Source organism: Salmo trutta, chromosome 29 (genome assembly GCF_901001165.1).
Source record: "Salmo trutta chromosome 29, fSalTru1.1, whole genome shotgun sequence".
Taxonomy (NCBI): domain Eukaryota; kingdom Metazoa; phylum Chordata; class Actinopteri; order Salmoniformes; family Salmonidae; genus Salmo; species Salmo trutta.
The window spans coordinates 21,974,211-22,118,389 of NC_042985.1; the positions used below are offsets into that span (position 1 = coordinate 21,974,211).

Sequence of the window (144,179 nt, forward strand, 5' to 3'; positions counted from 1 at the left end):
ATTTTTTTATTTGTTAAATGTGTCTTCTGTAATATGTGATGCCCCAGCTAGAGCATACAGTGGGGAGAACAAGTATTTGATACACTGCCGATTTTGCAGGTTTTCCTACTTACAAAGCATGTAGAGGTCTGTCATTTTATCATAGGTACACTTCAACTGTGAGAGACAGAATCTAAAACAAAAATCCAGAAAATCCCATTGTATGATTTTTAAGTAATTAATTTGCATTTTATTGCATGACATAAGTATTTGATCACCTACCAACCAGTAAGAATTCCGGCTCTCACAGACCTGTTAGTTTTTCTTTAAGAAGCCCTCCTGTTCTCCACTCATTACCTGTATTAACTGCACCTGTTTGAACTCGTTACCTGTATAAAAGACACCTGTCCACACACTCAATCAAACAGACTCCAACCTCTCCACAATGGCCAAGACCAGAGGGCTGTGTAAGGACATCAGGGATAAAATTGTAGACCTGCACAAGGCTGGGATGGGCTACAGGACAATAGGCAAGCAGCTTGGTGAGAAGGCAACAACTGTTGGCGCAATTATTAGAAAATGGAAGAAGTTCAAGATGACGGTCAATCACCCTCGGTCTGGGGCTCCATGCAAGATCTCACCTCGTGGGGCATCAATGATCATGAGGAAGGTGAGGGATCAGCCCAGAACTACACGGCAGGACCTGGTCAATGACCTGAAGAGAGCTGGGACAACAGTCTGAAAGAAAACCATTAGTAGCACACTCCGCCGTCATGGATTAAAATCCTGCAGCGCACGCAAGGTCCCCCTGCTCAAGCCAGCGCATGTCCAGGCCCGTTTGAAGTTTGCCAATGACCATCTGGATGATCCAGAGGAGGAATGGGAGAAGGTCATGTGGTCTGATGAGACAAAAATAGAGCTTTTTGGTCTAAACTCCACTCGCCGTGTTTGGAGGAAGAAGAAGAATGAGTTCAACCCCAAGAATACCATCCCAACCGTGAAGCATGGAGGTGGAAACATCATTCTTTGGGGATGCTTTTCTGCAAAGAGGACAGGACGACTGCACTGTATTGAGGGGAGGATGGATGGGGCCATGTATCACGAGATATTGGCCAACAACCTGAACCCAATAGAACATCTTTGGAGAGAGCTGAAAGTCCGTGTTGCCCAGCGACAGCCCCGATACCTGAAGGATCTGGAGAAGGTCTGTATGGAGGAGTGGGCCAAAATCCCTGCTGCAGTGTGTGCAAACCTGGTCAAGAACTTCAGGAAATGCATGATCTCTGTAATTGCAAACAAAGGTTTCTGTACCAAATATTAAGTTCTGCTTTTCTGATGTATCAAATACTTATGTCATGCAATAAAATGCAAATAATTTACTTGAAAATCATACAATGTGATTTTCAGGAGTTTTTTTTTTAGATTCCGTCTCTCACAGTTGAAGTGTACCTATGATAAAAATTACAGACCTCTACATGCTTTGTAAGTAGGAAAACCTGCAAAATCGGCAGTGCATCAAATACTTGTTCTCCCCACTGTATATAAAAAGTGAAGTCCCACACTGTGTCACGACTTCCACCGAAGTCGTTTCCTTTCCTTGTTCGGGCGGTGTTCGGCGGACGGCGTCACCGGTCTTCTAGCCATCGTCGATCCACTTTTCATTTTCCATTTGTTTTGTCTTGTTTTCTTACACACCTGGTTTCCATTACCCTCATTAATTGTTGTGTATTTAACCCTCTGTTCCCCCCCATGTCCTTGTGTGGAATTGTTTGTTTGTAAGTGCTTGTATGTTACTGGTGCGCATCGGGTTTTTGTACCCATGTAGGTTATTTTTATATTGCCGTGGGTTTTGTTATTAAACTGCTCCGGCTATTACCTATTTCTGCTCTCCTGCGTCTGCCACCAGTTCCGCAACCCTTACACACTGGATATAGTCGCAGTGACAAGTTCTACCAAAGGGGTGTCTACACAAGCAACCGTGTGGCATTTCCTAAGGTTAATGCCAGGCCTAGAATCAACGAGTGCTTCAAACAGTCAGTGGACAAAGAACACTTCCATAACCAGTCTCCTCTTTTGGATTCTAACATGGTAACAGTCTTCCGTCATGACTACATGCATTTAGTTTGTTTGATGCTCATGAGACACCCGTTGGATCTGTGGATGGGCAGTAGTGGTCCACTGCGTTGTCGTATTTCTTCCCGTCAAGCTTCCTCTATCTCGGAAAGGCTTGTAACTTTAAGGGAGTACATCCCTATGGAGTTTGCCAGAAAACCTTGTCTACTTGCTAACAGATTAAGATGGAAAGCAACAGAGCTGCATCAGTTTTTATTCTACACAGGTCCACTTAATCTCAAGGAAGAGTTGCAGTCTCCTGTGTATGACAACTTCATGCTCCTTTCTGTTGGTGTATATCTTTTAGCGAGTCCTGAATATTGTTTTACAATAAATGACCTAGCCAACACATTACTTGTCTCATTTGTTCAGCATTTTGGACAACTGTGTGGTCAGGATTTATCGTTTATAACATTCATGGCTTAGTACATCTGAGCGAAGATATCAAAATACATGGACATATATATCTGATTTCAGGCTTTCCGTTTGAAAATGCATTGGGAAAACTAAAAAGAATGGTCAGAAGGCCACACGATCCTTTAACTCAAGTGATCTGCCGACTATCAGAATTTGATAGGTTAAAGTCTAGTTATGATGTTAAAGAAGAGCAGCAAGAAATATCCTTGAGGAAGCCACATCAGGATGGGGCCTGTGCACAGTGTTTTGTTGGAGTAGTGCATCAGTTCAAGGAGCTGTTGATTGATGGATTAGCTGTCAGAACCTCAGTGTCACGACTTCCGCCGAAGTCGGCTCCTCTCCTTGTTCGGGCGGCGTTCGGCGGTCGACGTCACCGTCTTTCTAGCCAGCGCCGCTCCATTTTTCATGTATCCATTTGTTTTGTCTTGTTCCCTGCACACCTGGTTTTCATTCCCCATTTTATGCTATTTTTGTGCTGTCATTTTGACCGGAATAAAAAGTGCGCCTGTTCACTACACTCTGCTCTCCTGTACCTGACTTCGCCTCTGATACACACTCCTAACACAGAGAGAGATGGCTGTATCAGAATTGATAAAGTTGTTTCTGTCCTGAATGTAATTTCTACAGAAGGCAAAGAGTATATTGTGGGTAAAGAATACAGATTGAAAGCACCATTTTTTGAGTATCCTCTTGACTCCAGGGAGTTAGAATTCTATGTGAGTTCTAACCTGTTGTCACGTCCTGACCATAGTGAGTGTTATTTTCTATGGCAGATTAGGTCAGGGCATGACAGGGGTGTTTGTCTGGTTTTTGTATGTCTATGTTTTGGTTCTAGGTTTGTATTTCTATGTTGGGGTTATTTGGCATGACCTCCAATTAGAGGCAGCAGGTTGTCGTTGTCTCTAATTGGAGGTCCTATTTAAGTTTAGGTTTGTCCCACAGGTGTTTGTGGGTGATTGTTCTTCGTGAGGTTTATGTTCCTCCAGCGTCACGGTTTGTTGTTTTGTATTTACTTAAAGTGTTAATTGTTGCCTTCGGTTTCACTGATTTAAATAAAACATGTGGAACTACGAAAACGCTGCATCTTGGTCCGCTCTTTCAAACAGCCGTGACACCTGTCCTCAAGAATTCAGTGCTTTCAGGTAAAACATTTGAAGAAATATGTGAGGTTGCCACCATATAACGGACATGCGATTTATCCTCTTTTGCACTCAGTCCTAGGACTGGAACTCGATTCAACCCCCTGTCGATTCCCTATAATATATTTTTGTAAGTATACCTACTTTAGCCCAGAAAAATGATGTTGCTACTAACTTAGTTTATGAGTGCATGTGAGCATATTTTATTTTTAAACATGCTCACAAGCTCCCATCACATAAATATTTTTTTAGCTACTGTAGTGGTGACTAAAGTTAGCTGAAGTGTGTAATGGTTGTCGGAGAACTATCTAATATAAAGTTATAAAATAGTGAACTTCCAATAAAAGCAGTAATATCTGTAATATACAGTATCATTTTAACCAAATGATTTTGAGTATAAGATATGAACATGTGTATTGAGGGATTACATGTTATAACGTACTGATAGTGTTCCTATTTGTTTCCCCTTAGGAAATGTAGCACGTTGTTTTATTTACTGAAACAAACGATTTGGCGGCGGTACCCGCATTGTGGGTAAAAGATGGTGTATGCCTCCCTATAAAATCGATAATGTTGTTAAGGCCCCAAAAACTTAGCAGCAACCTGGAGAGGCATGGATTCCATATAATGTCAGGGTGATTTTCTCAGCAGGTATTTATCATTTTTATTTTGGTGTTCCAGGCGTGTGTAGAAAGGGTTCTACATGGAACCAAAAATAACTTTTCAGTATGTAGAGGGAGATGGACAAGCTCAACTAAATGATTAAATTATCTTCAAAAAAGAGTGAGCTAGATTCTAGCTATTCTAACTGGTAAATTGGTTAGTGTATACAGTAGTAGTAGCCCTCAATTGCTGCTCTCAACATAATTGCCGGTTTCCAATAGTAAACATATTCTGCATCCTTTAATCTTTACCATTTTACCAGATTTTAATCTTTTAAGTCTCATCCTAATGTCAATATAAAAAAATTAAATTAAAGAATAATGTATTTTTGTGTAAATAATAGAAGCAGCGCATTCTGTTGGGGGAGGCAAGGTCATGGTGTGGGTGGGGCTGGCCTCATCAGTGAAATATTTCTGAACCACTCTCCTATGGGGAGAGACAAAGAACCCTTTTAGGTTTAGGTAGCATCTTTTTTTGATCATTTGATTTATGTTTTACAGATACTTATACCGCAGCATGGCTAAAACTACCAGAGGCGGAGGCGCACACAGATTTACAGACAGATACAGAGGAGTCTATTGTGAAGGTGAAATGCAGACAAATTTTAGTTATGTTAGGTTAGATTATTTTAATGTTTTGTGACTTGTAGAAAGCATTGTGTAAATGGCCTTAGTATACAGATGTTCAGTCTCATGAAACTTTTAAAACATTTGTTTGAAAAACAGAAGATTCCCAGGAGAATGTGTTGATGATGAGCCAAAGAGTATGTCAGAGAGAAATCTATCCAGTGCACCAACAATTTAAGAGAGCAAAAGCAACAGAATGTTAAAGATACAACTGAAGCGTGCACCAAAAATCTATAATCTATAACCACTGCAGTTCCAAAACTCCTGGGCCGTCAGACTCCAGAAGACACGCCTCTCCTGGGCCATTCGACTCTAGAGGACATACAGTACGTCTCCGGGCCCATCAGCCTCCAGAAGACACGCCTCTCTTGGGCCATCAGACTCCAGAAGGCGCATCTCTCTTGGGGCATCAGACTCCAGAAAACACTCCTCTCCTGAGCCAACACAGTCTGCTTATACTGAGTCACAAGATTTTAGAAGGTTGCACCAAATAAATACATTGGCCAATATGAATATCTAGGAACATGTTTTCAATTGACTTTTAACTTAATTTGAGAAAATGTAGTATATGGCAAATCTATTGTTTTTTTTTTTTATTGCAGATGTGTAACAGGTTTTAGTAAAAACATTGTAATTTTTATTGACATTACAACCCCAATCGAATGATCATGGGAAATTCCACCCCCAAAAAAACAATTTAGATACTGTCACGTCCTGACCAGCAGAGGGAGTAGTGGTGTAGTATTTTGGTCAGGACGCGGCAGAAGTCTGTATGTGTTGTCTAGTATATCTGTTTCTGTGTTAGTCTTGTGACTCCTGATCAGGGACAGCTGGGGATCGTTGTTCCTGATTGGGAGTCATATATTTAGGAGTATGTTTGTCACTTGGGTAGGTGGGTGGTTGTGCTAACACTGCTAGTCCTTTTGTTTGTAGTAAGCCTGTTAGCCTGTCGTGAGTTTCGTGTTTATTGTTTTCCTGTGTATGCTTTGCTCTTCTATATTAAAAAGATGAGTATCCACATTCCGTCTGCAGTTTGGTCCATACAACACGGCTTCGACAATTATGACAGACACGCCATTTTTACGCTAGTCTACTGTTGATACACTTCCAAAATGTCAGCAATTTTTAATATACAAAATGTGTCAAAGAATTATGCATTTTACATTGTGTTTTGAGTTGTGATTGCTGAATGTAACAACTGTACCTACATACTTTTCTTTATAGCATTAGAGTAATACAATATCAATACAAATGATACAGGTTACTAATGTTTGAATTTCCAGTAGGGCTGAGCTAATCGAGTCCAGATGGTTAACAACTAGCAATGCCTCTGCCGAGTCTCTTGATTACTTCCCCACCCCTATGTCTGGAAGAAACTTAACTCAACGCAAAGGACCACAAATCACTGAAGTGAACAACTGTGAGTATTTGTTTTGCACTAAGGAATTGTGCTGAATAAAGATGTGGGGCTCAGTTGGTAGAGCATGGTGTTTGCAACGCCAGGGTTGTGGGTTTGATTCCCACGGGGGACCAGTACGGGGGAAAAAAAATGAAATGAAATGTATGCATTCACTACTGTAAGTCGTTCTGGATAAGAGCGTCTGCTAAATGACTAAAATGTGAAATGTAACAATTCACCAGTACTTATGCTCAGCCTTCCCTGTGGCTCAGTTGGTAGAGCATGGTGTTTGCAACGCCAGCATGGTGTGTGCAATGCCAGGGTTGTGGGTTCGATTCCCACGGGAGGCCAGTACAAAAAAAAAAAAAAAAAAAAAAAATGCTTGAAATAAATGTATGAAATGTATGCATTCACTACTGTAAGTCGCTCTGGATAAGAGCGTCTGCTAAATGACTAAAATGTAAAAAATGCTCCCCGATTGAAATGTTGAAGATAGGAGTGCATCGCTTTGCAAACCCCAGATGTAGTATGCATCGTAAAAAAAATATTTAAACAGTGCGAGTCGCCAGTTCAGAAAAAAGGCTTTCTTATTTATATTACATTTTCACTTTCCGAAAAATACCTCCCATCTTATGTGACAGCTGACGCATACTCTCCTCTCCTTCTTTCATGCGTTGTCTAGTCAAGCTGCACACCACCCAGCTTTACATGCTAACCAACACGCGTTTGACAGCTTTTTATTTTAGGCTTTATTAGTTTGATCATTTGTCAGGTTATTGTTATCTATGCCCTGTGGGTATGGATAAGCAGTTTTTTTTACTGACTGTCAGATATACTGCATGTGCATGTGGTACAATTTGTAGTTTTGGGGTTTAGTTCTGATAAAACTTGTCACGCCCTGACCATAGAGATCCCTCGGGGTTCTCTATGGTGTAATAGGTCAGAGCGTGACTAGGGGGGTTTCTAGATAGTATATTTCTATGTTGGTGTATGGTTCCCAATTGGAGGCAGCTGAAAATCGTTGCCTGTAATTGGGGATCATACTTAGTGTGTTCCTTTTCCCACCTGCGAGGTGGGATATGTTTTGTTTTGTATATGTGCTACGTATTTCACATCGTTATATCTTTGTTGTTTTGAGAAGTTTCACCATTATTAAAATATGGAACTCTACTCAGGCTGCGCCTTGGTCCAATTATTTATATGACGATCGTGACAAAATTGGTGGTAAGTTTCCACAAACCTGCCAACCTGTACACATTTTGTGTAGTATCTACACAATTTGAAGTCAAAATACACAACAATGAAAGACAACCCTAAAATAATGCAAAAGAGTTGGTTTCAGTAATTGACAGGATTTTCAAAATGCTAAATTTTCCAATTCACCGCATACCCAACCAAAGACCTACAACAGCAACATATTTTCAAAAACATGTAGAGAGATCTGTTTTGGGCTTTCATGATTCCTCCTGGTCTTCAAATTTTGTTTACTCTGAAACACGTATACATGTTTCATAACTGGAGGGCAGACCAGGAATTATTCTCAGTGCAATGACAGGAAAAACATCACTATTGAATGGAGAAGATTGCTTTTGTTTGTTTTATTAAATGTTTTTTATTGTTTAAAAGACTTTAAGACCCTTCATGTTTTTCAGCTCTACTCCTGAATCTTCTGACAAAGTAGGAAATTATATTAGAACAACTTAGAATAATTTTAATAACCGTTCAAGACCATAGAGACAGGAGGGTCCTGCAAGAAGACCTACCTGATGGTATTTTCCAGTAGGCAGTGTTCAAGAGAGGAGCTGAAGAGGGGAGCTGAAGGCCAGCATTTTTGCATTTCCTGACCTAGTCAGCCATTAGAATTATTCTTTAAAAGTTTGTGGTATTATTAGCTGAGACATAACCAAAATCCAGATCTGTATGGAGCCTTAGTTATCCAAAACTAAGATAATGTTTGTGTTTTAGGAGAAAAAAATGTTTCTCAGTAGCTATTAACATTTGGTAAATGACTTAATATTGACATACAGTATCCATATGTTATGGTCCCTTTTCTCTTGTCTATGTGGTTACAGATTGACTATTTGTGATTGAACCGTGGCTGTGATGTGAGAGTGTGTGGAGGATTATGGCACACAATCGCCCATGATCTTTCAAAGACCATGAACTGGAGGGGAATCAATGAAAACAGGAGACAAAGGGCTATGAGACACGGGTTTAACTCTGGACACATGAAAGGTAGGATGTATACGAAGGGTACGGGGCAACAGAAGACGAACAGCAAAGGGGCTAATGATTTTGGAGATGGGAAACGGACCGATAAACTGGGGGGAGAGTTTGCGGGATTCCACCCGGAGGGGTAGATCACAGGTGGACAGCCATACCTTTTGCCTAAGACGATACCGGGGAGCCGGGGTCCGGTGGCGATCCGCTTGTCGTCGATACCTGGAGGTGGTCTCTGCCCGTGAGAGAGCAGGGAACAGTGTTGCAGGCATATTTGACCCACACAAGCTGCTGGCTCCAGGTGGTGGGGTTGGCAGAGACCAGGCAGCGCAGAGTAGTCTCTAGGTCCTGGTTGGCTCACTCCGACTGGCCGTTGGACTGGGGGTGGATCCCGAAGGACAGGCTGGCCGACGACCCAATGAGGGTGTAGAACGCCTTCCAGAACCGGGACGAGAACTGAGGCCCCCGGTCGGAGACCATGTCCACGGGTAGTCCATGGATCACGAAGACGTGCTGCACCATGAGCTGGGCTGTCTATTTGGGAGAGGGTAGTTTGGGAGCCCGGGTGACAGGCAAGCCTGGAGGAGTGAGCCCACACCAGGACTGAGGAGGGAACCCTGTCAGGAACGAACATCCGGTTATCGAACATCCGGTTATGTTCTGTCCACTCCTCCAACGACATCTTCACCGCGAGAAGCTCACGATTCCCCACATCGTAGTTTGTCTCCGTGGCATTGAGGCGGTGGGAGAAGAAGGTTCAGGGATGTAACTTGAGGTCCAGGGCCGACCGCTGGGACAGGACAGCCCCACTCCGACATCCGAAGCATCGGCCTCCACCACGAACTGGCAGGACGGGTCAGGATGAACCAAGATGGGAGCTGTTGTGAAGTGGTGTTTGAGATCCCGGAACACCCAGTCAGCAGCTGGGGACCACGTGAACGGAACCTCGGGAAAGGTGAGTGCAGACAGGAGGGAAGCCAGGGTGCTGTAGCTTCGGATAAAGTGGTGATAAAAGTTGGAGAATCCCAGGAAACGCTGCAGCTGTACTCTGGACATAGGCCGGGGCCAATCCACCACCACTCTTACCTTCCCGCGATCCAGCTGTATGCTCCCTGCAGTGATGATCTAACCTAGAAAGGGGATGGTGGAGCGATGGAATTCGCACTTTTCTTCTTTTACAAAAAGCTGGTTCTCCAGAAGACGTTGGAGAACCTGTTGGACGTGGAGCACGTGTTCTTGGATGGAGCGGGAGAAGATGAGGATGTCATTGAGGTAGATGAAGATGAACCGGTTCAACGTGTTGTGGAGAACATCAATAACCATAACCTGGAACACAGCAGGGGCGTTGGTGAGGCCAAAAGGCATGACCAGATACTCGTAGTGACCGCTGGCTGTGTTGAAGACAGTTTTCCACTCGTCCCCTTCCCGTATCCGCACCAGGTGGTAGGTGTTCCGTAGGTCCAGCTTGGAGAACACAGTTTATCCCCTGAAGCGGCTCGTAGGCCGAGGAGATGAGAGGTAGAGGGTAGCAGTTCTTCACCATGATGTCGTTGAGACCTCGTCCTCGTCCTTGTCGTTGAGACCTTTGTCCTTAGTAGTGCGAACGACCCAGTACATACATCACTGGGGCTAAGCTTCCTGCCATCCAGGACCTCTATACCAGGCATGTGTCAGAGGAAGGCACTAAACATTGTCAAAGACTCCAGCCACCCTAGTCATAGACTATTCTCTCTGCTACCGCACGGCAAGCAGTAACGGAGCGCCAAGTCTAGGTCCAACAGGCTTCTAAACAGCTTCTACCCCCAAGCCAGAAGATTCCTGAACACCTAATCAAATGGCTACCCAGACTATTTTCATTTGCGCCCCCCCCCTCTTTATAACCGCTGCTACTCTCTGTTGTTATCTATGCATAGTCACTTTAACTCTACCTACAGTACATGTACATATTACCTCGACCAACCGGTGCCCCTGCACATTGACTCTGTACCGGTACCCCCTGTACATAGCCTCGCTATTGTTATTTTACTGCTGCTCTTTAATTATTTGTTTCTTTAATTTTAGAGTTTTTACTTATGGATTTTTTTACTTAACTACATTGTTGGTTAAGGGCTTGCAAATGAGCATTTCACTGTAAGGTCTACAGTTGTTGTATTCGGCACGTGACAAATAAACTTTGATTTGATCTGTGGCGGTAAGTTTTGCCGTCTTTAGACTTTATCTGACATACATGCCCAAACTTCCATGTTTGCGCATGAACGTGCAAAGTTTCAAATTACACAATTTTTGTTTCTACAACATCTACAGACCTGCACCATGATAATGAGATCTTTGCAGCTTGTAAAAGGACGTACTGTATGTGTGAGGTTTTTAACCTTGTTCATGTTGCCAACTTGCACCAAATTTCCAGAAGATGGTCAGGAAGACGAACGCTGCTTCAGGTCAGTTACTCAACCTAGTGATATATATGTACATTTTTTAAGTGTCTTCACCCATCTATAACATGGCATGTATAAGATAAATATTGATTAGTCCTTCAACTGCTGTAATTTGATTTCCCAACTTGGTCCTATGTGGGATTGTGGGATTTTAGGTCAAGAATAGCCACATTGTAGTTCCAGGGTTTTTCTTTATTTTTACTCTTTTCTACATTGTAGAATAATAGTGAAGACATCAAAACTATGAAATTACACATATGGAATCATGTAGTAACCCAAAAAGTGTCAACCAAATCAAAATATATTTTAGATTCTTCAAAGTAGCCACCCTTTTCCTTGACGACAGCTTTGCACACTCTTCGTATTCTCCCAACCAGCTTCATGAGGTAGTCACCTGAAATGCATTTCAATTAAGTGGTGTGTCTTGTTAAAAGTTAATTTGTTGAATTTCTTTCCCTCTTAATGCGTTTTAGTCAATCAGTTGTGTTGTGACAAGGTAGGGGTGGTATACAGAGGATTGCCCTATTTGGGGCTCTGTCTCTATTGCAGCCAGGAGGGGCACCAGCTTAATTGCACATTTGCACATTTACATACCTGAATTAATAGGGTAAAATGCCAAGACAGAGAAAAGTTAGTAGTTTTCAGTAGTAGACATTCTCCAAGATTGAAGAAGAAGAAACCTGCCAGACCTCACGATCTCATTAACGCTCCCACACATTACATTATTAATGCAAATACCTGGGAAACCTAGGAAATGATACAAGTGATGGCTCCATAAAATAACAAACTAAATAAAACATACAAAATATGACCATACATATTTGTGTGTCATATATACACATGACATATGCTTGGGTACCACCTTGACATCTCTGATCTGCTAGCCTCAGGAGGCTATTTTGTTGACTTTGTCGTAACCCGGCACAGGGGAGGGATGGATATAGAAACGTACAGAGTTTCTTATGCTGGTGTAATCACTTCACTTAATCATAGTTTAGCATATTAAAATCGCAAATCTGCATGAAAATGTGATTTCTCGCTGTGGGTACTGGTACTGGTATTGGCATTCCGCTAAAGGTTTACTCTGAGCTACATGTGGAACTACACTTCCACTTTATAACCAGTAGGTGGAGCTATGAGTCACTAGAAATCCAGAGGTTTGCATATTTTTATCTGTTCAAGTGATAAGTGCCTTTTCCACTGGGAGTTGAGTAGAACCAGTGTAGCAAGTTTGTGTGTGTACTCTGCTTTAGAAGAAGTGTGTGCATGCAGTGCAGCAAGGATTCTCTTCAAGTGTGTGTTCAGAACAGGTAAACAAATCAATCCTGGATAGGAAGCGTGTGTGATTGTCCCCTACTGTACCTCCTCCAATCTCTCTGTAGTCTCTGTAATCTGCACAGTTCCACAGTAAGGTCCTCCATCAGTGTTATGCACATATTTAGGTTTATACAGCTCTCTGATTAACTCCATGAGATTATGGTGTATCTGTTATATTTAAGTGACACAAGGCCATGTGTCTATGCCTTTATACTGTGAGAGAATGATTATGTTGACATCTGCGGAGCCACCCCTAACCTTTCACAAACACGCCCAACAAAACACACACACACACACACTAGTGTTCAACCAGGGGGTAATTGACTGTCTGTGCTCAGCTGAAGGGGTCTGCTGGCCCCTCTAAGGTGTCTCTCATCAGTCTGGGTAAATCCAGGAGGAGGAGATGGAGAGAGGGAAGAAAGAGAGCAAGGGGGTAAAAGGCAATGGATGGATGGATGGAAAGATGGAGTGAGTACAGTGAGGGGAAAAAAGTATTTGATCCCCTGCTGATTTTGCACGTTTGCCCACTGACAAAGAAATGATCAGTCTATCAATTTCATGGTAGGTTTATTTGAACAGTGAGAGACAGAATAACAACAAATAAATCCAGAAAAACGCATGTAAAAAATTTTAGAAATTGATTTGCATTTTAATGAGGGAAATAAGTATTTGACCCCCTCTCAATCAGAAAGATTTCTGGCTCCCAGGTGTCTTTTATACAGGTAACGAGCTGAGATTAGGAGCACACTCTTAAAGGGAGTGCTCCTAATCTCAGTTTGTTACCTGTAGAAAAGACACCTGTCCACAGAAACAATCAATCAATCAGATTCCAAACTCTCCACCATGGCCAAGACCAAAGTGCTCTCCAATGATGTCAGGGACAAGATTGTAGAGCTACACAAGGCTGGAATGGGCTACAAGACCATCGCCAAGCAGCTTGGTGAGAAGGTGACAACAGTTGGTGCGATTATTCGCAAATGGAAGAAACACAAAAGAACTGTCAATCTCCCTCGGCCGGGGGCTCCATGCAAGATCTCACCTCGTGGAGTTGCAATGATCATGAGAACGGTGAGGACTCAGCCCAGAACTACACGGGAGGATCTTGTCAATGCTCTCAAGGCAGCTGGGACCATAGTCACCAAGAAAACAATTGGTAACACACTATGCCGTGAAGGACTGAAATCCTGCAGCGCCCGCAAGGTCCCCCTGCTCAAGAAAGCACATATACATGCCCATCTGAAGTTTGCCAATGAACATCTGAATGATTCAGAGGACAGCAGGGTGAAAGTGTTGTGGTCAGATGAGACCAAAATGGAGCTCTTTGGCATCAACTCAACTCGCCGTGTTCGGAGGAGGAGGAATGCTGCCTATGACCCTAAGAACACCATCCCCACCGTCAAACATGGAGGTGGAAACATTATGCTTTGGGGGTGTTTTTCTGCTAAGGGGACAGGACAACTTCACCGCATCAAAGGGACGATGGACGGGGCCATGTACCGTCAAATCTTGGGTGAGAACCTCCTTCCCTCAGCCAGGGCATTGATAATGGGTTGTGGATGGGTATTCCAGCATGACAATGGCCCAAAACACACGGCCAAGGCAACAAAGGAGTGGCTCAAGAAGAAGCACATTAAGGTCCTGGAGTGACCTAGCCAGTCTGCAGACCTTAATCCCATAGAAAATCTGTGGAGGGACCTGAAGGTTCGAGTTGCCAAACGTAAGCCTCGAAACCTTAATGACTTGGAGAAGATCTGCAAAGAGGAGTGGGACAAAATCCCTCCTGAGATGTGTGCAAACCTGGTGGCCAACAAGAAATATCTGACCTCTGACTGCCAACAAGGGTTTTGCCACCAGGTACTAAGTCATGTTTTGCAGAGGGGTCAAATACTTATTTCCTCCATTAAAATGCAAATCATTTTATAACATTTTTGACATGCGTTTTTCTGGATTTTTTTGTTTTGTTTTTGTCTCTCACTGTTCAAATAAACCTACCATTAAAATTATAGACTGATAATTTCTTTGTCAGTGGGCAAACGTACAAAATCAGCAGGGGATCAAATACTTTTTTCCTCACTGTATAATCAAACCATAGGGAGAAGGCCAATTGTAACGTTCGGCGTCAGGTAATGAGGAAGCGGACCAAAGCGCAGCTGGGAGCGAACACATGTTTATTCAACACACTGGAATAAACACGTACACCAAAACAAGAAAAGATGCCGATACGTTAAACTGCTCGGACAAAGAGACAACACCCCACAAACAGCGTGGGGAAAAGAGCAACTTAAATGTGATCCCAATCAGAGACAATTAGCGACAGCTGTCTCTGATTGGGAATCGACAGAACCCAACATAGAAATAACCCACCTAGAGCCAACACAAGGCTAAAACGTAAACATAAAAAACAAACCAAGGAAAAATACCCAACATGACACACCCTGACCCAAAATACCCGAGTTCACCTGGTCAGGGCGTGACACCAATGGAGGAAAGCCCACTCACTGCATCCCAATCTCTCCCTCACCTTCTCTCTCTACCCCTTCGAGAGTCATTGAATAACAGAATTACTAGACCTAGAAATCATTCCTTTGCTCACAAGCCATTGTCCTCATAATAACATATACCAGGGTAAACTATAAGAGAGTACATTTCTTCAGCACTTGGAGAAGGGTGGAAAAGGGTCACTGCAGAAGAAACGGAGGAAGAGAAACACAGAGAAGAGTGGGATAGGGAGAGGGACGCACACACACACACACACACACACACTGCTCTCACACACACACACAGAACCAAGTGTTGCCCTGCTCTCGCTACTCTTACTCCAGCTCAGCTAGAATCAGACTGGGGAAAATCATAGCGAGAGAGAAAGAAAGAATAATATTGCCTTTTTACTGTATTTTAAAGGTCAGAAAAGAGGATATTACCTTCTGAATCAAATCTTTAGAAAATTGGGCTGGAGACTGTGAGTGTATTCTAAAGACAGAGTGGAGTGAAGAGAGAGATGAGTGATTTAAACCAGCAAGCCCGTTAATTTAGTGAAATATGGCAGAGAAATTGAGACTCAAGATGGAATCCACAAATTCTAACCCAACAAAAAAGTTGAATGGTTGTGAAAACGCAGGGACAGTTGTGATTCACTGCTGTTTTAATGAGGCTGTTGTTAGAGACCGCTCAGAAAGATCTAATGTACTCTCTTTTCCTCCCTTAAACTTCTCAACATCCCTTCCAAAGATATATTTTCTCATTCAGTTTATTTTACTATTCTCTCTCTGTCCCTTCACTCTCTCTGCCCCCCTCTCTCTCTTTCTCCTTCCTTCCTTCCTTCCTTCCTTCCTTCCTTCCTTCCTTCCTTCCTTCCTTCCAATCTTTTTTAAACCAGGCCCAGGCTTCACCAGGCTGCCACCCAGCAGTATGTGGGTATCTGTCTAGCAGAGTTATTTTAGGATGCGCTCCTGTATCTGTCGTACATTGAGCAGTAACAGGTTGCATTGAGGCAGAAAGAGAGAGGATAACTCAGCCTCATCCCACATTGCAAGATGGAGAGACACATTTATCATCCTCTACATGTGTGCTTGTGAGTGAACATGTCCTATTTCTCTGCTCTCAAAATACACTACATGACCAAAAGTATATGGACACCTGCTCGTCGAACATCTCTTTCCAAAATCATGGGCATTAATATTGATTTGGTCCCCCCTTTGCTGCAATAACAGCTTCCACTCTTCTAGGAGGCTTTCCACTAGATGTTGGAACATTGCAGCGGGGACTTGCTTCCATTCGGCCACAAGAGCATTAGTGAGGTCGGCACTGATGTTGGACAATTAGACCTGGCTCGCAGTCAGCGTTCCAATTCATCCCAATGGTGTTCGATGGGGTTGAGGTCAGGGCTCTGTGCAAGCCAGTCATGTTCTTCCACACCGGTCTTGACAAACCATTTCTGTATGGACCTGACTTTGCATGGGGGCATTGTCATGCTGAAACAGGAAAGGGCATTCCCCAAACTGTTGCCACAAAGTTGGAAACACAGAATCATCTGGAATGTCATTGGAACTAAGGGGCCTAGCCCAAACCATGCAAAACAGCCCCAGACCATTATTCCTCCTCCACCAAACTTTTCTGCTAAACCCACATTCATCCGTCAGACTGCCAGATGGTGAAGTGTGATTCATCACTCTAGAGAACGCGTTTCCACTGCTCCAGAGTCCACTGGCGGTGAGCTTTTCATCACTCCAGCCGATGCTTGGCATTGCACATGGTGATCTTAGGCTTGTGTCCGGCTGCTCGGCCATGGAAACCAATTTCATGAATCTCCAGACAAACAGTTCTTGTGCTGATGTTGCACAAGGCTCAGCACTCTGTGATTTTACGCGCTACACGCTTCATCACTCGGCGGTCCCGTTCTGTGAGCTTGTGTGGCCTACCACTTTGCGGCTGAGCCGTTGATGCTCCAAGACATTTCCACTTCACAAAATCAGCACTTACATTTGACCGGAACAGCTCTAGCAGGGCAAAAATTTGACGAACTGACTTGTTGGAAAGATGGCATTCTATGACGATACCATGTTGAAAGTCACTGAGCTCTTCAGTAAGGCCATTCTTCTGCCAAAGTCGATTTTATACACCTGTCAGCAATGGGTGTGGCTGAAATAGCCGAAACAATTAATTTGAGGAGGTGTCCACATAGTTTTGTATTTATAGTGTAGTTTTAGATTCGAAATAAGAGAGCGCTGAACACTTTTTGCTAATGTGCCAAAATTGAATGGCTGTGTGTATGTGTGTGTGTCTGCGTGTGCGTGTGTTTTAGTGAAAACAAGAGACAGTCTATCCATCAATATCTACCCATTCTCTGATCGTTCTATATGTAAGCTGTAGGGTAGATTGTGTGTGTGTGTCTGTCTCCTGGAGTCTGAGCTTATCTTTGGTATTTGGTATTTGATAAAGATCCAATCAGGAACGAATTTACATCCTGATAAGAACAAGGAAATGTACACTGTTTGATTTTTGTCAGTAGAGCAGTGAGGATACAATCACACTATTCCTGAGAACTTCCACCTGGATCACTGAGGAAGGAGAACATGATGACCTTTGAAGTGATTCAAGGCACATACTGTAATGTATATGGAATGGCAACAATAACAAGCACATGGCTTCCAATCATTCTTTATTAAATGAACAACTTTATATAGTAGTTATTTAATCCTAGTTAAATACAGTAAAATGTAACTATTTGAGTGGATATAATTGAATGTCAATGAGATAAGTAAAAAAACAAAAAAATGTTCAAAAGGTGGTCTGCAGTGCAGGAGCTACAAGTGCTCCCAGAGTGTTGTGTTAATCTATTGCCATACATATGTATTTGCACTGGGTCATTTCTCATCACTCTTCTTATCTCTCATGTTGCTATGGTGGTAAATGCCAAAGTTCTCTTTAAGGACAGTATTTTTTGTCCCAGTGCTATTGCTTGGCAGCTGGAAAGGTCTGTGATGGACTCACCAGGAGTCCTAATTCACTTTACTGGGTAATGGGCCCAATTGGCTGACAAACACTTGGGGAAGCATTCCGCCCAATCAGAGCAAAGCTGTCTTGATTGTCTGGAAATCAATTTATGTTCCCAGTAATTTAATCAAAGGACTGAGGAGAGTCTTATCAGCCATCATTGCAGTACACTACACACACACACTCAGGCGAGCACACGCACACACATACGCACAGACACACAAAAACACAGACCCTCCCCAAAATGTCAGTCCATATGAACGAATCTTAAAATCCAAGGTGTTTTCTGAGTAATGAGGTGTGGCAACCAACCTGATACTATACAACGGCCCCAAATACAGACTAGACAATGAGCCATACTGTGGGCTGACAGCCTCCTTTCTCTGCAATTGTAACAGTGTAGGTTCCATCCCTCACTTCGCCCCAACCTGGGCTCGAATCAGGGACCCTTGCACACATCAACTGACACCCCACGAAGCATCGTTACCCATCGCGCTACAAAATCCGCGGCCCTTGCAACGCAAGGGGAAACCCTACTTCAAGTCTCAGAGCGAGTGACGTTACTGATTGAAATGTTATTTAGCGCGCACCACCGCTAACTAACTAGCCATTTCACATCGGTTACACAATGGCTTAGTGTCCAACATGATAGATCCCATGTTGGATGTTTAAGACATACAGTACCAGTCAAAGGATTGTACACACAGGGTTTGTCTTTATTTGTACTATTTTCTACATTGTAGAATAATAGTGAAGACACCAAAACTATGAAATAACACATATGGAATCATGTACTAACCAAAAAAGTGTTAATAAAAATCTAAATATATTTTATATTTCAGATTCTTCAAAGTAGTCACCCTTTGGCTTGATGACAGCTTTGCACACGCTTGACATTTTCTCAACCAGCTTAATAAGGTAGTCACCTGGAATGCATTTCAATTAACAGGTGTGCCTTGTTAAAGTTAATTTGTCTAATTTCTTTCTTTCTTAATGCATTTGAGTCAATCAGTTGTGTTATGACAAGGTAAGGGTGGTATACATAAGATAGCCCTATTTGGTAAAAGACCAGGTCCATATAGCGGCAAGAACAGCTCAAATAAGCAAAGAGAAACGACAGTCCATCATTACTTTAAGACATGAAGTTCAGTCAACCTGGAACATTTCAAGAACTTTGAAAGTTTCTTCAAGTGCAGTCGCAAACACCATCAAGCACTTTGATGAAACTGGCTCTCATGATGACCGCCACAGGAATAGAAGACCCAGAGTTACCTCTGCTGCAGACAATAAGTTCAATAGAGTCACCAGCCAAAATAAATGCTTCACAGAGTTCAAGTAACACAGATCTCAACATCAACTGTTCAGATGAGACAGCGTGAATCAGGCCTTCATGGTTGAATTGCTGCAAAGAAAGCACTACTGAAGGACACCAATAAGAAGAAAAGACTTGCTTGTGCAAAGAAACATGAGCAATGGACATTAGACCGGTGGAAATCAGTTCTTTGGTCTGATAAATCCAAATTTGCGATTTTTGGTTCCAACTGCCGTGAGATGCAGAGTAGGTGAACGGATGATCTCCGCATGTGTGGTTCCCACTGTGAAGCATGGAGGAGAAGGTGTGATGGTGTGGGGGTGCTTTGCTGGTGACACTGTCAGTGATGTATTTAGAATTCAAGGCACACTTATCCAGCATGGCTACCACAGCACTCCGCAGCGATACACCATCCCATCTGGTTTGCGCTTAGTGGGACTATCATTTGTTTTTTAACCTGTTAGGGCTAGGGGGCAGTATTTACACGGCCGGATAAAAAAACATACCCGATTTAATCTGGTTACTACTCCTACCCAGTAACTAGAATATGCATATAATTATTGGCTTTGGATAGAAAACACCCTAAAGTTTCTAAAACTGTTTGAATGGTGTCTGTGAGTATAACAGAACTCATATGGCAGGCCTTTTACCAAATAGGGAATATAAAAGCTTTCTATGGTCAGGACGTGACAGTACCCCCCCCCCCCCAAAAGGTGCGGACTCTGAACGCACAACCTTAAACAACAAAAAAAAAACAGGGAGGGTTAGGGTGGGTGTCTAATGTCGGTGGCGGCTCTGGTGCAGGACGAAGAATCTTCACATCCCGCGGATCCTCCTGCATCGGAGGAGGTTCTGGTGCGGGACGAAGAACCCTCACATCCTGTTTATCCGCCAGCATAGGAGGCGGCCCCGGTTCGGGGCGTAGCCCCCGCTCCGCCAGCTGATCCCTCCGCTTTTGTGTCACCAGACCGTGGATCATCGCCGGAGGCTCTGGACTGCAGACCACCGCTGGAGACTCTGGACTGCAGACTGCCGCTGGAGACTCTGGACTGCAGATCACCGCTGGAGACTCTGGACTGCAGACCGTAGCTGGAGACTCTGGACTGCAGACCGTCGCTGGAGACTCTGGACTGCGGGACGTCGCTGGAGGCTCCGGACTTGGGGACGTCTCAGGAGGTTCTGGACTTGGGGACGTCTCAGGAGGTTCCGGACTTGGGGACGTCTCAGGAGGTTCCGGACTTGGGGACGTCTCAGGAGGTTCCGGACCTGGGGCCGTCTCAGGAGGTTCCGGACCTGGGGCCGTCTCAGGAGGTTCCGGACCTGGGGCCGTCTCAGGAGGTTCCGGACCTGGGGCCGTCTCAGGAGGTTCCGGACCTGGGGCCGTCTCAGGAGGTTCCGGACCTGGGGCCGTCTCAGTAGGTTCCGGACCTGGGGCCGTCTCAGGAGGTTCCGGACCTGGGGCCGTCTCAGAACGTTCTGGACTGTAGGCCGTCTCAGGAGGTTCCGGACTGGGGACTGTCGCTGCAGGCTCCATGCCATGGATCATCACTGCAGGCTCCGCGCCATGGATCATCACTGGAGGCTTTGGGCCATGGATCATCACTGGAGGTTTCGGACCATGGATCATCACTGGAGGCTTCTTACGTGGAGCCGGAACAGGTCTCACCGGACTGAGGAGACACACTGGAGGCCGGGTGCGCAGAGCAGGCACCGGAGGTCTGGAGTGTAAGGCTAGCACAACCTGTCCTGGCTGGATGCTTACTTTAGCCAGGCAAGTGTGGGGTGCTGACACAGGATGAACTGGGCTGTGAAGGCGCACTGGCAACAGAGTGCGTAGAGCTGGCGCAGAATATCCTGGGCCGTGGAGGCGCACTGGAGGTCGGGAGCGTATGGCTGGCACAACCCGTCCTAGCTGGATGTTCAGTTTAGCCCGGCAAGTGCGGGGTGCTGGCACAGGACGAACTGGGCTGTGAAGGCGTACTGGCGACACAGTGCGTAGAGCTGGCGCAGGATATCCTGGACCGAGGAGGCGCACTGGAGACCAGGAGCACTGAGCCGGCACAATCCGTCCTGGCTGAATGCCCACTCTAGCACGGCAAATGCGGGGCGCGGGCAGAGCCCGCACCGGGCTATGAATGCGCACTGGAGATATAGTGCGCATCACAGCATAACACGGTGCCTGGCTGTTCACCTGCTCCCCACGGTAAGCACGGGGAGTTGGCTCAGGTCTCCACCCTGACTCTGCCAATCTACCCTATGCAAGAAACAATGCAAGACATACAAATAAACTAACGAACAAAACAACAAACCGTGACGAAGAGGTGCAACATACACTACTCAAAATAATCTCCCACAAAACCTAGTGGGATAAACAACAACTTAAATATGATCCCCAATTAGAGACAATGATGACCAGCTGCCTCTAATTGGAGATCATCCCCCCCAAAAAACATAGAAATACAGAAACTAGAACCCCACATAGAAATACAGAAACTAGAACCAACATAGAAATAAATAAACTAGACAAAACCCCTGTCACGCCCTGACCTACTCTACCATAGAAAATAAAAGCTTTCTATGGTCAGGACATGTGTCACGTCCTGACCAGCAGATGGAGCTAGTGTTTTAGTTTTGGGGTCAGGACGTGACAGGTTTGTGTTTGTATATGTTGGTTGGATGATTGGGACTTCCAATTGAAGGCAGGTGTGTATAGTTGCCTTTGATTGGAAGTCCTATATAGGTGTGTGTGTTTGTCTTTGGGGTTGTGGGGAATTGTTGTGAGCACTGCTGCGTTTGGTATAGCCTGCCACACCGTCACATCGTAAGTCCGTTCATTGTTTTGTTTATTGGTTTTCAGTGGATGCTCTACTCCTTTTGTTTTCAACATTAAAAACATGAGTATCCACACTTCCGCTGCGCCTTGGTCCATTTCTCCTGAAGACAGATGTGACAACATGACAGTTTCCTATGTGATCTCATTAAAAAGCTAGGCCCACACCACACCTCCCACTTCCCCTCCTCCTCATAATAAATGGTTTGTATTTAGAACCTTAAGCCACAGGATTGGTGTCCCTAAACTGGGACAGTTCAAATCAAATCAAATTGTATTGGTCACATACACATGGTTAGCAGATGTTAATGCGAGTGTAGTGAAATGCTTGTGCTTATAGTCCGACAGTGCAGTAATATCTAACAAGTAATCTAACAATTTCACAACAACTACCTTATATACACAAGTGTAAAGGAATGAATAAGAATATGTACATATAAATATATGGATGAGTGATGGCAGTGTGGCATAGGCAAGATGCAGTAGATGGTATGGAGTACATAAACTGGCATTGTTTAAAGTGACTAGTGATACATTTATTACATCCAATTTTTAATTATTAAAGTGGCTAGAGATTTGAGTCAATGTTAGTGATGGCTGTTCAACAGTCTGATGGCCTTGAGATAGAAGTTGTTTTTCAGTCTCTCGGTTCCAGCTTTGATGCACCTGTACTGACCTCGCCTTCTGGATGATAGCGGGGTGAACAGGCAGTGGCTCGGGTGGTTGTTGTCCTTGATGAACTTTTTGGCCTTGCTGTGACATTGGGTGGTGTAGGTGTCCTGGAGGGCAGATAGTTTTCCCCCGCTGATGCGTTGTGCAGACCTCACTACCCTCTGGAGAGCCTTACGGTTGTGGGCGGAGCAGTTGCCATACCAGGCGGTGATACAGCCCGACAGGATGCTCTCGATTGTGCATCTGTAAAAGTTTGTGAGTGTTTCGTTGACAAGCCAAATTTATTCAGCCTCCTGAGGTTGAGTGTGAGGTTCATTTCCTGACACCACACTCCGAGGGCCCTCACCTCCTCCCTGTAGGCCATCTCGTCGTTGTTGGTAATCAAGCCTACCACTGTAGGGAAGTATGCAAACTTGATGATTTAGTTGGAGGCGTGCATGGCCACGCAGTCATGGGTGAACAGGGAGTACAGGAGAGGGCTGAGAATGCATCCTTGTGGGGCCTCAGTGTTGAGGATCAGTGGGCTGGAGGTGTTGTTTCCCACCCTCACCACCTAGGGGCGGCCTGTCAGAAAGTCCAGGACCCAGTTGCACAGGGTGGGGTTGAGACCCAGGTTCTCGAGCTTAATGACGAGTTTGGAAGGTACTATGGTGTTAAATGCTTAGTTGTAATCGATGAACAACATTCTTACATAGGTATTCCTCTAGTCCAGATAGGTTAGGGCAGTGTGCAGTGTGATTACGATTGCGTCGTCTGTGGACCTATTGGGGCGGTAAGCAAAGTGGGTCTAGGGTGTCAGGTAAGGTGGAGGTGATATGATCCTTGACTAGTCTCTCAAAGCACTTCATGACGACGGAAGTGAGTGCTACGGGGCGATAGTCATTTAGCTCAGTTACCTTAGCTTTCTTGGGAACAGGAACAATGGTGGCCTTCTTGAAGCATGTGGTAACAGCATACTGGGATAGGGATTGATTGAATATGTCCGTAAACCCACCAGCCAGCTGGTCTGCGCATGTCTGAGGACACAGCTAGGGATGCCGTCTGGGCCGGCAGCCTTGCGAGGGTTAACAAGTTTAAATGTTTTACTCACATTAGCTGCAGTGAAGGAGAGAGTGCAGGTTTTGGTAGCAGGCCGTGTCAGTGGCACTGTATTGTCCTCAAAGCGAGCAAAGAAGTTGTTTAGTTTGTCTGGGAGCAAGACATCAGTCTCCAAGACGGGACTCATTTTCTTTTTGTAATCAGTGATTGACTGTTGACCCTGCCACAAACGTCTCGTGTCTGAGCCGTTAAATTGCGATTCTACTTTCTCTCTATACTGATGCTTAGCTTGTTTGATTGCCTTGGGGAGGGAATAGCTACACTGTTTGTATTCGGTCATGTTTCCGGTCGCCTTGCCATGATTAAAAAGCAGTGGTTCGCGCTTTCAGTTTTGAGCCAATGCTACCATTAATCCACGGTTTCTGGTTGGAGAAGGTTTTAATAGTCACCGTGGGTACAACATCACCGATGCACTTGCTAATAAACTCGCTCACCGAATCAGCGTATACATCAATGTTGTTGTCTGAGGCTATCTGGAACATATCCCAGTCCACATGACCAAAGCAATCTTGAAGCGTGGAATCAGATTGGTCGGACCAGCGTTGAACCAACCTGAGCACGGGTGTTTCATGTTTTAGTTTCTGTCTATAGGCTGGGAGCAAAAAAATGTAGTCGTGGTCAGATTTGCCGAAAGGATATTGTTGCTCAATATGCGATAATGTGACTAGAAAACGTTGTAATCAACAGCCAACTTTCCGGGACTTAGACATGTCTTATATGGGTAGAAAGCTTAAATTATTGTTAATCTAACTGCAGTGTCCAATTTGCAGTAGCTATTACAGAAAAATAATACCATGCTATTGTTTGAGGATAGTGCACAACAACAAAACACTTTTATCACAGAAACTGGTTTGATACATTCACATCTGAATAATGTACTTACATTCAGTAATCTTGCTCTGATTTGTCATTCTGAGGGTCCCAGTGATAAAATGTAGTTTAGTTTTGTTTGAAAAAAATCTATTTTTATATTCATATGTAGGAACTGGGTTCTACAGTTTGACCACACTGCTGTCTCTGGCTCCACACCCACCCCACCCAGTCATTTAGATATGTGAAGGTTAGTGTATGTTCTGTAGGGAAGCAAATTATCCATCATGTATGACATTCTTGGGAGTGTGTAAACTTAATTTTTTATTATCATAGAATTTTGATATGTAATTCAGCACATTTGGGTAAACTCCTGGCCGTCTCGATACAAAGTTTAATTATTCACTGGATTGGTCTGAAACTTTGCACACACACTGTTGCCATCTTTTGGACAACATCTAAATTGCACCTAGGATCATATCTCAATGTTTTTTTGTTTGTATTATCTTTTACCAGATCTAATGTGTTATATTCTCCTACATTAATTTCACATTTCCACAAACTTTACAGTGTTTCCTTTCAAATAGTATCAAGAATATGCATATCCTTGCTTCAGTTCCTGAGCGACAGGCAGTTAGATTTGGGTATGTTATTTTAGGCGAACATTGAAAAAAAGGGTCTGATCCTTATTAAATTGGAAGTGAACACTGAAAAAGCTCAAAGCTGTCTTACTAGATCAAAACACACCTCATCACTATGTTGATCCACCAACTGAAAATAAAACAGCTCATTGTTTTACAAGTTTTCACTTAGGGTTAGGGTTCTGCTGCTTTGCACCATCATCCTTCTCCAATTTTTGGAGGGGAAAGAGGGAGTGAAAGCCAGAGACCCTTAATGAATAACTAAATCACTTCCTGGTTGGGAGCTGTGTTGTTTCACTGCCAATGGATCTCTTTCACAACACTGTAAATCAACACATACACACCGAGACACACGATTAGGCTTGGCTGGCAGTCTGCGTTCCAATTCATCCCAAAGGTGTTTGATGGGGTTGAGGTCAGGGCTCTGTGCAGGCCAGTCATGTTCTTCCACATCATCACGACAAACTATTTCTGTATGGACCTTGCTTTGGGCACTGGGGTATTGTTATGCTGAAACAAACTGTTGACACAAAGTTGGAAGCACAGAATCATCAAGAATGTCATTGTATGCTGTAGCATTAAGATTTCCATTCATTGGAACTAACGGGCCTAGCCCAAACCATGAAAAACATGCCACAGACCCTTATTTCTCCTCCACCAAACTTTACAGTGGGCACTATGCATTTGGGCAGGTAGCATTCTCCTGGCATCCGCCAAACCCATATTCGTCCGTCAGACTGCCAGATGGTGAAGCATGTTTCATCACTACAGAGAATGCATTTCCACTGTTCCAGAGCCCAATGGCGGCGAGCTTTACACCACTCCAGCCAACGCTTGACATTGCGTATTGTGATCTTAGGCTTGTGTGCGGCTGCTTGGCCATGGAATCACATTTCATGAAGCTCCTGACGAACAGTTATTGTGCTGACGTTGCTTCCAGATGCAGTTTGGGACTAGGTACTGAGTGTTGCAACCGAGGACAGACTTCAGCACTCGGCGGTCCCGTTCTCTGAGCTTGTGTGACCTACCTCTTCGTGGCTGAGCCGTTGATGCTCCTAGACGTTTCCACTTCACAATAACAGCACTTACAGTTGACCGGGGCAGCTCTAGCAGAGCAGAAATTTAATGAACTGACTTTTGGAAAGGTGGCGTCCTATGACAGTGCCACGTTGAAAGTCACTGAGCTCTTCAGTATGGGCCATTCTACTGCCAATGTTTGAATATGGAGATTGCATGGCATTTTGCTAAATTTCATACACCTATCAGCAATGGGTGTAGCTGAAATAGCCTAATCCACTAATTTGAAGGGGTGTCCACATAATTTTGCTGATGTAATATATACTGTATATGGACATAGTTTAGTGACTAAAATAAGGGGATAAATACATGTAAAAAAAAAATAAAAAATGTAAAGTTTAAACTTCCTTTGGATCTTTTGGGGATCTGTTGTTCCATGTTTCATCCCATAATGTTTTAACCTTAAGGGGTCTTAAAATTCAAAATCAAATAGCCCCATATACTACCCACCACTGCGACCTGTATACTCTCGTTGGCTGGCCCTCGCTTCATACTCGTTGCCAAACCCACTGGCTCCAGGTCATCTACAAGTCTTTGCTAGGTAAAGCCCCGCCTTATCTCAGCTCACTGGTCACCATAGCAGCACCCACCCGTAGCACACGCTCCAGCAGGTATATCTCACTGGTCACCCCAAAGCCAATTCTTCCTTTGGCCGCCTCTCCTTTCAGTTCTCTGCTGCCAATGACTGGAACGAACTGCAAAAATCTCTGAAGCTGGAGACTCTTACCTCCCACACTAGCTTTAAGCACTAGCTGTCTGAGCAGCTCACAGATCACTGCACCTGTACATAGCTCATCTGTAAATAGCCCATCCAATCTACCTCATCCCCATACTGTATTTATTTATTTACCTTGCACCCCAGTATCTCTACTTGCACACCCTACCATTCCAGTGTTTAATTGCTATATTGTAATTACTTCGCCACCATGGCCTATTTATTGCCTTACCTCACTTATCCTACCTCATTTGCACATGCTGTATATAGATTTTTCTACTGTATTATTGATTGTGTGTTTGTTTATTCCATGTGTAACTCTGTGTTGCTGTATGTGTCGAACTGCTTTGCTTTATCTTGGCCAGGTTGCAGTTGCAAATGAGAACTTGTTCTCAACCAGCCTACCTGGTTAAATAAAGGCGAAATAAAATAAATAAATCAAATTCCATATGACAGGGCTTGGACTCTAGAAGGTTAACTAGTTCACATTAGAAGCTTAACTTACTTATGGATTTGTTTAGATCAAATGTTTTGACACATTTTGAAGTGAACCTGTAAATAATATGAATGTAAATACATTTTGTGGGAAATTATACCATTGTAATCAAATACCTAACAGTGCCTCAGCTGTTACGGTTGTCGTAGGATGAAGCGGACCAAAGTGCAACGTGATTATCGTTCCACATATTTTATTGAACTGTGAAACTATGCAATACATACAAAATAAGCTGAATAAACAAAAACAACAAACCGTGACGAAGAGTTAACATACCCGTCCTCAAAATTAATCTCCGACAAACCCAGGTGGGAAAACACCTACTTAAGTATGATCTCCAATTAGAGACAACGATGACCAGCTGCCTCTAATTGGAGATCATCCCAAACAAAAACCCAACATAGAAATACAAAACTAGAACATAACAGAAAATTGAAACTAGAAACCCCCCCCCTGTCACGCCCTGACCTACTCTACCATAGAAAATAACAGCTTTCTAAGGTCAGGATTTGACAGTACCCCCCCCCAAAGGTGCAGACTCCGAACGCACATAAACAACAACGGAAAAAAAGAAGAAAAAAGAGGGAGGGTTAGGGAGGGTGACTAATGTCTATGGTGGCTCTGGTGCAGTACGCAGAACCTTCTCATCCCGCAGATCCTCCAGCAGAGGAGGCAGCTCCGGTTCGGGCTGTAACCCCCACTCCGTCCGCTGATCCCTCCACTTTTGTGTCACCAGGACCCTGGATCGTTGCCGAAGGACCCGGACCGTGGATCATCACCGGAGGTTCTCGACTGCATACCACCGCTGGAGGTTCCGGACTGAGGGCCGTCTCAGGAGGTTCCGGACTGCGGGCCGTCTCAGGAGGTTCCGGACTGCGGGCCGTCTCAGGAGGTTCCGGACTGCGGGCCGTCTCAGGAGGTTCCGGACTGCGGGCCGTCTCAGGAGGTTCCGGACTGCGGGCCGTCGCCGGAAGCTCCGGACTGGGAACTGTCGACCGATGCTCCCGACTGGGAACTGTCGCCGGAAGCTCTGGACTGGGAACTGTCGCCGGAAGCTCTGGACTGGGAACTGTCGCCGGAAGCTCTGGACTGGGAATGCACACTGGAGGCCTGATGCGTGGGGCTGGCACAGGTGGCGCCAGACTGGTAACACGCACCTCAGGGCGAGTGAGGGGAGCAGGAACAGGACACCCTGGACTGGGCAGGCGCACTGGAGGCCTGATGTGTGGGGCTGGCACAGGTGGCGCCAGACTGGTGACACGCACCTCAAGACAAGTGCAAGGAGCAGGCACAGGGCATACCAGGCTGGATAGACTCACTGGAGGCCGGGTACGTGGGGCAGGTACAGGATATACTGGGCCGTGGAGGCGCACTGGAGGTCTCGAGCATAGAGCTGGCACAACCCGTCCTGGCTGGATGCTTACTTTCGCCCGGCAAACGCGGGGCGCTGGAACAGGACGCACTGGGCTGTGAATACGCACTGGCGACACAGTGCGCAGAGCCGGCGCAGGATATCCTGGACCGAGAAGGCAAACTGGAGACCAGGAGCACTGAGCTGGCACCACCCTTCCTGGCTGAATGCTCAACCTAGCTCGACAAATGCGGGGCGTGGGCACAGATCGCATCGGGCTGTGAATGTGCACTGGCGACACAGTGCTCATCACCGCATAACACGGTGCTTGCTTCGTCACTCGCTCCCCACGGTAAGCATGAGGAGTTGGCTCAGGTCTCCACCCTGACTCTGCCAATCTCCCTGTGTGCCCCCCAAAAAAATGTTTTGGGGGGGCTGCCTCTCGCACTTGCCTCGTGGTTAGCATAGTGCCTCGTAATATCGCCGCTCCGCTTTCGCTGCCTCAATCTCCTCTTTAGGACGATGATACTCCCCAGCCTGCCTCCAGGGTCCTTTCCCGTCCAGTATCTCCTCCCAAGTCCACTGGTCCATTCCATGCTGCTTGGTCCTTTGGTGGTGGGAGGTTCTGTCACGGTTGTCGGAGGATGAAGCGGACCAAAGTGCAGCGTGATTATCGTTCCACATATTTTATTGAACTGTGAAACTATGCAATACATACAAAATAAACTGAATAAACCAAAACAACAAACCGTGACGAAGAGTTAACATACACGTACTCAAAATTAATCTCCCACTAACCCAGGTGGGAAAAACACCTACTTAAGTATGATCTCCAATTAGAGACAACGATGACCAGCTGCCTCTAATTGGAGATCATCCCAAACAAAAACCCAACATAGAAATACAAAACTAGAACATAACAACATAGAAAATCGAAACTAGAAAAAAAAAACTGTCACGCCCTGACCTACTCTACCATATAAAATAACAGCTTTCTAAGGTCAGGACGTGACATCAGCAGGTTCCACACAGAGAAACATTGGGATGAATCCTTAGAAATGAAAGACACGGGAGCAGGTCACTGGAAACTAGCAGTGTCTAAAGGTATTTTTTACTGTAAATAACACAAAAGCATTTGCTACATTGGTTCTTTAATGAATAGTTTTGAGTCTATACAACAGTGCATTCAGGTAGATTGTGGTATAGTACAATAAAGTATGTCACCACAAGGGGAAGTTAGAACGCTGATTATGCTTTTGGGTTCAGTGTAAAGCGTTGGAACCCAGGCGCCAATGGTTTTCTCTCCTCACTGGAGGAATGACGTGAATTGATGAACGTGTGATAAAAACCACATAGAAACTGACAGTTGTACACTTGACTTCACGATTGAATTTGAATTAACGGAATGATGAGGATGAAAAAGAGGATGATTGAATTTAGAACAATAGCGGAAGAATTGATCTTCCTCTGTCCCGTGGAAAAAGACACCTATTTTTTTGTTTCTACTTTGTCAGAAGAAGCTGTATCTGAACTGTGGTCTATTACTTGCTATAACTGTTGTTACTCTGAAATGTTTTAATTCTAAGAGAAATTAAGATGTTCTGTTATATTCCATTATATTCTTAAAATATATGGGTTGACTGAATATACGCAAGTGATGTCTGCTAAATTAACAAGTAGCCTCGGCAACTGAGCACAGATAAATAAATAAAAAAGGTTTCACATATTTACAAGACCTGAGCTATTTAATTGATTTGTTTTATTTATTACATTTACGTGTGGAATGTTACCAATTATACAACGGGTGGGTTTAATGCTGATTGGTTAAAAGCACATTCCAGCCGGTGTCTATTCCACAAGTAACCTCCGGATAAATCTATGATATTAAAATGCCTATTTACTCTGTTCCATCTGACTGCGCAATATACTGTCATCAGCCGAGCCAGGCAAGTTAAAAACTTGATCGCCACTATAAAAAGTATATAGACATCGTCTAACATTTCTTTTAGACTAACATTTCGTTTTCAACAGCAGAGATTTGTATAAACATTGCTGTACGTCTCGCCAACATTTGCTACATTGTTTCAATATTCAAATTCGATCTCCAGCTGTCCCATAGTAATGAATGTGTAGGGGTCGGGAGTCGGGACGAGACAGAGAGGCAGGAAGGAAGCGTTTCTTTGCCCGTCGAAATCATGAATCACCTGGCATCATTGTTATGTATATATACGTACAAAGAAATGTCAATTGAAAAAAGGTAAAAATGAAGTGAAGTGTCGCTAGTTTGCAGTCTTTCAAGCTTCAGTTTGAAGTTATTGTGTTAGCTGTGTTGATGGCTAGCTCCTCTGAACAACAGTCTCCTGATGAGAGAGCACATTTTCTATGCCAGGCGAAATCACACCTGATTAGCTGTGTTATGGATGTATCCAAATAAATGTCACTAGAAAAGAGCTTAAACAAATGCAAATGCAGCTACTTTTGTTATTCTGTCAGCACTGTTTGACGTGACTGTAAGTTAACCGTAGTTGGCTAGCTTGCAAGCAAGGGATAAGAACGTTGCCAGCCAGTATGGCAATGGAACATTTAGAACGAACGACTGTCGCGTCTGGGTCGCCTCTCTGGCAACCGAAACAATAGAATGAACGACCAGCCGGCATGGGTAGCAACCCTAGATTTGTCGGGACTATATCTTGTGGAAAGATGAAATAGCATGAATAAATTAATCAAATAACGTTTTAATTAAAATATGTCAATCATTATTTGAATATTTTAGATTTTAGATTTTTTTTTTCACCTTTATTTAACCAGGTAGGCTAGTTGAGAACAAGTTCTCATTTGCAACTGCGACCTGGCCAAGATAAAGCGTAGCAATTTGACACATACAACAACACAGAGTTACACATGGAATAAACAAACACACAGTCAATAATACAGTAGAACAAAAGAAAACAAAAAAAGTATATATACAGTGAGTGCAAATGAGGTAAATTAAGGCAATAAATAGGCCATGGTGGCGAAGTAATTACAATATAGCAATTAAAACACTGGAATGGTAGATGTGCAGAAGATTAATGTGCAAGTAGAGATACTGGGGTGCAAAGGAGCAAGATAAATAAACAAATACAGTATGGGGATGAGGTAGGTAGATAGATGGGCTGTTTACAGATGAGCTATGTACAGGTGCAGCGATCTGTGAGCTGCTCTGACAGCTGGTGCTTAAAGCTAGTGAGCGAGATATGAGTCTCCAGCTTCAGAGATTTTTGCAGTTCGTTCCAGTCATTGGCAGCAGAGAACTGGAAGGAAAGACGACCAAAGGAGGAATTGGCTTTGGGGGTGACCAGTGAGATATACCTGCTGGAGCGCGTGCTACGAATGGGTGCTGCTATGGTGACCAGTGAGCTGAGATAAGGCGGGGCTTTACCTAGCAGAGACTTGTAGATAACCTGTAGCCAGTGGGTTTGGCGACGAGTATGAAGCGAGGGCCAACCAACGAGAGCGTACAGGTCGCAGTGGTGGGTAGTGTATGGGGCTTTGGTGACAAAACGGATGGCACTGTGATAGACTGCATCCAGTTTGTTGAGTAGAGTGTTGGAGGCAATTTTATAGATGACATCACCGAAGTTGAGGATCGGTAGGATGGTCAGTTTTACGAGGATGTGTTTAGCAGCATGAGTGAAGGATGCTTTGTTGCGATATAGGAAGCCGATTCCAGATTTAATTTTGGATTGGAGATGCTTAATGTGAGTCTGGAAGGAGAGTTTACAGTCTAACCAGACACCCAGGTATTTGTAGTTGTCCACGTATTCTAAGTCAGAGCCATCCAGAGTAGTGATGCTGGACGGGCGAGCAGGTGTGGGCATTGATCGATTGAATAGCATGCATTTAGTTTTAGCTGCATTTGGAGGCCACGGAAGGAGAGTTGTATGGCATTGAAGCTCGTCTGGAGGTTAGTTAACACAGTGTCCAAAGAGGGGGCAGAAGTATACAGAATGGTGTTGTCTGCGTAGAGGTGGATCAGAGAATCACCAGCAGCAAGAGCAACATAATTGATGTATACAGAGAAGAGAGTCGGCCCGAGAATTGAGCCCTGTGGCACACCCATAGAGACTGCCAGAGGTCCGGACAACAGGCCCTCCGATTTGACACACTGAAGTCTATCAGAGAAGTAGTTGGTAAACCAGGCGAGGCAAACATTTGAATAACCATGGTTGTCGAGTCTGCCAATAAGAATGTGGTGATTGACAGAGTCGAAAGCCTTGGCCAGGTCGATGAATACGGCTGCACAGTAATATCTCTTATCGATGTCGGTTATGATGTCGTTTAGGACCTTGAGCGTGGCTGAGGTGCACCCATGACCAGCTCTGAAACCAGATTGCATAGCGGAGAAGGTACGGTGGGATTCGAAATGGTCGGTAATCTGTTTGTTAACTTGGCTTTTGAAGACCTTAGAAAGACAGGGTAGGATAGATATAGGTCTGTAGCAGTTTGGGTCTAGAGTGTCACCCCCTTTGAAGAGGGGGATGACCGCGGCAGCTTTCCAATCTTTTGGAATCTCAGACAATACGAAAGAGAGGTTGAACAGGCTAGTAATAGGGGTTGCAACAGTTTCAGCAGATACATTTAGAAAGAAAGGGTCCATATTGTCTAGCCCGGCTGATTTGTATGGGTCCAGATTTTGCAGCTCTTTCAGAACATCAGCTATCTGGATTTGGGTGAAGGAGAAATGGTGGGTTGCTGTGGAGGGTGCCGGGCAGTTGACCGGGGTAGGGGTAGCCAGGTGGAAAGCATGGCCAGCCGTAGAGAAATGCTTATTGAAATTCTCAATTATAGTGGATTTATCGGTGGTAACAGTGTTTCCTAGCCTCAGAGCAGTGGGCAGCTGGGAGGAGGTGCTCTTATTCTCCATGGACTTTACAGTGTCCCAGAACCTTTTTGAGTTAGTACTACAGGATGCAAATTTCTGTTTGAAAAAGCTAACCTTAGCTTTTCTAACTGCCTGTGTATATTTGTTCCTAACTTCCCTGAAAAGTTGCATATCACGGGGGCTATTCGATGCTAATGCAGAACACCACAGGATGTTTTTATGCTGATCAAGGGCAGACAGGTCTGGAGTGAACCAAGGATTATATATATTCCTAGTTCAAAATGTTTTGAGTGGGGCATGCTTATTTAAGATGGTGAGGAAGGCACTTTTAAAGAATAGCCAGGCATCATCTACTGATAGGATGAAAGTTATAATGCCCTTGAAGCTGGTGTTTGGAGGATATATTGGCATGGTTGCCCAACACCCGTGCCAATATATCCTCCAAACACCAGGTTCAAGGGCATTATCACTTACATAGATAACAACAATAGAATGAAGCATCTGGTGGCATGGACGGAGAGGCAGGTGGAGAACGGAGTGAATATGAACTGTAAGTACGCTAAAAAGCCGTGGGCTAGGTGTAAATGGTTTGGCAGCCTTTCCAATAAATTGGAATACAAAAGAAGTCATCCACCCTTGATGGGCTATTAGCAGGACAATAGACTCTTGCTGAGTTTAGGGACTTGAAATTTATTAATGGTTGTTTTAGGTAGGCTACACTATATAGGCTATATAGGCTGTGAAATGCATGCTCTCAGGCCTACATAACAATGGTGGTTATACAAGGCTATTTGTCTACTAAGTCTACTAATGATGTACAGTGCCTTCAGAAAGCATTCACACCACTTGACCTTTTACCCATTTTGTTGTGTCACAGCATGAATTAAACATTTATTATTTTTAGATTTTTGGGTCAGTGGCCTACACATAATACCCCATATTGTCAAAGTGGAATTATGTTTTTAAGAAATGTTTACAAATTAATAAAAAAGGAAAAGCTGAAATCTCAATAAGTATTGAATCCGTTTGTTATGGCAAGCCTAAATAAGTTCAGGAGTAAAAATGTGCTTATCAAGTCACATAATAAGTTGAATGCAATAATAGTGTTTTACATGATTTTTGAATGGCTACCTCATCTCTGTACCTCACACAAACATCTGTAAGGTACCTCAGTAGAGCAGTGAATTTCAAACACTGATTCAACCACAAAGACCAGGGAGGTTTTCCAATGCCTCACAAAGAAGGGCACCTATTGGTAAATGGGTAAAAAAACAAGCAGAGAATGAATATTAGTATGACGATACAGGCGTCCTTTGGGCTCCCGAGTGGCGCAGCGGTATAAGGCACTGCATCTCAGTGCAAGTGGCATCACTCCAGTCCCTGGTTTGAATCCAGGCTGTATCACATCTGGCTGTGATTGGGAGTCCCATAGGGTGGCGCACAATTTGCCCAGCGTCGTAAATAATCATTTCTTCTTAACTGACTTGCCTAGTTAAATAAAGGTAAAAAAAATATAATAATAAGAAAAAATATATATTAAACAAAACTCTCAGGGATTTCACCATGAGGCCAATGGTGACTTTAAAACAGTTGCAAAGTTTAATAGATGGGATAGGAAAAAACTGAGGATCGATCAACAACCTTGTAGTTACGACATAATGCTAACCTAATTGACAGAGAGAAAAGAGGGTACACTGTACCGAATAAAAATATTCCAAAACATGCATCCTGTTTGCAACAAGGCACTAAAGTAATACTGCAATAATGTTTGGGGAAAATCCAATACAACACATCACTGAATACCACTCTCCTTGTTTTCTAGCATAGTGTTATGGGTATGCTTGTAATTGTCAAGGACTGGGGAGTTGTTCAGGATAAGAAATGGGAGCACAGGCAAAATCCTAGAGGAAAAACCTGATTCAGTCTGCTGGGAGATGAATTCACCTTTCAGCAGGACAATAACCTACACTGGAGAACAAGGCCAAATCTACACTGGAGTTGCTTACCAAGAAAACAGTGAATGTTCCTGAGTGGCCGAGTTACAGATTTGACTTAAATCTACTTGAAAATCTATGGCAAGACCTGGAAATGGTTGTCTAGCAATAATAAACAACCAAAAAATGTTTTAAGAATAATGGGCAAATGTTGCACAATCCAGGAGTGGAAAGCTCTTAGAGACTTACCCAGAAAGACTCATAGCTGTAATCGCTGCCAAAGGTGATTCTAACATGTATTAACTCGGGGGGTGAATACTGTATCTAGTCAAGATATATTAGTGCTTTACTTGTACTTTTTTCAAAATTCCACACATTTCAAATCACAATAAGTAGTTTTCCGTGTTCAACACAAACAATAATGTCCCATGTCCAATATGACTTGGTTGAAGGAGTTTATCATTGTTTGGTAATGTGGTAACCTGTTGTTGTCCCAACTGAGCTTGAGAGAGAAAATCCCAGCATGATGTAAATTCCACATATCAAGATAGAAAAGGGCTAATTGTAGCAATGAATCATATTTGACGTTCTATTTACAACATTAGACTGTTGTTCTACCGTACATACGTAAGTGCAGCGACATACACTTGAGGCAGAGAGGTTTTGATTCTCATTATCTGAGGTCTCAGCCACATGACCCTTGCCCTGACTTCCAGATTGCTCCAGGGTTGGGGGTGGGATCTGTCTGTCAGTCGGTCTATCTGTCTGTGCATTTGTTACAACTTAGGTACCTGTTATACATTTTAAGATAATGCTAGACTGTAATTTTGGCAAAGTGGTTGTATGCTAATATTAGCGTGAGAAAGACGCAGTTTTTTTGGTTGCTTACCAATGTGTAACTTGGATGGCACCAATGACTTTCAAATATTTGCAGAAGGTTTGACAAGTATTGAGGTATGGACACCCAGCAGGGACTGTATAACTGCGTACGCAAACAGACGCATATGTTATGCACCTGTGTTTCACCACATAAGGTCTTTCCATCCAGAACTTTTTTCACAAATCTGAGTCACTGCTTCCTGACACTCCCTGCGGGCAGCCGCTCCACCTGTGTATCTAGAGGTGGGTAGGGCTTTTGAACCAGTACCTTGTCATTGGTGATAGAACCCAAAGTACAAACTGATGCTCGAACATTCCACAATTCATCAAACACTTTTTTGAGGTTTCTGAATTCTTTATTGCTACATGTATGTATAGAAAAACTCTTCAAAAAACATTTGAAGGATATTGTTAGTTTGGGAGATTAACCAAGCCTTGCATAGTATTATTAATTAATTTGATCTGAACTAATATAGATAACAGAATTAAGTTATCAAGTGGGAATGAAAAGCTTCCACTTGTAAAGTTAATATATGCAAACAGAAATTTGCTTGACATACAAACAAAATAACTAAAAACATTTATTTTGGAACCATTTTTTGTTGTTGTTTGCATCATAACATCACACCAAATGTAGAGTATACAGTATGTAGTTACCCCACTTTGTTTAGCTATGTTTACATATTGTTTTGTCTGCTTGGTTACAATAAAGACGTAGACTAACGCCCAGGTTTGTTTGGCTCTCAGTGACACACCATGTACATTGACAATCTCGTCCCAGAAAGAAATCCCTACTCCACCCATGGAGTTTTAACCACAGACCTGTGGGTTCCAACTGTAAAATTAAAATCTCTGTGTGTAAAATATCGACACGGTGTGGAGAGAGGGACACGTTACTGATCAGGGTTTTCACTGAGCAAATGTTGTATTAGGCTGAATTTATACTCCCCTAGACATACCCAGTAGAGGCTTTGTGACATCACCATGCACTACACAGAGGGCTAAGTACAGAGATTATGTTGAATGCTGTAAGTTAAAGCTTGGTGTCTTGCTACGGTGAATGTTTGGTGGAGTATAAACCCAGCCTTAGCTAGACGTCATCCTCACTGGCATGGGCTGTGCATTTCCCCTTTGGACTAAATAGCCCTGTCGCAGATATGGATTGAGACATTTCCAAATCAGGAAGGAGGAAGTGGTAGTGATTTTTGGTAGGTATTGTTTGATGCATGTATATTTCCTTCTTCTAAATGGAGTCGGAGATTATAAATCATTCACAAACCTTCAGTTTATGGTTTAAAGAAATAAATACTTTTCGCTCTGATGTTGCATCTTTACTTTTTGGGGATTTTGCATCTTTGGGACCTTGTCTAAGTTACCAATGTTGTTTTTGACTTGAATAAGTCTAAAACAACATATATACAGAGACTTAAGAAACATTGAATCCCATGCAATTATGTATGTACTCTCCCCTAGAGATTTATTTGGACAGTGAAGCTAAAATGTTTAGCTCTATACTCCAGCATTTTGGATGTGAGATCAAATGTATTATATGAGGCAACAGTACAGCTTCACTGTCCAAATAAATACGAAGGGGAGTGTATGTATAGCAGGATTGTTTGCAGGATTGATTGAATAGCTAAGTCCCTGTGAGACTGCCAGAGTGATACTCCTTTGCGCTACGCTTGAGAAATTGTTGTTCTGATATCACTCATGGCTAAATGTAAGGCCTGCTGACCTCTCAGGGAGGTCCCCCATCAAATGATTAGTTTCAAATCATAATTATATGATAATTCTATCACGTCAAGGACATCAAATACAGCTGTATTACTTTTTAAATGGGTGCATATCATGAGTGCCGGGATCCAGATCCTAATCTTGAAAGTGTAATGCTGACTAATTTTGGCAGTGCAACCATTTGGTGAGTCTAAGGAGTGGCAGTGAATGAATTGGGAATGACCAATCAATGGCACATTTTTTCAGGTGATTAATGAACTATGGAATGATTCAATTGCCACACCTTCAACCCTTAGCCTACAATTTCTGTGCCCCCACAGAAATCAAATTAAGATAATAAAAAATACCCATCAAAATGCGTCTTTTTAAGTGAAGAGGTTGAGGCATCAGTGCAGAGTCCAATTTCTCTTGTCTTATATGGCTAGACGGGCTGACATTTCTTCCTAATTTCAAGATGGATTGAAAGCTGCTATACAGTACATACAGCAAGACATAAAGCAAGACAGGCTTTATTAAAGGGGAAGTTCAGGATTTTAGAACTTGTCATTAGATGGTTCCTCATCCTAAAAGTAGTCTGTGGACCAGGAGAAACTGTAATCAGTTATCTAAACAGCCACTACAAATGTCAGCTAACTTTAGCCACTGCTAGATAAAAATCTATGGAAGTGATGGGGGCATGTGTGCAATTGTCAAAATGTCAAATAAATTGAAATAAACTTAATATTTGGTTTGATGTTACTAAAAGGCGATTAAGTTATTTTTTAAAACATGCACATGTGAAGGACGTCACACTGCTTGCTTAGCGAGTGCCACGTCCTGATTCGGCTCACACCGAGGCTCAAACCCAGGACCGCTGCCTTGCTAGTATGCGTGACTGCCCTCCTATTTGACCCAGGTCTGGTATTTTTCTTGCTTCAACTCTGACCCAACTACCTTTGATGCATGGTATATGTACAGTCCTGGACATCTGTACCAATGACACAACATTATTAAGTTAATTAATGGCTATAGGGATATATGGCATAGAGCTCTCTGGTTGTTGTGTCCAGGTGTGAATGGCCCTTTGGTGTCTATTCTAGTATGTAGTCTCCATGGCTCTGTGGGTAAATGACTAAAGCCAATTATTTTGCAACATGTTATGGAAAAATGACACATTATTCTTCTTGTGGCGTTAAACATGAATACTGGTATAATATACAAACAGATTTATTTGGTAACACTTTACTTTAAGGTAGGCTACACATACAGTATAAACCACTTGTTTTTAGTTTATAACTCTTAGTAGCTGTTTCAGTGTGGAACTAATAAAGACAGTGTGTTATTTACAGAAATAGTAGCAAGTGCTAATTCATAGTTGCCTTTCATATATAAAGATACTTGCAGAGATATTGTCCAGAAATGACCTCATTTGACACATTACATTTATATGGAGAGCATCACTGTCCAAATTCACATGGAGACCACTGTACAGTATACTAGCAGCAAGTGATAATACATAGTGGTCATTCTAATTAAAGATACTATGGAAAGAAGTTTAGTTGCTAATTGTTATTAGATGCGTATGTACTGTACATGCAGATGAACTACACATTAGTGGCTAATATGTGTACCAACATATAAAATGTTACAATCAAAAATATGACTCTATGTTTAAATCACAAGATGGTATCAATATCCTTAATGAGAACTTGTTCTCAACTAGCCTACCTGGTTAAATAAAGGTGAAAAAATAACTAAATAAATAGTCTTGTCAAAGACTATTAATCTTTCTAACCCTTGTGTGAAATGAATGAAAAGCTCAGTGACAATTGCATTTTCTAATCTCAAGTCAAGTGATGCTTTGCAAATGGAACACAGCTTTCAACAATACATTCTATTAATTCACAGTTTTAATGGGCGTATTTTGAAGTCAAAAAGGGGTTTTCATGCCAAAACACTCTTTTTGAACCTTAGTTCTGGGTCGTTCCATTTGATTTCAATCCATTTTTGACCGCACCCCTTTTGATTTGAACAAAACTTTCCATACTTATTTGCTGTGGTAGAAGCTGTCAGAAACATTTATGAGATAGAGGATTTCAAAGTTTACCCATTTTGCATACCCCACCCTACCATGAGACATCCATGTCTTCAGCACTGAAAAAGATAAACGGTTGAGTTTGATATCATTTAAAACCTTACAAACAGGGTTGTAAAACAATTTGATAAAATCTTGAAAATATATTTTTAAATAAAACTAGATTTTTATTTTTATCCACAAAGAAGGCTTCCGGTCCACACACTGTCAGAAATCAACTTAAATAGGAATGGCTATTCTATTATCTATATTTCTATGATTTCAATAGGTTTTGTGTGGAAGATTGACAGCATCATTTAAAACAACTGATATTCCCATTCATTTCAACATTCTGTGATATGTGGAACTTCAACCATCTTTGTGCTGTCCTTTAAAAGTTAAAATGTTGATTTTATCAGCCAAAACATTACACACAACCTGTATTCAAGAGCGTGCAGTGTCTAAACCGATGTCGAGCACAACACAAAAACCTCAGATGATGTAAAATAGGGTCTAAGCTACAAAATATGCAAAACAATATTTTTTTAATCAGTTCATGCATTTTGGGATAATTGATGTTAAAGGTAAAAAAAATTACATTTTTATAAAAACACAAAAATTCTTCAAGATATTATAATTTTTTGTTGTTGTTGACTACCCTGTTTGCAAGCTTTTAAATTATATCAAACTCATGCTGTTTGTCTTTTCCAGTGACAAAGACATGGATGCGAAATGGGTAAACTGTGAGCACCTATATCTCCTAAATGTTTTGGCATTCAGGTCCAAAAAGTTTGTTTCTGACTATTTTATTTAACCTTTATTTAACTAGGCAAGTCAGTTAAGAACACATTCTTATTTACAATAACAGCCTACCTAGGAACAGTGGGTTGACTGCCTTGTTCAGGGGCAGAATGACAGTTTTTTACCTTGTCAGCTCTGGGATTCAATCCAGCAAACTTTCAGGTTACTGGCCCAACGCTTTAACCACTAGGCTACCTGCCGACTACTTCTATGATGGGCAAAAATGTCTAGAAAGTTTTGTTCAAGTTAAAAGGTGTGCATGAAATCAAATGGAACGACCCTTCTACAAGAATATTGACATAAGGACATGAGATGGTGGAGTTACATTACACAACACCACATAACCACATTGTGCATTGCAACAATACTAATGGCATTTTGAAAATGTTTCGTGTTTATAAAACAATTAATTAGTAAAGTAAACAAGGGTTTTCCTTCATATCAAGTCATGAGCAATATTGCCATTGTGTGTAAAAACTCTTTGTGACATGAGAAACAATAAGACATTTCAGCCTCAGTGTAAGGACAATAGATTGAATCAGTAATCACTCTTATCATAGGAACACACCTGCATCGTGTTATGTTGGTCTATTAAATGAGTCATAAGAGATAAACAAATGAACACAAACACTTTATGACCTGTTTTGGTGTTTTATTTAGTCCATATATATAATTAATAAATACAATGAATCTAATAGATTAACTACTGCAACTTGTTTATTACATGTTTTTCTGTGCAATGAGAAAATGGGGTTTAAACCTCTCATATTGGTATGAGATGGCCATAAAATGCTTGGAACGGAGCCAGCCCTTCTGCCACACCTTCACGTCCAGAAGAACCAAGGACCTTCCCTTCACTGAGGTGGTATAAAGCCAAGAACCAACAAGTACCTTTCACATACCACCTGTGTTCACTACCCAGAGGATGACCATGGGGACAACACAGACACCCACATGGGTGTTAATATGGATGGCTCTGGCGATTGGTTTAACTGCCTCTCAAAGTGGTAGGTAGAATCCATGATTTTGTTTTACATGAAACCTTGTACTTTAGTGTTGACAGGGCTAAAATGTATGTTACTGTATGTCATAGCACTCTCACAATAGCTCCAATGTTTATCTAATTGGACAGCCTAACAATGAGGGAATATTTGACAATGCTAAGTCCTGCTTTTATGTGCTTTTAAGCACGAGTTATGATTGATGAATAGGTAAATGTAGGATTGGCAAGAGAACTACAAAACAGAGCCTGAAATACACAGGATTCCACAATGATTTACAGTAAAACTTCATGCAACTTATTAACATACACTTTGATTTCAGAGGATACATCAAAGGCCACAGTTAACATCATCCCCTCAATGTCAAGGATGCCTGAGATTGCAGGTAAGCTTCATAATACATGTGCTATACAGATGTGTGAGCCCTGAGGATGATGACAATGATTAACACTGCAGCCTTACATATCCACAGACAAAGGACAATAACCATGATGGAGACAGTCATAGCAAGTTGTGCAACAGGTTTTGTGGATTAGCTGTTTTTGAGAAGCATGAAGTAGCCTAAATAATTCAGTTCCTAAACATGATCGAGTTTGGATGTACTTTGAAAATTCTTGGTTTTTAGTTGATCAAATATTGAATTTGGCGTTTACTAATATAGCCCATAGAAACGCCTTGAATAACACATTCATAAATGCCAAAAAAATGTATCCTAAGGAATAAGGTTTTGAAATGTCTGGACATATAAGAAAGCTCAGGAAATATTTGTTTTTTTTACACATATTTAAACCCTTTTTTTGTTGGCACAAAACCACCGCCATGCTTCCATTCAGTGACACTTGTGGGGGTCGTAGACCAAACGTTTCGGACGCTACAGACAGAGGTTGGCACATCGGTGGTACTGACACCAGACGAGTCCCGTGACACCATGGAGTGGTGATATTAGTTCGTAGGCCAAATCGTTCGGACGCTAAAGAAGTTTTCGTGAGAATACCAATTTTCAGGATGTCCCCTGGTGTGACAAACAGCTCTGTAGCTCTACCACTTTCAACTGCAGATGCGGAAGGTCGACATACTGTAGGTGGATATGGTGGATTGAGATGCAACCCATGCAAAAAAACAGATATCTTTAGCTTAAACTGACAGATTTTGATGAGGATGTTTTCATGATGTTAATTAGATTGACACACGGGTGCGTCAGTAGACTCTTATGGTGAGTGAGTGAGGCAGTCAACCAATGGACTACTAGATCTTACAAGGGGCACAAATTTGAAATAATTCTGTTCCTCGTTGTCTACTCATTTCTTTCTCTGTATCTAAAGATAAAACCTGCTGAATTGTATGCTATCATAGCTGAATTGGTTATCCGTTTCCTCAGGAGTGAGTCCTATACATAATGGCCAAGTCTGCAGTACGTGGGGTAACTACCACTTCAAGACCTTTGACGGAGACATCTTTCAGCTCCCCTCCACCTGCAACTATGTTGTGACCTCACTGTGCCATAGCAGTTATGAGGATTTCAACATCCAGATGAGGCGGCAGTTGGTGGACCACCAGCCCACCATTAGCAAGATCACCATGAAGCTGGATGGCGCAGTGGTGGAGCTATCCAAGGGTTCCGTTGTTGTTAATGGGAAGAAGTAAGTTCCTCAAGAATTTCTCATGTAGAGGTATTTCTCAATCAGTGCTCAAGTAGTTGGATGTCATATTGTTGTCCCAGTCGCTTTGACTTAAAAGATTAGACACAACCTTATACTGTGTAATTATGCTCCGGCACATATTTACAGTGATTGAGATGAGATTGCTGTTTTTATACTACCAATGAAAATGTCTTAAAATGAAGTCAATTGATTGGTTGGTCTGACTAAGTTCTAGTTGAATCTAGTGCTTTGTCTTCCTCTTCCTCCAGTGCCACCTTACCATTCAGCCAGTCTGGTATTCTCATTGAAGAGACTCCCTCCTACATCAAGATCAAAGCAAAACTGGGATTGGTAGCCATCTGGAACCAGGAGGATTCCTTCTTGGTAGTACAACAATTATGCATTTATGAATATTTCTGTTGTGGAGTTAGGTTTCTGCAGTGTGGTCAATGTCTGCATTTGAAGGCCTGTGCTGTGGTGGGCACTTGGAATGAATGTAGGCACTTGGAATGACTATAGGTAGTACTAATCTAAAGTTATTTTAAGGAATAGGTTGTCACTGCGGTTAAATGTTCGTTTTGTTACAGTCATTTCCCGTATTTGTCGAGTGTTATGCGGTTATGGAGGTAAAATGTCGCCCTAAAATGTCTAATGGTCTTATATTTCAGGTGGAGATGGACATCAAATTCAGAAATAAGACCTGTGGTCTATGTGGAGATTTTAATGGAGTTCAACAATTTGATGAGTTCTATAGCCATGGTACATTTTCACTGACATTATCAACACGTCAACCATAGCCTATTATTTGGAATACAGTTGACATTCAACAATAATTTGATTTATTTTTATGCCAAAGGTATGAAATTGTCCCCTGTCGACTTCGGAAACTTCTGGAAATTGGATGGTCCAACTGAAAGCTGTACTGAAAATACACTGCCTTCGAATCATAAATGCCCCAATTTGGTAGGTTAAACTTTAGCGCTTATGATAAGAATAGGGATATTGGCTACGCTGCTGTGTACTTAACAACATTTAAAGTGGGGCCTGAAATTACTGACTCCCTTGATAAAGATGAGCAAAAATGACTATACTGTATACTGCTACAGTATATATGCTCCATTTCTTTCAAAAATATATTATTTTATACTAATACAATTGCTCGGAGAAAGAGATTTTGTTTAAAAGTCATATTTTCTTTCTCTCCAGTCAGGGGTCAAACACCCCTGTTTTCAAAACCTTTCAACACCACACCTTGAGAGAATAATAGGACTGAGCCTTTTTCTAAAATGTTTATTTGAGTTGGAGAACATATTGGGAGGGATTTTAGACCATTCCTCCATACAGAATCCTTCCAAATCCTTGATATCCTTTGTCTGTGCTTATGGACTGCCCTTCAATTCAAACCACAGATTTTCAATGGGTGTCAAGTTCAGAGACTGCAAAATAACCCCTTTTTGCAATGGCCATCTCAGTCTCTCTTTGAAACCCACTGAAAATCTGTGGTTTGAATTAAAGAGGGCAGTCCATAAGAACAGACTACGATTATCAAGGATCCTAATCAGTGGAGGCTGCTGAGGTAAAGACGGCTCGTAATAATAGCTGGAACGGAGCAAATGGAATGGCATCAAACACATGGAAAACATGTGTTTGATGTATTTGATACCGTTCCACCAACTCTGCTCTAGCCATTACCACAAGCCCGTCCTCCCCAATCAAAACCCACCAATCTCCTGTGCTCCTAATATGTTCTTCAACTCATAAAACATTTGAAAAAATGATTATTGCCGTTTTCCTCGCAAGGTGAGGTATTGAAAGATAGTGAAAACAACGATGTCAATAATTTTGACCCCTACCTTTTAGAGATTTCTTTTGTATTACTTTTTAGACAAAGTCTCTTTCTAGAAGCAATTGTATTAATATAAAATAAAATATTTTCCCAAATTTGATTTGCATACAATATAGTTACATTTTTAAATTGTTTATTTCATACAGTCCTTTCTACTCGTCTTTATCAAGGGTGTCAATAATTTCAGACTCCACTGTATATGTCCTAATTATAACATCTCTCTGTTTTTGTTTGATAGAAACCAGTTTGTGAGCAGTTGCTCTCCGGTCCTGCCTTCAGCAGCTGTAAGGACTTGTTGGCCATCGACTCATTTGTTGAGGCCTGTGTATCTGACCTGTGCCACTGTGATAACAGCACCAACTCCTTCTGCCTGTGCAACACCATCTCAGAGTACTCCCGTCAGTGTGTTCATGCAGGCGGGAAGCCAAAACAATGGAGGACTGAACAGTTCTGCTGTAAGCATGCCATTACTCCCCATATCAAAAATCTAATCGCACATTGGTTAGTTGCAACAGTATACTAATATTTTGAAATAACCTTATCTTTGCAGATAAGACATGCCCCTTCAACATGGAGTACCAGGAGTGTGGAAGCCCCTGTGTTGACACCTGCTCCAACCCTGAGAGAGGCCAGCTGTGTGAGGAACACTGCTCAGATGGCTGCTTTTGTCCTCCAGGTAGGTAGACATATTTAAACGTTCTCTGCACATCCTCTTCTTCAAAGAGATGTGATAAAATGCATTGGAATGTAGCAGACTGCATACTGATAGAATGCAAAGCAATTGATTCCATATTGTAGACCAGACTATGTTGCGTTACAAAGGCAACTACACATTTGGTCAAAAATATTTGATCTGTTGTAATGGCCAGGTATGTTATCTGATTCATGTGGTATTTAATTTCCTGACACAAACAAGCCAGTTGATCAGAATATATTATGGAGTGTCAGAAATGATTATCTGTCTAGACAGAAAAATACTTTGAATTCAGATTTTGGAGTAAAAGAAAACACATAGTTACTGCGTTTTGCCTTTGTAGGGCAGTATGTTGGGATGGAGACATAATAAACACATGTATGCTCTCACCCAAAGGAACCGTTTTTGATGACGTCAACAAGAATGGTTGTATCGCCTTGAGTCAATGCTCCTGCCGCCACAATGGAAAAACCTACGCACCCGGAGAGTCTTATTCAAGCACTTGTAAAGATTGGTAAGAAAACCTGGCTAAGAATTTTGACTTGAGACTAAAAGTTATTCCCGCAGTGACAATTTGTAAGTTCCATTGAATAATTGATATGTTGCCCTTAGCTCCTGTGGTGGTGGTCAGTGGAAGTGTGTGGACAAGGACTGTCCTGGCACCTGTGCTGTGGAGGGAGGATCCCACATCAACACCTATGATGGAAAAGCCTACACCTTTCATGGGGACTGCTCTTATGTTCTGACCAAGGTCAATATGCAGTTTCCTCACCTAAGATCTGTGTGCATCAATCTCATCCACATAAGACATCTTAAAACTTGTCAACTTTTTTGTAGTTATTATGTCTGTATTACAGCTTTGTCTACAGCTTCTTTACTTTTCTTCTAACAAATCCAGGTTTATGATGAACATTGTTATCAAACTATATAGAACAGGGCTCTCCAACAATGTTCCTGGAGTGCTACGGTCCTGTAGGTTTTCACTCCAACCCTAATTTAGGGCACCTGATTCTACTAATTAGCTGGTTGATGAGCTGAATCATGTTAGTTACAACTGGGTATGGAGCAAAAACCTACAGGAGAGTAGCTCTCCAGGAACAGAGTTGGAACAATACTATTCATCTTGCATTCATACGTTTATCTATTGAGAAATCTGGGTTGTTCATGTTTACTCTGTCTCTTGTTTTACACTGAGATATTGATTTTTCCTTTTATTAAGGCAAATATTTGTAACAACTTATTCATGTTTTTTTCAGGACTGTGATGGGATGCAATTTACTGTACTGGGTGATCTGGTGCAGTGTGGGCTTTCTGACAGTGAGACTTGTCTAAAGGCTGTTACCCTGTCCCTCTCAGAAGGAGCCACTGTAAGTATTCTTTGACTGACATGCTCTCAGCCTTTGACTGCAGTAGATGTTTTTCCCCTAATATTGTTAGGTTTTAGACTTTAATGTATAATTTGAATATCATGAATAAGAATATGGATACGCAATGCCCCTCTATGCAGGTGATCAACATACAACCCAATGGAAAAGCCTTTGTAAATGGAATCTATTCTCAGCTGCCCTTTTCTGCTGGTAAGTTAGAGTTGCACAATAAACATACCGTACTATCAATGTAGTCATGACTAGGCATACATGAAACTTGTGTCCTACAGGTAAGCACATCATTGTATGGGGAATACATAATGATTATTGGGAATGTCGTGATGGCGATGTAACTTTATCATTCAACACTGACACATATATTTTAATGCTGCATCATACTCCTTCCTCTTCCCACTTTGTTCCTTATAGCTGGAGTAACTATTTTCAGAGCCTCCTCATTTTTCATCATCGTCCAGACCACCTTTGGCCTCCAGTTGGAAATCCAACTCTCACCAATCATGCAGGTCTATATTGCTGCAAGCACCGTTTGGCAAAAGAGAACTTGCGGTATGTCAAATCATCCATTGACCAACCACCACAGTCCACTGAGGTGTTCATGTTCTGGGAATGATTTATTTTCCCTGTATATAAATACATGTTCACCTTACAGGTCTTTGTGGAAACTTCAACAACAACCAAGGAGATGATTTCAAGGTCCTGAGTGGAGTGACTGAGGGCACAGCCATTGGTTTTGCAAACACCTGGAAAACACGAGCCAGCTGCCCAGACATCAAGAGTAGCTTTGAAAGCCCCTGCAGTTTAAGTCTTGACAATGGTAGCTGCATGGTTTATCACCTTTCCATGTCTGTTTTAATTGTTATGGAGAATGGTGCAAGTGTTTCTTAAAGTTGGCCTAACTAATTCCTGTGGTTTTCACTATTTCAGAGAAGTATGCCCAGCACTGGTGCTCTCAGCTGGCTGATCCTAAAGGGTTGTTTGCTCCATGCCACGCAGCGATAAGCCCAGACATGTACAAAGACGTGAGACTCCATCACCATACTATTCATTTCTGAATATTTCATGAGCATAGCTAATACACAAATGTATGTATCATGTGATTACAGCTGTTATGGGGCAATTGAGAATCATTTTGCTTGCTGTTAAATATTGTTTTCTGCGCAGTGTTCGTGCATATTATGCACACACAATTAATTCAAACTATTGTACAGTATAATATGGATGCTGTTCTGACTGTGGTTTTCTATTCAGAACTGCATGTATGACAGCTGTAACTGTGAGAAGAGTGAGGACTGCATGTGTGCTGCCGTCTCCTCTTATGTCCATGCTTGTGCTGCCGAGGGTATCCAGCTCAGCGGCTGGAGAGACACTATCTGCAGTAAGTGACAATCACACCATAATACCTAAGAAGGTGTGTCAATTGTGGGAGAATAAGATACAAATATGATAAATATTTACATCTAACAGTAATTGTTGCCATCCCCAGACAAATACTCCACCTCGTGCCCTAGCACCATGGTCTACAGCTACAGCATAAAAAGCAGTGATCGCTCCTGCCGCTGCTACAGCGACTCTGACTTTACCTGTTCAATCACCTTCGAGTCTGTGGATGGGTGTGTCTGTTCTGAGGGAACCTACCTGGATGATGAGGGCAAGTGTGTTCCACCAGCCAGCTGCCCTTGTTATTACAAGGGCTCAGTGGTGTCCCCTGGAGAGGTCATCAGCAAGGATGGAACCATGTGGTATGGACCGAGTTATTTACTTACCTATACTCAAGCTGTATATCAATGTAATTCACTACACATTTTATTTTAAAGGCATATTTTTGGGACTTTATGAACCAAGGGCCTTGGGCCTTGCTTTCCTGTAGTGAGCATAGGGACATTCAAGTACCATTAACACCATTTTATTTCAGCACCTGCAAGGAGGGCAAACTCCATTGTATTGGAGATTCACCTGATCATCCATGTAAGTTCATGTATATAAATTGTCAAAACATCTCACAATTTTTAGATATTGTACTGTGCTAGGCAACACTGAATTTGAAACAAGTCTATTCTTTTAATGGCACTCTGTCCAATCCTATATACACATGTGGTGTGTGGTAGTAGTATGCTATTGGCAACAGAACCAGGCAATGTGCATGTTGAATTATCATCTCTCCATCCTAGTACACACTTTACAGAGCATATTGATTTTGTGAAAGACACAACAGAGTCATGATACATGAATTCCCTTTATTTCCACAGCATGTGTTGCACCAATGGTTTTCTTCAACTGCTCCAATGCAAGCCCAGGAGTGAGAGGGTTAGAGTGTCAGAAGAGCTGCAATATTCTGGATATGGCCTGTGTAGGTCCCCTATTTACTTCGTCTCCAGACCGTTCCACACAGCGGATATAAACCTGTGTACAAAACATTAAGAACACCTTCCTAATATTGATATTAATACACAATCTGTCTCAATTGTCTCATGGCTTGAAAATCCTTCTTTAACCTGTCTCCTCCTCTTCATCTACACTTATTGAAGTGGATTTAACAAGTGACATCAATAAGGGATCAATGTTTTCAGCTGGATTCCCCTGGTCAGTCTATGTTATGGAAAGAGCAGGTGTTCTTATTGTTTCTACACTCAGTGTATAGTCATCTAATGCCCAAAGGATTGTGAATAAAAATCGAGTGTAAAATATAAACTTTCAGTTTTTTATATATTGGTAAAGTTAACATAGTCTCCAAGCTATTGTGCACAGCGTATATAAGCCTGGTACATCAACGATTAAATTTTGTCCTTAGTGGGAGTGATCATATAATTCTATGGGAGTTTCCTTATTGAGTATAGTATTTGTCATCATTTAATTTGAGCGAATCACACGACTGCAAGGCGTGGCTCTGTGCTTGTGGTGTGCTAGTGTTTGGGGGAGGGTTATTGGGAAGGTTTTGTGGGAGATGATTGTTTGGTAGACTAAGCCGAATAAACCAATACCTATGCGCTGGGAGTTTCTCCTGGTCTCTCTGTATTGACTAATGGCTAACGAAGGCCAAGTTTGACCTTTTGGTCCACAAGACTCTTCACGCATTTGGGCTGAACTTTCTGGGAACCAGATGAACTTATAGTTAACACCATTTTTACACAACAGATTTTCAAATAAATAATTTTCATTTTACAGATCAGCACAGAGTGCATTTCAGGCTGTATGTGTCCCTCTGGACTGGTATCCGATGGAAAAGGAGGCTGCATCAAGCCAGACCTTTGTCCTTGTTCTCACAATGCAGCTACTTACCAACCAGGAGACAGAATCAAGGTCGACTGCAATACCTGGTAAGCTCATCTTGCCTCATTTGGGGTTTTAAACCAATTAAGACTTCAGTCTGACATCTATTTTTGCCACTTTCAGCACTTGTAAAGACAGAAAATGGCAGTGCACAACTAACCTGTGCCATGGAACCTGTGCCATTTATGGAGATGGACACTACATTACTTTTGACGGGAAACGATTCACTTTCGAAGGAGACTGTGAATACACTCTTACAAAGGTATGCTTGCAGGGTAACATGATAGTCTAAGTGATCAACACCAGTATTATTTGTTTTATTGGTTAAGTATTAATACATGATGACCAATAAGGGTTTGTGTTCATTATTTTAAGGTATATACTGTAGGTGTTTCTGGGGAGTCTGAAAAGGAATATTTGAAACTGTTTGGACATTATCTGCTGTTGCTTTGTGAATGCTGCTGTAGCATTCCCAACGAGATGAACCTTTTCATTATTTCAATGATTGACTTACCACATGTATGGTTGGAGATAATGTACCATCCACCATAATACTGTGTTGGCTGTTGTTTCATTCATGACTGAAATGGAGTCTACCTTAAACAGGACTACTGTGGAAACAACAATGCCAATGGCAGCTTCAGAGTCATCACTGAGAACATTCCCTGTGGAACAACAGGCACCACCTGCTCCAAGGCCATCAAGCTCTTCCTGGGGGTAACTAGATTCCTGCATCCTGCCTGGAACATAACATTATTGAAGCAAAGACTACTACTATTTAGTCATACATACATATACATACATACATACATACATACATACATACATACATACATACATACATACATACATACATACATACATACATACATACATACATACATACATACTAGCTTCATGAGGCTAGGCAAAAAAACAAACATTATAGCAGAGATTATAACATAATAAGTAATTAGATAAATTCATATTTTTTTAAATCTCTTTCAGAACAATGAATTAATCCTGACAGAAGGGAACTACCAAGTCATTGAGAGAAATACAGGGGAGGTGGTTCCTTACCAGATTCGCACAATGGGCATCTACCTTGTGATTGAAGCAAATAATGGTTTGATTCTCATGTGGGACAGGAAAACAAGCATGTTCATCAAACTTAACCCACAGTTCAAGGTACATTTCAACTTTGATTGGATGACAAATTAGATATTAAAATATGTTTCTAGTATTCCATCAACTGATATTCACAAGTCTGTTATGACCCCTTTTTATCACTCAACTGAATCTAATGCTATGTCCTCTTCAGGGACATGTCTGTGGTCTGTGTGGAAACTATGATGGCAACGCAAACAATGACTTCACTACCAGGAGCCAGGCAGTTGTTGTCAATCCTCTAGACTTTGGAAACAGCTGGAAAGTCTCTGCAAGCTGCCCCGATGCAAAGAGCAAAAGGAGCCCCTGTACTGCCAACCCTTACAGGCAGTCTTGGTCACAGAAGCAGTGCAGCATCATACAGAGCAAAGTTTTTACAGACTGCCATTCTAAAGTAGGTTTAGACTTTAGTCGTTCACTGAATGTTTTGGAATTTTATATGATCATGTTGACTAAATGATGTTCTCCAACTAGGTGGACCCCTCTCCTTTCTACGATGCTTGTGTAACAGACTCATGTGCTTGCGACAGTGGTGGAGACTGTGAGTGTTTCTGTACCGCTGTGGCAGCTTATGCAGAGGCCTGTAATGAGGCTGGAGCCTGCATAGCCTGGAGAAGCCCACAAATATGCCGTGAGTTTCTAAATGTTCAATTCATTAAAGTGCTGACATAAAAACAGGCTTAATTCAGTCGGTATAAACCGAATTGAAGATAATACTTACAGAGAGCTTTTGTCCACCACATACAGCACTGTTCTGTGATTACTACAACTCCCCTGGAGAATGTGAGTGGCACTACAAGGCATGTGGAGCTCAGTGTATGAAGACCTGCAGGAATCCCTCCGGGAGCTGCTCCACTCAGATACCACCTCTTGAAGGTACAGTAGACATTCATTTAGGATCTATTTTGGGCAAAAACAATTTTCCATAACAGGTACTTAGTATTTCTTTAATGTTAAAGCTAGAGTCCTTAATTGAAACAGTAACAAAGTCGCCACCCCGCCACTGTTTCGGTAAAAAGCTGAGGGAAGGCCCAGGAGAATTGTAACCACTCTCAAATTCATAGAGGGCTATGGATGCAAGGGCTGACCATTTATGATATAAAAATGATTGTTTTAACCATGTTTTGAGGCTACACAGTGTTTGACTTAATTTGTATTGTTTACAAACATTGTGGTAAAACAAACGTATATTTTGGGTTCTTATGGGGTACGACAGTTTAAGTTATATTAAGTTATATTCTTCAAGAATTAATGGGTATATATTATTCATTTATAGGTTAAAAAAAATTGCTGTAGCATCAAAAGATTCTAGCTTTAAATTACCTCTATCAATCAGTTGCTTTTTGATCATTAATATTTGAATATTTTTCTTCTTCTTTAGGTTGCTATCCAAAATGTCCTCCTGCTCAACCCTTCTTTGATGAAGCTATAATGAAGTGTGTGGAGAAGGAGCAGTGTGGCTGCTATGGCAGAGATGGAAAACACTACAATAATGGAGGAAAAGTACCGACCACAGAAAACTGCCAGACATGGTATGTCTTTAGTAACACAGAGACTCTTGGTCTTGGCTAAAATTGTGAACACCGTTTGTTTGAATGTCAAGAATGAAACTAAGTAGAATTGTAAATGTTTCTTTTTCCAAAGCTATTGTAATTCCGTGACAGTGGACTGCAAATACGATGTACAAGGTATGAATGCATCCCTCAACAAAAACAAAAACGCATTAATAATGTTTTCAACTTTCCAGTACTCTAAAATATATCTTATCATTTCAGCTTGCACTTGCACCTACAATGGGAACAAATACCCCTATGGGCATATCATATACGATACAACGGATGGACATAGCAGCTGTATGACAGCAGTTTGTGGGAAGAATGGAACCATTTACAGGGACATGTACCCTTGTTCACCTACAACGCCAATAACTTCTATTCCATCTCATCCAACTCCATCTACGAATGTTCCTACCTCTACATCATTCTCTACAGTGACAACAAATGTTTTCACTTTCTCAACACCAACGCCAACTGGTGGGTTCCTGAGACTGAGGCTTGAGGGACTAGTGACTAGTATGACTTGGTTATATATCAGAGTAGGCTGAGGAGGGGAGGACGGCTCATAATAATGAGTGGAAAAGAGTGAATGGAATGGTGTCAAACACAAGGAAACCAAGTGTTTGTGTTTGAGACCATTCCATTCCAGTTATTACTATGAGCCCATCCTCTCTGTTTAAAGTGCCACCAGCCAACATTGTTGCATATGAAGTGTAAACACTAAAACAAGTATCTCTTATGATCAAATTGGCTGAAGACATTGCTAACTAGGCACCTTCCTTATATTGTGTTACATTACCACCAATCTAAAAGAAGAAAAGGTATTTTTATATTTTTGTATTTAACTGACTAACTGTAATGTATACCCTGATTCTATAGAGCCAGCCACATCTTCAACAGAGACAACAGCGTCTCCAACAACCTTTACTACTACATGTGGATATCCATGTGTGTGGTCACAATGGTTTGATACCACATTCCCTACACTTGGAACTCCAGGAGGAGACTCTGAAACCTACAACAACATAAGAGCAGAGGGACACGATATATGTGAGAAGCCAAGCAAGATCCAATGCAGAGCCGAGAAGTACCCAAATGTTAGCATAAGCCAAGTGGGTCAAGTGGTGCAGTGTAATGTAGCAGAAGGTTTGACTTGCAGAAATGAAGACCAGTCAGGCCCATTCCCACTGTGCTTTAACTACCAAGTTCGAGTCCTCTGCTGTGATGAAAATCTTTGCACATCTAAGCCTACAACCATTTCACCAACAACAAGACCACCTGTTACGACGACAACAACAACTACAACAGCAATCACCTCCACTATATCAACGACCACATTGAATACAAAAACCCCTACCTGCACAGTTTGTGAGTGGTCACCTTGGTATAATGTGGACTATCCTCAATTTGGTCCTGGGGGTGGCGACAATGAATCAATTAAAAAGATTAGAGAATCTGGGAAAGATATTTGTGAAAAACCAGTAGATGTCATATGCCAAGCAGTGCGATATCCAGGGGTCCCATTGTCTGAATTAGGACAGAAGGTAGAATGTAATACGAAGGTTGGATTAATATGCCAGAACAAAGATCAAAGTATTCCTCCAATATGCCTTGACTATGAAATTAAGGTCAAATGTTGTAAGACTGTGAAATGTCACACTACAACACCAGAAACTACAACTACACCTACTGTCACAACTACAACAATGTCAACATCCACATTAACTACAATAACAAGTAAACCAATGACAATCACTATTCCTCCAACCTCAACTCAACCTCTGACCACAACTACAACTCCTACCAACACTACAAAACCCACTACTACAATATTGACATCGACTGCTCCAGCTACCACATCAACAACAGTTCCATCGACCATTACACCTACACCCACTACTACAATCTTAACTTCGACAGCTTCATCTACAACAAAAACAACAACTCTGCCTTCCACCACTACTACAACTCCAACCTCTACTCCTACATCAACCTCAACAGGAGTATCAACTACCCAGTGCAATGGTGAAGAAAGTTGTGTGTGGTCAGACTGGATCAACCTTGGTGGGCCAACCTCTGGCTCTGAAGGTGGAGATAATGAATCCATTAAGAACATCATTGCCAGTGGTTATCACATTTGCTCAGCTCCAGAGGCAGTTGAATGTAGAGCAAAACAATACCCTGGACTTCAGATCTCTCAGCTTGGCCAAGACGTGACTTGCAATCCATCGGTTGGACTGATTTGTAAAAACAATAAGCAAGGTCTTCAGCAAAAGTGCTTCGATTATGAGATACGAGTGAAATGTTGTCAATGTCCTCCCACAACACACATCCCGACAACAACAACAACAACAACAACAACAACAACAACAGTTCCTTCAACCACCACTCCTACACCCACTACTACAATCTTAACTTCGACAGCTCCATCTACAACAAAAACAACAACTCTGCCTTCCACCACTACTACAACTCCAACCTCTACTCCTACATCAACCTCAACAGGAGTATCAACTACCCAGTGCAGTGGTGAAGAAAGTTGTGTGTGGTCAGACTGGATCAACCTTGGTGGGCCAACCTCTGGCTCTGAAGGTGGAGATAATGAATCCATTAAGAACATCATTGCCAGTGGTTATCACATTTGCTCAGCTCCAGAGGCAGTTGAATGTAGAGCAAAACAATACCCTGGACTTCAGATCTCTCAGCTTGGCCAAGACGTGACTTGCAATCCATCCGTTGGACTGATTTGTAAAAACAATAAGCAAGGTCTTCAGCAAAAGTGCTTCGATTATGAGATACGAGTGAAATGTTGCCAATGTCCTCCCACAACACACATCCCGACAACAACAACAACAACAACAACAACAACAGTTCCTTCGACCACCACTCCTACACCAACTACTACAATCTTAACTTCAACAGCTCCATCTACAACAAAAACAACAACTCTGCCTTCCAGCACTACTACAACTCCAACCTCTACTCCTACATCAACCTCAACAGGAGTATCAACTACCCAGTGCAGTGGTGAAGAAAGTTGTGTGTGGTCAGACTGGATCAACCTTGGTGGGCCAACCTCTGGCTCTGAAGGTGGAGATAATGAATCCATTAAGAACATCATTGCCAGTGGTTATCACATTTGCTCAGCTCCAGAGGCAGTTGAATGTAGAGCAAAACAATACCCTGGACTTCAGATCTCTCAGCTTGGCCAAGCCGTGACTTGCAATCCATCCGTTGGACTGATTTGTAAAAACAATAAGCAAGATCTTCAGCAAAAGTGCTTCGATTATGAGATACGAGTGAAATGTTGTCAATGTCCTCCCACAACACACATCCCGACAACAACAACAACAACAACAACAACAACAACAACAACAACAGTTCCTTCAACCACCACTCCTACACCAACTACTACAATCTTAACTTCAACAGCTCCATCTACAACAAAAACAACAACTCTGCCTTCCACCACTACTACAACTCCAACCTCTACTCCTACATCAACCTCAACAGGAGTATCAACTACTCAGTGCAATGGTGAAGAAAGTTGTGTGTGGTCAGACTGGATCAACCTTGGTGGGCCAACCTCTGGCTCTGAAGGTGGAGATAATGAATCCATTAAGAACATCATTGCCAGTGGTTATCACATTTGCTCAGCTCCAGAGGCAGTTGAATGTAGAGCAAAACAATACCCTGGACTTCAGATCTCTCAGCTTGGCCAAGACGTGACTTGCAATCCATCCGTTGGACTGATTTGTAAAAATATTAAGCAAGGTCTTCAGCAAAAGTGCTTCGATTATGAGATACGAGTGAAATGTTGCCAATGTCCTCCCACAACACACATCCCGACAACAACAACAACAACAACAACAACAACAACAACAGTTCCTTCGACCACCACTCCTACACCAACTACTACAATCTTAACTTCAACAGCTCCATCTACAACAAAAACAACAACTCTGCCTTCCACCACTACTACAACTCCAACCTCTACTCCTACATCAACCTCAACAGGAGTATCAACTACCCAGTGCAATGGTGAAGAAAGTTGTGTGTGGTCAGACTGGATCAACCTTGGTGGGCCAACCTCTGGCTCTGAAGGTGGAGATAATGAATCCATTAAGAACATCATTGCCAGTGGTTATCACATTTGCTCAGCTCCAGAGGCAGTTGAATGTAGAGCAAAACAATACCCTGGACTTCAGATCTCTCAGCTTGGCCAAGCCGTGACTTGCAATCCATCCGTTGGACTGATTTGTAAAAACAATAAGCAAGATCTTCAGCAAAAGTGCTTCGATTATGAGATACGAGTGAAATGTTGTCAATGTCCTCCCACAACACACATCCCGACAACAACAACAACAACAACAACAACAACAACAGTTCCTTCAACCACCACTCCTACACCAACTACTACAATCTTAACTTCAACAGCTCCATCTACAACAAAAACAACAACTCTGCCTTCCACCACTACTACAACTCCAACCTCTACTCCTACATCAACCTCAACAGGAGTATCAACTACCCAGTGCAATGGTGAAGAAAGTTGTGTGTGGTCAGACTGGATCAACCTTGGTGGGCCAACCTCTGGCTCTGAAGGTGGAGATAATGAATCCATTAAGAACATCATTGCCAGTGGTTATCACATTTGCTCAGCTCCAGAGGCAGTTGAATGTAGAGCAAAACAATACCCTGGACTTCAGATCTCTCAGCTTGGCCAAGACGTGACTTGCAATCCATCCGTTGGACTGATTTGTAAAAACAATAAGCAAGATCTTCAGCAAAAGTGCTTCGATTATGAGATACGAGTGAAATGTTGTCAATGTCCTCCCACAACACACATCCCGACAACAACAACAACAACAACAACAACAACAACAGTTCCTTCGACCACCACTCCTACACCCACTACTACAATCTTAACTTCGACAGCTCCATCTACAACAAAAACAACAACTCTGCCTTCCACCACTACTACAACTCCAACCTCTACTCCTACATCAACCTCAACAGGAGTATCAACTACTCAGTGCAATGGTGAAGAAAGTTGTGTGTGGTCAGACTGGATCAACCTTGGTGGGCCAACCTCTGGCTCTGAAGGTGGAGATAATGAATCCATTAAGAACATCATTGCCAGTGGTTATCACATTTGCTCAGCTCCAGAGGCAGTTGAATGTAGAGCAAAACAATACCCTGGACTTCAGATCTCTCAGCTTGGCCAAGACGTGACTTGCAATCCATCCGTTGGACTGATTTGTAAAAACAATAAGCAAGGTCTTCAGCAAAAGTGCTTCGATTATGAGATACGAGTGAAATGTTGCCAATGTCCTCCCACAACACACATCCCGACAACAACAACAACAACAACAACAACAACAACAGTTCCTTCGACCACCACTCCTACACCAACTACTACAATCTTAACTTCAACAGCTCCATCTACAACAAAAACAACAACTCTGCCTTCCACCACTACTACAACTCCAACCTCTACTCCTACATCAACCTCAACAGGAGTATCAACTACCCAGTGCAATGGTGAAGAAAGTTGTGTGTGGTCAGACTGGATCAACCTTGGTGGGCCAACCTCTGGCTCTGAAGGTGGAGATAATGAATCCATTAAGAACATCATTGCCAGTGGTTATCACATTTGCTCAGCTCCAGAGGCAGTTGAATGTAGAGCAAAACAATACCCTGGACTTCAGATCTCTCAGCTTGGCCAAGACGTGACTTGCAATCCATCCGTTGGACTGATTTGTAAAAACAATAAGCAAGATCTTCAGCAAAAGTGCTTCGATTATGAGATACGAGTGAAATGTTGTCAATGTCCTCCCACAACACACATCCCGACAACAACAACAACAACAACAACAACAGTTCCTTCGACCACCACTCCTACACCCACTACTACAATCTTAACTTCGACAGCTCCATCTACAACAAAAACAACAACTCTGCCTTCCACCACTACTACAACTCCAACCTCTACTCCTACATCAACCTCAACAGGAGTATCAACTACCCAGTGCAATGGTGAAGAAAGTTGTGTGTGGTCAGACTGGATCAACCTTGGTGGGCCAACCTCTGGCTCTGAAGGTGGAGATAATGAATCCATTAAGAACATCATTGCCAGTGGTTATCACATTTGCTCAGCTCCAGAGGCAGTTGAATGTAGAGCAAAACAATACCCTGGACTTCAGATCTCTCAGCTTGGCCAAGACGTGACTTGCAATCCATCCGTTGGACTGATTTGTAAAAACAATAAGCAAGATCTTCAGCAAAAGTGCTTCGATTATGAGATACGAGTGAAATGTTGTCAATGTCCTCCCACAACACACATCCCGACAACAACAACAACAACAACAACAACAGTTCCTTCGACCACCACTCCTACACCCACTACTACAATCTTAACTTCGACAGCTCCATCTACAACAAAAACAACAACTCTGCCTTCCACCACTACTACAACTCCAACCTCTACTCCTACATCAACCTCAACAGGAGTATCAACTACTCAGTGCAATGGTGAAGAAAGTTGTGTGTGGTCAGACTGGATCAACCTTGGTGGGCCAACCTCTGGCTCTGAAGGTGGAGATAATGAATCCATTAAGAACATCATTGCCAGTGGTTATCACATTTGCTCAGCTCCAGAGGCAGTTGAATGTAGAGCAAAACAATACCCTGGACTTCAGATCTCTCAGCTTGGCCAAGACGTGACTTGCAATCCATCCGTTGGACTGATTTGTAAAAACAATAAGCAAGGTCTTCAGCAAAAGTGCTTCGATTATGAGATACGAGTGAAATGTTGCCAATGTCCTCCCACAACACACATCCCGACAACAACAACAACAACAACAACAACAACAGTTCCTTCGACCACCACTCCTACACCAACTACTACAATCTTAACTTCAACAGCTCCATCTACAACAAAAACAACAACTCTGCCTTCCACCACTACTACAACTCCAACCTCTACTCCTACATCAACCTCAACAGGAGTATCAACTACTCAGTGCAATGGTGAAGAAAGTTGTGTGTGGTCAGACTGGATCAACCTTGGTGGGCCAACCTCTGGCTCTGAAGGTGGAGATAATGAATCCATTAAGAACATCATTGCCAGTGGTTATCACATTTGCTCAGCTCCAGAGGCAGTTGAATGTAGAGCAAAACAATACCCTGGACTTCAGATCTCTCAGCTTGGCCAAGACGTGACTTGCAATCCATCCGTTGGACTGATTTGTAAAAACAATAAGCAAGGTCTTCAGCAAAAGTGCTTCGATTATGAGATACGAGTGAAATGTTGCCAATGTCCTCCCACAACACACATCCCGACAACAACAACAACAACAACAACAACAACAACAACAACAGTTCCTTCGACCACCACTCCTACACCAACTACTACAATCTTAACTTCAACAGCTCCATCTACAACAAAAACAACAACTCTGCCTTCCACCACTACTACAACTCCAACCTCTACTCCTACATCAACCTCAACAGGAGTATCAACTACCCAGTGCAATGGTGAAGAAAGTTGTGTGTGGTCAGACTGGATCAACCTTGGTGGGCCAACCTCTGGCTCTGAAGGTGGAGATAATGAATCCATTAAGAACATCATTGCCAGTGGTTATCACATTTGCTCAGCTCCAGAGGCAGTTGAATGTAGAGCAAAACAATACCCTGGACTTCAGATCTCTCAGCTTGGCCAAGCCGTGACTTGCAATCCATCCGTTGGACTGATTTGTAAAAACAATAAGCAAGATCTTCAGCAAAAGTGCTTCGATTATGAGATACGAGTGAAATGTTGTCAATGTCCTCCCACAACACACATCCCGACAACAACAACAACAACAACAACAACAACAGTTTCTTCAACCACCACTCCTACACCAACTACTACAATCTTAACTTCAACAGCTCCATCTACAACAAAAACAACAACTCTGCCTTCCACCACTACTACAACTCCAACCTCTACTCCTACATCAACCTCAACAGGAGTATCAACTACCCAGTGCAATGGTGAAGAAAGTTGTGTGTGGTCAGACTGGATCAACCTTAGTGGGCCAACCTCTGGCTCTGAAGGTGGAGATAATGAATCCATTAAGAACATCATTGCCAGTGGTTATCACATTTGTTCAGCTCCAGAGGCAGTTGAATGTAGAGCAAAACAATACCCTGGACTTCAGATCTCTCAGCTTGGCCAAGACGTGACTTGCAATCCATCCGTTGGACTGATTTGTAAAAACAATAAGCAAGGTCTTCAGCAAAAGTGCTTCGATTATGAGATACGAGTGAAATGTTGTCAATGTCCTCCCACAACACACATCCCGACAACAACAACAACAACAACAACAACAACAACAACAACAACAACAGTTCCTTCGACCACCACTCCTACACCCACTACTACAATCTTAACTTCGACAGCTCCATCTACAACAAAAACAACAACTCTGCCTTCCACCACTACTACAACTCCAACCTCTACTCCTACATCAACCTCAACAGGAGTATCAACTACTCAGTGCAATGGTGAAGAAAGTTGTGTGTGGTCAGACTGGATCAACCTTGGTGGGCCAACCTCTGGCTCTGAAGGTGGAGATAATGAATCCATTAAGAACATCATTGCCAGTGGTTATCACATTTGCTCAGCTCCAGAGGCAGTTGAATGTAGAGCAAAACAATACCCTGGACTTCAGATCTCTCAGCTTGGCCAAGACGTGACTTGCAATCCATCCGTTGGACTGATTTGTAAAAACAATAAGCAAGGTCTTCAGCAAAAGTGCTTCGATTATGAGATACGAGTGAAATGTTGCCAATGTCCTCCCACAACACACATCCCGACAACAACAACAACAACAACAACAACAACAACAACAGTTCCTTCGACCACCACTCCTACACCAACTACTACAATCTTAACTTCAACAGCTCCATCTACAACAAAAACAACAACTCTGCCTTCCACCACTACTACAACTCCAACCTCTACTCCTACATCAACCTCAACAGGAGTATCAACTACCCAGTGCAATGGTGAAGAAAGTTGTGTGTGGTCAGACTGGATCAACCTTGGTGGGCCAACCTCTGGCTCTGAAGGTGGAGATAATGAATCCATTAAGAACATCATTGCCAGTGGTTATCACATTTGCTCAGCTCCAGAGGCAGTTGAATGTAGAGCAAAACAATACCCTGGACTTCAGATCTCTCAGCTTGGCCAAGACGTGACTTGCAATCCATCCGTTGGACTGATTTGTAAAAACAATAAGCAAGATCTTCAGCAAAAGTGCTTCGATTATGAGATACGAGTGAAATGTTGTCAATGTCCTCCCACAACACACATCCCGACAACAACAACAACAACAACAACAACAACAACAACAACAGTTCCTTCGACCACCACTCCTACACCCACTACTACAATCTTAACTTCGACAGCTCCATCTACAACAAAAACAACAACTCTGCCTTCCACCACTACTACAACTCCAACCTCTACTCCTACATCAACCTCAACAGGAGTATCAACTACTCAGTGCAATGGTGAAGAAAGTTGTGTGTGGTCAGACTGGATCAACCTTGGTGGGCCAACCTCTGGCTCTGAAGGTGGAGATAATGAATCCATTAAGAACATCATTGCCAGTGGTTATCACATTTGCTCAGCTCCAGAGGCAGTTGAATGTAGAGCAAAACAATACCCTGGACTTCAGATCTCTCAGCTTGGCCAAGACGTGACTTGCAATCCATCTGTTGGACTGATTTGTAAAAACAATAAGCAAGGTCTTCAGCAAAAGTGCTTCGATTATGAGATACGAGTGAAATGTTGCCAATGTCCTCCCACAACACACATTCCGACAACAACAACAACAACAACAACAACAACAACAACAACAACAACAACAGTTCCTTCGACCACCACTCCTACACCAACTACTACAATCTTAACTTCAACAGCTCCATCTACAACAAAAACAACAACTCTGCCTTCCACCACTACTACAACTCCAACCTCTACTCCTACATCAACCTCAACAGGAGTATCAACTACCCAGTGCAATGGTGAAGAAAGTTGTGTGTGGTCAGACTGGATCAACCTTGGTGGGCCAACCTCTGGCTCTGAAGGTGGAGATAATGAATCCATTAAGAACATCATTGCCAGTGGTTATCACATTTGCTCAGCTCCAGAGGCAGTTGAATGTAGAGCAAAACAATACCCTGGACTTCAGATCTCTCAGCTTGGCCAAGACGTGACTTGCAATCCATCCGTTGGACTGATTTGTAAAAACAATAAGCAAGATCTTCAGCAAAAGTGCTTCGATTATGAGATACGAGTGAAATGTTGTCAATGTCCTCCCACAACACACATCCCGACAACAACAACAACAACAACAACAACAACAGTTCCTTCGACCACCACTCCTACACCCACTACTACAATCTTAACTTCGACAGCTCCATCTACAACAAAAACAACAACTCTGCCTTCCACCACTACTACAACTCCAACCTCTACTCCTACATCAACCTCAACAGGAGTATCAACTACCCAGTGCAATGGTGAAGAAAGTTGTGTGTGGTCAGACTGGATCAACCTTGGTGGGCCAACCTCTGGCTCTGAAGGTGGAGATAATGAATCCATTAAGAACATCATTGCCAGTGGTTATCACATTTGCTCAGCTCCAGAGGCAGTTGAATGTAGAGCAAAACAATACCCTGGACTTCAGATCTCTCAGCTTGGCCAAGACGTGACTTGCAATCCATCCGTTGGACTGATTTGTAAAAACAATAAGCAAGATCTTCAGCAAAAGTGCTTCGATTATGAGATACGAGTGAAATGTTGTCAATGTCCTCCCACAACACACATCCCGACAACAACAACAACAACAACAACAACAACAACAACAACAACAACAACAGTTCCTTCGACCACCACTCCTACACCCACTACTACAATCTTAACTTCGACAGCTCCATCTACAACAAAAACAACAACTCTGCCTTCCACCACTACTACAACTCCAACCTCTACTCCTACATCAACCTCAACAGGAGTATCAACTACTCAGTGCAATGGTGAAGAAAGTTGTGTGTGGTCAGACTGGATCAACCTTGGTGGGCCAACCTCTGGCTCTGAAGGTGGAGATAATGAATCCATTAAGAACATCATTGCCAGTGGTTATCACATTTGCTCAGCTCCAGAGGCAGTTGAATGTAGAGCAAAACAATACCCTGGACTTCAGATCTCTCAGCTTGGCCAAGACGTGACTTGCAATCCATCCGTTGGACTGATTTGTAAAAACAATAAGCAAGGTCTTCAGCAAAAGTGCTTCGATTATGAGATACGAGTGAAATGTTGCCAATGTCCTCCCACAACACACATCCCGACAACAACAACAACAACAACAACAACAACAACAACAACAGTTCCTTCGACCACCACTCCTACACCAACTACTACAATCTTAACTTCAACAGCTCCATCTACAACAAAAACAACAACTCTGCCTTCCACCACTACTACAACTCCAACCTCTACTCCTACATCAACCTCAACAGGAGTATCAACTACCCAGTGCAATGGTGAAGAAAGTTGTGTGTGGTCAGACTGGATCAACCTTGGTGGGCCAACCTCTGGCTCTGAAGGTGGAGATAATGAATCCATTAAGAACATCATTGCCAGTGGTTATCACATTTGCTCAGCTCCAGAGGCAGTTGAATGTAGAGCAAAACAATACCCTGGACTTCAGATCTCTCAGCTTGGCCAAGACGTGACTTGCAATCCATCCGTTGGACTGATTTGTAAAAACAATAAGCAAGATCTTCAGCAAAAGTGCTTCGATTATGAGATACGAGTGAAATGTTGTCAATGTCCTCCCACAACACACATCCCGACAACAACAACAACAACAACAACAACAACAACAACAACAGTTCCTTCGACCACCACTCCTACACCCACTACTACAATCTTAACTTCGACAGCTCCATCTACAACAAAAACAACAACTCTGCCTTCCACCACTACTACAACTCCAACCTCTACTCCTACATCAACCTCAACAGGAGTATCAACTACTCAGTGCAATGGTGAAGAAAGTTGTGTGTGGTCAGACTGGATCAACCTTGGTGGGCCAACCTCTGGCTCTGAAGGTGGAGATAATGAATCCATTAAGAACATCATTGCCAGTGGTTATCACATTTGCTCAGCTCCAGAGGCAGTTGAATGTAGAGCAAAACAATACCCTGGACTTCAGATCTCTCAGCTTGGCCAAGACGTGACTTGCAATCCATCCGTTGGACTGATTTGTAAAAACAATAAGCAAGGTCTTCAGCAAAAGTGCTTCGATTATGAGATACGAGTGAAATGTTGCCAATGTCCTCCCACAACACACATCCCGACAACAACAACAACAACAACAACAACAACAGTTCCTTCGACCACCACTCCTACACCAACTACTACAATCTTAACTTCAACAGCTCCATCTACAACAAAAACAACAACTCTGCCTTCCACCACTACTACAACTCCAACCTCTACTCCTACATCAACCTCAACAGGAGTATCAACTACCCAGTGCAATGGTGAAGAAAGTTGTGTGTGGTCAGACTGGATCAACCTTGGTGGGCCAACCTCTGGCTCTGAAGGTGGAGATAATGAATCCATTAAGAACATCATTGCCAGTGGTTATCACATTTGCTCAGCTCCAGAGGCAGTTGAATGTAGAGCAAAACAATACCCTGGACTTCAGATCTCTCAGCTTGGCCAAGACGTGACTTGCAATCCATCCGTTGGACTGATTTGTAAAAACAATAAGCAAGATCTTCAGCAAAAGTGCTTCGATTATGAGATACGAGTGAAATGTTGTCAATGTCCTCCCACAACACACATCCCGACAACAACAACAACAACAACAACAACAACAGTTCCTTCGACCACCACTCCTACACCCACTACTACAATCTTAACTTCGACAGCTCCATCTACAACAAAAACAACAACTCTGCCTTCCACCACTACTACAACTCCAACCTCTACTCCTACATCAACCTCAACAGGAGTATCAACTACTCAGTGCAATGGTGAAGAAAGTTGTGTGTGGTCAGACTGGATCAACCTTGGTGGGCCAACCTCTGGCTCTGAAGGTGGAGATAATGAATCCATTAAGAACATCATTGCCAGTGGTTATCACATTTGCTCAGCTCCAGAGGCAGTTGAATGTAGAGCAAAACAATACCCTGGACTTCAGATCTCTCAGCTTGGCCAAGACGTGACTTGCAATCCATCCGTTGGACTGATTTGTAAAAACAATAAGCAAGGTCTTCAGCAAAAGTGCTTCGATTATGAGATACGAGTGAAATGTTGCCAATGTCCTCCCACAACACACATCCCGACAACAACAACAACAACAACAACAACAACAACAACAGTTCCTTCGACCACCACTCCTACACCAACTACTACAATCTTAACTTCAATAGCTCCATCTACAACAAAAACAACAACTCTGCCTTCCACCACTACTACAACTCCAACCTCTACTCCTACATCAACCTCAACAGGAGTATCAACTACCCAGTGCAATGGTGAAGAAAGTTGTGTGTGGTCAGACTGGATCAACCTTGGTGGGCCAACCTCTGGCTCTGAAGGTGGAGATAATGAATCCATTAAGAACATCATTGCCAGTGGTTATCACATTTGCTCAGCTCCAGAGGCAGTTGAATGTAGAGCAAAACAATACCCTGGACTTCAGATCTCTCAGCTTGGCCAAGACGTGACTTGCAATCCATCCGTTGGACTGATTTGTAAAAACAATAAGCAAGATCTTCAGCAAAAGTGCTTCGATTATGAGATACGAGTGAAATGTTGTCAATGTCCTCCCACAACACACATCCCGACAACAACAACAACAACAACAACAACAACAACAGTTCCTTCGACCACCACTCCTACACCCACTACTACAATCTTAACTTCGACAGCTCCATCTACAACAAAAACAACAACTCTGCCTTCCACCACTACTACAACTCCAACCTCTACTCCTACATCAACCTCAACAGGAGTATCAACTACTCAGTGCAATGGTGAAGAAAGTTGTGTGTGGTCAGACTGGATCAACCTTGGTGGGCCAACCTCTGGCTCTGAAGGTGGAGATAATGAATCCATTAAGAACATCATTGCCAGTGGTTATCACATTTGCTCAGCTCCAGAGGCAGTTGAATGTAGAGCAAAACAATACCCTGGACTTCAGATCTCTCAGCTTGGCCAAGACGTGACTTGCAATCCATCCGTTGGACTGATTTGTAAAAACAATAAGCAAGGTCTTCAGCAAAAGTGCTTCGATTATGAGATACGAGTGAAATGTTGCCAATGTCCTCCCACAACACACATCCCGACAACAACAACAACAACAACAACAACAACAACAGTTCCTTCGACCACCACTCCTACACCAACTACTACAATCTTAACTTCAACAGCTCCATCTACAACAAAAACAACAACTCTGCCTTCCACCACTACTACAACTCCAACCTCTACTCCTACATCAACCTCAACAGGAGTATCAACTACCCAGTGCAATGGTGAAGAAAGTTGTGTGTGGTCAGACTGGATCAACCTTGGTGGGCCAACCTCTGGCTCTGAAGGTGGAGATAATGAATCCATTAAGAACATCATTGCCAGTGGTTATCACATTTGCTCAGCTCCAGAGGCAGTTGAATGTAGAGCAAAACAATACCCTGGACTTCAGATCTCTCAGCTTGGCCAAGACGTGACTTGCAATCCATCCGTTGGACTGATTTGTAAAAACAATAAGCAAGATCTTCAGCAAAAGTGCTTCGATTATGAGATACGAGTGAAATGTTGTCAATGTCCTCCCACAACACACATCCCGACAACAACAACAACAACAACAACAACAACAGTTCCTTCGACCACCACTCCTACACCCACTACTACAATCTTAACTTCGACAGCTCCATCTACAACAAAAACAACAACTCTGCCTTCCACCACTACTACAACTCCAACCTCTACTCCTACATCAACCTCAACAGGAGTATCAACTACTCAGTGCAATGGTGAAGAAAGTTGTGTGTGGTCAGACTGGATCAACCTTGGTGGGCCAACCTCTGGCTCTGAAGGTGGAGATAATGAATCCATTAAGAACATCATTGCCAGTGGTTATCACATTTGCTCAGCTCCAGAGGCAGTTGAATGTAGAGCAAAACAATACCCTGGACTTCAGATCTCTCAGCTTGGCCAAGACGTGACTTGCAATCCATCCGTTGGACTGATTTGTAAAAACAATAAGCAAGGTCTTCAGCAAAAGTGCTTCGATTATGAGATACGAGTGAAATGTTGCCAATGTCCTCCCACAACACACATCCCGACAACAACAACAACAACAACAACAACAACAACAACAGTTCCTTCGACCACCACTCCTACACCAACTACTACAATCTTAACTTCAACAGCTCCATCTACAACAAAAACAACAACTCTGCCTTCCACCACTACTACAACTCCAACCTCTACTCCTACATCAACCTCAACAGGAGTATCAACTACCCAGTGCAATGGTGAAGAAAGTTGTGTGTGGTCAGACTGGATCAACCTTGGTGGGCCAACCTCTGGCTCTGAAGGTGGAGATAATGAATCCATTAAGAACATCATTGCCAGTGGTTATCACATTTGCTCAGCTCCAGAGGCAGTTGAATGTAGAGCAAAACAATACCCTGGACTTCAGATCTCTCAGCTTGGCCAAGACGTGACTTGCAATCCATCCGTTGGACTGATTTGTAAAAACAATAAGCAAGATCTTCAGCAAAAGTGCTTCGATTATGAGATACGAGTGAAATGTTGTCAATGTCCTCCCACAACACACACCCCGACAACAACAACAACAACAACAACAACAACAGTTCCTTCGACCACCACTCCTACACCCACTACTACAATCTTAACTTCGACAGCTCCATCTACAACAAAAACAACAACTCTGCCTTCCACCACTACTACAACTCCAACCTCTACTCCTACATCAACCTCAACAGGAGTATCAACTACCCAGTGCAATGGTGAAGAAAGTTGTGTGTGGTCAGACTGGATCAACCTTGGTGGGCCAACCTCTGGCTCTGAAGGTGGAGATAATGAATCCATTAAGAACATCATTGCCAGTGGTTATCACATTTGCTCAGCTCCAGAGGCAGTTGAATGTAGAGCAAAACAATACCCTGGACTTCAGATCTCTCAGCTTGGCCAAGACGTGACTTGCAATCCATCCGTTGGACTGATTTGTAAAAACAATAAGCAAGATCTTCAGCAAAAGTGCTTCGATTATGAGATACGAGTGAAATGTTGTCAATGTCCTCCCACAACACACATCCCGACAACAACAACAACAACAACAACAACAACAACAACAACAACAACAACAGTTCCTTCGACCACCACTCCTACACCCACTACTACAATCTTAACTTCGACAGCTCCATCTACAACAAAAACAACAACTCTGCCTTCCACCACTACTACAACTCCAACCTCTACTCCTACATCAACCTCAACAGGAGTATCAACTACTCAGTGCAATGGTGAAGAAAGTTGTGTGTGGTCAGACTGGATCAACCTTGGTGGGCCAACCTCTGGCTCTGAAGGTGGAGATAATGAATCCATTAAGAACATCATTGCCAGTGGTTATCACATTTGCTCAGCTCCAGAGGCAGTTGAATGTAGAGCAAAACAATACCCTGGACTTCAGATCTCTCAGCTTGGCCAAGACGTGACTTGCAATCCATCCGTTGGACTGATTTGTAAAAACAATAAGCAAGGTCTTCAGCAAAAGTGCTTCGATTATGAGATACGAGTGAAATGTTGCCAATGTCCTCCCACAACACACATCCCGACAACAACAACAACAACAACAACAACAATAACAACAGTTCCTTCGACCACCACTCCTACACCAACTACTACAATCTTAACTTCAACAGCTCCATCTACAACAAAAACAACAACTCTGCCTTCCACCACTACTACAACTCCAACCTCTACTCCTACATCAACCTCAACAGGAGTATCAACTACCCAGTGCAATGGTGAAGAAAGTTGTGTGTGGTCAGACTGGATCAACCTTGGTGGGCCAACCTCTGGCTCTGAAGGTGGAGATAATGAATCCATTAAGAACATCATTGCCAGTGGTTATCACATTTGCTCAGCTCCAGAGGCAGTTGAATGTAGAGCAAAACAATACCCTGGACTTCAGATCTCTCAGCTTGGCCAAGACGTGACTTGCAATCCATCCGTTGGACTGATTTGTAAAAACAATAAGCAAGATCTTCAGCAAAAGTGCTTCGATTATGAGATACGAGTGAAATGTTGTCAATGTCCTCCCACAACACACATCCCGACAACAACAACAACAACAACAACAACAACAACAACAGTTCCTTCGACAACCACTCCTACACCCACTACTACAATCTTAACTTCGACAGCTCCATCTACAACAAAAACAGCAACTCTGCCTTCCACCACTACTACAACTCCAACCTCTACTCCTACATCAACCTCAACAGGAGTATCAACTACTCAGTGCAATGGTGAAGAAAGTTGTGTGTGGTCAGACTGGATCAACCTTGGTGGGCCAACCTCTGGCTCTGAAGGTGGAGATAATGAATCCATTAAGAACATCATTGCCAGTGGTTATCACATTTGCTCAGCTCCAGAGGCAGTTGAATGTAGAGCAAAACAATACCCTGGACTTCAGATCTCTCAGCTTGGCCAAGACGTGACTTGCAATCCATCCGTTGGACTGATTTGTAAAAACAATAAGCAAGGTCTTCAGCAAAAGTGCTTCGATTATGAGATACGAGTGAAATGTTGCCAATGTCCTCCCACAACACACATCCCGACAACAACAACAACAACAGTTCCTTCGACCACCACTCCTACACCAACTACTACAATCTTAACTTCAACAGCTCCATCTACAACAAAAACAACAACTCTGCCTTCCACCACTACTACAACTCCAACCTCTACTCCTACATCAACCTCAACAGGAGTATCAACTACCCAGTGCAATGGTGAAGAAAGTTGTGTGTGGTCAGACTGGATCAACCTTGGTGGGCCAACCTCTGGCTCTGAAGGTGGAGATAATGAATCCATTAAGAACATCATTGCCAGTGGTTATCACATTTGCTCAGCTCCAGAGGCAGTTGAATGTAGAGCAAAACAATACCCTGGACTTCAGATCTCTCAGCTTGGCCAAGACGTGACTTGCAATCCATCCGTTGGACTGATTTGTAAAAACAATAAGCAAGATCTTCAGCAAAAGTGCTTCGATTATGAGATACGAGTGAAATGTTGTCAATGTCCTCCCACAACACACATCCCGACAACAACAACAACAACAACAACAACAACAGTTCCTTCGACCACCACTCCTACACCCACTACTACAATCTTAACTTCGACAGCTCCATCTACAACAAAAACAACAACTCTGCCTTCCACCACTACTACAACTCCAACCTCTACTCCTACATCAACCTCAACAGGAGTATCAACTACTCAGTGCAATGGTGAAGAAAGTTGTGTGTGGTCAGACTGGATCAACCTTGGTGGGCCAACCTCTGGCTCTGAAGGTGGAGATAATGAATCCATTAAGAACATCATTGCCAGTGGTTATCACATTTGCTCAGCTCCAGAGGCAGTTGAATGTAGAGCAAAACAATACCCTGGACTTCAGATCTCTCAGCTTGGCCAAGACGTGACTTGCAATCCATCCGTTGGACTGATTTGTAAAAACAATAAGCAAGGTCTTCAGCAAAAGTGCTTTGATTATGAGATACGAGTGAAATGTTGCCAATGTCCTCCCACAACACACATCCCGACAACAACAACAACAACAACAGTTCCTTCGACCACCACTCCTACACCAACTACTACAATCTTAACTTCAACAGCTCCATCTACAACAAAAACAACAACTCTGCCTTCCACCACTACTACAACTCCAACCTCTACTCCTACATCAACCTCAACAGGAGTATCAACTACTCAGTGCAATGGTGAAGAAAGTTGTGTGTGGTCAGACTGGATCAACCTTGGTGGGCCAACCTCTGGCTCTGAAGGTGGAGATAATGAATCCATTAAGAACATCATTGCCAGTGGTTATCACATTTGCTCAGCTCCAGAGGCAGTTGAATGTAGAGCAAAACAATACCCTGGACTTCAGATCTCTCAGCTTGGCCAAGACGTGACTTGCAATCCATCCGTTGGACTGATTTGTAAAAACAATAAGCAAGGTCTTCAGCAAAAGTGCTTCGATTATGAGATACGAGTGAAATGTTGCCAATGTCCTCCCACAACACACATCCCGACAACAACAACAACAACAACAACAACAACAGTTCCTTCGACCACCACTCCTACACCAACTACTACAATCTTAACTTCAACAGCTCCATCTACAACAAAAACAACAACTCTGCCTTCCACCACTACTACAACTCCAACCTCTACTCCTACATCAACCTCAACAGGAGTATCAACTACCCAGTGCAATGGTGAAGAAAGTTGTGTGTGGTCAGACTGGATCAACCTTGGTGGGCCAACCTCTGGCTCTGAAGGTGGAGATAATGAATCCATTAAGAACATCATTGCCAGTGGTTATCACATTTGCTCAGCTCCAGAGGCAGTTGAATGTAGAGCAAAACAATACCCTGGACTTCAGATCTCTCAGCTTGGCCAAGACGTGACTTGCAATCCATCCGTTGGACTGATTTGTAAAAACAATAAGCAAGGTCTTCAGCAAAAGTGCTTCGATTATGAGATACGAGTGAAATGTTGTCAATGTCCTCCCACAACACACATCCCGACAACAACAACAACAACAACAACAACAACAACAACAGTTCCTTCGACCACCACTCCTACACCCACTACTACAATCTTAACTTCGACAGCTACATCTACAACAAAAACAACAACTCTGCCTTCCACCACTACTACAACTCCAACCTCTACTCCTACATCAACCTCAACAGGAGTATCAACTACCCAGTGCAATGGTGAAGAAAGTTGTGTCTGGTCAGACTGGATCAACCTTGGTGGGCCAACCTCTGGCTCTGAAGGTGGAGATAATGAATCCATTAAGAACATCATTGCCAGTGGTTATCACATTTGCTCAGCTCCAGAGGCAGTTGAATGTAGAGCAAAACAATACCCTGGACTTCAGATCTCTCAGCTTGGCCAAGACGTGACTTGCAATCCATCCGTTGGACTGATTTGTAAAAACAATAAGCAAGATCTTCAGCAAAAGTGCTTCGATTATGAGATACGAGTGAAATGTTGTCAATGTCCTCCCACAACACTCATCCCAACCACCACAGAATTGGTTCCCACGACAGTAACAACAACAACTCAGCCACCCATCACTAGTACTTTTCCTACAACCTCATTTCCTGTAATTACTGGTAGAACGACAACACCAACATCTCCATCCACTGAACTTATTTGTTCTTGCCTTTTCAATCATCGTTATTTCTCCGTTGGTAAGTTTTTATTTTCCACCTATTCACAATCGAAACCTTTTGTATATTACCATTAGTTCAACCATTAGTAATGTTCAATTTATATTGAATTATACATGTTAAATTGTACAAAATGTAATACTCTTCAAAATTCTTTCAGGCTCAATTGTTTACAATGTCTCTGACCATGATGGATGGTGCTACATTGGTCTCTGCAACAAGACTTGCAAAGTAGAAGTCCATTCCGTCAGATGTGGTGTTCCAACTACCCCAGTTACTACTACTTCACCCACCACTACACTGCTCCCAACAATAACAATACCACATACGACAGAAAGACCAACCACCACCCCAAAATTTCCATCTGAGCAACACTGTCCCCATGAACATCCTCCAAAACAGGTATTATCTCTTCTATAGATAATAACTTTTTTGGAAACATTCCATAGGAATTATTATTTACAAAAGCGTGATTAATAAAAAAAAAAGAATTGAATGATTTTGTATACATTTCCTGTAAGCCTAATACTTTTCTGTGTTTGTAGAATGGTGACACCTGGAAACATAACCAGTGCACCAACGGAACATGTGCCAACGGGAAAGTTATCTATGAGCATGTACATTGTGAGACTCCGAAGCCTATAGCATGTGAAAATAACTATCCTCCAATCAAAGTGTATGACGAATCTGGATGCTGTTTCCACTATGAGTGTCAATGTAAGTTCACAACAAATTAAAACAAGTGTTTATTCTTTGTGTCACAAAATCCACTTTTACTATTGATTTTAGTTCAAAATCTGAAAAAGAATCCTTACTGTTGACTGGTTTAGCGTTATCTTATAGTTAATAGCAGTAAATGTATACGAATGTCTCACATTGGAAACATTTCAGCACCACACTATTCATTTAGCAATAAAACATTCCATATCCGTGTCCTTCTAAATGCTAATTGTTCTCTTCTTACTAAGGTATCTGCTATGGTTGGGGAGACCCTCACTATGTCACCTTTGATGGAACATACTATGGCTTCCAAGGAAATTGTTCTTACGTCTTGGTCAAAGAAATCCTGCCAAAGTACAACTTCAGTGTGGTAATCGACAATTACTATTGTGATGCCCCAGATGGACTTTCCTGCCCTCAGTCTCTGACAATTTATTACCAATCTTACAAGATATTCATGACCAAGAAGGATGTTGATGGAGTTTTCACAAGTCTGGTAATTAAAATATCTCAAATACTGTATGTTCAAGACATTTTCTGTTGTTTTTCCTATAATAGAGATTAGATTTTCGATTAGCTTAAATATTGATTAGCTTTCATTTAAGATGGATTTACTTCCTCTATGTATTAGATATAGGAAATATTGGGTATATAAATTATTGTAACCATTTTGTCTATCTCTTAATATTTTTGACTTAGATTTATGTAAACCAGCAACGCATCATCCCAGCATATGAGACCAAGGACTTCCGCATCACAGACAACGGAATTGAAACCCTTTTAGTCATACCAGCAATTAATGCCAAGGTGTCTTTCACTGGTCTTATGTTTAGCATATACCTGCCCTGGGACAAGTTCAGTGGCAACACTGAGGGACAGTGTGGTGGGTACAGGTGTTTTATGGTCACTCTGTTACCATGATTACCCCATGATGTCTCATTGTCTAACGATGGTTTTCAATCTTATTCAGGTACATGTGACAACAACCGGACAGATGACTGCCGCTTGCCAAATGGGACTATTGATTCATCTTGTCCAGACATGGCACACCAATGGCATGTTGCTGACCACAATAACAGTCAGTGCACACCACCACCAGAGCTGACACCAACACAACCACCAGGCTGCGATCCACCCATTTGTCATCTCATTCAAAGCAAGTAAGTAGCAATTAGTATTCACAATAAATCTCCTCTGTAGTATCGATAACCTCTCAATCAGAATAATCTCAGTGCGAACAATAACTTGACATACTAAAACACGGCAATCATTTGACAAAGCCTGATGACAAAACAAAGTGAATTAACATATTTAAGTATCTACTCTAACTGAAGCGTGACGTCTTTTCAAGGGTCTTTGAGAGTTGCCATAAGATAATCCCCTACGAGCCATTCATTGTGGCATGTATCTTTGATGTGTGTTATATGGATGATGTTACCATTGGCTGCACCAGCTTGCAGACCTATGCTGATGCATGTGCACAAGCAGGAGTCTGTATTGAGTGGAGAAATTATACAAATGGACAATGTGGTAAGTAGGTGACTCCGCAAGACCATAAAGCTCAGACAGCCTCTCTATGATGTAGCTTATTGGTTATTAACCTTTTTATCTCACCCGCTACAGACTTCACATGCGAGAAACCCAAGGTTTATAATGCCTGCGGTCCACAAGTTGAACCAACCTGTAATGCCTGGTATGTATAATGCTGTTGTTGTTCAGTGGGTGGGTATAACGATTAGGAAAAGTCTCTCAGCTATTGAAACTTTTTTGAATATCTCTGCAGGTACAATTTCAAATTCATCCAGACTCAAAATGAGTTCAGCGTCATGGGAGATATACAATTGGAGGGATGCTATTGCCCGCCTGGTACCACTTTGATGAGTTCCAGCTCAAACTACTGTATCCCCAGCTGTGGTAAGAATGGTCAAATAACAGCACTGTATATTGAGGGAGTGGTGACTTAAAGTATTGTGCTGTGATAGAAGCTACATCCTGCTGACCTTCACTTTGGGAAGCACAAAGTGTTAATTGTTCATTGCTACTGGTTTACCTATTTGTAAAAAATTTTTTTTTTAAAAATGTCCACAGCATTTTTCACAGATACTTCAATGGTGTGGGTTTTGGTTTATTTTGATTGATATTGATTTCATCAAGTGATTCCGGTACATACAGTACATTATCAAAACAAAGTCGTGGAATGGACTTCAATGACTTTGTTTTTAATGTATTTTTTTTCTCTTTGGTTCATCAGATATTTGCCCATTGCCAAATGGAGAATGGAAAGAGGTAAAATTGTGTTTGAATTTCACTCACAGGTTTTAGGAGGGAAGAAAAACTATTAATTTCTGATATACACGTTAACATCATGTGGGTAGTTCACTTTTGACAATCATGTATAATAATGTATGCAATAATAATAACTATAATAATAATAATAATAATAATGTATTACATTTCTATAGTGCTTTTCATAGAACCTCAAAGCGCTTCAGTAATTTATGATTCCACAAACTGAATGATTGAACTTTGTACTGGTAGGATCCATACAAACCTTGATGTGCTTAAATTGTTCCTCATTGCAGGCTAATGAGACCTGGGTGAGCAACTGCCAGGATTGTGTGTGTGACCCGTACAGTCTGGAAATCCAGTGCCAGCCTGTGGCATGCCAACACCAGCCTCCTCTCACCTGTGATCAGGAGGGCCAAGTTAAGGTCGTTGAAACCGTTGACTGTTGTCAAAAGGACAAATGCGGTGAGTGACTTTGGATAATATGCTCTTTATGGGGGCTTTGGAACAACTCTGTAAAAACATTTACATTTTTGGTGATTACCTAATATATGCAACCAATGTGGCCATTTGCATGATTTTTTGAAGCAATAGTTTTTTTCTTTCCAAACAGAGTGTGATGTCACACGATGCTCTACTTCCAAGATAACTTGTCCAGTCGGATTCGAGACAGATGCAACTATGGGAGTCTGCTGCCCAACTTATCAATGCGGTGAGTATGCATCTGCATGTGCTTGAGTGTGCGTGTACAGTATTTGTGGATATTATAGAAATCCCAACATGTTAGTTGCAGTTTTGAATGATTATCCATGTTCTTTGCCCCACAGTGCCAAAGGATGTCTGTGTGTTTAACAACACTGAATATCAGGTGCGAATGCATTCTATGCTATGTTATTTGGCCAGTCCCACCACTTATAAATTATCAACACTTTTGAATGTAACTTAATAAAAGAGGACAATGTTATTTTACTTGCATACGTTAATAAAAAAATAAGTTAAATTAAAGAAATACCTTCATTAAGCTATCAGGGTGCCAACAATATTTTTTGGTCAATCCATGTATGAGATTAGATAGGACAAAAAAAAAGCGTCTCAATTCATAGATTTTCCATTGAAATATTGTATTTTCTCATTCCAGCCTGGTGCCAATGTTCACGGGGACAAGTGTAAGAATTGTGTGTGTGGTGACAGGGTGGATGCCCAAACCCATCTACATATCATTGACTGTCAACCTACTGAATGTGACACTCACTGCCAGCAGGTAAGTGATCGCCATTGACACATCGACACCCTTTGGCCTCATTATGTAATTCAACAAACTTTGTGTAATGTGAGTCCTTATCCATGTCAAAATATTATAATAACACTGATTCCTCTGTGTCCACTATTGGGCTACTAATGGATAAGTGTAATTTACTAGTGAGTTACCAGGATCACACATTGGTATAAGAGAGATCATGTGCACATCATAACGATTTTCTCCTCTCTGGTCTGTTTTCTTCCTTTCAGGGTTATGATCATCAAGCTGTTCCTGGGCAGTGTTGTGGGAAGTGTGTACAGACAAGCTGTGTGGTTATGCTGCCAGATAATACCACACACACTATTCAGGTAAAATAGCATCAGGCAGCATTATTTATCTCTCGCACAGATTCGCAAATTGTATTTTTTTTTTAACAATTCATAAAACATATCAGTCCTATTTCGCTTGATTATTTAAAAAGAGCAACATGACATTTTTATCTAGCACTCAAGTGTTACACAAAATAACTATCTTACCAATGATATAGTATATCTTATCTTATATCATTTGAAGAATCTCCTGTTGATATATTTCACATTCTCACCTCTACAGCCTGGTTCTGTCTGGATACCATCTGGAGACAAGTGTCTCAAGTTTGAGTGCGTAAAGATTATGGACCAATTCATCCCAATTGAGGCTAAGACTGTGTGCCCTGACTTCCACCCAGAAGACTGCATAAACGTACGTTCCAATAACTATCTGGCAAATTATCTGGGTCTTGGAAACTAGCCCATTTAAAAACTGGACAATGTGCAAATTCATACTTGTGAAATACAGTTTAAATATGCCCAGTCGCTCAGACCAAGGCCTGTTGCTTAATATAGTATACCTACTGTGTATTTATGTGAGGTTATTGACACCTGCTGCTTAAAGTGAACAGTGCAAGAACACTGCACTGAAAAACATGTGGAGTGAGTTTGGTAAATGCTACGTCAGTGACTTAAAAATGTTCTTGTTTTTTCTTCCATTTTCTTGTTTTTAAGGGAACTGAAGTCATTGCGCCAGATGGTTGCTGCCATGTCTGTGAGTGTCTTTTTAACACCATCCTTTTTGATAGACATTTGTAAATCATTCTTGCCCTTTATCATGCATTGAAAAAAGTATTTTAGCTTTTGAAATTGTCACTTTTGTGTGCAGGTATTCCAATATATAAGCCATGCAATGTGACAAAGGGAAAAGTGTACCTGAACAGCAATGGCTGCAAGTCTGCAAATGAGGTGGAAATGACAACATGCGGTGGATCCTGTGGCACCTACGCCATGTGAGTATTTTGATCATTCCTAAATATTTCAGGAACACTAACACATTAATCCTCCCAATTAAACAGAATTGGGATGCCTGTCTAAATGCAAACTACAAATTATATTTTCACTAATATGTTATGTTACAATGGCTGTGTTTACGAAGGCAGCCCAATTCTGATATTCTTCCCAATTATTGTCAAAAGAGCTCATCTGATTGGTCAAAAGATCGGAATTAGGCTGCCTGTGTAAACGCAGCCAATGTTATATAATTACAACTGCTACCATCATTACTTCCACATAATGACATCGCCTCTCCTTTCTGTTTTCAGGTATTCTCTTGAGGCCAACATGATGGAGCGCTCTTGTACCTGCTGCCGGGAAGTATCCACCACCAAGAAGAAAGTGGAGATGATCTGCCCAGATGGATCAAAGTTCAACCACTCCTACATCCACATCAATAAATGTGGCTGCCAGAGGACAGAATGCGTGACCCCAGAGGCGACCCAGGTCACAAGGTCACGACGCAGGAGAAGATGAATGACTCTCCACTACCATCCCTTTACTGCTTAGATTCGTTTTCTATTTCTATTGAACTTGTTCACTTTCCTACAAAGTAATCTGCTAAACGTAGGAGAAATAGTTTCAGCTTCTTATTCAATTGTAATTTTATTTTAGCCATTCAAAACACATAAATAAAGTTGGCAACAGGCTATTCATATATACCACGTTCTTGTTTTCATTCCTTTTGAAGTTAAGTTGGGAAATATTTGATTGCAGACACCCAGTTCAACAATGGCTTATCCTCTTCCAGATAAACAACCACAATTCAAAGTGTCAAAACACTTATTTAAATTTGAGTTGGTGTTAGGTTAGAGAAACGGATCAGTAATCTAAAGGTTTCTGGTTTCAGATCCCTGGCGCCACTTCCTACTGTGGTCCTTGAGCAACGCACTTAGCTAACCTCTAGATATATCCAGGGACAGGTCTGTGGCTGACCCTGTGCTCCTCCCTATACAGTACTAAAGATACATTTTCATCTTAGAGGAATAATAAAGTAATAAAGTATTATGCACTTCAATGATTTCTTTCAAATGTTTTTGATAGTGTTTGTCAAACTGCGTGAACAGAAATGGGAAGGTTCCCACCTTAGTTGGGGGGAATTAAATAACTATTTTGCTATTATAACCAGTCCACTGTTACAGATGACTTACTTGTATCTTACCAATGTTATAGCCTCACAACAATCAGACAAAATGTGAAATAGACTTGATTCAAATCAAAACTAATATCATAGAAAATAGCACTCTGCCTGCTTTATAGCATGATCATGTTATACTGACTTGTCTACAACTGGCACAACAAGTGTTGGTGTCCAAAATGACATTTTGCTGACATCTTTTAGTTAGTTGAGGCTTAAGAGCTGTTTAAAAGGAAAAATACTTTCTACAGTTTTTTTGAAGCCCCTTACCTGAAAGAGAATGATTTTCAAAAACATACAATTTATTTAAATAAAAGTCAGTGTGGTGCTATGGGCAGGATAGACAGATTTTTAGAAGATTATGCCTTGAGGTGGAGTGGATTAGATACACATTTCAAGGCTAATTGTATTGACGCTGAATCAACATTGAAAGTCGCACCTATGTAGGCAAACAACATTCCTGTGAGATAAAAAGTATGCAGTAGAACAGGAAGGGTCAACTTAATAGGGACCCCATTGCCCAAAGGCCATAATACTAGGACTGTTTATTAGTTTTACCCAGCTCCAGGCACTGTATACTTGCTGCCAAGTCATCAAAAAGGAACTCTGAGCTCACAGAAAGTGGGTCCTATGTGTGACATAATTAGAACAGGGACAGTAAAATACCTATTAATATAATATAATAATATAATAGTCAAATAATTAAGCAAATGTATATATTTTTTTTATGTAAACATTTCTCAAACATAGTGTTGTTAGGGAACTTCTCTTTACTAGCCTATATAGCCAATAAAACAGTAAACATATGTTGCTCAACTGTGTGCTCCACCCTGGAAAGTTAATCCTGAGTCATTTCTCCCACTCTATTCAACATGTTTTAATATTACACTTACTTTTTCATAAAGGTTCCTGTATCAACCTACAACAATCTAACCTTTAGTTACACTTAACATTAAGCTGTCACCCATAAGTCATCACAGTTTGTTTGAGTTATTCAGAGTGCTCATCAACTTGCGTTGTATAATATTACTTCTATATGCTGAATTGAGTTTACTCTCAACCTCAATCTATTTACCCAGAGCTTGTGTAATAATGGTCCTATAAAAAAACCAAGTATAGCTATGACGATAGAGCAGCCAAATACGCAACCCAGAGCTGCTAAAATCATCAAACATTGTTGAAGCCTTTGGGTAAGGTGGAGCCGCACACAGCCTCTGGCAAGACCTAGGTGGGGATGGGTGGGGAAGGATGGATAGGCTATTCAGTCAGTGAAGGCTTTGTTTGGAAAGAAACCACCTGGGGTGTAGACACAAGAGCATATGCCTTAGCCTAGGCAGTGTGAAAGACATTTAAAGGCTGGGCCAATTATCAGTCATAAATCAGTCAATAGCATTTTGGAAGAGCGCCCTAGGTACGGTAGTGAGGTTTGAGCTCTGTATGAATTCCAGATTGACCACTATAAATATTCCATTGTCCAATGTAAAGATGTGTCAGATACAAAAAGTACTAACCTACAAACTTGCAACAGATTCAACCCTATAGCAGATTAATGTAGACAATCATATGCAGATATGATCATTTCACACATAGGTCGGCTCTATCAGCAATGGATGATAAAAAAAAATTACATGATTGACCTCATAAAAAAAGGCAATTCTTCCACAAATGTTGATCAACTGACGGTACAATATTTCATGTGTTACATTCATGGCAGGAAAACCACTAAACCCAAGCAGGATTTGGCTTGACAGAACTGCCAAAATGAAGCAAACACCAACATAAAGTGTCTTAATTGGGCTTTAGAACATAAAAACTTCAATGCGCCTCAGCATAAATTCTACAGGTGTCTGGAACTCTATAGGAGGGATGCAACACCATTCTTCCATGACAAATTCCATAATTTGTTGTTTTGTTGATGGCGGTGGAAAGCACTGTCTCAGGCTCCGCTCCAGAATATCCCATAGGTGTTCAATTGGGTTGAGATCTGGTGACTGAAACACACACACAAACACACACACACACACACACACACACACACACACACACACACACACACACACACACACACACACACACACACACACACACACACACACACACACACACACACACACACACACACACACACACACGACCATGCTAAACATGATGGAATGTTAATTGCTTAATTAACTCAGGAACCACATCTGTGTGGAAGCACCTGCATTTCAATTTGTATCCCTCATTTACTCAAGTGATTCCTTTATTTTGGCAGTTACATGTACATCGGTGGTAAAATAAGTTAGTATCAATGTAAAATGAAATATAGAAAGGCATGCAGGTATAGCAAACTTGTTTAATGGGTTTTTAGTCAAATGTGTACTTTCTGGTCATTTAGTGTGATATTTTACATGTTGTAAAAAAAAATGGCACATCTTATGTTGAGACACGTAACATATTGACGTTTTTAAAATGTATGCTTAAAGTGAGGGTTTGAAGGTATGTCTAATCTTAACAATAACTATAAGCCTTAAAGGACAACCATCAAATGAACAGGGAACATTTGACAAAAAAGTTAAAAAAGTTACATTTTCAAACATGAATTTGGAAAACATAGATATGCTATGAAATATAAACAATGTTAATATGTTACTAAAGCTAAGTTAATTTTGCAACAGCATGGGCTGTATATGCTATATACAAACTAGTTATTCCTGTTTAGTTTAAAAACACCCCAAAAAGAATAGGTTGATACTGTTGATAGACTTAGTGGCATATGAGAAAGCTGAAGTGATTAACGTTATAATAGTTGTGAAATAATACTTACAATAGTTGTGCAAAAATGCACATTAGTGTGTTAAAATTATTTACAAATTATTTTCAATTTAATATATATATATTTTTAATCAGGATGCAGTTCCTGGATCAGCTCGGTGAGTCACACTAGCCCATGAATACTAACTATGAATACAATTAGCCCGATCGCTCCTTTGAGCAACAGCAGAGAGACAAATGTTTGCATTTGGACAATGTGTGCTCAAGATACTGAGCCAATAGAGTGGATTAATGTATTATTAATCCGCTATACATTGGCTGAATTTTTGATGGCTGTGGAGATACACCATTTTGTTCTATCAAACCTCACTACTTATTTATTATGAATGTATCTGTAATTATACATTAAAATATACATTACATAAAGAAAAAAACATGTATTGTGTTGTGGACACCAGGAGGAGTATCTGCTGCATTTGGGATAATGGGGATCCTAATACAATACCAAATATCAAAAGCTTAAACCACTGGAGTGGAGATGCTGCCTGAGATAGATACTGAATGAGGAAGGAAGACACCTCTCCCTGTAAAAAAGGAAATCACAGACTATTAAGTAACTTCTCTTGCGCAATATAGATGTGTAGGTCTATAATAAAGGACATTATGAACCCCCTGAGTTTATAATAACAATAGGGGTACACAACTAATCCCAATAATAGAATACTTAATAAAAATAGCTAAATCTGTATGTAAATGCTCATGCTTAATGTACTAAAAAACCTCATAAGACAGAACATTCAAGTCTTAAAGTCGTCATTGAGTCATGTTTAACCTGTGGCCCCACCTTTGTGTTAACCTTTAAGGTCCCTCCTCAAATACAGGTGGTTATAAAAACCAGATCCATCCTAAGCACCTCTCTCATATCACCTGTGTAGGACCTGTTCACGACCCACAGGATCACCATGGGGACAACCAAGAATACACCGATATGGAGGCTGATATGCCTGGCACTACTGATCAAATCAACACAAACAGGTTGGTAGAATATTCATTCATTTGCATAAATCAAAAACTGTTCTGATTATTACTATAATATAATTATTCTACATTTTTAAAAGTCTGACAAATCTGTAAAATCTACATATTATTTCATAAATCAGACTGATTGTTAATTACAAATAGTAAATATTCAGGACAACGCCAAATGATTACGATTATTGACACTCAGCAGGTCGATAGGTTTTAAAAGCTGTAACCACAAGTTTAGTATGATTAGGTCACTTTCAGATTTGATAACATACACTATATATTTTATGTAAAATCTCATTATGTAAAAAAAATCATGTGTTAGCTATTCAGAAATTTACTAACACACAGAAAAGGGATTACATGTATTATACATGCATTTGAAAGAATTCAACAGTAGGCATACAGTAGCAGTTTTTACTCAATCAGTAATAACGGTTTTCCTTTTTTCTCATTTACTACAATCATATGATTACATTATTCATTTACGTTTTCATCCTAGTTCTGTTCCTTATACACATTTGTTTATGAGATTGTTTCTGTCTAAATTTGAAAATGTTACACATTTGTGGTGAAAAATCTGAAAATCTGTAGAAATCATTATCATTTGTGATTGTTATCATGAGTGGTTGTAGCATAGTTTATAGTGTTATAAATACATAAAGCACTCCCCACAATGGGTGTGTTTAATACAATTTTTGATTGGGAATGAAAACAAGAACAGAATACAGACAAAAACTCAAATGTATATTGTTAAAATAATAGTTGTGGTAAGTATGTCTGATATTACTCAAATAATACTGACAGGAAAAATGTGATGCCTAAATATGTAAAATAGGAACTGAACTGTCATCGGAATTCAATGTGTTTAGTTTACAAAGCAGATGACACTTGATTAAGGAATCTTCAGGCCCGTTGCATGTGTCGGATGACCTGTCAGCCAGGGCTGAGCATTCCAAAAGCTTTGACCACACCTACGCAATTCATAGAACATCAAAGTAGTTCAGGCACAAAAGATTGACCCTCAAACATTGATTTTAAAATTGTTATCCCCTTGCAGCTGTTTGACTCAATTGTCAAGTGAAATGAAGTGCCACATTAACCATGCAGCATTTGGTAAACTAGGGTCTCGATTCAATCCCTATCGTCGTAGTTGAAATGTGAAAGTAATTTCCAATTGAGCCGACATATGCAGTGTTTACCATGAACGCAAACTCTGCGAACGCAGGAACATTCCCATTAAAATTCAATTGCACAATAGCGCTTAACTTTGGCGATACGGATTGAATTGAGCCTTAGGTTCACCGTAAATATTGAATGGGTCACATCATGCTTCAAATGTCCCTTCGTCTGGACATACTGCTGTGCAAATCAAATACACTTCTAAAAGCGCAATGCAACAATCTATATCTGCAGTTATTGAACTCCATCCGGAATGTACATATAATATTTTAAAATACTCATGAATTGCTTTTATTACAGTGAGCCCCACCACAAGTGTAACAATCATCCCGACAATGATCACAACGATACCCACACTTTCAGGTAAATGACTGACAGAATGCACACTGAATAAATCCATCAATACGCTACGAAGGAACTGACGTTTGTATTCCTTGTCCCTCAGGATTGAATGCCTCACACAATGACCAGGTCTGCAGCACATGGGGTAACTACCACTTCAAGACCTTCGACGGGGACTTTTTCCAGCTCCCCTCCACCTGCAACCATGTTGTGACCTCACTGTGTAAGAGCAGCTATGAGGCTTTCAACATCCAGATGAGGCGGCAGGTGGTGGACAACCAGCCCACCATTAGCAAGATCACCATGAAGCTGGATGGTGTAGTGGTGGAGCTATCCAAGGGTGTTGTTGTGGTCAATGGGCAGACGTGAGTTTCCCTGTCATTTGACTGATACGCCATTCGGCAAGCACCTCTCTTGAGGATTTTATGTGCTACATTCCGGAATTTAATAATAATTATAATCATAATGTATTGGATGACCTTTAAACATCTTCTTCCTCCTGAAGGGTGACCCTGCCGTTCAGCTTGTCTGGAGTCAGCATCGTGAAGACTACATCCAATGTGAAGGTCGTAGCCAAACTGGGGCTGGTTGCTGTTTGGAACAAGGATGACTCCCTAATGGTAAAATACCTGCTTTTCTAATTTTCCTCTTCAATGGTGGATTAGTTAATAATATTACATTTTTCTTTAGATTAAAAGCATATCAACTTTGCCTTCAATGGCAATGATCAACAGTTGATCGTGAGTGAGAGACACCTGTTTTTTGCTGCTCCTTGTCTCATGTTGGTTGAAGCACTGTCTACTCCCCTCCTAAAATATTAATATTGAAAGGCAGAATTAGCTGAAGAACGAGGATGAATTAAACAGGATATGTGAAGATGTATAGGCTATACACACACAGGCTAATGTTCCAATGTTTATTTGATGAAGTGTTTGCAAATATTTGTAGATTTGAATTACATTTTCTGTCACTCCCTAATATAAGACAAACAAAAAGATAGGTTATAGACATGGAGGATAGCCAAGACTGAACACGTGAATGGTGCTGAACAGGATGAGATTTTGTGGACAAAACACATTGTATCTGGTCATTCTACAGATTGAAATGAACGAGAAGTACAGAAACCAGACCTGCGGACTGTGTGGTGACTTCAATGAAGTCCAAACATATAACGAGTTCATCATCAATGGTAAAATAATTTCAGAAATGTCCAAAACTGAAATGTAACTACATTACATACTGTAGGTGGAAAAGCTAATTGTCAATGTTTGTGTTGTTGCAGGTGGGAAACTCTCTAGCTCTGACTATGGAAACCTCTGGAAACTGGATGGCCCTCTGGAAGTCTGTGAGGAGCCTACGCTAACTTCTGTGGAGAGTTGTGGAGATGAGGTATCAAATTCAAACCATAGAAGAAGAATACAAAATAATGTTAATAGAAGTTAGAAATGGCAATTATTCCATGTGATCCAACAAATGTTTTCTATATGGTAACCTTTTGTGGTTTGTCTCTGTAGGAATTTTGTCAGCAGCTGTTCTCCAGTGCAGCTTTCAGTAGCTGTGCTAATTATTTGGACGTGGACTCCTTCAGCAAGACCTGCCTTGCAGACCTGTGCCACTGTGATAACAGCACCAACTCCTTCTGCCTGTGCAACACCATCTCAGAGTACTCCCGTCAGTGTGTTCATGCAGGGGGGAAGCCCCAGCAATGGAGGACTGAACAGTTCTGTTGTAAGCATGCAGATACTCTTCAATATGCCCACCAAACACTTAATGATCATGTTCACAATCTATTTTAAGGAAACAGTTAATCACAATGTTTATTTTCTCAGATAAGACATGTCCCTTCAACATGGAGTACCAGGAATGTGGAAGCCCCTGTGTTGACACCTGCTCCAACCCAGAAGCCAGCCAGTTGTGTGGAGACCACTGTACAGACGGCTGCTTCTGTCCTCTAGGTACCACACAGGTTCAAATCTGTTGTACAAGTTAACCTTAAGCACATCCTGAAAACACCACACCTTTACCCATTATGCCTTTTATGTCAATGTGTGCAAAAGTCTTTGATAATGAAATAAGTAAATATTGGATGTTTCACTCAGTTACTTTCTCGAGTCAATGAAGTTCTCTGTGTAAAGAACACATTAGAATAACTTAAATCTACTTAATTCTGCCTGATCTCTCACCAAATAGGTACTGTTTTTGATGATGTCAGCAACAGTGGCTGCATTCCAATGAGTGAATGCCTCTGTGTCCACATTGGACAAGTATACAAATCTGGAGAGTCTTACACCAGCAACTGTAAAGAATGGTAGGCCAAGTACATCATCTGATTTAAACATCACATATCCCATGCCTCATTTTCATGAATCATGCCAAAATCTACATTGTGACTATAGAAACTATATCATAAATATTTATAAATACTGTATGAATGCAGTTGTGAGATGAGCCTGTAAATGTTCCCTTTAGCACCTGTGCTGGTGGTCAGTGGGCCTGTACAGACAAGGACTGTCCTGGGACCTGCTCTGTGGAGGGAGGATCCCACATCAACACCTATGATGGGAAAGCCTACACCTTCCATGGGGACTGCTCGTACATTCTGACCAAGGTCAGTGCATGTGGTGCAGTTTAGCAAAGCAATAGAAGCAAGTAGAAACTCTTGATACGTTTTCAGTGCAAACTAAGGTGAAAAGGTAAGGTAAAATAGCTTTTCCTCAAGCCATATGTTGACGTAGAAATGGGTCCAAACGAGTCACTCTCGTTTCATGTTTTTTCCTTCAAACTCATGCTGGTTTTCTTTCAGCAATGCAATGGAACTGAATTCACCGTGCTGGGAGACATTGTGAAGTGTGGGTTGACTGACACTCAGACCTGTATGAGGGCTGTTACCCTAGCCCTCTCCAGCAGATCCACTGTAAGGCAACTCTCCAAATATGTTTCAGAGAAAATAACACAATGAACTCATTTCCAAACAAAACCACTTCTTGAAGATAATTATACTGGCTTGCAAATAAATGTCCCTAAACCTTTTTGACTACACACACAATAACCTTCTTTAAAACTGCCCTGATTTGGCAATTATTGCTGGGCTGTTTGCAATCTTTTAAAATGCTCATGCATGGTAATGTTTGTGTCTAGAGGGGATTGTTCAATAAACATATATGAACCAATTAGAATTTTATAGAATCCATTATCTTATCTAATTCACAGGTCATCCGAGTCCAGTCATGTGGAAGTGTTTTTGTAAATCAGATTCTTTCTCAGCTCCCGCTCTATACAGGTGAGATAATCCATTGTAATGCCAAATTAAATTGTAGTGTGGATCAGTGCATGAACTCCATGTCATTTATATTCACAAGATGAAGCCTTAATGGTGTCCCTCTATTTATTTAATGTATTGCAGCTGAAGTGACCGTCTTCAAGCCCTCCTCATTCTACATTGTTATCCAGACAACTCTTGGAGTTCAACTTCAGATCCAGCTTTCACCAGTTATGCAGATCTACATAACTGCCATCTCATCCTACAAAGGAACAACCTGTGGTATGCTTCAGATTCATCCACCAGTTTCATACCTTTTTCTTCAGTATCTCTATTCATAAAAATCTAATAACATCATATGGCTTCAATTATTTTCCACAGGCCTTTGCGGAAACTACAATGACGTTCAGGCAGATGAGTTCAGAGTCATCAGTGGATTGGTGGAGGGCACAGCTGTAGCTTTTGCCAACACATGGAAGACCATGTCTAGCTGCCCTGATGTCAAGACTAGCTTTGAAAACCCCTGCAGTTTGAGCATCGAAAATGGTACGTATTTAATAAGCCTACAGATGAATCACTTGTTGAATGATTATAACAAAGTTATATAAGATAGTATATGCGTATGTGGAAATGATGATTGTCTTTTTCACAGAGAAATATGCCCAGCACTGGTGTTCCATGTTATCAGATCCTAAAGGAGTGTTCTCCCCTTGCCATTCTGAAATAAGACCTGACACCTACAAAACCGTAAGTTAGTTAAAAAGGATACGATCGCAAAGTAAAACCATTAAACCCTTATGTGATGAGGTTATAGTCTTGACACACTTTGACTCTTTTTCCAACAGAACTGTATGTATGACAGCTGTAACTGTGAGAAGAGTGAGGACTGCATGTGTGCTGCCGTCTCCTCTTATGTCCATGCTTGTGCTGCCAAGGGTATCCAGCTCAGCGGCTGGAGAGACACTATCTGCAGTGAGTAGGCCGCACGGAGCCATGGAGACCTCTCGCAATGTGTCATTATAATGAGTGCTGAAAATTGATTAGAATAGAATGATTTTACTGAAACAACAACAGTAGTTACTAAGTACAAATAACCTGAAGAAATAACTGCACAAATACAAAGATATAAGGAAACCAATATCTTGCTAATACTACTCATGTCTAATGACTTTTCTCAGATAAATTCGCCACCTGTCCCAGTCAAACAGTTTATACCTACAACATGACCAGTTGTGGACGCACCTGCCGCTCCCTGAGCATGACAGACCAATCTTGCCAGGTGGAGTTTGTTCCGGTGGACGGCTGTGGCTGTGCAGAGGGCACCTACATGGACGAGGCTGGCCAGTGTGTTGCCCCCACCAACTGTCCCTGCTATGACAAGGGCTCGGTGGTCCCTGCAGGAGAGACTATCAGCAGAGACGGTGCCACCTGGTAAGCACCTCGCTCATACGTATAAAGTTAGGAGACCAAAATAAATACAAATGAAACTTCATGGATATATTCAAAACTGTGTATTAAATTATGTCATAATGATATTTGCTGTTCATTTGATTATCTTACTAACTATAACTATTAATACTGTAACTATTTTATAGTACTTGCAGACAAGGGACACTGAGTTGCACTGGGGGAGCAAGACTATTTAGTAAGTTTTATGATCTTTTATTACAATTTATTAATTTAATTTATTAATGTATTAATAAAATATATGGCTCAATATGATTTAACCCTTTACATGCATCCTTCACAAAACAGGTACATTTGAAATGAACCAAGAGGATTCAAGCAATTCATGTAAGACAATGTGATTAATTATGATGATGAATGTGGATATTTCTGGATATATGATAATTATATTCTGCTTGTTTGAGAATTGAAAATAGTTTTTTTTACTTGTATTCTCATATATCCCCAGTATGCACACTGCCAATGGTTTTCTTCAACTGCTCAACTGCACCTCCAGGAGCTTCAGGTTCTGAGTGTCAGAAGAGCTGCAAAACTCTGGATATGACCTGTGTGAGTCCCTCATTCACTCTAAATGGGATTGTCACGTACTGTCACTATTATACTGAGTTTTGTGTTGACTGAACAAAAACTTTTGAGAATCTCAATTATGTCAAATACCCACCCCCCTCCTCCCCCGGTATACAAAAACATAGTCCATATCTCTTTAATTTGCCATGACTTATGTATGCATTTTGTTAAATCCCTTTAGATCAGCACAGAGTGCACATCAGGTTGTATGTGCCCCACCGGACTGGTGTCTGATGGGAACGGAGACTGCATCAAGGAGGAACTTTGTCCTTGTTCTCACAATGGAGCTACTTACCAAGCTGGAGAGACTCTTAAGGTTGACTGCAATACATGGTATGCCTGTTTTGTGTCTTACACCTCAGGGGGGAGAAAACATAAAGAACACAGACTTACAAATAACGAAAAAAATGTCAGGCAATTTTTGTGACATTATGTGTGTGTTGTTCACAGTACTTGCAAGGACAGACAATGGCAGTGTACCACACATCTTTGTGATGGAGTTTGTGCAATCTACGGAGAGGGTCACTATATCACCTTTGATGAGAAAAGGTTCAACTTTAATGGAAACTGTGAATACACTCTCATTCAGGTTTGTGTCTCTTTATTTGGTAGAATTGTATCAGCATTGAAAAGTGTGAATTTTAAACATATTAAGAATATTTTCCTTTCGCACAGGACTACTGTAGCAATACTAATGGCAGTGGCAGCTTCAGAGTTCTCACTGAGAACGTTCCTTGTGGAACTAAAGGCACCACCTGCTCCAAGACCATCAAGCTCTTCCTGGGGGTAATGAGCAACTTGACTTCACACAATACTGTACATTCCATCCCTCGTGTAAAGAACAATCAACAAATCATCAACCAAACATCAACTTGAGATCCGATTTCAGACCAAGTTATGTATGAAAACATATTTTCCTTCTTCAGACCAGTGAGCTCATATTGGCAGATGGGACCGCTCAAGTTGTCAGGAGTACTCCAGAAGAGCAGTTTCCTAAACAGATCAGCCTTCTGGGGAATTATCTGGTTATTGAAGTCAAAAGTGGTCTAATCCTCATGTGGGACAAGAAGACCAGTCTCTTTATCAAGCTGAGCCCACAATACCAGGTACATTAAGATACTCTGATGAAGAAATTAATTCAGGATTCAGTCAAAACTGATATTACCGAGACTTTTGTATAACCCTGCCAAGTCAATCATTTTAATTCATGATCTCTTTTCTTCAGGGGCAAGTGTGTGGTCTGTGTGGAAACTATGATGGCAACGCAAACAATGACTTCACCACTAGAGCCCAGGCGACAGTTGTTGATCCGGTGGAATTTGGAAACAGCTGGAAAGTTTCATCAAGCTGCCCAAGTGTATCCGCTGTAGTGCACCCATGTACCTCCAACCCGTACAGAGCGTCTTGGGCCCAGAAACAATGCAGCATCATTAAGAGCGATGTCTTCACAGCCTGCCAGAACCAGGTATGGATATGTTCAACTAGGATATACTACTAGTAAGATATGTGGATTTGTCTTTTGAGGACAAAGAAATGTACTTCACCGTGCAACTTCTGTATATCTTACAACACATTGCTGTGCTTTTAAGGTGGACCCCTCTCCTTACTACGATGCTTGTGTGAGAGACTCATGTGCTTGTGACAGTGGTGGAGACTGTGAGTGCTTCTGTACAGCAGTGGCAGCTTATGCAAAGGCCTGCAATGAAGCTGGAGCCTGCATAGCCTGGAGAACCCCTCGAATTTGCCGTAAGTTTCTTCACAATCAACAGTGAAGTCTGAGCTGAGTAAAATCAAGGTTGAATTGAAAAATGTTTAATTCTGGTCTGGAACGTGATTTTCAACTACATTAAGGCGCTTGTCAATTCAATTCTGGACCAGGTTGACACATTATCATATAGGACAGTTTATCATGGAAAGGGATCATTATTCTAGTTCAAATAATGAAAACGCTTTTGACCACCATATTTTGTCCACCACATACAGCACTGTTCTGTGATTACTACAACCCCACTGGAGAATGTGAGTGGCACTACAAGGCATGTGGAGCTCAGTGTATGAAGACCTGCAGAAACCCTTCCGGAGACTGTTCTAGTTTAATTCCAGCATTGGAAGGTAGGGATATGACCGTTTAACTCATATTTTGTCTCATTTTGTATATTATTTCTGAATAACAATTGCAATTGGAACTGACTCCGACAATGGTTATAAATATACATGCTGTGTGTCTGAGCAGCCTCAGGCTACATTTACACTGACTACTGTTATCCTTAACAAGACTTGACCTTTTGTAACCTCTTGGCTATTATGCTTATTACAGGCTGCTATCCTAACTGTCCTGCGGCACAACCTTACTTCAATGAGGAGACAATGAAGTGTGTGGTGAGGGAACAATGTGGCTGCTTTGACTATGAAGGAAACCAGTACACCAATGGACAGAATCTTCCGGCACCAAATTGTGAAAGATGGTATGTTAAAATCATTCAATTCACAGTACCTGTGCTATTTCAGAGCATTTTCTGAATGTTCTAACTGTGAAAGTATCAGGTATTCTGTGTTATATTAATTCTGGGGAAGAGGTTAGGGGTTTGGCAAAGATTGGAAGGGTCATGCTAGTTTTTCCATAGTGATGCCAATAATGGTTGTATGACAATCTGAAAACGTGCCCTGCTCCCCATGGATTTCACAACTTACTTTATTACCAAGTCCTGACTAGTCGTACCTCTTTACTAGTATTTTGAACAAAACATTTATATCTATTTAATTTGAACCTGTGAATAATTTCAATGTTTAACTAATTGTTCTTCTTTTTAAGCACCTGCACAATGACTGGAGTGAGCTGCAGTTATGATGTAAATGGTAAGGATGACATCATCAAATTAAAGTAACATATTTAGCAATGACCAAAGCAACATTGATTGAATCTAATTGTAAAATACTTTCCCCCCTGTAGTTTGTACATGCTTGCATAATGGTAAACAACACCCATATGGAGCAACCCTCTACAATACAACAGATGGGATTGGTAACTGCATTGTTGCTGTTTGCGCCGCGAACGGAACCATTACCAGGAACATTTCCCCTTGTCAAGTGACCACAACTCCAGTACCAACTACAACTTCCCCTATGACCACAACAACTGTCCATGCAACTACAACACAGGCCTCTACGACAACACTAAAGCCCACAACTGTCTTCCACTTTTCAACACCTGGTAAGCAGAGAAACTCTTCAATGAATGATTAAAGTCCAGCCACATGTTTTCTAAATACCATAGTTATAAATGGCAATCTTGATGGCAATTAATATCAATTGGTATGTAAGGTGTTAGTAAATGTATTCCCGAAGTCCAAAAAGTTGGCCCCGGACCCGAATGGACCCGAGGACAATCAAACTCGGACACGAACGGATACAAGAACAATTATACACAAACCCAACGACAACCAGACCTGGGTCTCGGTCAAACCCGATTAGACCCGAGTGTCAGACAAATTACGTTTATCAGCCAAGTTTCTACACTGTTTAACAATAAGGACTATATGTTGCCTTCTATAAGTATGAAAATGTACCTTATTAGCGTAAATTAAATATGCTATAGGCTATGCAGAGCTTTGATTGGGTCCACTCAGGTTTATCAGCTGTACTTACAAAGACCCGAGAGCTAATGACAATAAAACAGGAATCGACCCAAACCAGGGTAAACGAGACCCCAGCAGCTAGGGTCACGGGTGGGGTCTTGAGTATTTGGGTTTGGATGGACCCGTGAAGACCTTAAGGTGGTAATGATTAGTTAAGTTTAATTCAAATGTTAAACTTAAGAATTGTAAATGTAAGCTATTTGGTAAATTAAAATGTAATTTTTCAGGCCAAGTAAACTAAAGATGTATCTTTTTTAAAAACAGAACCAACATCTACTTCAACTTGGTCTTCCACAACAATGGAGTTGACACCTAAAATCACCACAAGTTCATCATTAAATCCTTCAACTACATCATCAGGATCAAGTACAGTCACAATTCCCAACCCGACAACTGTAACTACAACAACTATGGTACCCTCAACAAGTGGAGAAGTAGCTACATCGACCACAGCTGAGACTTCAACAAAGGAAGAAACCACAAATGAGACGATCACATCTACAAAGCCACCTAAAGTAGTCACCACTGGTATCGCAACAACGACATCACATGTCACCACCAAACCTTCAGTGACTTCGATTGCGTCAATTACAAAAACACTACCTTACTTTACAGGTACATTGTGGCCTTTAACATCAACAACAAAGCCCTCAACAACAACAGAATCAGTCATGACAGGTGGAATATTGACAACAGAGCCTCACTCCCAAATTACCAAAACAACTACATCTGGGATATTCACACACACCACAGCATCATCATCTACAACTGAAAATGTTGAAGCCTCTACCTCAACATCACAGCCCTCAACTTCAATCACAACTACAAAGGTACACACACCAACTGCAGAGGAAACTACATATACAACCACTGAAAATTCCACACAGCCACCTAAGATTGTCACCGCTGGCCCAACAACCACTTCCACCACTGTAATTGTTGAAACCTCTACCTCAACATCACAGCCCACAACAACAGGTGAAGAAACAACAGAGCCAGTTGGCATTACTTCCAATCCCACAACTTCAACCACAACAACTGCAGAAGTAATTACACCAACCACAGGTGGAACTACAAAAGGTGACGAAACCACAACTGAGACTATTACATCTACATCCACAACGCCACCTAAAGAAGTCACCACCGGCCCAACAACCACTTCCACCACTGTAATTGTTGAAACCTCTACCTCAACAACTCAGCCCATAACAACAGGTGAAGAAACAACAGGTCCAGTAGTGATCACATCCAATCCCACTACTTTAACAACAACTACAATTGTTCCCACAACAACTACAACTACCACAGGTGGAACTACAACAGTTGAAGAATCCACAATTGAGACAAGTCCATCTACATCCACAAAGCCACCTAAAGAAGTCACCACCGGCCCAACAACCACTTCCACCACTGTAATTGTTGAAACCTCTACCTCAACATCACAACCCAAAACAACAGGTGAAGAAACAACAGGGCAAGTTAACATAACTTCCAGTCCCTCCACTTTGACAACAACTACACTTGCAGCCACAACAACTACACCTACCACAGGTGGAACTACAACAGTTGAAGAAACCACAATTGAGACAAGTCCATCTACATCCACAAAGCCACCCAAAGAAGTCACCACCGGCCCAACAACCACTTCCACCACTGTAATTGTTGAAGCCTCTACCTCAACATCTCAGCCCATAACAACAGGTGAAGAAACAACAGGTCCAGGAGTGATCACATCCAATCCCACTACTTTAACAACAACTACAATTGTACCCACAACAACTACACCTATAACAGGTGGAACTATAACAGTTGAAGAAACCACAATTGAGACAAGTCCATCTACATCCACAAAGCCACCCAAAGAAGTCACCACCGGCCCAACAACCACTTCCACCACTGTAATTGTTGAAACCTCTACCTCAACATCACAACCCAAAACAACAGGTGAAGAAACAACAGGGCCAGTTGTCATAACTTCCAATCCCTCAACTTCAACAACAACTACAATTACACCTACAACAACTACACCTACCACAGGTGGAACAACAACAGCTGAAGAAACTACATCTGAAACAAGTCCATCTACATCCACAAAGCCACCTAAAGAAGTCACCACCGGCCCAACAACCACTTCCACCACTGTAATTGTTGAAACCTCTACCTCAACATCACAACCCAAAACAACAGGTGAAGAAACAACAGGTCCAGTTGTCATAACTTCCAGTCCCTCTACTTTAACAACAACAACAATTGTACCCACAACAACTACACCTACCACAGCTGGAACTACAACAGTTGAAGAAACCACACTTGAGACAAGTCCATCTACATCCACAAAGCCACCCAAAGAAGTCACCACCGGCCCAACAACCACTTCCACAACTGTAATTGTTGAAACCTCTACCTCAACATCTCAGCCCATAACAACAGGTGAAGAAACAACAGGTCCAGTAGTGATCACATCCAATCCCACTACTTTAACAACAACTACAATTGTACCCACAACAACTACACCTATAACAGGTGGAACTACAACAGTTGAAGAAACCACAATTGAGACAAGTCCATCTACATCCACAAAGCCACCTAAAGAAGTCACCACCGGCCCAACAACCACTTCCACAACTGTAATTGTTGAAACCTCTACCTCAACATCTCAGCCCATAACAACAGGTGAAGAAACAACAGGTCCAGTAGTGATCACATCCAATCCCACTACTTTAACAACAATTGTACCCACAACAACTACACCTACCACAGGTGGAACTTCAACAGTTGAAGAAACCACAATTGAGACAAGTCCATCTACATACACAAAGCCACCCAAAGAAGTCACCACCGGCCCGAAAACCACTTCCACAACTGTAATTGTTGAAACCTCTACCTCAACATCTCAGCCCATAACAACAGGTGAAGAAACAACAGGTCCAGTAGTGATCACATCCAATCCCACTACTTTAACAACAACTACAATTGTACCCACAACAACTACACCTATAACAGGTGGAACTACAACAGTTGAAGAAACCACAATTGAGACAAGTCCATCTACATCCACAAAGCCACCCAAAGAAGTCACCACCGGCCCAACAACCACTTCCACCACTGTAATTGTTGAAACCTCTACCTCAACATCACAACCCAAAACAACAGGTGAAGAAACAACAGGGCCAGCTGTCATATCTTCCAGTCCCTCTACTTTAACAACAACAACAATTGTACCCACAACAACTATACCTACCACAGGTGGAACTACAACAGTTGAAGAAACCACAATTGAGACAAGTCCATCTACATCCACAAAGCCACCTAAAGAAGTCACCACCGGCCCAACAACCACTTCCACCACTGTAATTGTTGAAACCTCTACCTCAACATCACAACCCAAAACAACAGGTGAAGAAACAACAGGGCCAGTTGTCATAACATCCAATCCCACTACTTTAACAACAACTACAATTAAACCCACAACAACTACACCTACCACAGGTGGACCTACAATTGAAGAAACCACAACTGAGAGTATTCCATCTACATCCACAAAGCCACCTAAAGAAGTCACCACTGGCCCAACAACCACTTCCACCACTGTAATTGTTGAAACCTCTACCTCAACATCACAACCCAAAACAACAGGTGAAGAAACAACAGGGCCAGCTGTCATATCTTCCAGTCCCTCTACTTTAACAACAACAACAATTGTACCCACAACAACTACACCTACCACAGTTGGAACTACAACAGTTGAAGAAACCACAATTGAGACACGTCCATCTACATCCACAAAGCCACCTAAAGAAGTCACCACTGGCCCAACAACCACTTCCACCACTGTAATTGTTGAAACCTCTACCTCAACATCACAACCCAAAACAACAGGTGAAGAAACAACAGGGCCAGTTGTCATAACATCCAATCCCACTACTTTAACAACAACTACAATTAAACCCACAACAACTACACCTACCACAGGTGGACCTACAATTGAAGAAACCACAACTGAGAGTATTCCATCTACATCCACAAAGCCACCTAAAGAAGTCACCACCGGCCCAACAACCACTTCCACCACTGTAATTGTTGAAACCTCTACCTCAACATCACAACCCAAAACAACAGGTGAAGAAACAACAGGTCCAGTTGTCATAACTTCCAGTCCCTCTACTTTAACAACAACAACAATTGTACCCACAACAACTACACCTACCACAGCTGGAACTACAACAGTTGAAGAAACCACACTTGAGACAAGTCCATCTACATCCACAAAGCCACCCAAAGAAGTCACCACCGGCCCAACAACCACTTCCACAACTGTAATTGTTGAAACCTCTACCTCAACATCTCAGCCCATAACAACAGGTGAAGAAACAACAGGTCCAGTAGTGATCACATCCAATCCCACTACTTTAACAACAATTGTACCCACAACAACTACACCTACCACAGGTGGAACTACAACAGTTGAAGAAACCACAATTGAGACAAGTCCATCTACATCCACAAAGCTACCCAAAGAAGTCACCACCGGCCCAACAACCACTTCCACAACTGTAATTGTTGAAACCTCTACCTCAACATCTCAGCCCATAACAACAGGTGAAGAAACAACAGGTCCAGTAGTGATCACATCCAATCCCACTACTTTAACAACAACTACAATTGTACCCACAACAACTACACCTATAACAGGTGGAACTACAACAGTTGAAGAAACCACAATTGAGACAAGTCCATCTACATCCACAAAGCCACCTAAAGAAGTCACCACTGGCCCAACAACCACTTCCACCACTGTAATTGTTGAAACCTCTACCTCAACATCACAACCCAAAACAACAGGTGAAGAAACAACAGGGCCAGCTGTCATATCTTCCAGTCCCTCTACTTTAACAACAACAACAATTGTACCCACAACAACTACACCTACCACAGGTGGAACTACAACAGTTGAAGAAACCACAATTGAGACAAGTCCATCTACATCCACAAAGCCACCCAAGGAAGTCACCACCGGCCCAACAACCACTTCCACAACTGTAATTGTTGAAACCTCTACCTCAACATCACAACCCAAAACAACAGGTGAAGAAACAACAGGGCCAGTTGTCATAACTTCCAATCCCACTACTTTAACAACAACTACAATTGTACCCACAACAACTACACCTATAACAGGTGGAACTACAACAGTTGAAGAAACCACAATTGAGACAAGTCCATCTACATCCACAAAGCCACCCAAAGAAGTCACCACCGGCCCAACAACCACTTCCACAACTGTAATTGTTGAAACCTCTACCTCAACATCTCAGCCCATAACAACAGGTGAAGAAACAACAGGTCCAGTAGTGATCACATCCAATCCCACTACTTTAACAACAACTACAATTGTACCCACAACAACTACACCTATAACAGGTGGAACTACAACAGTTGAAGAAACCACAATTGAGACAAGTCCATCTACATCCACAAAGCCACCTAAAGAAGTCACCACCGGCCCAACAACCACTTCCACCACTGTAATTGTTGAAACCTCTACCTCAACATCTCAGCCCATAACAACAGGTGAAGAAACAACAGGGCCAGTTGTCATAACATCCAGTCCCACTACTTTAACATCAACTACAATTGTACCCACAACAACTACACCTACCACAGGTGGACCTACAATTGAGGAAACCACAACTGAGAGTATTCCATCTACATCCACAAAGCCACCTAAAGAAGTCACCACAGGCCAAACAACCACTTCCACCACTGTAATTGTTGAAACCTCTACCTCAACATCACAACCCAAAACAACAGGTGAAGAAACAACAGGGCCAGTTGTCATAACATCCAATCCCACTACTTTAACAACAACTACAATTAAACCCACAACAACTACACCTACCACAGGTGGACCTACAATTGAAGAAACCACAACTGAGAGTATTCCATCTACATCCACAAAGCCACCTAAAGAAGTCACCACCGGCCCAACAACCACTTCCACCACTGTAATTGTTGAAACCTCTACCTCAACATCACAACCCAAAACAACAGGTGAAGAAACAACAGGGCCAGTTGTCATAACATCCAATCCCACTACTTTAACAACAACTACAATTAAACCCACAACAACTACACCTACCACAGGTGGACCTACAATTGAAGAAACCACAACTGAGAGTATTCCATCTACATCCACAAAGTCACCTAAAGAAGTCACCACCGGCCCAACAACCACTTCCACCACTGTAATTGTTGAAACCTCTACCTCAACATCTCAGCCCATAACAACAGGTGAAGAAACAACAGGTCCAGTAGTGATCACATCCAATCCCACTACTTTAACAACAACTACAATTGTACCCACAACAACTACACCTATAACAGGTGGAACTACAACAGTTGAAGAAACCACAATTGAGACAAGTCCATCTACATCCACAAAGCCACCTAAAGAAGTCACCACTGGCCCAACAACCACTTCCACCACTGTAATTGATGAAACCTCTACCTCAACATCACAACCCAAAACAACAGGTGAAGAAACAACAGGGCCAGCTGTCATATCTTCCAGTCCCTCTATTTTAACAACAACAACAATTGTACCCACAACAACTACACCTACCACAGGTGGAACTACAACAGTTGAAGAAACCACAATTGAGACAAGTCCATCTACATCCACAAAGCCACCCAAGGAAGTCACCACCGGCCCAACAACCACTTCCACAACTGTAATTGTTGAAACCTCTACCTCAACATCACAACCCAAAACAACAGGTGAAGAAACAACAGGGCCAGTTGTCATAACTTCCAATCCCACTACTTTAACAACAACTACAATTGTACCCACAACAACTACACCTATAACAGGTGGAACTACAACAGTTGAAGAAACCACAATTGAGACAAGTCCATCTACATCCACAAAGCCACCCAAAGAAGTCACCACCGGCCCAACAACCACTTCCACAACTGTAATTGTTGAAACCTCTACCTCAACATCTCAGCCCATAACAACAGGTGAAGAAACAACAGGTCCAGTAGTGATCACATCCAATCCCACTACTTTAACAACTACAATTGTACCCACAACAACTACACCTATAACAGGTGGAACTACAACAGTTGAAGAAACCACAATTGAGACAAGTCCATCTACATCCACAAAGCCACCTAAAGAAGTCACCACCGGCCCAACAACCACTTCCACCACTGTAATTGTTGAAACCTCTACCTCAACATCTCAGCCCATAACAACAGGTGAAGAAACAACAGGGCCAGTTGTCATAACATCCAGTCCCACTACTTTAACATCAACTACAATTGTACCCACAACAACTACACCTACCACAGGTGGACCTACAATTGAGGAAACCACAACTGAGAGTATTCCATCTACATCCACAAAGCCACCTAAAGAAGTCACCACAGGCCAAACAACCACTTCCACCACTGTAATTGTTGAAACCTCTACCTCAACATCACAACCCAAAACAACAGGTGAAGAAACAACAGGGCCAGTTGTCATAACATCCAATCCCACTACTTTAACAACAACTACAATTAAACCCACAACAACTACACCTACCACAGGTGGACCTACAATTGAAGAAACCACAACTGAGAGTATTCCATCTACATCCACAAAGCCACCTAAAGAAGTCACCACCGGCCCAACAACCACTTCCACCACTGTAATTGTTGAAACCTCTACCTCAACATCACAACCCAAAACAACAGGTGAAGAAACAACAGGGCCAGTTGTCATAACATCCAATCCCACTACTTTAACAACAACTACAATTAAACCCACAACAACTACACCTACCACAGGTGGACCTACAATTGAAGAAACCACAACTGAGAGTATTCCATCTACATCCACAAAGCCACCTAAAGAAGTCACCACCGGCCCAACAACCACTTCCACCACTGTAATTGTTGAAACCTCTACCTCAACATCTCAGCCCATAACAACAGGTGAAGAAACAACAGGTCCAGTAGTGATCACATCCAATCCCACTACTTTAACAACAACAACAATTGTACCCACAACAACTACACCTATAACAGGTGGTACTACAACAGTTGAAGAAACCACAATTGAGACAAGTCCATCTACATCCACAAAGCCACCTAAAGAAGTCACCACTGGCCCAACAACCACTTCCACCACTGTAATTGTTGAAACCTCTACCTCAACATCACAACCCAAAACAACAGGTGAAGAAACAACAGGGCCAGCTGTCATATCTTCCAGTCCCTCTACTTTAACAACAACAACAATTGTACCCACAACAACTACACCTACCACAGGTGGAACTACAACAGTTGAAGAAACCACAATTGAGACAAGTCCATCTACATCCACAAAGCCACCCAAGGAAGTCACCACCGGCCCAACAACCACTTCCACAACTGTAATTGTTGAAACCTCTACCTCAACATCACAACCCAAAACAACAGGTGAAGAAACAACAGGGCCAGTTGTCATAACTTCCAATCCCACTACTTTAACAACAACTACAATTGTACCCACAACAACTACACCTATAACAGGTGGAACTACAACAGTTGAAGAAACCACAATTGAGACAAGTCCATCTACATCCACAAAGCCACCCAAAGAAGTCACCACCGGCCCAACAACCACTTCCACAACTGTAATTGTTGAAACCTCTACCTCAACATCTCAGCCCATAACAACAGGTGAAGAAACAACAGGTCCAGTAGTGATCACATCCAATCCCACTACTTTAACAACAACTACAATTGTACCCACAACAACTACACCTATAACAGGTGGAACTACAACAGTTGAAGAAACCACAATTGAGACAAGTCCATCTACATCCACAAAGCCACCTAAAGAAGTCACCACCGGCCCAACAACCACTTCCACCACTGTAATTGTTGAAACCTCTACCTCAACATCTCAGCCCATAACAACAGGTGAAGAAACAACAGGGCCAGTTGTCATAACATCCAGTCCCACTACTTTAACATCAACTACAATTGTATCCACAACAACTACACCTACCACAGGTGGACCTACAATTGAGGAAACCACAACTGAGAGTATTCCATCTACATCCACAAAGCCACCTAAAGAAGTCACCACAGGCCAAACAACCACTTCCACCACTGTAATTGTTGAAACCTCTACCTCATCATCACAACCCAAAACAACAGGTGAAGAAACAACAGGGCCAGTTGTCATAACATCCAATCCCACTACTTTAACAACAACTACAATTAAACCCACAACAACTACACCTACCACAGGTGGACCTACAATTGAAGAAACCACAACTGAGAGTATTCCATCTACATCCACAAAGCCACCTAAAGAAGTCACCACCGGCCCAACAACCACTTCCACCACTGTAATTGTTGAAACCTCTACCTCAACATCTCAGCCCATAAAAACAGGTGAAGAAACAACAGGTCCAGTAGTGATCACATCCAATCCCACTACTTTAACAACAACTACAATTGTACCCACAACAACTACACCTATAACAGGTGGAACTACAACAGTTGAAGAAACCACAATTGAGACAAGTCCATCTACATCCACAAAGCCACCTAAAGAAGTCACCACCGGCCCAACAACCACTTCCACCACTGTAATTGTTGAAACCTCTACCTCAACATCACAACCCAAAACAACAGGTGAAGAAACAACAGGGCCAGTTGTCATAACTTCCAATCCCTCTACTTCAACAACAACTACAATTACACCCACAACAACTACACCTACCACAGCTGGAACTACAACAGTTGAAGAAACCACAATTGAGACAAGTCCATCTACATCCACAAAGCCACCTAAAGAAGCCACCACCGGCCAAACAACCACTTCCACCACTGTAATTGTTGAAACCTCTACCTCAACATCTCAGCCCATAACAACAGGTGAAGAAACAACAGGGCCAGTTGTCATAACTTCCAGTCCCTCTACTTTAACAACAACTACACTTGCACCCACAAAAACTACACCTATAACAGGTGGAACTACAACAGTTGAAGAAACCACAATTGAGACAAGTCCATCTACATCCACAAAGCCACCCAAAGAAGTCACCACCGGCCCAACAACCACTTCCACCACTGTAATTGTTGAAACCTCTACCTCAACATCTCAGCCCAAAACAACAGGTGAAGAAACAACAGGGCCAGTTGTCATAACATCCAATCCCAATACTTTAACAACAACTACAATTAAACCCACAACAACTACACCTACCACAGGTGGACCTACAATTGAAGAAACCACAATTGAGACAAGTCCATCTACATCCACAAAGCCACCCAAAGAAGTCACCACCGGCCCAACAACCACTTCCACCACTGTAATTGTTGAAACCTCTACCTCAACATCTCAGCCCATAACAACAGGTGAAGAAACAACAGGGCCAGTTGTCATAACATCCAGTCCCACTACTTTAACATCAACTACAATTGTATCCACAACAACTACACCTACCACAGGTGGACCTACAATTGAGGAAACCACAACTGAGAGTATTCCATCTACATCCACAAAGCCACCTAAAGAAGTCACCACAGGCCAAACAACCACTTCCACCACTGTAATTGTTGAAACCTCTACCTCATCATCACAACCCAAAACAGCAGGTGAAGAAACAACAGGGCCAGTTGTCATAACATCCAATCCCACTACTTTAACAACAACTACAATTAAACCCACAACAACTACACCTACCACAGGTGGACCTACAATTGAAGAAACCACAACTGAGAGTATTCCATCTACATCCACAAAGCCACCTAAAGAAGTCACCACCGGCCCAACAACCACTTCCACCACTGTAATTGTTGAAACCTCTACCTCAACATCTCAGCCCATAACAACAGGTGAAGAAACAACAGGTCCAGTAGTGATCACATCCAATCCCACTACTTTAACAACAACTACAATTGTACCCACAACAACTACACCTATAACAGGTGGAACTACAACAGTTGAAGAAACCACAATTGAGACAAGTCCATCTACATCCACAAAGCCACCTAAAGAAGTCACCACCGGCCCAACAACCACTTCCACCACTGTAATTGTTGAAACCTCTACCTCAACATCACAACCCAAAACAACAGGTGAAGAAACAACAGGGCCAGTTGTCATAACTTCCAATCCCTCTACTTCAACAACAACTACAATTACACCCACAACAACTACACCTACCACAGCTGGAACTACAACAGTTGAAGAAACCACAATTGAGACAAGTCCATCTACATCCACAAAGCCACCTAAAGAAGCCACCACCGGCCAAACAACCACTTCCACCACTGTAATTGTTGAAACCTCTACCTCAACATCTCAGCCCATAACAACAGGTGAAGAAACAACAGGGCCAGTTGTCATAACTTCCAGTCCCTCTACTTTAACAACAACTACACTTGCACCCACAAAAACTACACCTATAACAGGTGGAACTACAACAGTTGAAGAAACCACAATTGAGACAAGTCCATCTACATCCACAAAGCCACCCAAAGAAGTCACCACCGGCCCAACAACCACTTCCACCACTGTAATTGTTGAAACCTCTACCTCAACATCTCAGCCCATAACAACAGGTGAAGAAACAACAGGTCCAGTAGTGATCACATCCAATCCCACTACTTTAACAACAACTACAATTGTACCCACAACAACTACACCTATAACAGGTGGAACTACAACAGTTGAAGAAACCACAATTGAGACAAGTCCATCTACATCCACAAAGCCCCCAAAAGAAGTCACCACCGGCCCAACAACCACTTCCACCACTGTAATTGTTGAAACCTCTACCTCAAAATCACAACCCAAAACAACAGGTGAAGAAACAACAGGGCCAGTTGTCATAACATCCAATCCCAATACTTTAACAACAACTACAATTAAACCCACAACAACTACACCTACCACAGGTGGACCTACAATTGAAGAAACCACAACTGAGAGTATTCCATCTACATCCACAAAGCCACCTAAAGAAGTCACCACCGGCCCAACAACCACTTCCACCACTGTAATTGTTGAAACCTCTACCTCAACATCTCAGCCCATAACAACAGGTGAAGAAACAACAGGTCCAGTAGTGATCACATCCAATCCCACTACTTTAACAACAACTACAATTGTACCCACAACAACTACACCTATAACAGGTGGAACTACAACAGTTGAAGAAACCACAATTGAGACAAGTCCATCTACATCCACAAAGCCACCTAAAGAAGTCACCACCGGCCCAACAACCACTTCCACCACTGTAATTGTTGAAACCTCTACCTCAACATCTCAGCCCATAACAACAGGTGAAGAAACAACAGGTCCAGTAGTGATCACATCCAATCCCACTACTTTAACAACAACTACAATTGTACCCACAACAACTACACCTATAACAGGTGGAACTACAACAGTTGAAGAAACCACAATTGAGACAAGTCCATCTACATCCACAAAGCCACCTAAAGAAGTCACCACCGGCCCAACACCCACTTCCAGCACTGTAATTGTTGAAACCTCTACCTCAACATCACAACCCAAAACAACAGGTGAAGAAACAACAGGGCCAGTTGTCATAACTTCCAATCCCACTACTTTAACAACAACTACAATTGTACCCACAACAACTACACCTATAACAGGTGGAACTACAACAGTTGAAGAAACCACAATTGAGACAAGTCCATCTACATCCACAAAGCCACCTAAAGAAGTCACCACCGGCCCAACAACCACTTCCACCACTGTAATTGTTGAAACCTCTACCTCAACATCTCAGCCCATAACAACAGGTGAAGAACCAACAGGGCCAGTTGTCATAACTTCCAATCCCTCTACTTTAACAACAACTACACTTGCACCCACAACAACTACACCTACCACAGGTGGAACTACAACAGTTGAAGAAACCACAATTGAGACAAGTCCATCTACATCCACAAAGCCACCCAAAGAAGTCACCACCGGCCCAACAACCACTTCCACCACTGTAATTGTTGAAACCTCTACCTCAACATCTCAGCCCATAACAACAGGTGAAGAAACAACAGGTCCAGTAGGGATCACATCCAATCCCACTACTTTAACAACAACTACAATTGTACCCACAACAACTACACCTACCACAGGTGGACCTACAATTGAGGAAACCACAACTGAGAGTATTCCATCTACATCCACAAAGCCACCTAAAGAAGTCACCACAGGCCAAACAACCACTTCCACCACTGTAATTGTTGAAACCTCTACCTCAACTTCACAACCCAAAACAACAGGTGAAGAAACAACAGGTCCAGTAGTGATCACATCCAATCCCACTACTTTAACTACAACTACAAATGCACCCACAACAACTACACCTATAACAGGTGGAACTACAACAGTTGAAGAAACCACAATTGAGACAAGTCCATCTACATCCACAAAGCCACCTAAAGTTGTCACCACTGGCCCAACAACCACTTCCACCACTGTAATTGTTGAAATCTCTACCTCAACATCTCAGCCCATAACAACAGGTGAAGAAACAACAGGTCCAGTAGTGATCACATCCAATCCCACTACTTTAACAACAACTACAATTAAACCCACAACAACTACACCTACCACAGGTGGACCTACAATTGAAGAAACCACAACTGAGAGTATTCCATCTACATCCACAAAGCCACCTAAAGAAGTCACCACCAGCCCAACAACCACTTCCACCACTGTAATTGTTGAAACCTCTACCTCAACATCACAGCCCACAACAACAGGTGAAGAAACAACAGAGCCAGTTGTCATTACTTCCAATCCTACGACTTCAACAACAACAACAATGGCACCCACAACAACTACAGAGGTAATTAAACCTACCACAGGTGGAACTACAAGGGTTGAAGAAACCACAACTGAGACAAGTCCATCTACATCCACAAAGCCACCTAAAGAAGTCACCACTGGCCCAACTACATCTTCTACAACTTATATAATTGTAACTTCAACTTCAACATCACAACCTTCAACAACAAGTACAGAAACAACAGAGCCAGTTGTCATCACAGGCCCATTTGAAACAACAAGAACTCCTTCAGCATCGCCACAAGTGATTATTACACCTACATCACAAGCAGTCACCATCAGCCACTGCATTTGCAATGTTAATGGGACACAGTATCTACCAGGTAACATGTTATAAATGTCATTCAGATAATCAAAATAAAGGACATTTCACTCATCTTTTATGAACTTTGCAAAATGAAATGTTCTAACACTTGCCTTTTTTAACAATCAGGGAACCTAGTGTATAATGTGACCGATGGTTCAGGGTGGTGCTTCACCGCTTACTGCAAAGCAACGTGTCAAGTTGAAGTGGAGTCAAATCCATGTCCTTCCTCTACACCACCCACTGTATCACCCACAACGTCAGAGGAGACCACGACCACACCACCAACAACTCAATCCTCGCCAGACTGCACTAGCGTTCAGCCACCAAGAAAGGTCCTTTTTTCCCTAAAAATCTGTTTTTTGGGTGGGTAAAAATAAATGGGTGAAATGGTATTTTAATGCTTGAGACATGGATCGTGTATGTGTGCCATTCAGAGGTTGAATGGGCAAGACAAAAGATTGAAGTGCCTTTGAACGGAGTATGGTAGTAGGTGCCAGGCACACTGGTTTGTGTCAAGATCTGCAACACTGCTGAGTTTTTCATGCTAAACCGTTTCCTTTATGCACCAAGAATGGTCCACCACCCAAAGGACATCCAGCCAACTTGACACAATAGTGGGAAGCACTGGAGTCGACATGGGCCAGCATCCCTGTGGAAAGCTTTCGACACCTTGTAGAGTCCATGCCCCGACGTACACTTAGAGTATGTTTAACCCACCTTGTGCATGTTTGAGTAATTGCTTTCCCTTATCAAATCAATGGCAGAATGGAGAATCTTGGCAGCTGAATAGCTGTACCACAGCAATTTGCCAGGACGGCATTGTTGTCCAGCTACCAGTAAAATGCAAGCCAGTGGAGCCACTACAGTGTGAGAATGGCCGTCCACCTGTCAAGGTCTATGATTCAACTGGATGCTGCTTTACGTATGAATGTGAATGTAAGTGACAACATAAACCCAACAATCTGAATGAAAATAAGACATTATTGCTCATTAGTTTTCAATGTCCTCTGTCAATAGCTTTCATTATTATCAACTCATATTTTAACATGTTGCAGGTGTCTGCAGTGGATGGGGTGGATCTCACTACATGACATTTGATGGAGTATATTACAATTTCCAGGAGAACTGCTCATACACCTTAGTGAAAGAAATCAACTTCAAATACAACCTTACTATTATTGTTGATAATCACTACTGTGGAAACGCTGACAGTGGATTCTGTCCTCAGTCCCTTATCATTCATTACAAATCCGATGAAGTGATTCTAACCCAGCAGAGATCTGGTGAAACAACAGAAAATGTGGTAACTATTTAAAAAATATCATTCTCATTGCTTTTTTAAAAAAATATCCATAATTGTTTTATGTATGTTGCTGCGTTATCATGATTTACTTAAATCCCATAACTTTAAATGAAAACCAATTATGGGGTTAACATTGTCATGTTACTACTTTCAAGATAACACGTGACTCAACCATCTAAATGTGTATTCATTTCTACACAAATGCAGGTATATGTCAACAGTAAACGAATCTACCCAGCTTACAGAATGGGTGACATTGCTCTAACAAGTACTGGTGTGGAGGTCGTGCTGGAGATCACTGATCTTAAGGTTCAGGTGTCTTACAAGGGGTCATCATTTAGCATCAACCTTCCTTACTCCCTCTTCCAAAGCAGCACAGAGGGCCAGTGTGGTGAGTATTATTAAAGAGGGTCAATATACATTTCACAGTTTCAAACTTTCAGTATATGCTCCTATCTACACCACCCTATAGAAATTGCAAACGACAAGACAACTATGACTTGTCCTTGCTAACTAGGTTTTACCCTACTTAATATCCGTATTTTCAAGGTACCTGTGATAATTCCCAGAAGAATGACTGCCAGTCACCTAATGGTCAGATACAGAGCTGCTCAGTCGCAGCTAGCCAGTGGCTGATTCCAAACCAGGACTGTCCAACTCCTCCAACAGCACCACCCACTACCACCACAGCAACCCCAATTACATCCCCTACCCCCTGCAAGACAGTCATTTGTGAAATCATGAACAGCAAGTAAGGAACATATCAAGGGAACGAAAAAGGGAACAAGAACACAATAAGAATTCATTTCCTAATTGTAATGTACATTTTCTGTCATGTTCATTTTCTTGTATTTGCACCTGTTTTTATCATAATACAGGTACCGTTCCATTGGCATTTCTAGTTAAAGGTTGCACTCCATGCATCTCTTTAAATCACTCTCTATGTTATTTTATTTCAAAGGGTCTTTGAGGAATGCCATAAAGCGATTTCTCCTGATGCCTTCATTCAGGCCTGTAGATCAGATGTCTGCAACAATGCTAATTCTAGCTGCTCTAGTCTGGAGGCGTATGCATCTGAATGTGCAAATAAAGGGATCTGCGTTGACTGGAGGAAGTCCACCGATGGAGAATGTGGTGAGCTATGAATCCAAGCATAGTAGTCATGCCACAAATTCATAGGAAGCTACTTTTGTCTTAGGTAGCTACTTAAAAAAATGTTTTTGATGGTGTTTAGCATAACTGTGACCTATTTTTGTCCTGCAGAGCATACATGCCCAGCCACTAAGGTGTACATGCCATGTGGTCCAGCAGTTGAACCAACATGTAATACCAGGTAATCTTTAGTCTGATTTGATGTCATATGAATTTCCTTCATATGAGCCTTCTTTTAAATAAACGATCTCTTGCATAATCCCAAACCTCTTTTGTATGCAGATATAATGAGAAGTATTTGAACAACCAAACCCAAATGACCAATAAGACGAAGGAGGGTTGCTTCTGTCCATCTAAAACCGTCTTGTTCAGCACCTACTCTGATACTTGTGTGATCTCCTGTGGTAAGAATGGGTTATGGGTCATTTGCAGGTAGCTATCAATATGACAATTAGCCCTTTCTGTACTTTGAAACCTTAAATTAATCATGAATCATGGTTTACAGGCTTTATTGTAATGGAACAGTTAACAAAATGTGTTGATGTGGAGGTGTGAAGAATTTGACGCCAACCATGTGAGACAAAACTTTGAAACACACCCTTATTTTTCAGGCTGCACCGGACCTGATGGCAACCCCAAAATGGTAAGAATTTCCTCCATCTAAATATTCTCCAGATATTCATTCTCACATAGACATATTGTGAGATACATTTCACATGAGTCAGGGAAACTTACATACTTTTCATTGACATAGTATAGGTCTTGGCCTCTTTATTCCTTCCAATGAACTGACCAGAAGAAAACTTTAAATCTCTGAATAACTACCTCCAAACCATTTCTTATCAGCTAATGATGGTTCATATTAACTGCCATGGTTAAATCCAGTTCATTGCAGAACAAAAACAGTTGAGTTACTCTTTTCTGTTTCTGTATTGACCTGACATTGCCCTGTTTTTTTAAGCCTGGTGATACATGGGAGAGTGGTTGCCAGCAATGCACCTGTGACATGGACTCCATGATTGTCCAGTGCCAGCCTATCACTTGCCCCACACCAGCCATACCCATCTGCAATGAGACTGGATACAGATTGGTGAACAAGACAGAAGGCTGCTGCCAGAAATATACATGTGGTGAGTGATGGAGCAGACCCTTCAGTAAATCATTAGAAAGCCAACTCTTATTCATACAGTACTAGACCAAGATTATCTGTAGGGTCATAGAGGTTATTTGACCCTCTATCGGCTTGTCTTTTAATCACTTCTCATTGGTTACCTCTGTAACAGAGTGCGATGCACTGCTTTGCCCCAAAGTCATGATGGACTGCCAGCCAGGGTGGGAGGCAATTATAAGCACGTCCATCTCAAGCTGCTGTCCAGAGTATACCTGTGGTAAGTCCCCTTGATTTACTTCATCAGTGGATTAGTTAGTTCATTGACTTTGTAATTCCCAGGTATCACTGGTTACATTTGTGTTAACTCTGACATGAGTCACTGGTATCACTGACTGATTTCTTAATGTGTGTCTGTTCAGTTCCTAAGGGTGTATGTGTCTACAATAACATTGAGTACCAGGTAAGAATAAGTAATTTCAAAGAAATTAAATGAAATTCAACAAGCTTCTGAAAGATTCACACACACATAGCTTGTTTGCTGCCCTCATAATTGGTCACATTCTGCTATAGAACTGCTCCCTTTGCACTCTGACCCTCCTCCATTCAAACAGTCTGTTATAGTGGATGATAACTTTTGTCTCTCTCTTTCACTCCAGCCTGGTGCTGAAATTCCTAAAGGAACATGTGAGAATTGCACCTGCAGCTCGATCATGGATCCTAGCACCAAGCTCAACAACATTGTGTGCACAAATATCTCCTGCGACACTACATGTTCACAGGTAGATATGTCTCTCTTACAAAGATGATCAATTCATTTACATATTTATAAGAAACGTGCAGTAGCCTACTCTGGAGGCTACTGCATGCTTATACAATAAGTGAACAATGATTCAATGATGGCTCTCCATCCTCGTCTTAGGGCTTCCAGTATCAGGCCATACCTGGTCAGTGTTGTGGGAAGTGTGTACAGACAAGCTGTGTGGTTACTATGCCAGATAAGACCAAACGCACTATTCAGGTGAGTACAACAAGAGTGTATGAGGATGCATAATCTGTCTGCATGATCTGAAACTCCATCATAATTCTTCATCATCTTGTCCTTGTGCGATAGGTGAACGAAACATGGTCACCACCTGGTGACAAATGTGTGAAGTACACATGTGAGAAACCTGGTGGCCAATATATACCAGTGGAGGTGAAGACTGTGTGCCCTGCATTCAGCCCAGAGAACTGTGTCCCAGTGAGTTTCTGTCCTATCTCACCTCCATCGTGGGGACAATCAACACTGCAGTTACACTGTTTTCCATTCTCTCTCAGAATGTTACTATCAATCCTAGCACTCTTGGGTCATAGCGATAGATGTTTCAGTAACATTTAGAATGGAAGGGAGCTCACATAATGTATACAATCTGCCACTTATAAATCATCTCTCCTATTTTTCCCCCCAGGGCACAGAAAAGACAGACGCAAATGGATGCTGCAAGACCTGTAAGTAACACGTCCAGCCAAAGCATTCATAATAACCACCTATCTACTGGTTAATAATAGCATGCTATGTCACCTAAACAATACCAACCGGAAACATTGTGTGACTACATACTGGCCAAAAATGTATATGTTGGCTGTTTCTGCTTCATCTGTGTCATACCAAACAATAGCCTAACTCTTGATGCATCTTCCCTGACCAGGCACAGAACGCAGCAATGTCTGTGAGATGAAGTACACCACCACTAGCATTGTCATCAGTGGCTGTGCGACTGCTGAGCCTGTGGAGATCAATTCCTGCTCAGGAAACTGTGGAACCTCTTCTATGTAAGTACTACAGATGCAGAATGCAGCACTAGTCAATGTCATGCAGGCCCCAGTCAGTGATCACCTATTCACTGTCTAGTGTGCCCTTTATGAACAAGGAAACAATTTGACTTATTTATTCTTGTCAAGACAACCCAGGGAATTCAAGCCCTCTTTTCAACTTATCTTGTGTGTATGTGAATGTGCAGGTACTCAGCAGAGGCGAACACCATGATGCACTACTGCTCCTGCTGCCAAGAGGCGACCACTAGCCAGAAAGAGGTGGAGCTGATGTGCCCTGATGGGTCAAAGGTCAAGCACTCCTACATCCACGTTGAGTCGTGCGGATGCCATGTCACAGACTGTGATGCAGGCACGACCGCCGCCCCGGGGACGACGAAACCGCGCAGGAGGAGGCGCTAAACGTCTAGGGAGACAACATGCACACTGATATCGCAATTGTCCTCATGACATCGAATGTTTTAGTCCAAATTTGTTTTCTTGTTACGATTTAATTAAATCTGTCATGCCAGTGTATTTCTACAATCAGCAACACTTAGTGTTATGTTCTTTTACCTTCATTGTGGAATTAATGTATTTTCTACGATAAATGTAGTGGAGAATCTCTTTTCTCATTTGTAGTGATTAATAAACAACAGCAACTTCAACATGTGCTTCTGCATGTTCCTTTTGCTCTTTGAGCAATTCTCAAATGGGGCTGGAGAAATGTAACCACTCTCAAATTCACAAACAGAGCTATGGATGGAAGGACCTACCATCCATGAGCTCAAAATGATCGTTTAAGGGCCAGATTCAATCCGATCACTTTTTTGCCCACTATATTCATGTTTTAAAGGCAATGTTCCAGCGATTGCAGAGACCACATTAACAGTAAATGCAGCATATGTCGGCTCAATCGAAAATTACCTTGATATATTAATATCTCTGTAACACAGATCTTCCACAGTACGGATTGAATCTAGGCCTTAATCATGTTGAGTCTATACAGTGTTAATTTACAATTACATCATTTACAAACAAAGAAGTAAAACAAGCTTATATTTAGGTTTCTGATGGGGTACGACAGTCGAACTAAGCTCATGAGTCATTTTTAAGTTATATTCTTCAAAAATCAATGGGTATATTTCAACCATTTTAAGTCCAAAAATGGCATGGCAAACAAACCAGTAGGTGGAAAAATATACTTCAAGACCAAACAAAATGCAGATAAAACATTTATTTCCATAATATGTCTTGAATAAAGGAAACATGTCAAATTGTAAATATAATTTAATGCCCATTCAAACCAGATAACCAATTAAACTGCTGTAGCACGTAGCCTTGCCATTCCATTGTGACAGAATCAGAACAACCTTCGAACATAATTGCACACCTTGATCTAAAAGGACTGTAAAAGTGAAATAAATGATATGCTCTCTTTAGCTTAGGAAGGTACATTTAAGAACCAATAAGTAGAATGGCTAAATGTGTAAGAGTTAAATGGACATGTCTGGCTAACCATGACTCAATCATGTTCAACATCTGTCTATGAGAATGGGATAAGTATGGGGAAAACAGAGAATTATATATTTTTTAATGTAAGTGCTTGCATTTGTTAAATCAAGAGCAGATAGTTCAACCAATCAAACATAAGTGCCCAGAATTGGGATCACTAAACAGCAATGAAGTCTTTAAACAAGAAGTATTTTTACATATTGTATGACACTCATGGAGTATGGCCTAAGCATAAAGGAAATGGACTATATACATTTTTTTATTAATCACAATTGAAGATTAAGCAAATACAAATATAAAATGAAAACCCCATGTTAAAATCAGACCTTTGGGGGGACGGCAACATTCAATACCTCATGTCGATGGATCTTTACAAGTCTCCACTTTATGTGTGGGCCTATATAAGGTGGTGGGAGGACATTACATTTTATCTGTATGATAATCATACCAACGTATATCAATTTTCAATATCATGTTACTTGGTTCTGCACACCATTTTATTTATTAATCCAGCAGGGATTTTCACAGCCTATAACAATTTGCAATAAAGCCGGTGAATTCAGATAGGGTGAAGGGAAAGGATGATATCAGTAATATGTTTATTTCTTCACTGATTTCAATAATACCATGTAATTATCTGGTATTGCATTACCTCAATATAGGGAAAGTGGGATACCTAGAACTGACTACATTCAACTAAAATGTATCTTGCGCATTTAACGCAAACCCTCTGAATCAGAGGGGGGCTGCCTTAATCCACATCCAAGTCATCAGCACACAGGGAGCTGTCAAGGTTGAAAGATCTGCTGTTCTCCCCTTTAACTGCCTTGCTCAAGGGTAGAACAGCAGATCTTTCAACCTTGACAGCTCAGGGATTAGAACGAGCGACCTTCCGGTTAATGGCCCAACGCTCTTACCGCTAGGCTATCTGCCACCCTTAAATTCTTACACCAACAGTGAACAACTTTTGGGAGGATTTGCACATCTGTTTGTTACATTTTGATAAGTCCTATATCTCTTGTCTTCATAATAATGCATAATCTTCTGAATATATAGAACTATATTTATTCAGATATACACTTAGTATACAAAACATTAAGAACACCTGCTCTTTCCATGACATAGATTGACCAGGTGAAAGCTAAGATCCGTTATTGATGTGACTTGTTAAATCTACTTCAATCCGTGTAGAAGAAGGAAGTTAAATAATGATTTTTAATCCTTGAGACAGTTGAGACATGGATTGTGTATGTGTGCCATTCAGAGGGTGAATAGGCAAGACAAAATATTTAAGTGCCTTTAAATGGGGTATGGTAGTAGGTGTCAGGCGCACTGGTTTGTGTCAAAACTGCAGCGCTGCTGGGTTTTTCACGTTCAACAGTTTCCCGTTTGTATCAAGAATGGTCCATCACCCAAAGGACATCCAGCCAACTTTCCACATTGTAGGAAGCAGTGGAGTCAACACGGGCCAGCATCCCTGTGGAATGCTTTTGACACCTTGAGTCCATGCCATACGAATTGAGGCTGTTCTGAGGGCAAAAGGGGGAGGTGCAACTCAATATTAGGAAGTTCTTCTAAATGTTTGGTATGCTCAGTGTATATACCAAACACAGATAGGCTCAATACAGTACTGGTCAATACACACATACAGAGAAGACTAAAATGTTGCAAAATGTTATATTATACTCAAGACATGTTATCGCCACACTTATTTTAGATGCTTTTCACTGACAGCCGCAACTCAGCCGGCCCTGATTGCCATCCTGATCGGAGCTCTATAAATATCCATCAATGATTGTCTGTCAGCACCCAATTCATAACCAGAGACCGAGGGCATACGATTCACCATCTTCTTACACATTGTTTCAAAATGTATGACATGATCTTTCCATGCAAATCGCTCATTAAACCAAATATTTGACCTAACAAACCTTCCCCATAGGCTGTTCATACAGAAACAACAATATATTAATCAGCAACTTTCTTCTTCGAGAAGAACATACAGCAAGACTTTGCCACTGACAGCTCAAATCAAATGTATTTATAAAGCCCTTCTTACATCAGCTGATATGTCACGCCCTGACCTGAGAGAGACGGTTTATTTCTCTATTTTGTTAGGTCAGGGTGTGGGGTGGGCATTCTATGTTTTGTATTTCTTTGTGTTGGGCCGAGTATGGTTCCTAATCAGAGGCAGCTGTCTATCGTTGTCTCTGATTAGGAATCATACTTAGGCAGCCTTTTCCCACCTGTGTTTTGTGGGTAGTTTTTTTCTGTTTTGTATTCGTTACCTGATGGAACTGTTTGGCTTTTCGTTTTGTATCTTTGTTATAGTGTTTCATTGTTTTTTAATAAATAATATGAACACTTACCAAGCTGCGCTTTGGTCCCATGGCCCGGAGCCTGTAGGGATAATCCATGGCAAGAAACCTGTAGGGATGATCCATGGCCCGGAGCCTGTAGAGATGATCCATGGCACGAAGCCTCCAGTGATAATCCATGGCCCGGAGCCTCCAGTGATGATCCATGGCGCGGAACCTGTAGTGACGATCCATGGTGCGGAGCCTGCAGCGACGGTCCCCAGTCTGGAACCTACAGCGACGCTCCCCAGTCCGGAGCCTCCAGCGACGCTCCCCAGTCCGGAGCCTCCAGCGACGCTCCCCAGTCCGGAGCCTCCAGCGACGCTCCCCAGTCCGGAGCCTCTAGCGACGTTCCCCAGTCCTGAGCCTCCAGTGACGTTCCCCAGTCCGGAGCGTCCAGTGACGTTCCCCAGTCCGGAGCATCCAGCTACGTTCCCCAGTCCGGAGCGTCCAGCGACGTTCCCCAGTCTGGGGCCTCCAGCGACGTTCACCAGTCCGGAGTCTTCAGCGACGCACCCCGCAGTCCGAGTCTTCAGCGACGCACCCCGCAGTCCGGAGTCTTCAGCGACGCACCCCGCAGTCCGGAGTCTTCAGCGACGCACCCCGCAGTCCGGAGTCTTCAGCGACGCACCCCGCAGTCCGGAGTCTTCAGCGGCGCACCCCGCAGCCCGGAGTCTTCAGCGGCGGTCGGTAGTTCAGAGCCTCCGGTGATGATCAACGGTCTGGTTCCGCCGGCAACACAGAAGCGGGGGGATCAGCGGGCGGTGTGGGGGCTATGCCCCGAACCAGAGCCGCCGCCAAATATAGATGCCCACCCGGACCCTCCCCTATAGGTTCAGGTTTGCGGCCGGGAGTCCGCACCTTTGGGGGGGGGTACTGTCACGCCCTGACCTGAGAGAGACGGTTTATTTCTCTATTTTGTTAGGTCAGGGTGTGGGGTGGGCATTCTATGTTTTGTATTTCTTTGTGTTGGGTCAAGTATGGTTCCTAATCAGAGGCAGCTGTCTATCGTTGTCTCTGATTAGGAATCATACTTAGGCAGCCTTTTCCCACCTGTGTTTTGTGGGTAGTTTTTTTCTGTTTTGTATTCGTTACCTGACGGAACTGTTTGGCTTTTTGTTTTGTTTATTTGTTATAGTGTTTCATTGTTTTAATAAATAATATGAACACTTACCACGCTACGCTTTGGTCCCCATCCTCCAACGACGGTCGTAACATGATATCTCAAAGTGCTGTACAGAAACCCAGCCTAAAACCCCAAACAGCAAGCAATGCAGGTGTAGAAGCATGGTGGCTAGGAAAAACTCCCTAGAAAGGCCGAAACCTAGAGAGGAACCAGGCTATGAGGGGTGGCCGGTCCTCTTCTGGCTGTGCCGGGTGGAGATTATAACAGAACATGGCCAAGATGTTCAAATATTCATAGATGATAATAATAATCACAGTGGTTGTCGAGGGTGCAACAGGTCAGCACCTCAGGAGTAAATGTCAGTTGGCTTTTCATAGCCGATCATTCAGAGTATCTCTACCACGCCTGCTGTCTCCAAACAGGCAGCATATAACCCCACCAAGTTTGCCAAAGCACAGCCCCCACACTACTAGAGGGATATCTTTCAACCACCAACTTACCATCCTGAGACAAGGCCGAGTATAGCCCACAAAGATCTCCGCCACGGCACAACCCAAGGGGGGCGCCAACCCAGACAGGAAGATCACGTCAGTGACTCAACCCACTCAAGTGACGCACCCCTCCTAGGGACGGTATGGAAGAGCACCAGTAAGCCTTTGACTCAGCCCCTGTAAAAGGGTTAGAGGCAGAGAATCCCAGTGGAGAGAGGGGAACTGGCCAGGCAGAGACAGCAAGGGCGGTTCGTTGCTCCAGTGCCTTTCCGTTCACCTTCACACTCCTGGGCCAGACTACACTCAGTCATAGGACCGACTGAAGAGATGAGTCTTCAATAAAGACTTAAAGGTTGACACCGAGTCTGGATCTCTCACATGGGTAGGCAGACCATTCCATAAAAATGGAGCTCTATAGGAGAAAGCCCTGCCTCCAGCTGTTTGCTTAGAAATTCCAGGGACAGTTAGGAAGCCTGCGTCTTGTGACCGTAGCGTACATGTAGGTATGTACGGCAGGACCAAATTGGAAAGATAGGTAGGACCAAGCCCATGTAATGCTTTTTACGTTAGCAGTAAATTCTGAAATCAGCCGTTGCCTTAACAGAAAGCCAGTGTAGAGAGGCTAGCACTGGAGTAATATGATCAAATTTTGATTCTAGTCAAGATTCTAGCAGCTGTGTTTAGTACTAACTGAAGTTTATTTAGTGCTTTATCCAGGTAGCCGGAAAGTAGAGCATTGCAGTAGCCTAACCTAGAAGTGACAAAAGCATGGATTAATTCTTCTGCATCATTTTTGGACAGATTTTTTTTTTTGCAATGTTACATAGATGGAAAAAAGCTGTCCTTGAAACAGCCTTGATATGTTCGTCAAAAGAGAGATCGGAGTCGAGGTCCTTCACAGTTTTATTTGAGACGACTGCACAACCATCAAGACTAATTGTCAGATTCAACAGAAGACCTCTTTCTTTCTTGGGACCTAGAACAAGCATCTCTGTTTCGTCCGAGTTTAAAAGTAGAACATTTGCAGCCATCCACTTCCTTATGTCTGAAACACAGGCTTCCAGCGAGGGCAATTTTGGGGCTTCGCCATGTTTCATTGAAATGTACAGCTGTGTGTCATCCGCATAGCAGTGAAAGTTAACATTATGTTTCCGAATGACATCACCAAGAGGTAAAATATATAGTGAAAACAATAGTGGTCCTAAAACAGAACCTTGAGAAACACCGAAATTTACAGTTGATTTGTAAGGAGGACAAACCATCCACAGAGACAAACTGATATCTTTCCGACAGATAAGATCTAAACCAGGCCAGAACTTGTCCGTGTAGACCAATTTGGGTTTCCAATCTCTCCAAAAGAATGTGGTGATCGATGGTATCAAAAGCAGCACTAAGGTCTAGGAGCACGAGGACAGATGCAGAGCCTCGGTCAAACGCCATTAAAAGGTAATATACCACCTTTACAAGTGCAGTCTCAGTGCTATGATGGGGTCTAAAACCAGACTAAAGTGTTTCGTATACATTGTTTGTCTTCAGGAAGGCAGTGGGCTGCTGCGCAACAGCTTTTTCTAAAATATTTGAGAGGAATGGGAGATTCGATATAGGCCGATAGTTATTTATATTTTCTGGGTCAAGGTTTGGCTTTTTCAAGAGAGGCTTTATTACTGCCACTTTTAGTGAGTTTGGTATGCATCCATGGATTGAGAGCCGTTTATTATGTTCAACATAGGAGGGCCAAGCACCGGAAGCAGCTATTTCAGTAGTTTAGTTGGAATAGGGTCCAGTATGCAGCTTGAAGGTTTAGAGGCCATGATTATTTTCATCATTGTGTCAAGAGATATAGTACTAAAACGCTTGAGTGTCTCCCTTGATCCTAGGTCCTGGCAGAGTTGTGCAGACTCAGGACAACTGAGCTTTGGAGGAATACGCAGATTTAAAGAGGAGTCCGTTATTTGCTTTCTAATGATCATGATCTTTTCCTCAAAGAAGTTCATGATTTTATCACTGCTGAAGTGAAAGCCCTATCTTGGGGAATGATGCTTTTTAGTTTGCTTTGCGACAGTATAAAAAATAAATGTTCGATTGTTCTTCCTCAATTAAGTTGGAAAAATAGGATGATCGAGCAGCAGTAAGGGCTCTTCGATACTGCACGGTACTGTCTTTCCAAGTTTGATGTGACGCCATTTCCGTTCCAATTTTCTGGAAGCTTGCTTAAGAGCTCAGGTATTTTCTTTATACCAGGGAGCTAGTTTCTTATGACTAATGTTTTTGGTTTTTAGGGGTGCGACTGCATCTAGGGTATTGCGCAAGGTTAAATTGAGTTCCTCAGTTAGGTGGTCAACTGATTTTTGTACTCTGACGTCCTTGGGTAGGCGGAGGGTGTCTGGAAGGGCATCTAGGAATCTTTGGGCTGTCCGAGAATTTATAGCACGACTTTTGATGATCCTTGGTTGGGGTCAGAACAGATTATTTGTTCCGATTGCAAACATAATAAAATGGTGGTCCGATAGACCAGGACAGTGGTTCTTAACCTTGTTGGAGGTACTGACCCCCACCAGTTTCATATGCGCATTCACCGAACCCTTCTTAATTGGAAAAATAAAATTCAAAACATAGGTATATATTTTACTGGTGCACAAAATGAACCGTGCATCAACATCAGTGTTCAAAGAACAAAACCATTAAAACATGATTTTCACACAAAAACAAAAACATAATAATGAATATTTACTGCAAATCAGTGTGACTTCTGCTGTTGCCTTTCAGAGACCAGTTCAGAAATGCGCGGCTTCACCTTGGCAAGTGCCACTCTCATGTCATTTTCGCAACAAAGTCTGTTCCTTTTCTTCGTTTTTATGTCCAGCATCCTCGAAAAGGATTGCTCGCAAAGATATGTTGTAACAAACGGTATGAAAATCTCCAGAGCTTTCTTAGCAATAACAGGGTACGTTACCATTTGTTGACACCAAAACGTTGAGAGCGTTGTTGTTCTGAAGAGTTGCTGTTGAACCTGGCTCTGCTGAATTTCAATGATTTCATCGAGGTATTCATCATTGACATCTGTTGTCTCAACACTAAACGTGAACGGCTGTCTCACCCATGCTGGATATGACTCTCTTGTAGGGAAGTATCCGTCGAGAGACTTTGCAAGCTCATCTAAGTGCGTGGCAATTGCTTGCTTCAGTTCCGCGGGTACAGAAATGTCTCCGATTCCAGATACATCTTTGATCTTACTTACACAGTCGTCCAGCAGGGGAAAGTTTGCGAAGTTATCGTTCTCTGTTCGTCGTGGCCAAGCGGGGCGTGTCATCACGAATCATATGAGTCGGGTGTGTGTCTTGACCTCCGCCGAACCCCTGAGACTGACTCACCGAACCCCTGGGGTTCGATCGAACCCAGGTTAAGAACCACTGTACCAGGATTATGAGGAAAAACATTAAGATCCACAACATTTATTCCACAAGACAAAACTAGGTCCAGAGTATGACTGTGGCAGTGAGTAGGTCCGGAGACATGTTGGACAGTGATGAGTCGATGATGGCTCAGAAAGCCTTTTGGAGTGGGTCTGTGGACTTTTCCATGTCAATATTAAAGTCAGCAAAAATTTGAATATTATCTGCCATGACTACAAGGTCCGATAGGAATTCAGGGAACTCAGTGAGGAACACTGTATATGGCCCAGGAGGCCTGTAAACAGTAGCTATAAAAAGTGATTGAGTAGGTTGCATAGATTTTATGACTAGAAGCTCAAAAGACGAAAACGTCGGTTTTTGTTTTTTTGTAAATTGAAATTTGCTATCATAAATGTTAGCAACACCTCCGCCTTTGCGGGATGCACGGGGGATATGGTCACTTGTGTAACCAGGAGGTGAGGCCTCATTTAACAAAGTAAATGTATCAGGCTTGAGCCATTTTTCAGTCAGGCCAATCACATCAAAATTATGATCAGTGATTAGTTAATTGACTATATCTGCCTTGGAAGTGAGGGATCTAACATTAAGTAACCCTATTTTGAGATGTGAGGTATCACAATCTCTTTCAATTATGGCACAGACACAGTCTCAATGGGGATAGCTGAGCTGACTACACTGACTGTGCTAGTGGCAGACTCCACTAAGCTGGCAGGCTGGCTAACTGCCTGCTGCCTGGCCTGCACCCTATCTCATTGTGGAGCAATTAAAACAATTAAAACCTCCAGTCAATTGACCATCCTTCAACATCCATTGTAGATTGTTGAATAGATTTCCTTACCTGCTACCAAATAGCTCCATCATCAGCTTATAGGGAAGCCCCAATGCCCCTACCCACATTCGAAAACATAACATTGAACAAAATATGACTGATAGCACTACCTTGAGGAATACCATTGCCAACTCCATAGGCATCAGATAAAATGGATCCTATTTTAACTAGAAAAGAGTGATTAAAGAAGAAGTCCAAAAGCCGGTTATATAACATCCCACCAATATCAAATCTTTCCAGGAGGCCTTCTCGTCATATACTGTAGTGTCAAATGCCTTTTCAATGTCAAAAAAGACAGTAGATATTACTTATTTCATGACCAGAGTTTTTTCAACTTCATTGCTCACCTTTACTAATGCATCCGGGGCGGCAGGGGCAGCAGGTAGCGGCAGGTAGCCTAGTGGTTAGAGCGTTGGACAAGTAACTGAAAGTTTGCAAGATCGAATCCCTGAGCTGACAAGGTAAAAATCTGTTGTTCTGCCCTTGAACAAAGCCACTGTTCCTAGGCTGTCATTGAAAATAAGAATTTGTTCTTAACTGACTTGTCTAGTTAAATAAAGGTAAAATAAATCCAATATAGAGCTACCTTTACGGAAGCCACATTGACTCAATAAACCTCTATGTTCCAGGAAATAGGAGAGTCTGTTGACTATCATCAGTTTACACAAGTTAGAGGTCATTGCTATTGGTCTGTAAGTATCAGCACATGATGGATCTTTACCAGGTATTATTTAAAAAAAAAAGGTAATATTACTGCACTTTTCAATCCAGAAGGTATAACCCCCTCACTCCAAACTTTATTAAATAATCCCAGGAGAACATATATGATCTCATCAGGTAGATGCTTAAACATTACATAGCACAACTGATCATGACCTGGGGCTGTATATCCACATCTCATGTATGGTAAAATCAGCATCCAAAGAAGAGTCAACAGTGTCTCTTTTCTTATACACATTAAATCTCACACCTGCGTTGCTTACAGTTGAAGTCGGGAGGTTGACATACACTTAGTTTGGATTCATTAAAACTAGTTTTCAATCACTACACAAATTTCTTGTTAATAAACTATAGTTTTGGCAAGTGGTTTAGGACATCTACTTTGTGCATGACACAAGTCATTTTTCCAACAATTGTTTACAGACAGATTATTTCACTTATAATTCACTGTATCACAATTCCAGTGGGTCAGAAGTTTACATACACTAATGAACGTACTTTGGTGCGAAAAGTGCAAATCAATCCCAGAACAACAGCAAAGGACCTTGTGAAGATGCTGGAGGAAACAGGTTCCAAAGTATCTATATCCACAGTAAAACGAGTCCTATATCGACATCACCTGAAAGGCCGCTCAGCAAGTAAGAAGCCACTGCTCCAAAACCGCCATAAAAAAGTCAGACTACGGTTTGCAACTGCACCTGGGGACAAAGATCGTACTTTTTGGAGAAATGTCCTCTGGTCTGATGAAACAAAAATGTAACTGTTTGGTCATAATGACCCTCGTTATGTTTGGAGAAAAAAGGGTGAGGCTTGCAAGCCGAAGAACATATTGTGGGGGTGCAGCGTCATGTTGTGGGGGTGCTTTGCTGCAGGAGGGACTGGTGCACTTCACAAAATAGATGGCATCATGAGGCAGGAAATTATGTGGATGTGTTGAAGCAACATCTCAAGACATCAGTCAGGAAGTTAAAGCTTGGTCGCAAATAGGTCTTCCAAACGAACAAGGACCCCAAGCATACTTCCAAAGTTGTGGCAAAATGGCTTAAGGACAACAAAGTCAAGGTATTGAAGTTGTCACGAATCCCACCGAAGGTGGCTCCCCTGCCTGCTCGGGCGGCGCTCGGTGGTCGTCGTCGCCGACCTACTAGCCGCCGCTGATCCTTTTTTCCTTTTCGTTTGGTATGTCTTATTGTTTGCACCTGTTCCTCATTTGGTTTATTGATTTTGGTTATTTAAGCCTGGTTAACCCGCCCAGTGTTGTGCGGGATTATTTAGCGTCAGGTTGTGTTTTTTGTATTTGGATGTGCTGGCGATCTACTACTATTATCTTATATTCATGCTATGCACCTGTTCTGGGCAATTTGCATTTTTTCCACGCCGGTTGTGTTGGCGTCGTTTGTGTTGTGTTTTATTTAATAAACACAAAGTTCCTTACCTCTGCTCTCTGCGCCTGACTCCTACCACCACTCCTAGCAACTCTTGACAGAATCCCGCACCAGCTATGGAGTCAGCAGGAGCAGCCTCCCCTCCTCTCCCATCGATGGAGGAACGGGTCCTTCACCATACCACCATCCTCCACCGAATCGGCTCAGCGATGGAGCAGATGATGGAAAGGATGGACCGATGGGAGAGGAGTGGCCTCCCTACCGCATCCCCAGCCCCAAATCCCCCTCCACCATCTACCCCTCCACCGACGTCCGGACCCGGAGCCCTACGCCTGGCTCTCCCCAGGGAGTACGATGGAGCGGCGGCTGGGTGCCAGGGGTTCCTGCTACAGTTGGATTTGTACCTGGCTACCGTTCATCCAACTCCCTCGGGAGAGGAGAGCGTAAGCGTCCTCGTCTCCTGCTTAACGGGACGTGCCCTGGAGTGGGCCAACGCAGTGTGGTATGGTCCAGACTCGGCAAGGGATCATTACCCCGAGTTCACCCGCCGTTTCCGGGCCGTGTTCGACCACCCAGCTGAAGGCCGGGCGGCGGGTGAACGGCTGTTCCACCTGCGTCAGGAGACGAGGAGCGCACAGGACTTTGCTCTGGAGTTCCGGACCTTGGCTGCTGGAGCGGGGTGGAACGACAGGGCCCTGATGGACCACTATAGGTGTAGCCTCCGGGAGGACGTCCGCCGTGAGCTAGCCTGTCGGGACACTACTCTGTCACTGGATGAACTGATCGACATGTCCATTCGTCTTGACAATCTGCTGGCTGCGCGCGGGCGTCCAGACGGGGTCCTGTTGGTTCCACCTCCAGGTCCTCCAGCTCCCATTCCTATGGAGCTAGGGGGGGCCGCGTCCAGGGGAACCGGAGGAGGAGGCTCCCCTTGTCCCCAGTGTGGTCGGAGAGGACACACTACCGACCGGTGCTGGGGGAGCTCCTCTGGGAATCGGGATGGCAGGCGGAGCACTCCTCGTCCATCTCAGGTGAGTAAGCACCAACCTCACCCAGAGCCCCCTGTTGGTCACATGTTCGTTTTAGTAACTTTCCCCTTGTTTTCTCCCTCTTTCCAGCATAAGGCGCTAGTCGATTCAGGCGCAGCTGGAAACTTTATGGATCGTGGGCTCGCATTAAGGCTAGGGATTCCCCTGGTATCGTTGGACCAACCTTTCCCCGTGCACTCCTTAGATAGCCGACCATTAGGGTCAGGACTGGTCAGGGAGGCCACGGTGCCACTGGACATGGTAACGCAGGGGGATCATGGAGAACGGATTAGTCTCTTCCTCATTGATTCTCCTGCGTTTCCAGTGGTGCTGGGGATTCCCTGGCTGGCCAATCACAATCCCAATATTTCGTGGAGACAGGGGGTTCTCAGAGGGTGGTCAGAGGAGTGCTCAGGCAGGTGTAAGGGAGTTTCCATCGGTGCGACAACGGTGGAGAGTCCAGACCAGGTTTCCACAGTGCGCATTCCCTCAGAATATGCCGATTTGGCTATCGCCTTCTGTAAAAAGAGGGCGACCCGATTACCACCTCATCGACGAGGGGATTGCGTGATAAATCTCCAGGTAAACGCTGCCCTTCCCAGGAGTCATGTGTACCCATTGTCACAAGAGGAGACGTTGGCTATGGAGACATATGTCACGGAATCTCTGAGACAGGGGTATATACGGCCCTCCATGTCACCCGTCTCCTCGAGTTTCTTTTTCGTGAAGAAAAAAGATGGAGGTTTGCGCCCGTGCATTGATTATAGAGGTCTAAATTCCATCACAGTAGGGTTCAGTTACCCACTACCTCTCATCGCTACGGCGGTGGAATCATTTCACGGCGCGCGGTTTTTCACGAAACTGGACCTCAGGAGCGCTTACAATCTGGTGCGTATCCGGGGAGGAGACGAGTGGAAAACCGCATTCAGTACCACATCAGGCCACTATGAGTACCTCGTCATGCCGTACGGGTTAAAGAATGCTCCAGCCGTCTTTCAATCCTTTGTTGACGAGATTCTCAGGGACCTGCACGGGCAGGGGGTGGTGGTGTATATTGACGACATCTTGATTTATTCCGCCACCCGCGCCGCGCATGTCTCCCTGGTGCGCAAGGTGCTTGGACGACTGCTGGAGAATGACCTGTACGTCAAGGCTGAGAAATGTGAGTTTTTCAAACGAGCCGTTTCCTTCCTAGGGTATCGCATTTCCACCTCGGGGGTGGTGATGGAGGATGACCGCGTTAAAGCCGTGCGTAATTGGCCGACTCCGACCACGGTAAAGGAGGTGCAGCGGTTTTTAGGGTTTGCCAATTACTACCGGAGGTTTATCCGGGGCTTTGGTCAAGTTGCGGCTCCCATTACCTCACTGCTGAAGGGGGGTCCGGCGCGCTTGCGCTGGTCAACAGAGGCGAACAGAGCGTTCAGTCGCTTGAAGGAGCTGTTTACCGTTGCTCCAGTGCTGGCTCATCCGGATCCCTCTTTGGCATTCATAGTGGAGGTGGACGCGTCCGAGACTGGGGTGGGGGCCGTGCTATCACAGCGCTCGGGCACGCCACCCAAACTCCGCCCGTGCGCTTTCTTTTCTAGGAAGCTGGGGCCGGCGGAGCAGAACTATGACGTGGGGGACAGGGAGTTGTTAGCTGTGGTCAAGGCTCTGAAGGTGTGGAGACATTGGCTTGAGGGGGCTAGGCACCCTTTCCTCATCTGGACTGACCACCGTAATCTCGAGTACATCCGGGCAGCTAGGAGACTGAATCCGCGTCAGGCCAGGTGGGCCATGTTCTTTACCCGTTTCCGGTTCACGATCTCCTATCGGCCAGGTTCACAGAACACGAAGGCCGACGCACTGTCCCGCCTATATGACACCGAGGAGAGGGCCATCGATCCGGCTCCCATTCTTCCGGCGTCGTGTTTGGTAGCTCCGGTGGTATGGGAGCTGGACGCGGAGATCGAGCGGGCGTTACGGTCGGAACCTGCACCATCGCAGTGTCCGGCAGGTGTTCAGTACGTACCGCTTGGTCTCCGTGATCGATTGATTCGATGGGCCCATAATCTCCCCTCTTCGGGTCACCCTGGGATTGAGAGGACAGTGCGGAACCTGAGGGGGAAATACTGGTGGCCCACCTTGGGTAAAGACGTGCGGTTCTATGTTTCCTCCTGCTCGGTGTGCGCTCAGAGCAAGGCTCCTCGACACCTGCCTAGAGGGAAATTACACCCCCTCCCCGTTCCACAGCGGCCGTGGTCACACTTGTCAGTGGACTTCCTCACTGACCTTCCCGTATCTCAGGGGAACACCACTATCCTGGTCGTTGTGGATCGGTTCTCGAAGTCCTGTCGTCTCATCCCGTTGCCCGGTCTCCCTACGGCTCTGCAGACTGCGGAGGCACTGTTTACCCATGTCTTCCGGCACTACGGGGTGCCCGAGGACATCGTTTCTGATCGGGGTCCCCAGTTCACGTCCAGAGTTTGGAGGGCGTTCATGGAACGTTTGGGGGTCTCGGTCAGCCTGACCTCGGGTTTCCACCCCGAGAGTAATGGGCAGGTTGAGAGGGTGAACCAAGAGGTGGGTAGGTTTCTAAGGACGTATTGCCAGGACCGGCCCAGAGAATGGGCGAGATACGTGCCATGGGCAGAAATAGCCCAAAATTCTCTGCGGCACTCATCTACCAACATGTCACCGTTCCAGTGCGTGTTGGGCTACCAGCCGGTCCTGGCTCCATGGCACCAGAGCCAGACCGAGGCTCCTGCGGTGGAGGATTGGGTACAGCGCTCGAAGGACACATGGAGAGCCGTCAAGGACGCACTCACCAAGGCGAGTGGACGGCAAAAGAAGAGCGCTGACCAGCACCGCAGTGAGACCCCTGTGTTTGCACCGGGGGATCGAGTCTGGCTCTCGGCTAGAAACCTGCCCCTCCGCTTGCCCTGCCGGAAGCTGGGTCCGCAGTGTGTAGGGCCGTTTAAAGTCCTGAGGAGGATAAACGAGGTGTGTTACCGATTACAACTTCCATCTTACTACCGTATTAACCCCTCGTTTCATGTGTCTCTCCTCAGGCCGGTGGTGGCTGGTCCCATGCAGGAAGGTGAGGTGCCGGAGGTTCCTCCCCCCCCGCTGGACATTGGGGGGTCCCCGGCGTATAGGATACGCGCCATTCTGGACTCCAGACTTCGGGGGGGGGGCCTACAGTACCTCGTCGACTGGGAGGGGTACGGCGCGGAGGAGAGGTGCTGGGTACCCAGGAGGGACATTTTGGACCCCCCACTACTGAGGGAGTTCCACCGCCTTCATGGGGATCGCCCTGCACCTCGTCCTCCGGGTCGCCCTCGAGGTCGGTGGCGGCGCGCTGCGGGAGCCGCGCGTCAGGAGGGGGGTACTGTCACGAATCCCACCGAAGGTGGCTCCCCTGCCTGCTCGGGCGGCGCTCGGCGGTCGTCGTCGCCGACCTACTAGCCGCCGCTGATCCTTTTTTCCTTTTCGTTTGGTATGTCTTATTGTTTGCACCTGTTCCTCATTTGGTTTATTGATTTTGGTTATTTAAGCCTGGTTAACCCGCCCAGTGTTGTGCGGGATTATTTAGCGTCAGGTTGTGTTTTTTGTATTTGGATGTGCTGGCGATCTACTACTATTATCTTATATTCATGCTATGCACCTGTTCTGGGCAATTTGCATTTTTTCCACGCCGGTTGTGTTGGCGTCGTTTGTGTTGTGTTTTATTTAATAAACACAAAGTTCCTTACCTCTGCTCTCTGCGCCTGACTCCTACCACCACTCCTAGCAACTCTTGACAGAAGTGGCCATCACAAAGGCCTGACCTCAATCCCATAGAACATTTGTGGGCAGAACTGAAAAAGTGTGTGCGAGCAAGGAGGCCGTCAAACCTGACTCAGTTACACCAGCTCTGTCAAGAGGAATGGGCCAAAATTCACCCAACTTATTGTGGAAAGCTTGTGGAAGACTATCCAAAACATTTGACCCAAGTTAAACAATTTAAATGCAATGCTACCAAATACAAATTGAGGGTATTTGAACTTCTTATCCACCGGGAATGTGATGAAAGAAATTAAGGCTTAAATAAATTATTCTCTCTACTATTTTTTCTGACATTTCACATTCTTAAAATAATGTGGTGATCCTAACTGACCTAAGACAGGGAATTTTTACTGGGATTAAATGTCAGGAATTGTGAAAAACTGAGTTTAAATGTATTTGGCTAAGGTGTATGTAAACTTCAGACTTCAACTATATATACTTCGCCCAAAGTAACCCCACTATGTACCCTAGCAAATGTCTTCTCCAACAAGTCAACTTTTTCTTTATCAGTTACGGTCGGGTTTTTTTAACCTACAACCAAAACTGTAATTCAAATGGACATGCTTCTTCCAGTCATCTTCTTCAACATAGACCACACATCCCCCAGCTCAGTACCCCTGCCTACTGTAGAGCAGAACAGTCTCCATGTATTTCTCTTCACAGACTTAATGACCCTACGTGCTAAACCACGTGTTTGATGTTATTGATACCTTTTCAATGATTCCGCTCCAGCCATTACCACGTGCCTTTATCGTCCTCCCCAATTAAAGTGACACTAACCTCCTGTGCATCACACATTATATATATATATATTATATATATATATACATATACATATACAGTTAGGACAGGTACATTAAAATATACAAGACCTTCTCTTATGAACGTAGCACAACCACCATGCTGTCCACTCGATCTATTGAACAATAACAAGGAATAACAAAAACAGGATGTGGTCTAAACCATGTTTCTTGAACACATATCACATCAGATTTGATCCCTCCATTAATTACATATTTCTTAAACTCCTGTCTGTTAGCAATAAGGCTTCTGTCATTCCACTGAAGGATGACAAAAACCATAACTATAATTGTCATCATACTGAGACATTAGTATTATTAGGAATCATTAGTATTAGTATTAATCATCATCATTATTATTAGGAGTTGTGGGCTATACTCGGCCTTGTCGCAGGATGGTAAGTTGGTGGTTGAAGATATCCCACTGGTGGTGTGGGGGCTGTGCTTTGGCAAAGTGGGTGGGGTTATATCCTGCCTGTTTGGCCCTGTCCGGGGGAATCATCGGATGAGCCCACAGTGTCTCCTGACCCCTCCTGTCTCAGCCTCCAGTATTTATGCTGCAGTAGTTTATGTGTCGGGGGGCTAGGGTCCCCTGGAGTATTTCTCCAGTGTCCTGTGTGAATTTATGTATGCTCTCTCTAATTCTCTCTTTCTTTCTTTCTTTCTTTCTTTCTTTCTTTCTTTCTTTCTTTCTTTCTTTCTTTCGGGGGACCTGAGCCCTAGGACCAAGCCTCAGGACTACCTGTCCTGATGACTCCTTGCTGTCCCCAGTCCACCTGGCCATGCTGCTGCTCTAGTTTCAACTGTTCTGCCTGTGGCTATGGAACCCTGACCTGTTCACTGGACGTGCTACCTGTCCCAGACCTGCTGTTTTCAACTCTCTAGAGACAGCAGGAGCGGTAGAGATACTCTGAATGATCGGCTATGAAAAGCCAACTGACATTTACTCCTGAGGTGCTGACCTGTTGCACCCTCGACAACCACTGTGATTATTATTATTTGACCATACTGGTCATTTATGAACATTTGAACATCTTGGCCATGTTCTGTTATAATCTCCACCCGGCACAGCCAGAAGAGGACAGGCCGCCCCTCATAGCCTGGTTCCTCTCTAGGTTTCTTCCTAGGTTTTGGCCTTTCTAGGGAGTTTTTCCTAGCCACCGTGCTTCTACACCTGCATTGCTTGCTGTTTGGGGTTTTAGGCTGGGTTTCTGTACAGCACTTTGAGATATCAGCTGATGTAAGAAGGGCTATATAAATAAATTTGATTTCATTTCATTTGAATCACCATATCAACAATCATGGCGACAGTAACATCTGTTACTCTTAAATCTCTGGTGCTGCTTCCACAATGATCTTTAACCTGGCAGTTCTTCTTTCCACAAACGCCGTCAGGTTGATAACCTTTCCAATGAAGGCTATGAAGTCAATTTGTTTAACTATCAAGGTGTCCTTTGACATGACACATTTGTAAGAGCAAGACTTCTGAACAGGTCTTGTAACCGTGTCAGGACTAGTTTAAGCAACATTTCGTACAGTAGGTCCACTTATTCCAGGAGTAACCCTATTATCTCCAACATTCTGCCAACATTCTCCCTCACGACGCCAGGACAGCGGAGTCAATCACCACCTTCCGTAGACACCTGAAACCCCACCTCTTTAAGGAATACCTGGGATAGGATAAAGTAATCCTTCTACCCCCCCCCAAAAAAGCTATAGATGTACTATTGTAAAGTGGTTGTTCCACTGGATATCATAAGGTGAATGCACCAATTTGTAAGTCACTCTGGATAAGAGCGTCTGCTAAATGACGTAAATGTAAATGTAAATGTAATAGTTTCACCAATTTGCCTGGCAGCCTCTGCATAAGATACATTATGAGTGATTTTATATCTTTCGGCCTCTCTAGCCTCTTTCTGCACCTGGCATCCACCAAATGCTGCACTATGCCCTGACATTGCTAACACAGTCACCATAATCATGTTCCCTTCTACACTTCGCACATATTTTCTATCCTTTGCACTGAGCAGCTACATGTCCCATTCTTTGGCATTTGAAAAACTTTATTGGAGGTGGAACAAACTCTAGCACTGAACACCAGGAAGCTCATCTGTACTTTCTTAGGCAAAACCTTCTCAAACACTAATAGTACTTACAGGCTTTCACTTCTCTTCCCCTCTTTCTTACTGCAGCCTTTTGGCTTTAACCACTATGCCCCTCTGTACATTTTATTTTATATAATCTATGGTCATAGATATTGGAACCCCAGAAATGACAAGGCCAGTATCCCAAGTGCATTGCTGGACAGTTCTCCCTGCAATAACTATAACCATAATACAAAAATAAACATAGTTTAAGATTGCTGAAAACAGGGAAAGAAAACACAAGCCTGGTCTACCCCATTCTTGATGGTTTTGGTCTTAATATGAGTAATGGTTCTGGTCACCTCTCTTGGCAAGGGCATCAAAGTCTAGTGTCATTTTTGACGTAGAGATCCTCAGAACAGCTGACAAGTAGTTGTTGTGACGAGGGCCCACGAGGGGGTCATGCCCAACAGGGGGTGATTTCCAATTCCAACTTAACACAGGAACCAGGGTGACCCTTCCTGTCTTTGAGGGGTTTACCAGAGCTGGAATGCCGGTCCATAATATGGTGGCGCCATAAAGGCCACCAAGGACAATAGCTCATCTGTAACCACCCCTTCAAATCATCAGATTACCCTGTGATCTGCCTGGGTTGCTACACAAGAGGGGCGGGGACGGGGTTATGTGAACACTTATGGGGAAATCTCAGGTTCATCTCATATGAACATTAAATGTGGTGCGTTTTTAGGACCAACAGGATGGTCCTATGTCACACTGTCTGGCCAGTAGAGCCCTGCTAGAGCTGCCCCGGTCAACTGTAAGTGCTGTTATTGTGAGGTGGAAACGTCTAGGAGCAACAACGGCTCAGCCGCAAACTGGTAGGCTACATAAGCTCACAGAACGGGACCGCCGAGTGCTGAAGTGCGTAAAAATCTTCATTCCTCGGTTGCAACACTCACTACCGAGTTCCAAACTGCCTCTGGAAGCAACTTCAGCACAAGAAGTGTTCATCGGGAGCTTGAGTAGGCTAAGAAGATGGACTGGAGTAAATTGGATTATAATGCCCGGAGGGAAAAAGCAGCAAAGAGGGTGAATCTTCTGTCAGCTCAGAGAGAGGTCCTGGAAGGTGCTCCGGAAGTTGATGGCGCAGGTCAAGACCCTAGCGTGGAAGATATGTACATGTCTGATGTAGAAGTGGCAGATTGGGAGGTGTCAGGTGTTAACAGTTTGTCAGACAGTGAGAGAAGTGAGACAGACAGTTCTACTGGTGATGAGAGTGAAGGCTTGATGGACCGCCTGGCAGACTGGGCTGTAGAGTTTAGGATCCTGTTGATTGCTTTGTCTGCCTTGTTGCTAATTCTTCGAATATACCATACTTTTCTTGTCGAAATTTGTTCAAAATTGAGACACAGGTTGGGGGCTCATTTCACTACTTTAGAATAGTCAATGCGCTTAACAAACTATTGCAAAGACTATTGTCACATGTTCTAGAAAAGCATGCTTTTAAGTTGCAGCTTAATTTTGATGGCCTTACTCTTTTTAAGAGCTCTGCCATTCAGTTTTGGCCAATACTCTGAATAATCCAAGGAAAAGTCAAAAAGTCTGTGATTATTGCTTTGTTTTGTGGGTCCACAAAACCAACTTCTTTGAATGAGTACTTAATAATGCAAGCTGGTCACTAAGTTAAAAAGCATAAGTGGGGGTTTTCTTTTCATGTGATTTTTTTATTTGTTAAATGTGTCTTCTGTAATATGTGATGCCCCAGCTAGAGCATACAGTGGGGAGAACAAGTATTTGATACACTGCCGATTTTGCAGGTTTTCCTACTTACAAACCATGTAGAGGTCTGTCATTTTATCATAGGTACACTTCAACTGTGAGAGACAGAATCTAAAACAAAAATCCAGAAAATCCCATTGTATGATTTTTAAGTAATTAATTTGCATTTTATTGCATGACATAAGTATTTGATCACCTACCAACCAGTAAGAATTCCGGCTCTCACAGACCTGTTAGTTTTTCTTTAAGAAGCCCTCCTGTTCTCCACTCATTACCTGTATTAACTGCACCTGTTTGAACTCGTTACCTGTATAAAAGACACCTGTCCACACACTCAATCAAACAGACTCCAACCTCTCCACAATGGCCAAGACCAGAGGGCTGTGTAAGGACATCAGGGATAAAATTGTAGACCTGCACAAGGCTGGGATGGGCTACAGGACAATAGGCAAGCAGCTTGGTGAGAAGGCAACAACTGTTGGCGCAATTATTAGAAAATGGAAGAAGTTCAAGATGACGGTCAATCACCCTCGGTCTGGGGCTCCATGCAAGATCTCACCTCGTGGGGCATCAATGATCATGAGGAAGGTGAGGGATCAGCCCAGAACTACACGGAAGGACCTGGTCAATGACCTGAAGAGAGCTGGGACAACAGTCTGAAAGAAAACCATTAGTAGTATACTCCGCCGTCATGGATTAAAATCCTGCAGCGCACACAAGGTCCCCCTGCTCAAGCCAGCGCATGTCCAGGCCCGTTTGAAGTTTGCCAATGACCATCTGGATGATCCAGAGGAGGAATGGGAGAAGGTCATGTGGTCTGATGAGACAAAAATAGAGCTTTTTGGTCTAAACTCCACTCGCCGTGTTTGGAGGAAGAAGAAGAATGAGTTCAACCCCAAGAATACCATCCCAACCGTGAAGCATGGAGGTGGAAACATCATTCTTTGGGGATGCTTTTCTGCAAAGAGGACAGGACGACTGCACTGTATTGAGGGGAGGATGGATGGGGCCATGTATCACGAGATATTGGCCAACAACCTGAACCCAATAGAACATCTTTGGAGAGAGCTGAAAGTCCGTATTGCCCAGCGACAGCCCCAAAACCTGAAGGATCTGGAGAAGGTCTGTATGGAGGAGTGGGCCAAAATCCCTGCTGCAGTGTGTGCAAACCTGGTCAAGAACTACAGGAAATGCATGATCTCTGTAATTGGAAACAAAGGTTTTTGTACCAAATATTAAGTTCTGCTTTTCTGATGTATCAAATACTTATGTCATGCAATAAAATGCAAATAATTTACTTAAAAATCATACAATGTGATTTTCAGGAGTTTTTTTTTTTAGATTCCGTCTCTCACAGTTGAAGTGTACCTATGATAAAAATTACAGACCTCTACATGCTTTGTAAGTAGGAAAACCTGCAAAATCGGCAGTGCATCAAATACTTGTTCTCCCCACTGTATATAAAAAGTGAAGTCCCACACTGTGTCACGACTTCCCCCGAAGTCGTTTCCTTTCCTTGTTCGGGCGGTGTTCGGCGGACGGCGTCACCGGTCTTCTAGCCATCGTCGATCCACTTTTCATTTTCCATTTGTTTTGTCTTGTTTTCTTACACACCTGGTTTCCATTTCCCTCATTAATTGTTGTGTATTTAACCCTCTGTTCCCCCCCATGTCCTTGTGTGGAATTGTTTGTTTGTAAGTGCTTGTACTCTATGTTACTGGTGCGCATCGGGTTTTTGTACCCATGTAGGTTATTTTTATATTGCCGTGGGTTTTGTTATTAAACTGCTCCGGCTATTACCTATTTCTGCTCTCCTGCGTCTGCCACCAGTTCCGCAACCCTTACACACTGGATATAGTCGCAGTGACAAGTTCTACCAAAGGGGTGTCTACACAAGCAACCGTGTGGCATTTCCTAAGGTTAATGCCAGGCCTAGAATCAACGAGTGCTTCAAACAGTCAGTGGACAAAGAACACTTCCATAACCAGTCTCCTCTTTTGGATTCTAACATGGTAACAGTCTTCCGTCATGACTACATGCATTTAGTTTGTTTGATGCTCATGAGACACCCGTTGGATCTGTGGATGGGCAGTAGTGGTCCACTGCGTTGTCGTATTTCTTCCCGTCAAGCTTCCTCTATCTCGGAAAGGCTTGTAACTTTACGGGAGTACATCCCTATGGAGTTTGCCAGAAAACCTTGTCTACTTGCTAACAGATTAAGATGGAAAGCAACAGAGCTGCATCAGTTTTTATTCTACACAGGTCCACTTAATCTCAAGGAAGAGTTGCAGTCTCCTGTGTATGACAACTTCATGCTCCTTTCTGTTGGTGTATATCTTTTAGCGAGTCCTGAATATTGTTTTACAATAAATGACCTAGCCAACACATTACTTGTCTCATTTGTTCAGCATTTTGGACAACTGTGTGGTCAGGATTTATCGTTTATAACATTCATGGCTTAGTACATCTGAGCGAAGATATCAAAATACATGGACATATATATCTGATTTCAGGCTTTCCGTTTGAAAATGCATTGGGAAAACTAAAAAGAATGGTCAGAAGGCCACACGATCCTTTAACTCAAGTGATCTGCCGACTATCAGAATTTGATAGGTTAAAGTCTAGTTATGATGTTAAAGAAGAGCAGCAAGAAATATCCTTGAGGAAGCCACATCAGGATGGGGCCTGTGCACAGTGTTTTGTTGGAGTAGTGCATCAGTTCAAGGAGCTGTTGATTGATGGATTAGCTGTCAGAACCTCAGTGTCACGACTTCCGCCGAAGTCGGCTCCTCTCCTTGTTCGGGCGGCGTTCGGCGGTCGACGTCACCGTCTTTCTAGCCAGCGCCGCTCCATTTTTCATGTATCCATTTGTTTTGTCTTGTTCCCTGCACACCTGGTTTTCATTCCCCATTTTATGCTATTTTTGTGCTGTCATTTTGACCGGAATAAAAAGTGCGCCTGTTCACTACACTCTGCTCTCCTGTACCTGACTTCGCCTCTGATACACACTCCTAACACAGAGAGAGATGGCTGTATCAGAATTGATAAAGTTGTTTCTGTCCTGAATGTAATTTCTACAGAAGGCAAAGAGTATATTGTGGGTAAAGAATACAGATTGAAAGCACCATTTTTTGAGTATCCTCTTGACTCCAGGGAGTTAGAATTCTATGTGAGTTCTAACCTGTTGTCACGTCCTGACCATAGTGAGTGTTATTTTCTATGGCAGATTAGGTCAGGGCGTGACAGGGGTGTTTGTCTGGTTTTTGTATGTCTATGTTTTGGTTCTAGGTTTGTATTTCTATGTTGGGGTTATTTGGCATGACCTCCAATTAGAGGCAGCAGGTTGTCGTTGTCTCTAATTGGAGGTCCTATTTAAGTTTAGGTTTGTCCCACAGGTGTTTGTGGGTGATTGTTCTTCGTGAGGTTTATGTTCCTCCAGCGTCAGGGTTTGTTGTTTTGTATTTACTTAAAGTGTTAATTGTTGCCTTCGGTTTCACTGATTTAAATAAAACATGTGGAACTACGAAAACGCTGCATCTTGGTCCGCTCTTTCAAACAGCCGTGACACCTGTCCTCAAGAATTCAGTGCTTTCAGGTAAAACATCTGAAGAAATATGTGAGGTTGCCACCATATAACGGACATGCGATTTATCCTCTTTTGCACTCAGTCCTAGGACTGGAACTCGATTCAACCCCCTGTCGATTCCCTATAATATATTTTTGTAAGTATACCTACTTTAGCCCAGAAAAATGATGTTGCTACTAACTTAGTTTATGAGTGCATGTGAGCATATTTTATTTTTAAACATGCTCACAAGCTCCCATCACATAAATATTTTTTTAGCTACTGTAGTGGTGACTAAAGTTAGCTGAAGTGTGTAATGGTTGTCGGAGAACTATCTAATATAAAGTTATAAAATAGTGAACTTCCAATAAAAGCAGTAATATCTGTAATATACAGTATCATTTTAACCAAATGATTTTGAGTATAAGATATGAACATGTGTATTGAGGGATTACATGTTATAACGTACTGATAGTGTTCCTTAGTATACAGATGTTCAGTCTCACGAAACTTTTAAAACATTTGTTTGAAAAACAGAAGATTCCCAGGAGAATGTGTTGATGATGAGCCAAAGAGTATGTCAGAGAGAAATCTATCCAGTGCACCAACAATTTAAGAGAGCAAAAGCAACAGAATGTTAAAGATACAACTGAAGCGTGCACCAAAAATCTATAATCTATAACCACTGCAGTTCCAAAACTATGCATCTCCTGGGCCGTCAGACTCCAGAGGACACGCCTCTCCTGGGCCGTCAGACTCCAGAAGACACGCCTCTCCTGGGCCATTCGACTCTAGAGGACATACAGTACGTCTCCGGGCCCATCAGACTCCAGAAGACATGCCTCTCTTGGGCCATCAGACTCCAGAAGGCGCATCTCTCTTGGGGCATCAGACTCCAGAAGACACTCCTCTCCTGAGCCAACACAGTCTGCTTATACTGAGTCACAAGATTTTAGAAGGTTGCACCAAATAAATACATTGGCCAATATGAATATCTAGGAACATGTTTTCAATTGACTTTTAACTTCATTTGAGAAAATGTAGTATATGGCAAATCTATTGTTTTTTTTATTGCAGATGTATAACAGGTTTAAGTAAAAACATTGTAATTTTTATTGACATTACAACCCCATTATGATGATCATGGGAAATTCCACCCCCAAAAAACAATTTAGATACTGTCAAAGCATACACAGGAAAACAATAAACACGAAACTCACAACAGGCTTACTACAAACAAAAGGACTAGCAGTGTTAGCACAACCACCCACCAACCCAAGTGACAAACATACTCCTAAATACGTCCTGACCAAAATACTACACCACTACTCCCTCTGATGGTCAGGACGTATTTAGGAGTATGTTTGTCACTTGGGTTGGTGGGTGGTTGTGCTAACACTGCTAGTCCTTTTGTTTGTAGTAAGCCTGTTGTGAGTTTCGTGTTTATTGTTTTCCTGTGTATGCTTTGCTCTTCTATATTAAAAAGACGAGTATCCACATTCCGTCTGCAGTTTGGTCCATACAACACGGCTTCGACAATTATGACAGACACGCCATTTTTACGCTAGTCTACTGTTGATACACTTCCAAAATGTCAGCAATTTTTAATATACAAAAAGTGTCAAAGAATTATGCATTTTACATTGTGTTTTGAGTTGTGATTGCTGAATGTAACAAACTGTACCTACATACTTTTCTTTATAGCATTAGAGTAATACAATATCAATACAAATGATACAGGTTACTAATGTTTGAATTTCCAGTAGGGCTGAGCTAATCGAGTCCAGATGGTTAACAACTAGCAATGCCTCTGCCGAGTCTCTTGATTACTTCCCCACCCCTATGTCTGGAAGAAACTTAACTCAACGCAAAGGACCACAAATCACTGAAGTGAACAACTGTGAGTATTTGTTTTGCACTAAGGAATTGTGCTGAATAAAGATGTGTGGCTCAGTTGGTAGAGCATGGTGTTTGCAATGCCAGGGTTGTGGGTTTGATTCCCACGGGGGACCAGTACGGGGAAGAAAAAAAAAATTAAATTAAATGTATGCATTCACTACTGTAAGTCGCTCTGGATAAGAGCGTCTGCTAAATGACTAAAATGTCAAATGTAACAATTCACCAGTACTTATGCTCAGCCTTCCCTGTGGCTCAGTTGGTAGAGCATGGTGTTTGCAACGCCAGCATGGTGTGTGCAATGCCAGGGTTGTGGGTTCGATTCCCACGGGGGGCCAGTACAAAAAACAAAACACAAAAAATATGCTTGAAATGAAAATGTATGAAATGTATGCATTCACTACTGTAAGTCGCTCTGGATAAGAGCGTCTGCTAAATGACTAAAATGTAAAATGTAAAAAATGCTCCCCGATTGAAATGTTGAAGATAGGAGTGCATCGCTTTGCAAACCCCAGATGTAGTATGCATCGTAAAAAAAATATTTAAACATTGCGAGTCGCCAGTTCAGAAAAAAGGCTTTCTTATTTATATTACATTTTCACTTTCCGAAAAATACCTCCCATCTTATGTGACAGCTGACGCATACTCTCCTCTCCTTCTTTCATGCGTTGTCTAGTCAAGCTGCACACCACCCAGCTTTACATGCTAACCAACACGCGTTTGACAACTTTTTATTTTAGGCTTTATTAGTTTGATCATTTGTCAGGTTATTGTTATCTATGCCCTGTGGGTATGGATAAGCAGTTTTTTTACTGACTGTCAGATATACTGCATGTGCATGTGGTACAACTTGTAGTTTTGGGGTTTAGTTCTGATAAAACTTGTCACGCCCTGACCATAGAGATCCCTCGGGGTTCTCTATGGTGTAATAGGTCAGAGCGTGACTAGGGGGGTTTCTAGATAGAAATATACTATGTTGGTGTATGGTTCCCAATTGGAGGCAGCTGAAAATCGTTGCCTCTAATTGGGGATCATACTTAGTATGTTCCTTTTCCCACCTGCGAGGTGGGATATGTTTTGTTTTGTATATGTGCTACGTATTTCACATCGTTATATCTTTGTTGTTTTGAGAAGTTTCACCATTATTAAAATGTGGAACTCTACTCAGGCTGCGCCTTGGTCCAATTATTTATATGACGATCGTGACAAAATTGGTGGTAAGTTTCCACAAACCTGCCAACCTGTACACATTTTGTGTAGTATCTACACAATTTGAAGTCAAAATACACAACAATGAAAGACAACCTTAAAATAATGCAAAAGAGTTGTGTCGTGGACGAATCAGAATTAGTTGGGTAACATAGATAATTAAGATGTTTTATTAGTATAATATGCTTATTTGAGGTACTTGTCATTAGAAAGTGTCCATTGGACTCTGGTGTCTTTTCAGTTACACATTTCCCTTAGCTGGGGCTCAGACTCTGTGGGCCCAGAGAGGGGAAGAGGTCAGACTTGTCTTTTACCTGTCTCTGTTGCTCTGCAGAATATCAGCAAGAGAGGAGGACCGAATGAAATATTGTCTTCATATGTGAATGTCTCTTTACCTATGCTTAAACCATGTGAAGGGATGGCGTGATTACTGGGGAACCAATGACTTGTCTCCACAATGTCTATGAGCAAGTCACACCCTCCTTTTCCTTATTGTGGGGAGGTTTATGGCAGTGTCTGGGACCATGGTCTCTTACATCTCACACTTATCCTGTGATAATATATGGCCTAGAGGCTCACTCCCTCCAGTGAGCCTGTCCAGGAGTGGGGTCAAGAGGGGGTTTGCTTGAGATGGGAGTATCTAGAGTTGACAATTGATATATGCCATTGGATGAAATGGTGTTTTCGTTCTATACCATACCAGGGAGGGACAGTTCTAAGGAGACCAGATACTGGGCTATTCAATGAACCCTGTTGACATAGCAGTTACTGTCTGATGTGTTTTATTGATATCTGTCATACAAAACGTAACCTTTGTGAACTGTTACTAAGTATCTGTGGTTTGTCAATGTACGTTGAAGGGGCTGTATCGTTGCTATAAAAGATCCCTGAGCCATTCTGTAAGCACCTCATTAAATGATTCATTCGAGAGAATGCATTAGTGGGGTCAAGAACTTTTGCAAAAGTATCTTAAGTATTAAAGATGTAGTTTAACTCGGACTGGTGTGTTTTGTAACTCCTCATTTGGTAATGCGGAAATTAGCCATCACATTTGGCGACGAGGATGGGATGTGAATCTTCACTTGGTGATTGCTCCTGATGACCTAGGTAAATCGTGCACGAGGGATCCCTCAAACTTGGGATCTCAGGGAAACCACACTTCGGGAACGAAGCAGATGGACCCACCTTTGATCTGAGAGGCAGCGAGCCGAGTGGATACCACATTTCGAACTTAGTTTTTTTTAAGAAAGAGGTGAGCAAAACACACTTGAAGTCGAGTTTTTAGAAATTAGCCTCTGTTACGTGAGCTCTGAGTGTGTATTCCTTTGTGAGGGGGGCACCTTGGAGGCGTAAACAGGGCCGAGTCAGAGGAGAGAAATCTGAGAGTTTGCGGACTCAATGATACTCTGCCACTGGTCGGTTGCGGGCGACCTAGAGCCATCCTGACACTGAATTGATCACAGTGGGGATTGGTGCGGTCTGTGG

At 42.6% G+C, this 144,179-nt stretch overlaps 8 protein-coding genes across 13 annotated transcripts; all 8 read left to right on the plus strand.

Moving 5' to 3' along the window:
- Positions 1-41,799: 41,799 nt before the first annotated feature.
- Positions 41,800-50,069, plus strand: LOC115167139 (mucin-5AC-like). The gene is made up of 19 exons (XM_029721258.1): positions 41,800-42,074; positions 42,391-42,453; positions 43,447-43,708; positions 43,978-44,092; positions 44,377-44,467; positions 44,565-44,671; positions 45,793-46,009; positions 46,105-46,230; positions 46,645-46,762; positions 46,861-46,999; positions 47,505-47,615; positions 47,756-47,825; positions 48,045-48,182; positions 48,286-48,450; positions 48,561-48,655; positions 48,885-49,011; positions 49,120-49,375; positions 49,549-49,601; positions 49,883-50,069. Exons 1-19 carry the CDS (start codon positions 41,993-41,995, stop codon positions 50,032-50,034), a joined length of 2,487 nt encoding a protein of 828 aa, XP_029577118.1. The 5' UTR covers positions 41,800-41,992; the 3' UTR covers positions 50,035-50,069.
- A 499-nt stretch (positions 50,070-50,568) lies between these two features.
- LOC115167585 (mucin-5B-like) lies at positions 50,569-56,138 on the plus strand. The gene is made up of 12 exons (XM_029722157.1): positions 50,569-50,950; positions 51,027-51,165; positions 51,510-51,620; positions 51,891-52,070; positions 52,204-52,443; positions 52,524-52,680; positions 52,797-52,925; positions 53,431-53,581; positions 53,694-53,737; positions 53,825-54,082; positions 54,485-55,694; positions 56,111-56,138. The coding sequence occupies exons 1-12, from the start codon at positions 50,826-50,828 to the stop codon at positions 56,136-56,138; spliced, it is 2,772 nt and encodes a 923-aa protein (XP_029578017.1). The 5' UTR covers positions 50,569-50,825.
- A 2,006-nt stretch (positions 56,139-58,144) lies between these two features.
- Positions 58,145-62,159, plus strand: LOC115167586 (mucin-2-like). Its single transcript, XM_029722158.1, has 4 exons — positions 58,145-58,166; positions 58,529-59,213; positions 61,026-61,693; positions 62,149-62,159. The coding sequence occupies exons 1-4, from the start codon at positions 58,145-58,147 to the stop codon at positions 62,157-62,159; spliced, it is 1,386 nt and encodes a 461-aa protein (XP_029578018.1).
- A 1,321-nt stretch (positions 62,160-63,480) lies between these two features.
- On the plus strand, positions 63,481-64,700 carry LOC115167587 (mucin-2-like; the record flags this gene model as incomplete). The annotated part of the gene is made up of 2 exons (XM_029722159.1): positions 63,481-64,244; positions 64,673-64,700. Coding segments are annotated over 2 exons (792 nt in total), but the record flags the coding sequence as incomplete, so codon positions are not given.
- An 841-nt stretch (positions 64,701-65,541) lies between these two features.
- Positions 65,542-66,710, plus strand: LOC115167588 (mucin-2-like; the record flags this gene model as incomplete). The annotated part of the gene is made up of 2 exons (XM_029722160.1): positions 65,542-66,272; positions 66,683-66,710. Coding segments are annotated over 2 exons (759 nt in total), but the record flags the coding sequence as incomplete, so codon positions are not given.
- A 497-nt stretch (positions 66,711-67,207) lies between these two features.
- Positions 67,208-68,714, plus strand: LOC115167591 (mucin-2-like). The gene is made up of 3 exons (XM_029722168.1): positions 67,208-67,229; positions 67,592-68,276; positions 68,687-68,714. Exons 1-3 carry the CDS (start codon positions 67,208-67,210, stop codon positions 68,712-68,714), a joined length of 735 nt encoding a protein of 244 aa, XP_029578028.1.
- Positions 68,715-84,540: 15,826 nt separating this feature from the next.
- On the plus strand, positions 84,541-95,982 carry LOC115167136 (mucin-5AC-like). The gene is given in 32 exon segments (XM_029721247.1): positions 84,541-84,710; positions 86,184-86,246; positions 86,329-86,590; positions 86,731-86,845; positions 87,324-87,414; positions 87,508-87,614; positions 87,740-87,953; positions 88,055-88,180; positions 88,416-88,533; positions 88,695-88,833; positions 89,029-89,139; positions 89,436-89,505; positions 89,629-89,766; positions 89,866-90,030; positions 90,137-90,231; positions 90,330-90,456; positions 90,663-90,915; positions 91,080-91,129; positions 91,240-91,278; positions 91,400-91,500; positions 91,700-91,851; positions 91,969-92,107; positions 92,194-92,304; positions 92,445-92,624; positions 92,744-92,983; positions 93,108-93,264; positions 93,502-93,630; positions 93,836-93,983; positions 94,331-94,374; positions 94,469-94,729; positions 95,418-95,876; positions 95,879-95,982. Coding segments are annotated over 32 exon segments (4,524 nt in total). The 5' UTR covers positions 84,541-84,637; the 3' UTR covers positions 95,926-95,982.
- A 3,585-nt stretch (positions 95,983-99,567) lies between these two features.
- Positions 99,568-115,358, plus strand: LOC115167137 (intestinal mucin-like protein). 6 transcript variants are annotated; one of them, XM_029721252.1, is made up of 20 exons: positions 99,568-99,641; positions 109,086-109,349; positions 109,460-109,665; positions 110,098-110,269; positions 110,389-110,636; positions 110,844-111,027; positions 111,186-111,387; positions 111,598-111,770; positions 111,900-111,969; positions 112,071-112,192; positions 112,400-112,431; positions 112,750-112,918; positions 113,072-113,176; positions 113,319-113,359; positions 113,556-113,678; positions 113,819-113,917; positions 114,011-114,139; positions 114,348-114,387; positions 114,588-114,711; positions 114,900-115,358. In XM_029721252.1, exons 5-20 carry the CDS (start codon positions 110,421-110,423, stop codon positions 115,111-115,113), a joined length of 2,043 nt encoding a protein of 680 aa, XP_029577112.1. In that variant the 5' UTR covers positions 99,568-99,641; positions 109,086-109,349; positions 109,460-109,665; positions 110,098-110,269; positions 110,389-110,420; the 3' UTR covers positions 115,114-115,358. The 6 variants fall into 6 exon arrangements, with proteins under 6 accessions (XP_029577112.1, XP_029577111.1, XP_029577109.1 ...); XM_029721251.1 differs by lacking the exon at positions 99,568-99,641 and adding an exon at positions 99,939-100,127; XM_029721249.1 differs by lacking the exon at positions 99,568-99,641 and adding an exon at positions 107,882-108,107.
- Positions 115,359-144,179: the final 28,821 nt, after the last annotated feature.

Bases quoted from the DNA above. Each gene is read 5' to 3' on its own strand.
- LOC115167139 (XM_029721258.1), top strand. From the start codon at position 41,993: ATGACCATGGGGACAACACAGACACCCACATGGGTGTTAATATGGATG. The intron at 46,010-46,104 runs GTAAGCATGCCA...TTATCTTTGCAG, and splicing joins GAGGACTGAACAGTTCTGCT to ATAAGACATGCCCCTTCAAC. The intron at 46,231-46,644 runs GTAGGTAGACAT...TCTCACCCAAAG, and splicing joins TGGCTGCTTTTGTCCTCCAG to GAACCGTTTTTGATGACGTC.
- LOC115167591 (XM_029722168.1), top strand. From the start codon at position 67,208: ATGGTGAAGAAAGTTGTGTGTG. The intron at 67,230-67,591 runs GTCAGACTGGAT...CCACTACTACAA, and splicing joins GGTGAAGAAAGTTGTGTGTG to TCTTAACTTCGACAGCTCCA. The intron at 68,277-68,686 runs TGGAGATAATGA...CAACCTCAACAG, and splicing joins CCAACCTCTGGCTCTGAAGG to GAGTATCAACTACTCAGTGC.
- LOC115167586 (XM_029722158.1), top strand. From the start codon at position 58,145: ATGGTGAAGAAAGTTGTGTGTG. The intron at 58,167-58,528 runs GTCAGACTGGAT...CCACTACTACAA, and splicing joins GGTGAAGAAAGTTGTGTGTG to TCTTAACTTCGACAGCTCCA. The intron at 59,214-61,025 runs TGGAGATAATGA...AACTACTACAAT, and splicing joins CCAACCTCTGGCTCTGAAGG to CTTAACTTCAACAGCTCCAT.
- LOC115167137 (XM_029721248.1), top strand. From the start codon at position 109,004: ATGGCACCCACAACAACTACAGAGGTAATTAAACCTACCACAGGTGGA. The intron at 113,360-113,555 runs GTAAGAATAAGT...CTTTCACTCCAG, and splicing joins ACAATAACATTGAGTACCAG to CCTGGTGCTGAAATTCCTAA. The intron at 113,918-114,010 runs GTGAGTACAACA...CTTGTGCGATAG, and splicing joins AGACCAAACGCACTATTCAG to GTGAACGAAACATGGTCACC.
- LOC115167585 (XM_029722157.1), top strand. From the start codon at position 50,826: ATGTGTCCCTCTGGACTGGTATCCGATGGAAAAGGAGGCTGCATCAAG. The intron at 53,738-53,824 runs GTATGAATGCAT...TTATCATTTCAG, and splicing joins CTGCAAATACGATGTACAAG to CTTGCACTTGCACCTACAAT. The intron at 54,083-54,484 runs GTGGGTTCCTGA...CTGATTCTATAG, and splicing joins CTCAACACCAACGCCAACTG to AGCCAGCCACATCTTCAACA.